Source organism: Chroicocephalus ridibundus, chromosome 6, assembly GCF_963924245.1.
Source record: "Chroicocephalus ridibundus chromosome 6, bChrRid1.1, whole genome shotgun sequence".
Classification (NCBI taxonomy): Eukaryota; Metazoa; Chordata; class Aves; order Charadriiformes; family Laridae; genus Chroicocephalus; species Chroicocephalus ridibundus.
This window is the reverse complement of record NC_086289.1, coordinates 16164596-16272363: the sequence shown is the minus strand read 5'-3', so window position 1 is coordinate 16272363 and position 107768 is coordinate 16164596. Positions and strand designations below refer to the sequence as shown.

The 107768-nt window shown below is 59.2% G+C and overlaps 14 protein-coding genes across 23 annotated transcripts; 6 read left to right on the top strand and 8 right to left on the bottom strand.

Annotated features, from left to right (window-relative positions):
* Positions 1–251: 251 nt before the first annotated feature.
* ZFYVE27 (zinc finger FYVE-type containing 27) lies at positions 252–6300 on the bottom strand. 2 transcript variants are annotated; one of them, XM_063337742.1, is made up of 12 exons: positions 5398–6300; positions 5253–5323; positions 4990–5176; positions 4713–4808; positions 4423–4535; positions 3556–3686; positions 3125–3196; positions 2940–2960; positions 2590–2734; positions 2240–2286; positions 1304–1385; positions 252–1089 (listed from the first exon to the last, which is right to left on the bottom strand). In XM_063337742.1, the coding sequence occupies exons 1-12, from the start codon at positions 5595–5597 to the stop codon at positions 1025–1027; spliced, it is 1230 nt and encodes a 409-aa protein (XP_063193812.1). In that variant the 5' UTR covers positions 5598–6300; the 3' UTR covers positions 252–1024. The 2 variants fall into 2 exon arrangements, with proteins under 2 accessions (XP_063193812.1, XP_063193813.1); XM_063337743.1 differs by lacking the exon at positions 2940–2960 and having other exon boundaries at positions 5398–5860.
* Positions 6301–6868: 568 nt separating this feature from the next.
* MARVELD1 (MARVEL domain containing 1) lies at positions 6869–9825 on the bottom strand. The gene has a single exon (XM_063337744.1). The coding sequence runs from the start codon at positions 9611–9613 to the stop codon at positions 9080–9082; it is 534 nt and encodes a 177-aa protein (XP_063193814.1). The 5' UTR covers positions 9614–9825; the 3' UTR covers positions 6869–9079.
* On the top strand, positions 9394–11121 carry AVPI1 (arginine vasopressin induced 1). Its single transcript, XM_063337745.1, has 3 exons — positions 9394–9526; positions 10458–10753; positions 10841–11121. Exons 2-3 carry the CDS (start codon positions 10470–10472, stop codon positions 10959–10961), a joined length of 405 nt encoding a protein of 134 aa, XP_063193815.1. The 5' UTR covers positions 9394–9526; positions 10458–10469; the 3' UTR covers positions 10962–11121.
* A 55-nt stretch (positions 11122–11176) lies between these two features.
* Positions 11177–18804, bottom strand: PI4K2A (phosphatidylinositol 4-kinase type 2 alpha). The gene is made up of 9 exons (XM_063337740.1): positions 18161–18804; positions 15496–15696; positions 15101–15232; positions 14863–15016; positions 14220–14281; positions 13685–13784; positions 13289–13422; positions 12940–12999; positions 11177–12803 (listed from the first exon to the last, which is right to left on the bottom strand). The coding sequence occupies exons 1-9, from the start codon at positions 18641–18643 to the stop codon at positions 12642–12644; spliced, it is 1488 nt and encodes a 495-aa protein (XP_063193810.1). The 5' UTR covers positions 18644–18804; the 3' UTR covers positions 11177–12641.
* Positions 18805–19032: 228 nt separating this feature from the next.
* MORN4 (MORN repeat containing 4) lies at positions 19033–23033 on the top strand. 2 transcript variants are annotated; one of them, XM_063338463.1, is made up of 5 exons: positions 19033–19145; positions 21101–21198; positions 21332–21446; positions 21532–21641; positions 21787–23033. In XM_063338463.1, exons 2-5 carry the CDS (start codon positions 21132–21134, stop codon positions 21933–21935), a joined length of 441 nt encoding a protein of 146 aa, XP_063194533.1. In that variant the 5' UTR covers positions 19033–19145; positions 21101–21131; the 3' UTR covers positions 21936–23033. The 2 variants fall into 2 exon arrangements, with proteins under 2 accessions (XP_063194533.1, XP_063194534.1); XM_063338464.1 differs by having other exon boundaries at positions 19061–19145; positions 21075–21198.
* An 84-nt stretch (positions 23034–23117) lies between these two features.
* HOGA1 (4-hydroxy-2-oxoglutarate aldolase 1) lies at positions 23118–26347 on the bottom strand. Its single transcript, XM_063338809.1, has 7 exons — positions 26072–26347; positions 25014–25142; positions 24810–24937; positions 24562–24696; positions 24296–24392; positions 24013–24146; positions 23118–23513 (listed from the first exon to the last, which is right to left on the bottom strand). Exons 1-7 carry the CDS (start codon positions 26301–26303, stop codon positions 23364–23366), a joined length of 1005 nt encoding a protein of 334 aa, XP_063194879.1. The 5' UTR covers positions 26304–26347; the 3' UTR covers positions 23118–23363.
* Positions 26348–27095: 748 nt separating this feature from the next.
* Positions 27096–30838, bottom strand: ANKRD2 (ankyrin repeat domain 2). Its single transcript, XM_063337548.1, has 9 exons — positions 29554–30838; positions 29052–29165; positions 28806–28967; positions 28511–28618; positions 28275–28373; positions 27947–28045; positions 27711–27809; positions 27362–27460; positions 27096–27273 (listed from the first exon to the last, which is right to left on the bottom strand). The coding sequence occupies exons 1-9, from the start codon at positions 29803–29805 to the stop codon at positions 27169–27171; spliced, it is 1137 nt and encodes a 378-aa protein (XP_063193618.1). The 5' UTR covers positions 29806–30838; the 3' UTR covers positions 27096–27168.
* Positions 30839–30979: 141 nt separating this feature from the next.
* Positions 30980–36155, bottom strand: UBTD1 (ubiquitin domain containing 1). The gene is made up of 3 exons (XM_063337549.1): positions 35888–36155; positions 32015–32242; positions 30980–31784 (listed from the first exon to the last, which is right to left on the bottom strand). Exons 1-3 carry the CDS (start codon positions 35952–35954, stop codon positions 31399–31401), a joined length of 681 nt encoding a protein of 226 aa, XP_063193619.1. The 5' UTR covers positions 35955–36155; the 3' UTR covers positions 30980–31398.
* A 111-nt stretch (positions 36156–36266) lies between these two features.
* Positions 36267–52529, top strand: MMS19 (MMS19 homolog, cytosolic iron-sulfur assembly component). Of its 2 annotated transcripts, none has more exons than XM_063337542.1 (31): positions 36267–36441; positions 40866–40914; positions 41698–41798; positions 43379–43464; positions 43887–43961; positions 44549–44618; positions 44802–44930; positions 45135–45196; positions 45488–45574; positions 45889–45963; positions 46237–46314; positions 46566–46704; positions 47105–47259; positions 47472–47550; positions 47807–47932; positions 48240–48333; positions 48693–48790; positions 49168–49308; positions 49497–49652; positions 49854–49953; positions 50121–50223; positions 50313–50387; positions 50514–50640; positions 50724–50824; positions 50905–50961; positions 51070–51256; positions 51371–51453; positions 51545–51709; positions 51787–51846; positions 51972–52072; positions 52151–52529. In XM_063337542.1, exons 1-31 carry the CDS (start codon positions 36339–36341, stop codon positions 52176–52178), a joined length of 3090 nt encoding a protein of 1029 aa, XP_063193612.1. In that variant the 5' UTR covers positions 36267–36338; the 3' UTR covers positions 52179–52529. The 2 variants fall into 2 exon arrangements, with proteins under 2 accessions (XP_063193612.1, XP_063193613.1); XM_063337543.1 differs by having other exon boundaries at positions 36269–36441; positions 48252–48333; positions 52151–52527.
* Positions 52530–52718: 189 nt separating this feature from the next.
* On the bottom strand, positions 52719–59436 carry ZDHHC16 (zinc finger DHHC-type palmitoyltransferase 16). Of its 4 annotated transcripts, none has more exons than XM_063337546.1 (11): positions 59343–59436; positions 56703–56955; positions 56282–56395; positions 55974–56062; positions 55731–55759; positions 55383–55516; positions 55107–55154; positions 54428–54513; positions 53739–53862; positions 53594–53664; positions 52719–53240 (listed from the first exon to the last, which is right to left on the bottom strand). In XM_063337546.1, exons 2-11 carry the CDS (start codon positions 56946–56948, stop codon positions 53126–53128), a joined length of 1056 nt encoding a protein of 351 aa, XP_063193616.1. In that variant the 5' UTR covers positions 56949–56955; positions 59343–59436; the 3' UTR covers positions 52719–53125. The 4 variants fall into 4 exon arrangements, with proteins under 4 accessions (XP_063193616.1, XP_063193614.1, XP_063193615.1 ...); XM_063337544.1 differs by having other exon boundaries at positions 52724–53240; positions 56282–56476; XM_063337547.1 differs by having other exon boundaries at positions 53103–53240; positions 53744–53862; positions 56282–56476.
* Positions 59437–59573: 137 nt separating this feature from the next.
* On the top strand, positions 59574–62048 carry EXOSC1 (exosome component 1). The gene is made up of 8 exons (XM_063337550.1): positions 59574–59661; positions 59931–60046; positions 60209–60283; positions 60932–61020; positions 61249–61282; positions 61412–61462; positions 61559–61643; positions 61765–62048. Exons 1-8 carry the CDS (start codon positions 59631–59633, stop codon positions 61869–61871), a joined length of 588 nt encoding a protein of 195 aa, XP_063193620.1. The 5' UTR covers positions 59574–59630; the 3' UTR covers positions 61872–62048.
* Positions 62049–62615: 567 nt separating this feature from the next.
* On the bottom strand, positions 62616–65282 carry PGAM1 (phosphoglycerate mutase 1). Its single transcript, XM_063338099.1, has 4 exons — positions 65009–65282; positions 64389–64663; positions 63687–63867; positions 62616–63588 (listed from the first exon to the last, which is right to left on the bottom strand). Exons 1-4 carry the CDS (start codon positions 65145–65147, stop codon positions 63419–63421), a joined length of 765 nt encoding a protein of 254 aa, XP_063194169.1. The 5' UTR covers positions 65148–65282; the 3' UTR covers positions 62616–63418.
* A 127-nt stretch (positions 65283–65409) lies between these two features.
* RRP12 (ribosomal RNA processing 12 homolog) lies at positions 65410–79834 on the top strand. Of its 3 annotated transcripts, XM_063338097.1 has the most exons (35): positions 65651–65835; positions 66713–66948; positions 67047–67130; positions 67394–67470; positions 67655–67760; positions 67927–68043; positions 68158–68296; positions 68639–68766; positions 69071–69169; positions 69250–69341; positions 69419–69530; positions 69693–69790; positions 69919–70033; positions 70311–70453; positions 70888–71009; positions 71165–71229; positions 71338–71500; positions 71600–71754; positions 72126–72193; positions 72370–72463; positions 72664–72822; positions 72937–73017; positions 73102–73207; positions 73351–73458; positions 73577–73734; positions 74090–74181; positions 74305–74463; positions 74647–74819; positions 74951–75067; positions 75358–75407; positions 75678–75756; positions 75986–76053; positions 76457–76539; positions 76747–76859; positions 78138–79834. In XM_063338097.1, the coding sequence occupies exons 1-34, from the start codon at positions 65697–65699 to the stop codon at positions 76847–76849; spliced, it is 3888 nt and encodes a 1295-aa protein (XP_063194167.1). In that variant the 5' UTR covers positions 65651–65696; the 3' UTR covers positions 76850–76859; positions 78138–79834. The 3 variants fall into 3 exon arrangements, with proteins under 3 accessions (XP_063194168.1, XP_063194167.1, XP_063194166.1); XM_063338098.1 differs by lacking the exons at positions 65651–65835; positions 78138–79834 and adding an exon at positions 65410–65508 and having other exon boundaries at positions 76747–77441; XM_063338096.1 differs by lacking the exon at positions 78138–79834 and having other exon boundaries at positions 76747–77441.
* An 809-nt stretch (positions 79835–80643) lies between these two features.
* ARHGAP19 (Rho GTPase activating protein 19) lies at positions 80644–107364 on the top strand. 2 transcript variants are annotated; one of them, XM_063339789.1, is made up of 12 exons: positions 80644–80707; positions 93579–93844; positions 97960–98040; positions 98386–98595; positions 99217–99443; positions 99979–100065; positions 101065–101130; positions 101864–102052; positions 102787–102885; positions 103471–103563; positions 104049–104117; positions 104633–107364. In XM_063339789.1, exons 1-12 carry the CDS (start codon positions 80649–80651, stop codon positions 104687–104689), a joined length of 1503 nt encoding a protein of 500 aa, XP_063195859.1. In that variant the 5' UTR covers positions 80644–80648; the 3' UTR covers positions 104690–107364. The 2 variants fall into 2 exon arrangements, with proteins under 2 accessions (XP_063195859.1, XP_063195858.1); XM_063339788.1 differs by having other exon boundaries at positions 103375–103563.
* Positions 107365–107768: the final 404 nt, after the last annotated feature.

Genomic DNA, 107768 nt, shown 5'->3' with positions numbered 1-107768 from the left:
CTCCCTGACTCCAGTCCAACAGGATCCAGCCCTGGCACAGGCAAGGAGGGGCAGCTGCACGCTGACCTGAGCCGGGGGCAAACAAGGCCACAGGATGACCAAAGATGGAAACCCCAGAACGCAAGTGGTAGCTGATGGCAGACTCACCCTTTCCTCCATGACCACCTGCAGGACATCAGGGACAAGGCCACAGAGGTGCAGGGGTGACCTGGGCCTGGGACAGCTTTTGCTGGTGCAAGACAAGAGCCAGCTGAGGGCAAGAGATTTATTGGTCATTCTCTATATACACTTATATATTAATCTGTATTAGAAAGCAGCAGTCACTAAGTGCACAGAGCAGCAGCAACTCGTGCCTCTTCTTACGCTGCAGCTGGAGACCTGGCCAGAGGGCCCAGTCCAAACTTACCCTCTTGCCTCCTCCGCACTACAGCCAAATACAAGGTGAGGGAGGAAAAGACTAAACCTGCAGGCAGTGAGGCCCAGGAGCACAGGAGTGACTAGCAGGGTCTCAGCTGAGCCAGGATCAAAGAGCACATCTCCTGGGAATGCAAGTAGAGCTCCAACTCGATCCCAAAAATACAGTCACCTAGCACAGTGCTGGGAAAGGTAGGGACAGAGCCCTGAGGTTGTTCTGCCCCACCCAGGAGACAGAGGTAGGACCACAAGTGGAAAGGATGGCTCCTCCACCACTGAGCCAGGCCACAGGGCCTGGGCAAGTATGCGGCAGGGCACAGTGCGTGCCAGGAAGCATCCAGCACTTGGAGCAGCTGCAGGGATGGGGGCACAGCTGTGGGCAACGTTCCACCACAGGGACCCAGCTGGTGTGGCAGATGCTGCGGTGCAAGAAGGGCTGTTCTGCCCCAGCCTGGAGCTGGCAGGAGGGGCAGGGAGCACAAGCGTCCTCTGTCAGGGTCACACCGCACTGGGAACAAGCTGCCCAGGCTCCTGGTGAGCGAGGGCAGGACACTCGCTGTCCCAGGTGTCAGGCAGTGCAGGACCCAGGAGCTGGCTGGGCCTGTCTCAGTCATTTGATGAGCACCTGGTTGCACAGAGCACACACGAACACCGTCTCCCTCTGAGCCTCCGGGGCTGGAAAGGAAAACAGGTGTCAGAGATGCTCCTCTTCCCCACCACTACAGGACAGGAGCTGCTCTGAGAGCTGCAAACCCATCACTGCTCTGATCCGAGCCAGGCAGTGCTGGGCAGGTCCTGCCAACCCTCCCCACCAGAGCTGGGGCAAATCCCTGCAGCAGACAGCGCAGGTGGGAGCAGGAGCCCTTCCCCCCTCCACGTTTGCACTCACCCGTGGCTCCCATCACAGCCTTTGGGACTTTGAAGGAGCAACACCTGGAGCAGAAGCTGTTCCCACAGTTACTGCAGCTCCGCTGTGGAGAGACAGAGGGAGGTGAGACACTACTCTGGGCACACTCCAAGCCCTCCCTGGCAAACTCCAGTGCCAGTGCATTGCCAACAGTATTCCCTGCTGAAGGGGAACGGGTGCAAGCCCTGAGCCCCCACAGCAATAGCAGATGGGTCATCTGCCAATGACACCTGGAGAAATTGTCCAGGCCCAACACTGGATCTGCGCTCAAATATACTCTAACATCACAAGCAGCCTGGGCTCAGTCCAGGAAACCACTGGGACCACAAGCTCTAGGAGGTTTAGGGACACTATATCACTTCCTATGCTGTAACTCTGGAGGGAAATAAGCTCCAGAGAGTCCCAGACATACATCAGGCTAACCTAGGAGGAAGGGGAGGGAGAAGGCCGCAAGTCTGGAGAACAGGAGGCAGCAGGAAGAGAGCAATGCGAGTCTGGAGGGGGCAAGAGAGACATCCTTCCCTGAACTGCCCAGGAGACTACGGGCCAAGCATCACATGCAGGGGCATGACAACAGGGGTGGCCTTTGCTCCCCTAGTTCCCACAAGCAGACCCATGCACTCCTGCAACTGGAAAGCTCTTGAGCCATAAGAAATGGGCTAAACCAGCACATGGAGCGGGTGCCTTGGACACCAGCACAGGTGGGTTTGGCCTGAGGCAGCTTCCAAAAGAGCAAAAGGCGTGAAGGCTCCACAGTACGAGGGATCCCTGGCACCATTAGGCATGCGACACCACCCAGCACTTAGCTGAGGTCATCTGCTGCCGGGCTGTGACTGAGGCCAGCCACTCAAGCTGCCGGAGAAAGCCAGACATGCACAACACCTCTGCCCCAGGTGCAGGCAGAAGCCGAAGACTTACCCTCTTCTTGAGCACAGAGAAGGTGGCTGCGCAGCCCGTACAGCTCCCTGGAAGAAAGAGAGCTGAGGTCAGGCAGGGCTCTGCTGCCTGGGACTGCAAGAGGCACAGGAGCACCCATGCCTGTTGCAAAGGCTCAGGTCAGAGACCACAACGCTGCACCTCTCATCCCTGCCCTTCCCAGGAAAGCTGGGAACATCCTGCCATGGAGGAGAGAGGTCATTGGAGGTGTCAGCACAGCCCTAGCAGGCACCACATCACTCTGCCCACTCCCAGTTGAATGGTCACCACTGGGAGCAGCACAGACCTGGCTCTGCTGAGCTCCCTCAAGCAGCACCCGCTCCCAGCCTTACCGAAGTTGTTGCTGGGGTAGCGCTTGCGTAGGCGCTCGGTCAGACGTGACACCTTGCTGCGGATGACCTCATTTTTGCTCATAAAACCATTGTCCGGGAGGCTGAGGTCAAAATCTGCTGAGCACTGAGAGCTCTCGTCATCCTCCTGCAGAGAACAGAGACAGCTGAGCACAGAGAGGTGACTGGGAGCACGGTCGGGGCTGCAGGGCAGCCCGCTCCGGAGATGGGCACCCAACAAGCAGGATGCGCCACCTGGCAGCATCACAAGCCACCAGCAAACCAGGCAAAAGCTGCCAGCTCCAGCTGGGAGGAGATGCCCCTCACACGCACCTTGGCATGGCAGTACTCACCATGACCAGCAGCTGATTTTCCTTCTCCCGCAGCATGGGACAGAGAGGAGAGGCAGTACAGATGAATTCAGAGGCAACCGGCCCCACACCTGCCCTCCCCAAGTGCCCAGCTTGCCCATCAAGGTCCGTACTCCTTCCCACCTCAGCTACCCCGCAGGCACAGCCCACTCCCACCAGCCTCAAACCTCGATAGCATCTTTGAACTCTTCATCAGGCTCTGCCTCCTCCGCCTCCTCCACACTGCCAGGGGTAAGGTCCTGCAAGAGATGCACAGAGCTAGTCCTGCTGTACCCCCACCTTTGTCCAAAGCGGGGCCCACACTTCTGTGGCAGGTTCTGGGACAAAGGACCAGCCCCCCCAGCAGCTCCTTGAGAAGACAACAAGTCTCAGAAGGCAGGGTGAGCCCCTGCCTCCCTAGGCTGAATCCACACGCATCACAAAAGGACTGAGCCAAGCCTGCAATGCAGCAGGACAGCCCCTCAGAAACTCAGGAGGGGCTTTCCAGCAAAGCTGGCAGCTGGAAGGAGCTTGTGGGTTGAGGGACACAGGCACAGTCAGACCAAAGGCCTGACCTTACGGCTCCCACCCCACAACTGCCAGCCCTGCCTCAACTCACCTCTGTGCTGGTGGGTGTGGGGGTCCGATCTGGGGGGGGAGCAGCTGGCAGGGGTTCGGCAGGCTCTGGAGCACTCTCGAGGGGTTTAGTGCCCACACACTGCTCGACTGACGCCTTGAGCTCCATTATCACTGGTAAGAGGGGAACACGACTGGAGCAGGGTGGCACTTCCTTTCTCCCAGACACAAAAGCTGACTGCAAGAGCCTATTTCCAGGGCTCAAGGTGGGACACTAGCACGTACAGCCTTCACCCATCAGGCACCCTGAGCCCTCGTCTGCTCCCATATCAAAGTTAGGACAGCAAGGAACCTCCCACCACCTGCCCCAGCTCAGGATAGGGAACAGCAGGGGCCTTAGTCATAGCTCAGCCACTCAGATCTCATTCAAGTCTCCTCCAGCATGTGCAACAGAACAGACTCCCTCCAGCTCTTCTCCTCCCCGCTGACAACACATTTTCAAGCCTGTGTCATACATTGCCACAGGCACCAGGAGTACTTCAAGTCCTGCAGAGCAGGGTCAGGGAGTGAGAGGGATGGTGATGCTCATGCGCAGGCTGAGTTGCCAGGTCCCAGTTTGCCACAGCACAGTGGAAAGCAGTAAACAGCACCCAGGCCAGGGGACACACCAGAAGAGCGCCTCGCCTCTCACATTTGAGCCCCCACCATCCAACCTGGGCTGCTGAATACTATCCCCAGCACGTTGTTGTCTTTGTGGGGGGGAGGAGGGAGTCAGGTCCCACAGCAGAGCCTGACACAGGACACTGGGCTCACCTAAGGGTGCAGGGAGAGGTCCAAGACAGCATCCCTGGCTTCAGAGCGCCTTCCCCCAACCCATCCCACACAGGCCGTTTCCAGGGAGGCCTCTTACCTTGGTAGAAATGGGCATTTCCCAGGAAGATGGTGCTGTTGAGGATGACCAAGACCCAGTAGAGGGGCAACAGGTAAAGGATGCAGACAGAGCCTAGCAGCGCCCCATAAAACCTGAGAAGGAACAGCAGGACACAGTGATCAAACCAGAACAACTCACACCATAAGCACAAGCCCCATTCCCTCGCCTGGTCCTCCACCTGCTCTCTCCAAGTACCAAACGCACCGCCACAGGCCAGGCCCCTCTCCCTGCTGAGCCCACCGTAGGATGCCTGACGCGGTACTACTTACTGGGAAGAGACAGTGGGGTTCTCCCAGTACAGTACACGGTACACTGCTTCGCAGCTACAGCACATCCCGCTCAGGAACCCCTCCAGCTGGATGAGGCTGCGAATGAGACCTCACAGTCATGAAAAGGCCCCACAAGCACACACCCTGGCTCCCCCCCACTCATACGCTTTACGGTAGCCAGGCTGGCACAAACCCAGGCCCTCCGCAGCCATAGAGAAGCCTTCCTGGCTGCAGAGCCCACAGGAGCCTCACAGCCACGAGGGCTCCAGAGACTCACAAGCTCTTGACCTGGGCGATGGCCTCCTGCCGCGAGAGCTGCACCTTGCGCAGGTCCTCCCTCCGGACACTGTAGTACCTTCTGCGCACCAGCTCCGTCTCCGAGGGCCGGGCCTGGCATGTCTCCTGCAGGTAGCCCAGCAGGGCCGGCACCACCACCGACAGGGCAAGCACCGAGTACCAGGCGGCTGGAAGAAGTGAGAGAGCATCAGCGCAAGGGGGCCCGGGGAGGGGACCGGCCCTGTTCCTCCCCGCAACACGCACCTTGGCCGAGGGTGAGCAAGAGGAAGTTGATGCTGATACAGACGAGGAGGGAGCACACGGGCCGCTGCCACCTGCAGAGGGGAGGGAGGATGAGGGACGTGATGCCGCAAGGACGCTCCCGGTGCCTGTCCCGCCCCGCACCTACCGGAGGAGGGAGCGGACGCCCTCGGCAGCGTCCCGCACCGGCTCCAGGTAGAGCTCCAGCCGCCGGTAGCTCCGCACCAGCTCCAGCAGGTCGAAAGCGGCGGCGGCGGCCTTGGGCGGCGACGGCTCCGGCGGGGCCTCACTGCCCCCCGCCGCCCCCTCGGGGCCGCCCGCCGCCCCGTCCCGCTCCACCGCCTGCATGCCGGGCCGGGGGAGCGGGGCCGGAACGGACCAGGCCCGCCGCCGCCGAGCTCGGCTCGATACTGCACCCTACTTCCGGGAAGCGGCCAGGTGCGCCGTGACCTCACCCGCCGCGCTGGCACCGCAGCCAATCAGAATAGCTGGGGTAGGAAGCAGAAGCAGAAGCCCCGCCCCCGAAGAGGCCTCGGCCCCGGAAGCGGCGGCGTTCCGGCCCCGCCCCGCCCCGCCCCAGCCCAGCCCGGCCCGGCGCGCACTGGCGGCGGGGCTCGGGCCCGTGGGTGCTCTCTGGGTCCTGCCACCGGCCCGGTGGGTCCGGTTTGGATACGGGGCTCGGTCCTGACCCGGGGCTGGTCGGGCTCCTGTCCCGGTCTCGATCCCGATCCCGGTCTGGGCCGGCCCAGGGCTCAGTCCCAGTCTGGGTCCAGTCCCGATCCAGGGCTGGGCACTGATCCCAGCCTGACCCCGATCCAGGGCTCAGTCCCAGTCTGGGTCTGACCCTGATCCGGGTCTAATCCTGGTCCAGGGCTCAGTCCCAGCCTGGGTCTCGGCATGGGCTGCTCCTGGCTGTACTGGGGCACTGTGGGTTTGTCCCTGTGGGCTCCATCGCTGGGGCACCTCTCCGCACCAGGGGTCCCTGCGAGGGAGCGGGAGGTTCCCCCCAGGCCCGTGAGGGCGGCTGGCAGCTCATCCGCTGCCCCTTCACGCCCCCGGACCACCACAGGCACCGCAGGCTGTCCTGCCAGATGCTTATAGCACTGCAGGGCTGCTCCCTCCCTGAGGTGCTCTGAGGATCCCGGAATGTGTCCGATGCCAAAGCCAGGGAGCGCCATCCCATAATACTCAGTGCAACCTTGTTAAACCTATTCTGGCTGTCCGGCTATGATGGCAGCGCAGGGCTCAACACCGCTGCCGACTTCCCAGCACCTCTGGCAAGCAGGGCGCTCGTCCCATGGGCAGAGGGCTGGGGGGCCCGGTGACACCCTGGCTGTGAGCAGAGCTCCAAGGCTGATCCTTGCCTGGAGAGCGTGGTCCAGAGCCAGAGGCAGCCCTGGGAGATGCCAGCTGCCCCCAGGCTGCCCCCGTCTCTCCAGGGGCCCAGCAGCACGGGCACAACTGCCCGTCAGTGCCCCGGCCCCTGGACAGAGAGCCCTTTCAGCCGGGGAGTGACGAAGCTCATAGGAATGCAGCTCCATCCTGTCCCCATCTCGTCCCTGTGGCCAAACAGCCCCCGGGGACTTGGCCTCCCTCTGCACCACGGGGCTGCAGGAAGTGCTCCCGCGGGAGCACCCGGCTGTGTCCCATCTCTGGAGGGGGCAGGAGGGCCGGGGACAGCCCCTGTCCCCAAGGGCAGGGGTTTAAGCCTCTTTACCAGGGGTGGTGGCTCAGCACCAGGGAACCTGCCCATGACCCTGGAGCACACCAGGACGTTTCGGCCACGGCCAGAAGCTCCAGGCAGGGAGGCCCCAGGGTGCAGGGTGACAGAGCCAGGTGTGACCTCAGCTCAGATCCCGTCCCCAGCAGGTCCCAGCCCGGGCACAAAGCCCCAGACACCTGGTGAGCGCCAACGTTGCTTTATTTGGAAGGTGAATCCATAGGCACCGGAGAGGGGACTTGGAGGGGGACAGAGCCGGCATGACAGGCAGGGCTGCAGGAAGCCGGGGAAAGGCACTTGTGGTGGCAGAAGCCCCGCTGCGTGTCTGGGGCCGCCTGGGCCAGGGGCTGCACCGGAGCAGGCAGGGGCAGGCAGTGTCAGGGACCAGCCCTGACACGGGGTAGGGACAGCACATCCTACCCAGGGAAGGGGTAGATGGCCCGGGGGCTAGCAGAGCCCCCGAGCACATGGAGGGATTGGCTGGGACAGCACCTCATGATGGAAGCAGTGACTCAGTGCCAACCCCAGACCCTTCTGTGCCCCAGGTGGATCACGGCTGCTGCTCTCCATCCCAAAAAAAGGCAGCAGGGAACCCCAGGTGACAGCCAGAGCCCATGGCCAGCTGCTGGGGACAGCATCCCGCTGATCCAAACCAACACAGAGACTGGGGCAGACCCTCCCTCGCACCGGGAATGATAGAGAGGACCTGCCTCCAGGCAGGGCGAGGAGGGCTTGCGGCAGGGCAGCGCCAGTGCAGTGCTCCTCCAAAAATTCCCAGTCTCTGGCTGCCCGTTACTCCAGTCGACCCTGCATGGCGTCCTCAGGGCTTGGCACCCGGCAGGCTGTGGAGGCTGATCCAGGGCCGGGCTGGCTCCACCGCTGGCATCCTCTTCTCCTGTTCCTTGGGGAACAGGCAGCGTCCCCACAATGTCTGGCCCCAGCTCCCCCAGGGCCACCATGCTGGCGGCAGCCCAGCACTGCCATGCTGCCACGCTCACCCTTCACCTCCGCCTCGCCACGGTCTCTGGGCAGCGAAGGCCCCCACGGTGGAGCTGGAAAATCCCAAGACGAGAGTTTTCCGGGTTGATAAACCAAGTGTTGCAGAGCCAGGCAGGGCTGCACGGGCCGGTCTCCAGCACTGTTGGCAAGGCCATGCCTGTCTCTGACGGAGCAGCCAGGCCCCAGGGCAGGCTCGGTGGCTCTGGGTGGCTCAGAGCCACCAACCTCGCTGCAGGGGGGCAGAGGAAGAGAACGACCCGGTGTCCGACTCCCTTCAACTCCAGGGATGCTCAGCTCCCTCACGGGGCAGTATGGCAGAGGAATTTGCCCCCAGCCCAGGATCAGGCTGTGGCCCCGCTCTCCCTTCCCCTCGCCCCGCAGCCCTGTAGACTCGGCCCCCAAGGTGATGCCAGCTCAGGCTTCGCCCAGCACCCGCTGCAGGACCAGGGTGTCTCCACACCCCCAGAGCGCAGGGCAGGGAGGGGCTGAGCCCCGCGGGGCTCCAGCAAGACGGCGGACGGCGGACGTGTTCAGGCCAGACAGGAGGAGGGGCCTGGGCTGGGGAAGCCGAGATCAGAGCCTCCATTAGGGAAACGCAGAGGCACTGCACAGCTAGGAACGGCAGGAGGGGGCTGCCAGGGGGTTGGGGAGCGGGGTTTATGCCCACCCAACCCCACCACAAACCACCACCGCCATCTCAGCTCCCCCAGGCCAGTCCTCCTCCACCCCGGGGACAGGTCAGCACCCACCTGAGCACGCAGCATCTGCAAGGCCGGGGGCAGGGGAGTTGGGCAGGGGCCCTGAGGGGCCCCCAGAAATTGGGGTCCCTCTTAGGGGGTCTCCGCTTGGGTCCTTCCACTTGCAATAGCCAACGTCTGTCCAGAGGTGGGAGAGGGGCCTGTGCAGCGGCTGGGTGTCCACACTGTCTCAGCGGGATGCAGGGAAAGCCGTGCTTGGGAAAGGCCTCTGCCTGTCCATCCATCTGCGCAGGAGTCTCCGGAGGAAGCGTGGTGCAGCCAGGAGGGGATGGGGCAGCAGGGTCACTTGGTCCCCAAGGGGGGCTGTCCTCTGTCTGCAGGCAAGGAGAAGGGGAGCCGAGCGCCGCGGGGTCTCAGATGATGTCGCGCTGGTCCCGGCAGCGGCGTGACAGGCAGTAGAGCCCAGAGAAGAGGTACAGGCAGGCGGCGATGCCCCCGCAGATGGAGGCGCTCAGGTAGGCACCGTAGAGGCAGTGCTGGCTGTAGCCCGGCAGGTTGCAATAGCTTTTCCGCCCAGCTTTGTAGCCCATGATGCCGGTGGCGGCCGCGTAGAGCCCCACGCCCAGCGCCAGGTCGTGCACCAGGTTGGTGAGGAGCCAGCGGGAGCCCAGCCAGGGCACCAGCGTCCAGCGCCCCAGCAGGCTCAGCCCGAAGAGGGCCAGGGTGAGGAGCCAGACCAGGACGGCGGCGAAGAGGGCGAAGTGGGCCGCCCCCTCGTATTTGTGAGCCGCCACCGTCACCCAGAAGGCAGCCCCCAGCGCCAGCTGCCCCAGGCGCAGCAGCCCCAGCGGGCTCCGCAGGTAAGCGCGGTGGAGGCTGAGGGAACCGCGGGCCGACGGCGGCCCCGGTGGAGGCGGCGGCGCTGCCGGGGGAACGGTGCGGGCCATGGCGGGGGGGCACTGCTTTTGCTCTCCGGCCGCGGCTCGGGCGGGACTCAGGGCCCCGGCAGCGACTTCCTCCGCCGGTCGCTGCCAAACATCTGGCGAGTAACGGTCCTCCCCGCGCGGGGCCTCTCTCTCCTCCCCGCCACGCCTCCCGACGGACACCCGCGGGCCGCCACCGCCTCCCGCCGCCGCCGCCGCGCCCCTCCCGTCCCGTCCGGGACGGGAGGGGCGCGGCGGCGGCGGCGGGAGACGGCGGCGGCTATGGGAGCGTACCGGAGGCGCGCGCCAGGGCTCCCCTCTACGTCACCCGGGATTCCCCCCTCGGTGTGACGCGCACCGGAGCTCCGCCCGCCCCCCGTCTATTGACGTCACTTGCGCCACGTGTCCTCCCCCCCCAACTCCCAGGGGCGGTGCGGCCCCGCCCCTCGGCGCCCATTGGTCCCGGCCGCGGGAGGGCGGGCGCGGATTGGCTGCGGGGAGAGGAGCGGGGCGGGTGAATGAACGGGGCGCGGGGCAGCGGCGGGACAGCCACCGCCGGGTCTCAGCGAGGGGCCGGCGGGGGGAAAGTGGGTCACGGCGGGGACCAGCGCTCCCGGGCATCGGCGGGCGAGACCGGACCTGCGTGCGCCTGCCCGGCCCGGGCCGCCTCCCGCGTTCCCGGGCGGCCCCGCCCGCGCCGTTGGCCTCCTGCCCGCCGGCCCGTCCCGCCCTCTCTCCCTACGGCCGCGGCGCGTCCTTCCCCCGCCGCCCGCCCTTCCTCACCGGGCATCCGCGCCGGATCCCGGGGAAGGCGGGACGGGCCGGCCGGCGGGAGCAGAGCCTGACTCCGTCTCTTCGGTGCCCGCAGCGGCCCGGGGCGATGGGGACGCCGGCCTCGGTGGTGAGCGACCCTCCGGGGCGGGCGGCGCCCGCAGCCCTCGCCCGCAAACGGGCCTCGGCCAACATCTTCCAGGGCGTGGAGTTGCCGGAGCTGCGGAGCCTGTTCCGGAGCGGCGGAGACGAGCGACCCGAGGAACGCGCCCGCCTCGTCTGGCGGTACGCGGGCCAGCGGCGCATGGCCCGGGCCCTGCGACGGCTCCGGCGGCGGCGGCCGGCCCAGCCTGGTGGCGGAATGGCGGCGCTGCGGCGCTTCGGCCGCCTGCGGTAGGTGCGGGCCGGGGGAACAGAGGTGACGGAGAGGGGGGGAAGCGCGGCCGGGTCACGCCGCTAACACAGGCCTCTTTCCCGCAGGATCGCGGAGAAGGAGCCGGAGGGCGGCCGCGGGGCCGAGGCACCCTCGGACTCCACGGAGCTGGGCCGTGGAGGAGCGGGGCTGCTGGACAGCAAGTGCCGGGACAGCCGGGCTCTCTGAGGACACTAATGTACTGGACTGGGTGCAATGGTTAATAAAAGGTAGACAGTGGTGGCTACGTGAGGCTCTAGCTGTGTCCTGCCCACCCCTGGCCTTCCTCCAGGGTGACAGGACCTTGGTCGAGGCTGTTGTACTGGAGTTGTTGCCCTTGTACCAGTGCAAGGGGGATGGCCCCGACCTGCTCTAGGGTGCTCGGAGACACAGAGGCAGCCGGCTGAACGGCAGCTCTGTTATTCAGACTGTTGTATGATTTAAATACATTACATACATTTCTACAGTGCATTAGAACGATACATTTTGGGTCAGTCAGAGATGCAGCTGGGCCTGGCTGGGGAGCTGGGGTCTCACTGCTGCCCACCCTGTGCTTGTACAGCCAGTGCTGAGCCCCCTCCCCACAGAGACAGGGGAGCTGCTCTCCCCTCCCAGGCTCAAGCAGCAGAGCCCCAACCCACTTTTATTTCCCCCCACCCCACCCCCCAAACATGGGCTAATGGGACAGCGAGACCCAACACCGGCTTCTCCCAGCAGCAGGAGAAGGCGCAGCTCAAGGCAAGCAGATGCAGGCAGCAGCCCCGGTACCGTTTTATACAACACAAGCTCAGCAGCTTCTGGGGAGAGAGGGGCTCACTGCCTCACCCACCCACAGCAGGCCTGTGAGATTGTCAGCACCAGAGCAGCCAGGAGCCCATGCTGGCCCTCCCCGTGCTCCCATCACACCTCCCACCCACACAGCAGAAGAGCCCCTCCGGCCCTTCCCCTGCCCTGTCAGCCCCCTGCCCCTCGAGGGGGCCATAGGCACAGACAAGGCTGGCACTATCCTGGCTGCACAGCAGCCAGGGAGCTTGCTGGGGAGCCGGGGCAAAAGCCAAGCAAGAGCAGCCATGGAGACCTGGGAGGAACGTTGGACTAGGGCAGCAGAGGGGGAGGCCACTTGCACCCGCCCTCAGCCTTCTCCAGCTGGCGGGGGGGGCTCCACTACACTACAGCTCCTCCCAGAACCACCCGCTCTTCACAAGGACAAGCCAGCACCTCTTTCCCCCTAGTGTCTAAATGCACCGCAAGCCAGCCCTGTGAGTTGTCCCTCACCTGTCCCCTCCTCGAGCCCCCAGCCAGAGAACAGCCGTTCATTGCGGTCCCCACTGCACCAGCAGGCAGCAGGAACTCCCCCTGAGGAAAGCAGCGTGCACGGGGTTGGGGCAGAGGAGGGACAGTGGAGGAATACAGCACACCCTCAGGGAAAGGGAGGGGTATAACCCACTACAGGCCTTCCTAGCCCAGCAGCCAGCATGGTGGGGAAGAAAAGGGCCAGTGGCTGGTGTAAAGGGCTGGACGGATCCTGGCCCGGGCAGCCTGCTCATCCCAGCCCCAAGCAGGGGTGCTCAGAACCGCATGCAGGCCAAGAAAAGGAGGCAGGGGCAGGGTCCCAAGCCATGCCACGGCTCCCGTGGATTCCCACACCTCCCCCTGGGCTCTGCCCCAGGCAGGGCACCGAGCTCCGACAGAGCTGGGGAGGGACCGTGCCCAACCTGCCTGGCTCCTGCAGTTCAGCTGCAGGTTCCTCCAGCCACACCTGCTCCCTCTACCCAGAAGGTTGAGTCCCTGCCACAGGAGCCAGCAGCAGCCCGGCTCCTCTCGCAGTGCTAGTCTGAGGCGGCCAAGCCCTGCCCACGGTTCCCACAGCTACCACCATGAGAAGAAAGGCTTCCGGCTCTGGAAGCTCTGCGTGTAGGACTCGCTGGAGGTGCGCTGGTGGGAACGCGCCGTTTCCACAATCACAGGTGGCATCTGAACCAGGTGCAGGGGGCTCTTCCCATCTTTTAGTGCCTGAGTCAGGTTCAAGATCTGTATGGAACAACGGAGAAATGCCTGAGCCACCCCGCCAGAGCGACAGGGAGCATCCACCCCACCACCCCTCCTGCCATACGGACAGGACGAGGCTCCTTGCCTCACCCATCTGCCTTCCCTACACACAGCTTACCTGGCCTCTCATGACAGCAATCTGCTTGTGAAACTGTCCCCTGTCAAAGCCAGGGTCTTTCTGCAAAACAGAGAGTAGAGAACATGGTAGGATCCACCCACTGCCCCACACCGTACAAGAGATGCCTATTCCCCAAGCAAGCCTCTCTCCTCCTGTCCCATGAGTTTCCTTCTTCTCCCCAACACTGAATCTTCAGCTCCTGGCAGAGGGATAACCCTGTATACCTCAGCCCAGAAACACTGTCAGGAGCTTGGTCACCTTTCTGTCCCCTGCAGCCTTGACAAGGGAGGTCCCCAACACCACTCCCGCTTTTCTTTCTCCCAAGCCATCCTCACCCACTCCCTCTCACCTTGAAGAGCTCATACAGATCTTCCTCTAGGTCTTTGACAAAGTTGGGGTCTGAGATCTTGGGAAGAATCAGGTCCTTGATCTCCTGTGAAAAGGGGATTTTGGCCTGGGGCAACCATGCCCAGTAGAACGGATCTGTGTGAGGAAGCAGGAGACATTAGAGCTGGGGAAGACAAAGGATGGTTCCACACGCCCCTGGGTGCCAGATCACCTGTGTCTAGGACGCAGGGTCCAGCACCCACTTCCTACAGCCTCTGCTGAGGCAGAGCTGCCCATGAACCCAGAAGGTCTGCAGAGGAACAGCTGTAGCCCTCTCCTCTCCAGCCCTTGAGTAGGATACCCAAGTGTGGAGTTGCATGGCTCACCAGGGTGCCCTGGCACAGCCTGAGGAACTCACATGCTCTCCAGGAGTCTGGGTGTTTCAAGGGAAAGGCCAAACCGTTGTCTATAGCAGCCAACTTGATGATGGGCTCCTTCACTACCACCCAGTCACTGTCCTGGAAGGAAGCATAGCATGTCACAAGGAGGCCCCTCCAGCAGGAACAGTCCCTCTCCCACCTTCTGCAGCCCCGCTGCCAGGATCTTTGCCCTGGCTACCACAGAGGCACAGCAGCCTCTCACCTGTAGTGTGGCCCCTTGGTGTCTGCTTCATGTGGGAGGAGGACAAAGCTTTCCTCGCCCCCAGGCCTCACCCCAAGGATGCACAGGTCCAGCAACACCAGTTTCCCCCATTAATGCCAGCTGCATCCTCAAAGTCCCACTAGTCCACAAACCAACAATGCAGACAGCAACAGAAGACCCAGGAGACAAGATCAGGCCTCCGCATGCTCAGAAAACCAAGCCAGCTGGGAAATCTCCAGCCTGCCTGGCAGGCGGGCAGCTTGCAGGAACGGAGTCCCCCATGGAGCCCCTGCCAGCGAAGAGCCGCTCACCCGCACACCCGCGCTGTCCAGGGGACAGTCATACTTGATGAGCCAGTTGTCATTGCCCCGATCTGCAGGGAGATAAAAGCAGCTGTGTCAGTGCCAGGGCCTGACTACATCACACTGGGCAGAAGATTACTCCTCCGACCCAGAAGTAAGACAGACCAGTTTTAGGCCCAAACTCTACCCCACAGCCCTCGAGCTTGCTGCAGACCTGGGAAGCTACCATCAACCCCCACGCAGCCAACCCTGGAGTGAAAGGTCAGCCTGCAAGCCCCGGAGTGCTACCCCGAACCCTCCCAGCCTGGCAGGAACTCAGAAGCCCAGCATGAGATGGGATATAGGGGCATGGTCACGTGCTGCATCTCCAGATGTCCCTGGATCCTCGCAGCTGGCAAACTTTTACCCCAGCACCATCGTGAATCCAGATTTCCCAGAACGCAGGCCAGCAACCAGAGCATGGCCATGGTGCTGGGCAGCCACAGCAGTCACACTCTACTCACAGGCAGTTGCCACCTGGCAGCAACCAAGTGGTGCTAAGAGGAGTTTTGGGTGCCGGGAAGAGATGCCAAGCCCTTGCCCCCCTCCCATTTCTCCAGCTGGCAGGACGTGAAGAAGCAGACAGCGTCCCACACCAGGCAGCCAGCCCTACCTGTGTTCCTGATGATGTAGTCCAGCACCACCAGCCGCTCAAACTGCAGCAGCAGCTGCCGGTTGGTGTTCTCCGGGAGCGGCTCAGCTTCAAACCGACGCAGCCAGTAGTCAGCATCTTTGTAGCCTTCCACAAAGAGCTGGAAGGAGCCCACCTGAGGCAAGGAGAGACTGCGTTACAGGGGGCCGTGGAGGACGGAGAAGCAGCAACAGGCAGATGCGGAGGCCGGCAGCCCTACCTTGGGTGGCAGACCAATGCGGTTGAAGCGCTGGCCGACTTTCGGCACCTTCTCCAGGGCCAGCCTTTTTCCTCGGGACTTCACCCTGTCGATGGCACTGTAGTTAAAGGTCTCACTGGCCAGATACACCACCTAGGGGGACAGGAGAGCAGACGTCAGCAGAGGTACGTACCTGGCAATTGTCACAGGACTGGCTGATAAAACTGAGACACAGCATTTCCCACAGCTCTGCCCAGCACGAGGATCCTCACGGCTTGAGCAGCAGCAGTCCTAGTTCAGAGCTCTCAACACAACATCTCGGACATCAGCAATGCCACAAGACAAGGTGCAAGCAGAGCTGTGCAGAAGCACATGAAAGCCTCCCCAGGACGAGATCCCAGCAGCTATTCCCTCACCTTCGTGCGGGGAACAATGTTGAGTTCCAGTTTCTGGTCCACTAGGCTGGCACCCGCCTCCGACAGGTAGCCCTGGTTGAGGACGAGGCAGTCTCTCCCAAAGCAGCACGGGCAGCACAACTTCTGCAGCCACTTGGTCCACTTGGGGTTCAGCTGCCCGTATGGCTCCTCGTTCTTGGGCTTGAAGACGCCAATGATTTTCTGTAAGCCGGAGAGAGGTGGGCTGACACAAGGCAGTTGGCAGAGTTGGGACACTCTCCCCACAAGCCCACATTGGGGACACTCAAGAACAGGCCCAGAACAGCCTCTCACTGGGACAATAACCAACCCCTGGGACCAGGAAGACCATGCAGGCAGGGGCTGGGAGGAACCCTTCTTCCCCAGCCAGTGTTCCATCCCACAAGAGCAGGGTGCTGCCCAAAGACATTCATACCCAAGCTCATGCACCTCAAAATGACCCTCTTTGTCCCAAAAGACACCAGTGATAATGCTGTCCCCTGGTAAACATTCTAGTCCCATCCCAGCGACCTTTGGATGGCTGGGGAGAGCTACTGGTCACTGCCACTCATTACGTCCACACAGGAGAGGGAGGAGGATAGCAATCCCTGCCCTGGTTCCAAAATCCGTTGAATGGAGCTGATCCCAAGCTGACTAGAGGAAATGGGGCCAGGACAGCGGAGCAGCTGGAGGACCCCCGAGGAGCCCATGGCTTTGTGCTGGGAGTCACAGCTAGGGATGGCAGAGGGTCTGGCTCTCTGGGTGGCTACCAGCTGGTACCAGCAGCACAACCCAACAGTGAGGACAGCAACACAGGTACCCCACTGTTGCAGAGGGCACAGAAGCCTTGCATTAGATGCTGCACTGCCACCAAGCCAGCGTTGCCAAGCCACGCAGCTGAGACAAAGGCTGGGGCAAGCAGCAAGGCCACCTACCCCCGCAGGCCAGGCATCCCTGAGGGGGCTGAGCAGCAGCTCTGGGCTGGCAGCCCCTGCTCTGGGGTGACTCAGCAGCACATGCTGGGGCACCAGCTCCAGTCTGAGTGGGTGGCACTTCCCCAAGCCTAGCTAATGCCACAATGTGGAAATCGGACATGCATCCCAGCACCTCAGTGGGAAACCCCAGTGCAATCCCAGTCTGCCAGGGGCCAGGAGCCAACCCAGGGCAGGCGGGATGGATTTGTCCATCAGGAAGAGGATAGGTTTGAGGGAACAGGAGCAGTTCAGCCATTCCCAGATAACACAGAGGAGCCACTTCTGCTGAGTGGGCAGGAAGGCAATGCCCTCATCAGCCCCACGACTGCCAACATGTCCTTGGATTTGAGCCTGCAAGAGGCTTGTCGGGAGCTCTGGCAGCATGGAGCCAATCCAGCAGAGCAAGGCCCAGCCAGGCAGGGACAGTGCAGAAGTGGAGGCCAGAGGCCTGGCAGCACAGCATCATCCCCTTCCAGACAGACTCGTGTTGGGAGCAGCACTGGCAAGGAAAACAGGTCTGCCTGGCACCAGAAGCAGGGCAGAGGGAGCCGGGTCAGTCCGGAGGCGCCGCCACCACTTGGGGTAACCGCACTGCCAGGGCAGCACATCCCGGCTGGGACAGCCCAGGCCCTGGCAGTCCAGAGGGAAGCAGACACAAGAAAGAAGTTTTTCCCCTGATGAGCTCACCTCCTGCCCACAACAACAATGCACTGTGCTCACTCCTGTGCCAGCAATGAGGAGATTTTGGTGACCCTGGGCAGCAAGCCACAGAAAGTAGACATACACTATATTTGCTGACGGCAGGGCAGGCCAAGGGAACCTGCCAGGTGACATGGCCAGGAGTACACAGACTTTGGCTCCTCGCACATATCCTCCACCAGCCCTCGCCGAGTTTGGGTCTCCTACAGCCAGGCAGCCTCTGCCCTGCCACCCCGCAAAGGCAGCTCATCCAGCCGCCCACCGCAGTGACACCACATCGCATATTGGGCAACAGGAGAGAGCACAAGAGCAGCAGAAGGAAGTGTGTATTGCCCCACAGTCGACCATCTCATCTGGGATCTCTGCCTTCCGCAACTCCCAGGAGCCATGCTCCACCTGGGGCAGGAAAAGTAGGGCACACCAGAAACCAGTGAGCCCATTCCTGCTTCACAGGACGCATCCCAGCACACACGCAGTACGGAAGTCACGGGAAGCAGCAACAGCTCAAGTAATTGCTCTGGGCGCTACAGGTCACAAGACGAGCCGCCCTGTGCTGCACACTCACCCAGTCAGTGGCATGGAGATGGCTGCCACACAGCTGACCAGATCTATAGGGGACCAGCTACATGTTGAGGAGTTTTCCTCGATTATATCAACCATACAGCCACAGAGCAGATGTTTAACTCCAGTCTCACAGGCTGAAAATCAGCTCAGCTCTCAGAGTCGCAGCCCTAGGTCTGGAGTCACCACGGTCAGGAGATGCTGATGCACAGAGACCTGGGGGAGATGATGACCCTTCCCCTCCGGGCAGCAGAGAGCCACAGAATAGGCTGAAACAGCACTTGGACACAGCTGCCCCCTGCTCTCGCTGCTGGTCCCACTGCGCCTCTCCCCCGGGGAGCCCAGGGCGGCTCCTACCAGTCCCCCAGGGTCGGTCACCCCCTAGGGCTAGCATCCCCCAGTTTCCCCGGGACGGACACGCTGGGCCGGCTCACCCCCTGCGGGTCCTTGACGAAGTAGCTGCCGCTGGAGCCCTGCGAGATGCGCTCGGGGAAGATGCCGCGCTCGCTGGCCAGCTCGGCCCGCCGCACCACCTCGGCGAACTCGGGGTCCTCGGGGAAGTCGTTACGCTCCCGCTGCGCCGCCGCCGCCGCCTGGGCCTGGGCCTGCGCCGCCGCCTGGGCCTGCGCCTGGGCCTGCGCCGCCGCCGCCGCCGGGCCCCGCGCCCCGCGCTCCAGCAGCGGCTGCCGCTCGCGGTCGCGGCCGCCGGGGGAAGCGGGAGGGGACGGTGGTGGCGGAGGGGGTGCGGCGGGCGGGAGGGTGCGCACGGCGCCGCCCGGCAGCCCGTAGTCGGGGGCCTGCGCCCGCTCCGGCGACACCAGCGGGCTCGTCTCGTCCATCGCGCCCGCCCGGCCCCGCCGCGCCGCGCCGCCCGCGCACGCCGCTTCCGCTCGCGTCACCGCGCCGCCACGCCCCATTGGCTGCTCCGCCCACGCCACGCCGCGCTCGGGCGTTGCAATGGGAACCGCGTCCGCCGGGTGAGGTGGGCCTGGAGGCCCCCCCCCCCCTCCACGCCTCGCACCGCCGGCCTGTGGGGGGCTGCGGGGTGAAATCCGCCGGCCCCACGCCCCCGCCGTGTGCCCCACACAAAGATGGCCGCTCGGGAGCGGCGGCGGGCCCCGCTGCCCTTCGCAAAGATGGCGGCAGGGCGGGGGCCCTGCCCCGCTGCCGGCACGCCCGGGGAGGAGACCGTCTTGCCCCACACAAAGATGGCGGCTGGAGAGGGCGTGTCACACAGCTGGCCAATGAGCGACCGCCTTGCTTGAGGTTGCTGTGGAGACAGCCAACGGCGGGCGGGGATGGACGCTGGTGGCGTGGCACCGCCCGGCGGGGCGGGGGACTGGCAGGGGAGGTGGCCGTGCCACCGCCCCTCGGCGGGACCCCCCTGGGGAGCGGTGCGGGCGGCCAGCGCCGAGCCAGGTGAGCGGGGGCCGCGGGTCCCGGCACCGCCCGCACCGCCCCTGGGCAGGCACCAGGCCTGCGGGCACCGCCACGGGTGCCCCGGTGAGGGGGCGTGCGTCCACCGCCCGTGGGTGCATGGACACGGCGGAGCGTGCACGCATCAGCCATGGGTGCATGGACACGGCAGGGTGTGTGTGCATCAGCCGTGGGTGCGTGGACCTGGCGGGGTGTGAATGCATCAGCCGTGGGTGCATGGACCTGGCGGGGTGTGAATGCATCAGCCGTGGGTGCATGGACATGGTGGGGCCTGCCTGGATCAGCCAGGGGTGCATGGGCACGCCAGGGTGTGCATGTATCAGCCATGGGTGCGTGGACCTGGTGGGGTTTGCATGCATCAGCTGTGGGTGCACGGACACAGCTGGGCGTGCCTGCATCAGCCATGGGTGCGTGGACACAGTGGGATGTGAGTGCATCAGCCATGGGTGCGTGGACACAGTGGGCTGTGCCAGCATCAGCCGTGGGTGCGATCACCACCTCCAGGCACACTACCCAGGCGGGGTGTGCATGTGTCCCCCGTGGGTGCGGGGCATGGGCAGGGTGTGCCTGCATTGCCCAGGGGTGCGTGGCCCTGCTAGGTCATGTACCCCTCACCCCCATGTGTGGCTCCAGCCCGTGGGTGTGTGACCCGGGCAGGTCGTGAGCTCAGAGTCGAGGTGTGGGCATCACCCCTGCTTGCTGTGGGTGTTGTGCGTGCAGGGCTCCGGTGCGTTGGGGGAATATCCAGCTGCTGGGCAGGCTGCATTGCTCACAGGGCAAATGCCGCCTGTCCCCCGGATGAAGTCACAGGTCCAGGCACAGGCCGTGCTGGTGGTGGGAGCCCTCCCCTGCAGTCCTACAGCAGCACCCTCTCCTCCTGGCACTGCCAGAGGTGTCCCCAGAGGCACTGGGCAGCCGGCAGGCTGGGGAGCTGGTGCTGAGCTCCTGGTCTCTGCTATCAGCAGAGAGCACTGTTCAGTCACTGATCAGCTTGGCTGGGGGCCATTTCTCCTCCGGACACAAAGACTTTGCAAGTTCCCTGCAGCGCTCCCAGGTGCCACATCTGCCCGGTTAGTGTGGCTCAGCACCCATCTCTCCAGGGGTGTGCAGCCCGGTGTGAGCAGGGATAACCCCTTTGGAAAAGGGGAGCCCCTTCCCATCACAGGCACCGCCTGAGCCTCCAGAGAGGCAGCGCCCAGCCTGCCTGCAGGGGCAGCTCCATACCAGTGCCTTCCCCTGGTGCTGGGGAGAGCTGTGCTCTGCAGCAGCGGCTCTGGGGGTGTGCAAGGCTCTGGGGGCTGCTTGCCGTCGGCAGGCAGGTTTGCAAACCCTCAGCAGCTGAGCAAGGCCCTAGAGCCCCAGGGTCCTCTCTCTGCTCCCCCTCTTAAGAGGAGTGGTCGCTCCATCCTTGGGGGGTGAGCTGGGTCTGCTCGTCCTCCCTGCTGCAACTCGAAACCCCCCAAGCTCTCTGCTGCCTCCCCTGAAGAGCTGGCACTGAGCACAACTCAGCAAGTGTCTCCTGTCCAAATACCTGTTTCTTCCCAGGGCTGCCTCAGCACAGCCAGGTTGGCCCCTGGCCTGAGCCTGCTGTGGTGCAGGACCCCCTTGGGTCCTGCTGGGAAGCCATGCTGGAGGCAGCCAGGTCCAGCTGGGCTCCTCTTTCTGCCGCTCGCTCACATTTCATGGGGCTGTGACCCCGTGGGCTCACGTCACCCCAAGCCCTGCAGTGGGGCAGGCAGCAACCTGAACCTGGTGGCTGGAGTTTCAGAGGCAGGGCAGGGCAGCTGGGGGTCAGCTCCTCATCAGCTGTCTGCCCCAGCAGAGCCATCCCCTAGGCAGACACGTGTCTCCCCACGAGCCGAGGGGATGCAGGGCCTCTGGGTGAGCCAGGCTCTTACACCCACCCAGCAGCCGCCCTCTGCGCCTCTCCCTGCCAGCTCTTGTCCTGCGTTGCCAGAGGCTGTCGCCATGACCCTCACCAAAGGCTCCTTCACCTACTCCAACGGGGAGGAGTACCGCGGCGAGTGGAAGGAAGGTGAGACGGGGCAGGAGGGGATGGTGCAACCTCTGCCAGGGTCTGAGCAGCTCCCATGTCCCTGCCCAGCATCACACCAGGGCAGTCCCTGTCTCCGTCCATCCAGCACTGCCCGTTTTCTGTCCTCTCTTAGGTCGCAGGCATGGCATCGGGCAGCTGACATTTGCCGACGGCACCGCTTACGTGGGACACTTCGAGAACGGTCTCTTTCACGGCTGTGGTGTGCTCACCTTCTCCGATGGCTCCAGGTGAGCTTGGCACCCCAGTGTACACCCCCCTGGGCATCCCCGCTTGCCGCAGGGAGCTGCTGCCTCAGGAGCTGCTCCCTGGCAGGTACGAGGGGGAGTTTGTGCAGGGCAAGTTCAACGGCGTCGGCGTCTTCACCCGCTGTGACAACATGACCTTTGAGGGCGAGTTCAAAGGCGGGCGCGTGTATGGTTTTGGTGAGTGCCTGGCAGAACGGTCTGGCAGCCGCAGCCCTGCGCGGTCCCAGCTCAGCATGGCCCTATCCAGCGTCTCCTGCTCCATCCCTCCAGCCCCGGTGGGTGCTGCTCCTTGTCCCACCACTCCCGACCCTTCCCTCCCCAGGTCTCCTGACCTTCCCGGACGGCTCCCACGGGGTGCCCCGCAACGAGGGCTTCTTCGAGAACAACAAACTGCTGCGGCGGGAGAAGTGCCCGGCCATCATCCAGAGGGCCCAGGGCGCCTCCAAGTCTGCCCACAACCTGATGGCGTGACGGTGCCCCGCATCCCCCTCCTGCTGCGGTGGGGACCCCCACACCAGGCACTGGCTGGCCCCGCTTCCCCGGAGCAGGGATGTGGCACTGCTGTGTGGCCCCCCTGCCCTCTGCCTGCTGGCCACCCAGCCTTGGCGGGGCCGGGGGTCCGCAGCAAGCCCCCTTGCTGAACCCCTGCCAGTGCGGGGGGATGGGGCCCCCCTCTCTCCACCTAAGTGCCCCAGGGTGGCTGTGGTGCCTTCTCTCTCTGGCTGTAGCCCTAGCACCCGCTGGAGCAGCCGGGACCCAGCCCCTCTCCCCTCTCAGGAAGGCTGCGGATCACCGGGGCTGCCAGCTGGCCGCAGGGGACAGAGTGGGGGTGTAGGGGCTGGGGCTGGCCCCGTATCCCACTGCCAGGGTGCCTTGGTCATGGGCTGTTGGCTGGACCACGCACCCACAGAGGGGCAGCTCCTGGCCCGCTTTGCTACCCTGGTCCTGAGGCAGGGTGGGCACCCCGTGGCCTGTGCCCTCAGCTCTGGGTGACCGACCATCCCCCAGCGTGCCCTGGGCAGGGTGACATGGTGCCCCCAAAGGACCCAGCTTGCTCTCAGGGCCAGTTGAGGGTCTGTATCCCCCTCATCCCTGTGCCAATTCTGCCCACCCATTGCCTTGGGGACATGTGCAGCAGCATCCCCACCAAGGGGGACAGGGGGACGCCCTGCCTGGCCCGTGTCTGCTGCACACTGCGGGTGGGCAGGAGCGATGACGAGCAAGGAGCAGGGTCAGCCAGAGCCCAGGATGAGGGGCATGAGCAGGGCTGCATGGGGTGCAGGGGGCCTGGGGAGGGCAGGCGGGGATAGGGGCATGGCGAGGCGGCAGGGGGCACACAGCTCCCAGTCTTGTCCCCCGCACGCATCCTTCATCTCCCTGCTTTGTGCTCACCCCCCGGTGCGGCCTGGCTGGCCACGGCGCGGGGGTCCCGGCAGCCCTCGCAGCCCGGTGGTGGGCTGGAGGGGCCGTGCCCTCCCTGCCGGTCTCTGCCCGCACCGGTCCTGTGCCTTGCCGTGACCCTGCCTTGTGCTGCCGCCTGCACGGGCCTCAGCTGAGTAAACCACGTTGCCAAACTCCCAGGGCCGTGTCCTTTTTGCCAGGAGCAGGGACCGGGCGAGGGGCTGCTTGCGCGGGCAGGACTGCAGACACACAGGGGATGCAGCAGGTTTATTCTCAGCTCATGGAGCAAGGATCCATTCCTTCACATCGGGGCTGGCAGGATCCCAAGGGCTGGCGGGGATGCAAGGGTGGCCAGGGCGTGCTGGGTGTCCCCCCTGCCCGCTCTGCGCAGGGCAGCCCTGTCCAGCAGGAAGGAGTGAGATGGGTGGCTTTCTCCTGGCCACATCCCAGTGTCCCCACCATGTCCCCAGCTCCCTGTGCCTTCCCAGTGCGGATGCCTCACAACCAGCCATTGGCGCTGAAGGTGCCCCTCAGCTCCTCAACCTGGGGGGGGCTCAGCGGGGCCAGGGGTGCGCGGCAGGGACCCCCGTAGTAGCCGAACCACTCCATGGCCTTCTTCAGCCCCGGGATCCCAAACCGGCGGGTGACCTGCGAGAAGGAGGGCATGGGGGGGCTTGCTGGCTCCCGTGGGACGGGGTGGCATGCTCCGTGGGCTCCTGCATTGGCCCCATGTGGGGCTGCAGGGCTGGGCAGGGTGCGGGGTGGCTGCAGACCCCCGTGAAGAGCCCACCATGGGGTGAGGGCATAGAGCATGGCCATGGGCTCTTTGTGGCAGGGATGTGCCACCCTGCAGTGCAGTGGGTGCCCTGGGGAGGAGCAGCTCTTCCCCACATCACTGCCTATAAATAGCTGGGGGTCAGGCAGGTGCTTGCTGCCAGTGGACACACTGTTCCTGGCACGGCAAAGCTGGCATTTCCCACCCCACTGCCTCCAGCCTGGCTCGGCTCGCCAGCCGGGCGCTGTGCCGTTCTGTCCCCCCTGGACCACTGCTCCACCCCCCGCAGCCCCAGGGACCTCCATCCTTTGCTGCGCCCCCCCCCAAGCTCTGCCATGGCCCAGCACCCCAACCCCTCAGCATCCCTCTCACCGCCACGTTGGGCTCGATGAGCCGGTGCTGCAGGTCACGGGCCTCCTGCCAGTGGCCCCCACGGCACAGGCGGTCCAGCTGGCACAGCGGGGCCCCCAGGACGTTGGCGAGGGCGCAGACACCCCCAGAGGCACCTGGAGACAGCGGGGCACGTTGGCAGCCAGCTCGGCACGCTGTGTCCAGCCAGCACCTCCCAGACATCACTGCCTCTCATCTGCCCCCCTGCCCGGCTGCCAGTGTCCCCCAGCGCAGCACTGGGCCACACAGGGACTGCAACACCTACCCAGGGCGTAGCTTGCCAGCAAGAAGCCGGCCGATCCCGCCAGCACCTGGAAATCCTCCTGCCGTGTCTTGTGGACCATCAGCCCCATGCGGGTGACCTGGGGAGAGAGATGCTGTGCCCCAGGGTGGGCATCACCCCGTCCCCGCCATGGGTCTCATGCGGCATCCCTGGGGCCCGGGGAAGGGCTGCAGGTGCCAGCTCCTCTGTTCCCAGCTTGGGGCCAGGTTTGGTGGCAGCCAGCCCCAGGAAAGCCTTGCCCAACTCACATCCCCACCGCTGTCCTTGATCCCAATGATGTTGGGGTGCTGAGCCAGGGTGAGGACAGCCTCCAGGGGCAGGTCCAGGCCGGTGTTGGCAGGGACACTGTAGAGCACCACAGGGATGGGGGATGCGTCGGCGACCTGTGTGACACCGGTCAGAGCTCAGCAGCTGGGGTGGGTTGGAGATGTGTGAGATGTGCTCCCCATCCCGCTGCCGCAGCCAGGGCTGCCGGTGGGCACCAGGCACGGCTCACCTGTGTGTAGTGCTGGACCAGGGCAGCGCTGGTCATGGCCCCCCGGTAGTAGCAGGGTGTCACGACCAGCGCCACGTCAGCCCCCGCCTCTGCCATGCTGACCGTCAGCTCGATGGTGGCCTGGGTGGCTGGGGAGGAGGCAGAAGCATGAGGGAAGCCCCAGGTGGGACACGTGCCCCCCATGCTGCCCGCGCAGGCACTCACATTCACAGCCCGAGCCGGCCAGCAGCAGGCGGTCCCTGGGCAGAGACCGGCGCACGCAGTTCACCACCTCCAGCCGCTCGCGGGGTGCCAGGTAGGGGTACTCCCCGTTGGAGCCCAGCACCACCATCCCTGAAACACAAGCGTGGGGTGGGCAGTGCCTGGGCACAGGAGCAGTGTGCCCATGGGGTGGCCGTCCCTGCCCTCTCTGCACCCCACTTTTGAGTGGGCACCAAGCACTCAGAGCAGGCTAATGCCCATGTCCAGTAGCCCCCTTGGGCCAGGAGGCTCCCACAGGTGCCCTGCAAATCCCTGGGCACCCTGACAAAGGGTACATGTTGGTATGTGTCCCCCAGATCGCAGCGCCCACCCTCACTGCCCTGAGCACCAGCGGTGCCATCCCAGACCCAGGCACCCTCTTGCGTGCCATGCATGCCCCCCGTGGGCTGAGCACACCGCCTGTGCACCTCCATCCCCAGAAACCGCACCCCACAGCACTGCCAGCGAGGGATTTAATGGTGCCCGCAGCCAGGCTGCGCCACCCTGTCCCTGTTTGGGACACACAGACCCCTTCCTTGGGACCCTGCCAGCGCCAGGGGCACAGATGGGCCAGCTCCAGCCCAGTGCTGCCGGGCTCTGCTGTGGCATCCAGGGCTCCAGGGTGCCAGGAGTGTTGGGTGTCCCCATCATCCTCCCTCCCTTCCTTGCCCCTGGGAACCCAGACAGGGCTCTGCAGGCTACAGTGTGCCCTCTCCTGTCCCTGTCCCTGCAGCCAGGCAAGCACACCTATGGGGCAGAGAGTATGTTCAAGCCTGTAGCTATGTGTGGAGGATATTTGCAAGGGAGTGTGCGTGCAAGCACACACTGGAGTGTGGTGGGGGTGTGCAAGGACACACGCGTGTGCCTGGGCATTTGCCCTGTGAAGAGCCCCAGGTGTGGCACCAGAGAGGCTGAGCACCCTTGGGAAGCCAGCAGGCTGCCTGCCCGCTGCCACACAGCCCCAGTGGTGGGCAGGGGTCTGGCAGGAGCCCGCATAGAGAGGGGCAGCAGGCAGCACTTACCTCGGAAGGGGATGCTGGCGTAGCGGCGCAGGTTCCCCTCCAGCTGGGCATAGTCCACCTCTTGCGTGGGTGAGAAGGGGGTGGCGAGGGGTGGGAAGATGCCCCCGAGGTTGAGCGAGTGCCCTGGTCCCGAGGGGGTGCTGAGCCCCCGGTGCTGCCGGGGGGCCGCCCGGCACAGAGCCGCCAGGGTGAGCCGGAGGGGTGAGGCGAGGAGGGTGCTGAGCACCACCATGGTGGCCGGGTGCTGCTGCCGAGGGGCTGTTAATGTTTGATGAGGCACGTGAGGGACTGCGACCCGGCTGGGCGGACGATGTGGGGGGTGGTACTGGATGAGCTTGGGGTGCTCTCTCCCCTCCAGGAACTGGCCACAGGGGCTCAGCACTCCTCTGGGTGAGCCCTGGCCGCCCCAGCTGTGCTTTCCCTTCTGCTTGCCAGCCCTGGCAGACGTCCCTCTGCCACTCACAAGGCCGGGCTGCAGGGCGAGGGAGGGACCAGGAGTCCCAGGGCTATGGGCAGGGTTCACCTGCTCTGGGTGTTGGTGTAGGGTCTCCTGTAAACGGGCGAGCGGGAGCATTTCTGAGGAGGGAGCAATGAGCGCTGCGCTCAGCAGAAGGGGCCGCCGTGTCCCCCCAGGGATGGCTCCAGCAGGAAAGGCAGGAGAACAAGCAGCCATCCAGGCCCGCAGAGTGGCTGCCCAACAGGGGTACGACTGCTGCTCTCCGGTGCAACCCCAGCCTCCAGCACAGCATGGACCTGGGCTGAGCTGCCCTAGGTGTAGTTTTCCTCCCTGAGCTTGCACAGGTGGGACTTTGAAGCACTGCGAGCAACCAGGGCACCCCTCAGTGAGGAGTCTCGCCCTTCAACCACTCGTGTCCCGGACCCATGGTGTCACTGACACTCGCATCCCTGTGCTAGGAGGCAGGGAATGTCTGTGCTGCTGGCTAACTCATCTCCCCCAGCACCATCGCAGGCTACCCAGCCCTGCAGCCCCCTGGAGCCAAACACTGCTCTTTGATAGCTTTTATTGACATGGAAAAGTCTCGGCTGGATCCCACTCCTTGGAGCCGAGTCCAGTCCCTGGTCCCCACCTGGCACCATCATGCAGGGACCTCCATCTCCCTCTGCGGCTGCTCCTTGGTCTCCAGTGCCTGGCGCGTGTCCACCTGCCACTGCTGCACCAGGTCCGTCGGGGTCTTGCCAGCCTGCAAGAGCAGGCAGAGAGGGGCTGGGACCGGGGTGGTGTGACATGATGGGGCAGCAAATGGCCCCTGTGCTGGCCCCGCCATTCACCTGGTTCTTGGCCATCATGTCGGCCCCATGCAGGATCAACATTTTGATGATCTTATAGCGGCTGAGCCGTGTGGCGTCATGCAGCGCCGTGTCGCCTTCCTGCGAGAGACACAGCCTGGCTGGGAACAGGGAACCCCTACCTGTCCCCAGCACCACTCCCCAGCTGGGAAGCCCACCTTCCCATGGGGACAAGAGGGACAGTGCCCACCCCAGCCCTGGCTGCAACTGCTGGCACCCCAGGGCAGGGACGTGACCCGCTGCGGGTGCTGGAAGCCCCCAGAGGAGTCAGCCAGGGGAGGGGCGATCGGTGTTGCCCTCCCAGTGCTGTCTGCGTGGCCGTGGCACTCACCCTGTCTGGGGAGTTGATGTCCACCCCACAGTGGATGAGGTGCTCCACGATGTCAGGGTGCCCGGTCCGGGTTGCCACATGGAGGGGGGTGCTGAGCAGCTTTGAGGGAGAGGAGATGGACACCAGAGGGAATCAGCACTCACCCCTGCTAACCCAACGCAGGGCCAGCCCTGGCTCCCCAGGGCATTCCTGTGCCCCTGGCACAGCCCTGTGTCCCTAGGCTCTGCCCTGCACACCTTGTCCTTCAGGTTGAGGTCTGCTCCACGGTCCTGCAGCAGCTTGACAGCATCCAGGTGCCCTCCCCGGCAGGCCCAGTGCACGGCGGTGCAGTCCAGCTGTGTGCACAAAGCCGCGTCACTGCAGGGGACACCCCCACCCCACGTCCATTCCCCATCCCAACTGGTGCCTGTGCCCAGTCTGAGCCGGCAAAGCCCTGCCGGCGGCCACCTCAGCAGTGGGGACAGCACTGCTTCGCTGCAGGAACCCCAACACTGCTGTTGCTCCAGCTGTGCCATGCCCAGAGGCTCGGGCTGGCATGGAGCCGGGGGCAGGATCTGGCCTCACCCGGTCCCTGAAGTCGACGGTGGCCCCACTGTCCAGCAGCTTCTGCAGGATGTCCACGTGTCCCTCCAGCGAGGAGCGGTGCAGGGCCGTGCGGTGGAACTGGGGGATGAGGCGCCTTGTTGGTGGCCGGATCCATTCCCCCTTCCCAGCCTGGCTGTATCCTGTCCCGCGAGGGCCATCCAACACCAGCGGGCAGAGGCAGGTGGGGGACAGCACGCAGCCGTGGGGGACTCTACCTCATCACATGTGTCGGGGGGGCCACCATCTGCCAGAAACTTCTCGATGATGTGCATCTTGCCCTGGACGGCGGCTCGCAGGAAAGTCTCTGGCTCCACAGGACCCTCCTGGTGGTGGGACAAGCTCAGGGCTGGGGCATCGCAGGGGTGCAGGAGAGGGGACGACACAGGGGTCCCCTGCCCTGCTTCTCCAGGGAGCTCCCCAGCTGGTAGGGTGACCCAGGGGCTGGCCCGTGGGGGCTCCAGCCTCTGTCCCAGCAGCCCCCCTCCTGCACCCCAGGACCCCCTGACATACAATCTCCAGAGGCTCAGGTGGTGCGGGGGGCTCGGGGGTGGCCGCCCGTTCCTCCCGGCGCTGCCGGCGCTGCTTGCGGAGCTCAATTAGGCGCTGGATGCTCCCCACATCAATGATCTCCCGCCGCAGGTCCACCGAGCTCTTCCGCACCCGCTCCTGGCCCTGCGGGGGACATGCAGCACTCCATTTGCCTTCTCTGTGCCCAGCCAACCCCCCCGGCCCCCCTGCACCCCGACCCCCCCTCACCTTGACAGCCTCAAGACCCCGATTCCTGGGACCACGGTGTTTCTCCTCCTCCAGCTCAGGCGTGCTCATCCGCTCCACGGCCAGCGGCTCCCGTGCGCCATCCCCTTTCAGTCGCTGCATGGGCACGGCGGGGCTGCATCATCCCAGCTGGGCACAGAGCAGCCCCACCATCTCTGTCCCCAGCCCACTGGTAGAGGTGGCTCTGGGGACAGCTCACAGCTCACTGCTGAGGTCTGCGAGATGCCCAACAGCCCTTGGGCTTGCACTTGCCCACCTGCCCTATTTGGCAAGCTGGGCACCTGCCTGCTGCTCAGCTCTGCTTCGGGCAAGAGCTCATGGGTTGGGAACCTGATGCCCCTGAGAGCCCTTGGCCACTTAGCTGCATCCCCCAGGATAGCAGGGTTGGTGCCAGCATCCTCACATCTGAGTCCCTAAGGATGGACACAGCGCCAGGGAGGTCCCCGCTGCAGCCCGGGCAGGTTGCCCTGCTCTACAGACCCACCTTCTCCTCTTCCTCCTCCTCTGCCAGCTTCTGCTCGATGAGCTCCTTGGCCCGTTGTACATCCAGCTCCATGTCTGCCCCGCGGTGCACAGCCCCGTGCAGGATGCAGCCTCTCCTCCCCACCACCACTGTCAGGGAGCACCCAGCCCTGGCTCCCGGCGCTGCCGACGGCTCCGCTGGCCGTGGGGCTTTATGCTGCCGGCCCCTCTGTCCGGCAGCCCAAGGGCACCAACAGCTGTGGCTGCTCCACATGACTGGGGCAGCTTTGCCATGAGCTCACCCTCCTGCTTTCTGGTGGCCCTGGCTCATCTCCACGGCCCTGCACCCTCTTAAAGAGACCCATGGCTCCCCCCCAGGCTTGCCCAGTACCCCTGTGTTCGGCACGGGGAGCTGGAATGCCCACAGCAGCCAGTCCAGAGAGGCCTGATGGAGTGGGGACGCAGTATGGGGTCAGCCCATGGGTCCTGTGCCATGCACCCTGGGTGGCCGGGATGCTCTCCACAGCTCCCATCACCCCATCCCCGTGCGATCAGATGCTGCAACACCCGCTAGCATCACCCGTGGCTCCCTGACACCTGGGTGGTGGGGGGGGTTGTGTTGCTGCCCACCACGAAGGGAGGCGATGGGGCCCCCCAAACCTCTCAGCCAGCGGCAGATAGCACGTGATGCCAGGAGCCGTGGCCCCTCCACGCCACTTTGGAGGATGACCTCAGGTGCGGAGCATCCCCAGCAGCCCTGCCAGGGTTCCAGTGGCTGCCTGGCCTCCCCCGCCGCACACAGGCAGCCTGCCTGGCCTCACGAGGGGCCGGAGGGCAGAGACAGCAGCTATTCCCGGCAGCAGGACATCGTTCAGCCCCCCTGGGCTTTGCTCTCCCCCTTTGTAAGATGAGGCCGGTACTTCCCTGTGCCGGGACAGTTAATGCGCTGGGCACCGGCTGCCGGCACAGGGCCTGGGGGGAGGACAGATGGTGACACGTCACTGTCACCCTCCCGGACAGTTCCCAACAAACACCCTTGGGTGCCCTGTCCCACTGGTGCCACAGCCTCCATCTGTGGAAAGGCGCTGTTTTCACCCAGACAGGCAATGGCAGCTGCAAAGGTGGTCTTGGGACCATCCCTCTACGTAGACTGTCCCGTCTGGCCCCAGGTCAGGCACAGGCTGAAACCTCCAGAGGGGAGCACTGGGAAAGGCAGGCGGTGGCCCCACGCCAGCGAGCAGGCAGGATTGCAATGGGATGACGCCAGCAGCGCTGGGGAAGGGTCCAGGCAGGGGAAAGAGCCGGGGATGGGGGGGTAGGGTCAGGGTGACACCAGACACTCCCCGGCCACCCTGTGCCCATCCTGACATGGGAGCAGATGTAGGACAGGCACAGGGACCTCCCGTGGCTGCGGGTGACAGCCCCCCCAGCCTGCCTCAGGGACAGAGGAAGGATGAAAAGGCTTTATTGATAAATACAGACTATGTACAGAGGGGAGACATCTCCACCCAGCCCAGCACCCCAGGGCCTCCTGGCCAGGGGGAGCCGGAGCCCAGCGGGTCATGGCCTCTCCCCGCAGGCACAGCCTGGCAGCGGGGCCCCAGCTGTGCCGACCCCCCCCAGGGACATTTGGTCTCAAACCTCCTGCAGCAAACACAGCGCCTGCCTGTGCCCCCAGCCGAGAAGGGCCACCGCACCAGCACAGCCTCACAAAGCCCTTTCTGCGGGGTCACCCAGGTGGGGGGCAGCCTGGGGGGGAGCAGGGGCTGCCCCTACTCTGGCAGAGCTGGGACACAGCTTGGTGCATCCCCAGAGGTGCCACTGCCCCCAGCCCCCTGCCCTCTCCCCGCAACCAGTGTGGGGGGGCTCAGTTCCTTGGTGGCAGGGGCTGGTTGACGATCACTTGCACGACAAAATCCTTCTGGATCTTGGTCTCCTGCAGCCGCGTGCGGTCAGTGAGCAGCTTGCCTGAGAAGAACCAGCGCTGCCAGGCCAGGTCGATGCCCTCCTGTGCCTGCAGCTGCTTCTTCAGCTGCCCGATGGTGTCGCCCATGCTGGCGCTGAGCCGCAGGTCCTTGCCGGTGGAGAGCCGCACCTTGAGGGCGAACTCCCGCCGGGCGTTGGGCAGGGGCTCGGCCGGCTCCGCTGCCTCCTCCTCGCTCCGCTCCAGGATCAGGTTGACGGGAGGTGCCAGGCAGTAGACGGGCAGCTGGTACCGGTTGCCCAGCTCATCGTAGCACTCCGTCAGGGACCCTGGGGATGGCAGGGTGAGATGCTGTGGGTGGGCATCCCCATGGACCGCCCAAATGGGGACAGGGACACCCGCAGGCAGTGAGGCAGTGCCTGCCTTGCCGTCCTTGGCTGGGCTGAGCTGTGTGGATGGCAGCTGGGAACCCCTCTCCCCTCCAACCTAGGGCCCCCATGTGCCCAGATATGGGGCACTCAGCACCCACCCCACCTGCACCCCCAGTGCCGTCCCTCACCGTGGGGCAGGGTGATGCTGGCTCCATCAAGGATGGCCTGGGCCAGGCTGTGGTCGTTGGCCTCCACGGCATAGGCAGCTGCCTTTAGGGCATCCCAGATCTCCTTGCGGCCCTCAAAGGCAGGCGCCGTGTCCCAAAACTCATCCCGCTTGCTGCGTAGCTGCCCGTCCGTCATGGGGTAGTCGCTCTTCCACTTGGGACGCTCCTTCTTCAGGGGCTCATTGCGGCCTGGAGAGGGGGAAGATGCTCAGCCAAGGGATGGGGCTCCCCCTTGTGCCCCAAGCCCCCCATCTCCCCATCCCCATGGGCTCCTGGGGACCCCTCGCACCATGCGCAGCAGTGTCCGAGGGACCACCCTGCCCAGCACAGGACAGTCCCCAACACAGCCGGGGGGGGACTCAGCTAAAGCTAGCCCTGCCCAAGGTCCTACTGGCCCCATAGCAGCTGCCCTCCCAAGTGGCATCCCTTGCCTCCAGGAGGGACACAGGCTCTTGCCCCCATGGTAAGGGGACCAGCCCCTGCCCCATGGGGTGGCCGCAGGGCCTCGGGGCCCTTTGAGGCAGAGCAGTATTTATAGCTTGGGGAATTAGCCAGGAAATAAGCTGGTGAGTCGGAGTGGGAAGGGGATTACAGGAGCTGAGCCACAGCCTTGGCAGGGCAGGGAGCAGGACTTCTCCATCCTCTCTGCCCACCCCAACGTGGCAGGGACCAGCTGCGGACAAGATGGCAGGCACACAGCATCCATGGCATCAGGGGGGCAGAGGGCAGCACCAGGGTGGGGGGCCGAACTGAGCAGGCTCTCCATGAAACAGCTCCCAGCTGCGTCCCCACGTCCCCCCAGCAGCCAGCACTGCCCAGAGCACAGCGGCAGGGGTCTTGGCCACACCCCACACCAGCCCCGTGTCACCCTGCCCTCCCCACACCAGGCTGCAGCCCCGTGGGAACAGCCCCATCCTGTCAGCCCCACGGCTGGGCAGGAAGCGTGGGGCAGGAAGGAGCTGTTGTCACTCCCAGCTGAGCAGGGGACAATGAGCGACAACAGCTCCTTCCTGCCACCCCTCTCCTGGGGGCAGCCGGCCGGCACCCTTCCTGCAGGGACGGGACATGGGGGATGCGGAGCCCCAGCCGGGCAGGAAGGATGCCTATGCCCGCACAGGGACCTGCCAGGCAAGGCGATGCCACACACCCCAGCCGCTGGGGACAGCCACCACCGCCAGCTACGGGCTGAGCCACGTTCCCCAGGCAGCTTTTCCTGGGCAAGTGTGTGGTGACATGAGGCACTACATAACCTTTATTTTGTACCAGCCCTGTCCCAAACCACTGGAGCCAGCACAGCACCTGCTTTCCCAGCAAGCACCCATCCCAGAGCTGGATACAACACATGGCACCCACCCCAGGGGTCCCCGTGGGGCACAAGAGCTCAGCATCAGCTGGATGCTGAGCGTCCCTGATGGGCAGCATCCTGCCCGCATCCCCGGAGGAGCGAGGGCAGCCGGTCGCGGCCAGCACTGCCGATTCAGCAGTCACGGTGCCGGGCAGGAGGGATTTGCAGCACCGCAGGACAGAGCAAGGTCGGAGGCGGCACCTGCCCCAGGAGGGCGGCAGAGCAGTGGTCACAGCCAGCCTGAAGGACACAGCTGGGACCACATCTTCACACTGCTGTGGCCACCAGGCCGGGGCATGCATCCTAGCAGTCGAGACAGTCATACACGGCGGGACTGCCAGCTTCGCTGGCGGCAAAGGGAAGAGGCCGACCCAGGGGAGGCAGCAGGATCAGAGCCGCAGGGCTCGGCCGCAGCAGGGAGCGGGGACAGGCTGCGGCTGCCCGTGCAGGCAGGCGTGCCCAGCAGCCTTGCCCAGGTAGGCAGGAACTTAAGCCTCGTCTATTTATTGCTGCCGCCCAGCCAGGCCCTGCAGCCTCTAATCACCTCCTGCCGCTCTCTATTCCTGGCCCCTTGTGCAACTCTCCACAGCAGCATCACCGGACAGGTCCGGCCACTCACTGCACCCAGACTCGAGCCAACAGGATCTGCTGGCAGCCTGCCTGCCTCCTGCCCTGTGCCTGCAGCACCCTGCCTGCGGCTCAGACCCCCCTCCGCGGTGCCCCAGAGCGGGGACCCCCAGGCAGGAGGCTGTGCCCCAGGGGATATTCTGCCCCGGCCAGAGCCTCGGGCAGCCCCAGCCGGCAGGTCCTGGAGGTCAGCTTGGACCCAGAGGAGATGCCAGCCAGATGGCACATGGCACTGCTTCCAGTGGTGCCAGCTGGTCCCCTCCTGGCCCAGGCAGGGCTGGGATGCTGCGTGCCACCAGCATCCCCTGCTCCTCCTGCTGCTGCAGGTTGGCCACCCCAGGGAAAATGCTGCAGGGAGCCCTGGCAGGACCCCTCTGGAGCAAGCCCCAGCCAGGGCAGGAGGGCTCCTTGGCAGGGCCCTGCAGCAGCCGAGGTGAGCAGTCAGAGCACCCTCCCCACCGACGGCAGGTCCTCGCGTGCTGGGACCTGCCGGCCCGGGGCTGTGTCCCCGCGCTGCGAGCGAGGGCAGCTGCAGCCTTGCTTCATCCTCCACCACCGGCCGAGCAGCTCCCGTGGGCTGGTGGCACCACACAAGCGAGGACAGGAGCCAGTCTGAGCACCCCGGCACTGGGGACAGCATTGCTCCCCCAGGAAGGGATATGCTGCAAGAAAGCTGCAGCTGCTGCAGACACAGGGGCACCAAGAAGGGACCATGGCCCATCCCAGGAGAGCCCGGCAGGGAGCGAGTAGCAGCAATGGAGACGCAGGCTCTGTGGACAGCTGTTGCCTGGCACAGGAGAGGAGCACACGGATCCAGATCTTGGGATCTGACCCCCGCAGCCACAGCAGCCCTGAGGTACAAAGCAACGGCTGGAGACCCCAGGATGTGGTGGCATCTGCACCCCTGGGTGCCAAACCATGCTGGGACAGGGGACTGGGGGGCTGCCGGCTCCACGGGGGGGGCCATCACCCCAATCTGAGCCAGCAGCCATGGCACCCCACACATATTGCCAGAGCAGTGGGCACCATCTCACGGGAAAATCTTCCTCCCTCCCTCCCGCATGTCAGCTGCGGGCGAGGGCCGGGGCGCCCCGTTCCCGGGCACATGCTTCCTGCTCCTCCTCTCCTGCCGCCTACCACCGTTTTGCCATAAACACGGTAATTACCGGCTGCGATTGCACCGGCCGGGGAGGCGGGCAAGAGGAAGGCAGGCGTGATTCACCCCGCCGGCCCACGTCCCCTCCGCCGGCAGGTAGCCGTGCCCATCCCCGTGGCCTCCGGGACCCTCCGGGGCAGCATCCCGGGGAGGCGCTTCACGGCACCCGGATATTCGGCTCCAGGTAACCCCGGGGAGCAGCGGGGCTGCTCCAGCCGCCCCCTCCAGACCGGTGTAGTCCCTCCTGCCCGGTCCCCGGCACCTCTCGAAGCCCCAGGGAAGCGGGGCCGGGGTTGTGCCCGTCGGCAGCGCCCCGGTGTACGGGGCAGGCAGGGGGACACCAAGCACAAACCGGGGCCACCCCCCACCCTGCAGCCCCCCCCATCCCCGGGAGAAGCCGGGGACCGGCGGGACCGGGCAGGACGCTCCGTGCCCCCCGGCCCTGACCCTGCAAACCCCCCGGGGCGCCGCGGTGCCTGCCCGCTGCCGGACCGAAACCCCCGGTGCCCGGGGAACCCCACGGGCACAGAACGGCTACCGGGGGTGTGTACGGGACAGACCCCACCCCCGCGCCCACGGAGAGTGCCCCTCCGGTGCCCACGTTTGCCCCCCGTCCGCCATCCCCATGGGGGCACGGAACTTCCCCCCTGCCCCGGTGCCAGCGATCCCGGGGGCGCCCAGGCAGGACGGCCCCGGCCCCGCTCACCTGCTCGTTTGCGGGTGTTCCCGGCGGCGGGCCGTTCCCGGCGCTGCCGCCCCACGCAGCCGCCCATGGCGGGGCTTAACGGCAGCGACGGCGCTCGGCATGGGGCCGGGCCGGCTCCGCGCTGCGCCCGACCGCGGGGGCCCGGCGCCGTGCAGCCGCCCCGCCCGGCACTGAGCGCCGGGGCCGCCCCGCCGCCGGGAGACACCCCGCGTCGCCACAGACCCCGCCCCCCCAGGTGCGCATGTGACCGCCCGTACCGGCACCGCCACCGGCGGCGCCGCCCACGTGCCTGCGCGCCCGCCTGCCCCGCCGTTTTTGTCCCCTCCGCCCCGCCGTACCGCGCCGGCCACGCCCCCTGGCGGCCCCCTCACACACGCAGAGAGACTGGTGGCCGCCCGGCGCATGCGCACGGCGGGAGGGCCGGCGGCCGCAGCCCTGGGCGCGGGGTGTCATGGCGGCGGCCGGGGCCGGGGCGGGAGTTGCGGCGCTGGCCGCCTCCGTCCAAGATTTCGTGGCCGGGCAGCAGGACGGGCGCGCCGCGGAGGTGGCGGCAGGTAGCGGGCGGGCGCGGCTGCGGGGCGGGGCGGGGCGGAGACGGGCGTAGGCGGGCGTAGGCACGGCGGCGGGGACGGGCCTGGGGCTGGCGTGGGCACGGCTCGGGGTGGCGGGGCGGGCCGTAGGGGTGTGGGGTGGGCCTTGGGAGTGAGCGTGGGGCTGTGGGGCAGGCTGTGGGTATGGGAGGGTGGCTGCGGGGTTTGTGGTGCAGGCTGTAGGGATGTGGGGCAGGCTGTAAGGATGTGGGGCAGGCTGTAGGGCAGGCTGTGGGGATGTGGGGCAGGCTGTGGATGTGGGAGGGTGGCTGCGGGGTTTGTGGGGCAGGCTACGGGGATGTGGGGTTGGCTGTAAGGATGTGGGGCAGGCTGTAGGGCAGGATGTGGGGCAGGCTGTAGGGCTGGCTGTGAGGATGTGAGACAGGCTGTGGGGATATGGGGCAGGTTGTACGGCAGGTTGTAGGGATGCGGGGTTGGCTGTAGGGATGCCGGTCTGACTGTGGGGCTGGCCACAGGCCTGACTGTGGAGTAGGGTATGGCAGGGTGTGGGGGCATGGGATAGAGCGTGGCCACGGGTTGTGGGGCTGGGGCATGAGGCTGTGATGCGGAACATGGCTGTGGGGCAGGGCATGGGGGAATGGGTAGGCCTTGCTGCTCTGAACTGGGCATCGAAAGGGGGGATGAGGACGTGGTACCCCACATATGTGGGGGGCTCTAGGGGCAAGTCAGAAGTGGCTATGGGCAGATGCAGGGCTGTTGGGAGCTGGGGTGAAGGCAGAGTTGTGGAGCCTGTGGGGTGGGTCAGGGTTTTAGACGACTGGTCTAGAGCATAGAGTGGGATGAAGGTGTTGGACCTACAGGGGCTGTCCTGGAACTGGGAATGGGGCTTTGGGGTGGGGGATATGGCATAGGATGTGTGAGCCGATGGGAGCACGAGGCTGCAGGCCCTGGCACTGGAGGTTTGGGGTGTAGTGGGAGCTGCTGTGGGTGGTACTGGGTATGGCCGTGACTGGGTGGCAGAGAAGGCACCAGTGGGAAGGGAGCCCTGGCCTTGCTGAGATGTGGGAGATGAGTGATGCGCTGGCTTCGCTGTCCCCTGCTTCTGGGGCCCGGGCTCTGACTGCCCTCACTGTGGTTTCTCCTCCTTTCCTGGCAGGGCTTGAGGCATTTGGTTTCCTTGGGTAATTTGTCTTCCTGCTTGGAGCAGCTGTTTGGTGACTTTGTTACATCAGGGAATTTGCAGCTTCAGGAATGTGACTTTCTAAGGATAAGGCAGCATGTTTGTATTTCTAGGCAGTGGCTTCAGCGCATTTTGGAAAGGAGTTGAGAGGGCAGAGAAGGACTGTGTAGGTTATGTTAGACAGAGGGGTAGCTTGTAGACCTTGCCCAAGCCTGATAGATTGTGAACTGATCCATGGTGTCTTGGTGATGAGATGAGCTGGCAAAATGGGAAGGTAACTCGGTGGTCCGTGTAACACAGAACGAAGAAAATGCCAAGGAAATTTGGCAGAATTCGCTAAACTGTGTGACATTCAAGATGTTGCAAAAGAGTTGCGTAACGCCTCCGACATTTGGGATAGACGGGGGGAAGGATAACCTTACAACTGCTGTTGTCATTTATGGTCATGTTACAGAAGTGCCCAGAGAAAGCTTTGTCTCTTTGAAGACATACAAAGAGAAGAGCAGGCCCCCCCCCGCCAGCTCTCGTCAGCCGTATGGCACTGGTGACAAACCTACCTTGACAAGTGAGGGAGCCAGCAAGTGTCCTTTGGCCCCTCTGACCTCGTATAGAATCACCCATCAGAAAGTATTAAATTGCATCACGTATCCTTGAGCGAAAGGGGAGGTTTTTTTCTAACCTTGTGGCTGTTGTGCAATTGTTGGAAGAAACGCACCAAGCTTCTCCCCTGTGTTGCTGAGTACTAAATTGAGTGTAACTTGGCAAGTGGAGGACAGGCCTCGGTGCTGTTGCAGCAGCTCAGGCTGCACGGGTCAGTGGGTGGCAGAAGAAGGCTGAACTCGTTTTTATTAAAAGATGAGGAGGGAAGGATATTGCTGTTACAGAAATCCATCACACACTCCCTGTGAATGCTGTGCTCATGTTTTGAGGGTGTGGGGGAGACAACGATGGAAAACCTGCAGAAGTGATTAATGTCTAGGACACTGTGTGAAAGGGAGACAGACACGTCAGGAAAGGGAGCAGATTGAGTCCAGCTAATAATGCAGCAAAAGGTAAATAGCTTGCTTCTGTTTAGCCGCTGTGACTACAGGAGCACCAAAGTAGGAAGGCAGCCCCTCCTGGTAAAGGGAGCGCTGGGATTCAAGGTGCGTAATTAACCTTGGGGATGTGCTGCTGCCAGATGTGGAGGCAGAAGTTTCATGGGCTCACCACTGCGCCTGCCGTGCTGATGAGGCAGGTCCAATTATAGCTGTGTTTGTGCTTAAGCCGTGGCCTGTGCCGCTCTGCCTGCGAGCAGGAGGCAGCACTCGCAGGTCCTGCTGTCGGGGCTGGCGTGGTGATTCCACACGAGACGAAGCTGGTCGCACCGCTGGGTTCCCACGAACAGAGCGAGTTCTCTCGCTGTAGCGGGGTGAGGGGGCTGCTAACCATGGGGAGCCATCAATAGCCGATTGTGGTTTCATCAGTACAGCTCAGCTCCTTCCTGTTGTTTAGGAAACCGGCAGCTTTGTGTAGATGCTGCTTTCAGTCTCTGAAAACGCAGAGAGGCAGAGTGCTTGGCTGCAGAGACAGCGTTTGTGTCAGACCTTCTCCACGGTGGTTCAGAGGCACGAGGGGTTTTCATGAGCTCGCAGAGTGGGATGTTGGGATGCTGGGTGGGAAGGGGCCATATGAGCTCTCCCAGCAGCCCACTCTGCTCTGTGCCGGTGCACAGCACCCGCTTGCTGTTGCACTGTTGTTCAGCAATAAATTTTGACGGCACCTTTTGGCTCAGGTGTACTCCCTGTTCCCGCAAGACACCCCCTGTTCAGTCTGTGCCTGTCGACTCCGCAACCTGCTGGGCTCCTCTTCTTCCTCCCAGCTCCCCTTATCTGTTCTGTCCCTCAGGCTTCCTCTCCCTGCTGTGCCTGGTGGGATTGGAAGCTCTATCTCTGGAGCCAGGCCTGCCTGCTGTCAGAAAACACTGTTATCCCTTCTCCCATCCCCAGAGACCCTTCTCTGATAAACAGATAATGACTTTATACTGGAAATAACTGCTTAGGAAGAGCCAGTAAATGCTTACAACAGGAGGAGACACTAGCTGAGACGAGGCCTGGGAAAGCCCCAGATGAAACCTTTAGGCTTCTGAGGGGGTGCCTACCTTGTCACATGTAGGCAAGACTTCAGCAGGGCAGAGGGATGAAGAGGGCCTTCTGGAGCGCCCAGAAGTGTTCCTGGGCAAAGACAGTAAGTCTCAGTGACTGGAAGATGCTCTTTTTTTTTTCTTTTTTTTTTTTTTTTTTTTGTGGAGGAAAGCTGTTTTGTCCAGGTAGAGAGTGAGGGGTGCTGCTTGTTTCCCAGCAATGTCCGTTGCCACCTGAGCAACAGGTTAGAGGGCTGAAGGTAAGGCAGTCCCTTGCCCGCCACCCCATGCCTGACCACAGGGCACGCACAGAGCTTTCCTACTGGGAAGGCGTTACGTTGGTGGTGGGTGGTGGGAGTGGAGAACCTGCCCTTCTGCCAAGGCTTTCGTAGGATGCAGCAGGTCCTTACCAAAGCCTCCTGAGGAGTGACTCTTCCCCAAGTTGAGTTGCAAGAATATTGAGGCAGGAGGTGAGTGAGGCAACCTGGCAGGGTGTCTGAGTCAGAGCTGGAAATAGACTCCAGGAGTCCCAACGCTTCGTCTTCCTCTGACCACAAAGCCGCCTTTCTCCCTGCCCTCCATCTTGGAGGGAGTTTGTGCAGTTCTTGCTCAGCATAGTGTGGAGGTGGTGGAGCCAAGGTGGGAAACTGGGTGATCACTGGTGTCCGTGCTGTTTGCTCAGCCTGTTCTCCCTCAGGAAGCACCTGGGGAGCTGCCCTCTGTCTCCTCCTGGCTTGCTCACTTTAGAGAAGTGTTTTTTGGTGTCTCAGTGAAGTGGAGCACTGCAAGGCTGCTTCTCTCTGCAGCCACGTGTTTGTCACGGGTGCAGCCAGGCTGCGGGTAGAGGGTAGAGGCAAAGTGCAGTCAAATTCACCCCTTGCTGCCTGCTCTCAGCTCTGACCCAGTCAAGGCAGCTCTTAGTCCCAGACGTGTTCACAGGCAGAACTGGAGGCAGTTCCACCAACTAAGTGCACATGGCTCTTTGGTGCTTAGCGAGGTGCCAGCACCCAGACAGCCTTTCCCACTTGTGGTGCCAGAACCCTTGCCGGCATCCATCTCCAGCGCCGTGCCTGACCGACGGTCTGGGAGTCTCTTTGGTTCACTCTCTTTACCTCCTTTCTCCAGGGGTGAAAGATGGAAGCTGGACTGTGCTGCAGCTTGTGGAAGCCCTGGGGTAAGAAAAGCCTTATACATATTATACATCGCATAAGGGCCTTACAGGGGAGATTCCCCCAAGGAGGGACAGTGAGAAGGAGAAGTGTGCTTCCAGGACGAGCTAGCTTCAGCACTGGTAGCTGCACCACAGCACACAGGCCTGCAAGGATGTTGTCCACTCACAGAACGTGGCCTGAGTGGTGCTTTACCCTCCCAGGACTTGGAAGCTGTTTGGGACAAAGAGTAGGGACTGAGCAGCTCCTGTTGCTCACCAAGGACCAAGGAAGGGTTTTGTGGGAGGCAGTGACCCACAGGGCACTTCTCAATTGGGACAGTCCCCATCAGAAGCTGCCTGAGCACACAGCTGCACATCACCATGTTACGAGTTGGCTGGCACTCAGCCTTTGCCTCTGTCTCCGAGCTGTCATGGCCTGGGACTCAGGGAGGTTCATTTCACCCAAGCTGGCGGCTGGGTTTGCCTCATTGTAAGAGGCTTTGCCCTTTTTTGGCCCTTGTGATCTTGGGAGCCTGAGTTTCAGGTGCAGAGCATGGTACAAGAGCAATTTCTCTGGTCCAACTTGAGAACTTGATTTATTGCAGCTCTGGGGCTGGGTGCATGCGTGCAGCACAGTCAGTGGAAGAGGAGCCTGCTCCCACCCTGCCAGCAAGTCAGGCAGGACTGGGCCACCGCCCCCTTGCCCAGAGACTGGCACCTCTTTGTTTTTATAATGTGTCTGCTCAGGATGTGCTTCCTGCTTGGGTGTCCCTGCTCACAACAGGCCTTTCTCCTCACTTGGGTTAGGTCTTGCCTGGAGAACACAGATCCTCGGACGCGAGGGCGAGGCATCCAGTTGCTGTCACAAGTCCTGCTCCAGTGTTATTCCCAGCTCCAGGAGAAGGAAGGTAAGGGCTGCTCTGGGCCCTTGAGTGGCTGCCAGCAAAGCCTGTGCCGCTTGAGTGTCTGTCCTGCAGTTGGCAAAGGGATTGATTTAGCACCATAACAACTTTGTACATGTCTCTCGAGTCAAAGTCCAACGAGAGCACGGGGGCTCACACTGCAGCCTTTTTGCCAACCTCACTACACAATTTGGGTCACTCCCTGAACACACCAAAGCCCTGTGTGGCAGCTGGTGCCCCCAGCAGTGTGTGGGTGTTGCACACCCAGGTGTGCTTACTGCCACATGGGACACCTTGGGGACACATCTGCATGTCAAAATCCTTGGGTGGTGATTCAATGCAGGAAAACTGTCATTCACAAAGCAAGTCACGCCGCAGCCCTGTCACCTGCCCAGGTTAACTCTGGGGGAACCCTGGGGCCTGCGGAGGAGGGGAGGGAAGGACCAGGGTGGGGAGAGGAAGATGCTGCGTTCATGGAGGGAAGGAGAAGGTTTGGCTGTATTAAATGTCCCATAGCAACTGGCTGGCAGTGAGGGAAGCCAATAAATGCTGCCAAACTTCGACTTGGACTAGGGGCTTTGCTGATGGGTAGCTGAACCTGTGCCAGCAGGCTAGCAAGGCAGAGGGGCCCAGCTAGTAAGTGAGATGGAGGAAAGGAAGGATGGAAGTAAAAGGTGCTTAGTGGTTGGCGTTTGGCTCTCTGCAAGTCTCAGACTGGTGCCCGGCAGGGCTGAGAGCAGCTGTGCAGAGAGAATACACACAGACTAGCTACTGGTGTAGCTGGAGTCAGGTGTGATGACTATGATGGGGACTGGGGTGCTCTGGAGGGGCAGCCAGAGGTGGGGAGGTTCAGTGGGGATGTCTGGCAGAGTCAGGGCAGCTGAGCGAGCTGGGTTAGAGCCAAATCACCAGGAGCTCTGGAGTGGGGTGGGCAGAGCCAGCTCCCTGGCAGGGCTCGGGTGGCTGCTGTGACACCCCCAGCTGGCCCCATCTCCCTTCGTGTCCCTTCTCACGCAGTTCATTTCTCAAGCGCTGCGTCAGGCTGCCTCCTGGGGGGGTGAGTTTCTGCAGCAGCTGTGGGCACAGGATGCTGGTAGCCGGCTCTTCCAGTCTGCTTCCTGCTGCCACTCCCCAGGGCCGGGGTGTGCAGGCGCCCGTGGCCGTGACTCAGGGGCCAGGAACGTGTTGTGGAGCCAAGTGCGGGGAAGCTGGAGCTCCTGCTCTAGCTCTGCGCCCCACCCCATGATATCCTCCAGCCTCTGCTGAGCAGGCGTCTGCCGCTTCACTGCTGATGTCTGCACCCACGTGTCTGGACGTGCCAGGGCAAATGCCTCTGGAGTAGCTCCAGTACCTCTGCAGCAGCCAGAGGTGGGTGCTGCCCCGCTGCGGTCAGGCGTGGGTTGCTCACGAGGGGAGGGCAAGGGCATTGGAGGCAGGTGGGTGCATCCAACACTGGCAGTTCGTCCCATTCACCAGCGCAAGATGTGCTCGCTCTTCATCCGGCAGCTGCTTTCAGCAGAGCTGGGGCCAGCGCCCCGCAGTTAGGTTTCCTGGGACTAACACACGTTGGTGTCTGTTTCTCACAGTGCTGCATCTGGTCCTGTTCTATGAGAGCCGGCTGCAAGATCATCACCTTGTGATCCCCTCGGTGCTCCAGGGACTCCGAGCGCTGGTGAGCTCATGCCCTGCAGCCTGCAGTGCTGGGATGCGCTCCAGATCGGTGCTGGGGAGGTGCAGCACCTGGGTACAGGTTGGAGCAGCACATCGAGCAGGGCCTGGCTGAGCTGTCAGTTCCTGCCCAGCGGCATTGCCCTGTCTCCTCCGTGCTCCTGCTGTGCCCCTTGCAGAGGGGCAGGGGAGAGGAGACTGCCTTGATTTCCTGCCTGTACTGGTACTGGGGCAAGGATTCCCTGGCCACCCTGGGGAGCAGCACAGATGATAAGCATCTTGTCCTGTCCTGTCCTTTTTGTGGAGTTGGTGAGCTCTCCCTGTTGTAGGAGAGATCCTGTAGGTGGCTGCTGTAAAGGGGCAGGAGCTCTGTTATATGGCTGCCATTGTGGTTTTCTATTCTTGCCTTTCTTTTCCTGTCCGCAGAGCATGTGTGAGGTGTTGGCCCCAGGGCTAGCGGTGTCTGTGCTCAAAGCCATCTTCCAGGAGGTACACGTGCAGGTGAGCAATGTGATTTCACATCCTCCTCTCCTTGCTCCCAGCCCCCTGGGTGTCTGGGGATGGCCTGCTTGCTCTGGGGACTGAGCACATTCAGTAGCAGTGCGGTGTAGTGCATCCTTCAGCAGCAGTGTGGTGCCTCTGCAGAGCTTAGAGACTGCATGCCTCACTGCAGAGCGAGAGGCGCACAGCAGCTGAGGACCCTATTTGGCCCTTGACCTCTCTTCTCTCAGCCCTGGGGGAATTATTTCCTTTGCTCTATTCTCCAGGCTGTGTTTAAGTGCCGCCAGCCTCCAGATTCTCCTCCAATTTAAGATTGTTTATGCTGGCAGGGCCTTGGGCAGCATGTATGGCCCTGGTGTGACTGTGATGGTGCATTCATGCAGTGATGGACACGGTTGTGTTCAGGTGCTGTTGTATAGGCATGTGCATGCTTTGCATGTGATAAATGGCATCTGCATGCCAGGAAGCAGCCGCTCAGCTGCTGAGGGTCCTGACCTCTTCTCAGGGGCATGTGCTGCCCTTGGGTGGTGAATAGCAATGCTGCCATGTACAGAGGCTTGTTCTGATTGCTCTGCTCCTCCTTCCAGTCCCTGCTGCAGCTAGACCGCCACACAGTCTACAGCATCATCACCAACTTCATGGGCACCAGGGAGGAAGGTGAGGAGGCAGATGCCAGAACCACTCTGGGGTTGTCCAGGCTGGGAAAATGGCTTGCTTTTGCCCTCTCTGAGGGCTCTGTGGTTCCGCATGGGGAGAGCTGGAAGGGCTGCGGGGCTGGGAAAGGTGGGCTTATTTCATGCCATGTTGGTGAGGTCTGATGTTTTGCTTCTTATTTTGCAGAGCTGAAGGGCCTGGGTGCCGACTTCACCTTCGGCTTCATCCAGGTGATGGACGGGGAGAAGGATCCCCGCAATCTGCTGGTGGCTTTCCAGATCGTGCGTGATCTCATTGCCAAGAACTACGCCCTGGGTGAGCCTGTGCTTGCTGTGCAGAGCTGATGGGAGACATGTTGCTTTTCTTTGAGCTGTTGGAGAGATGACTCTTGGGTCTGACCAGGGCTGGGGTCGTCCCTGACATGCTTTAGCAGAGCCAGCCTGTCATGGGTGCTAGGCATAGCTGCCGTGCCTCTTTTGCCCAGCATCTCTGCTCACTCCCTCTCTCCTCTCCCTGCAGGTCCTTTTGTGGAGGAGCTGTTTGAAGTTACATCCTGCTACTTCCCCATTGATTTTACTCCAGTGAGTGAGTCTGCCCTGTGCCACAGCCTATTCCTTCGGGTGTTTTCTCAGGGAGTTTTCTCAGTGGTTTTGTCCCCTCCAGGGAAAGGGAGGAGAGGGTGGGCAAGAGACTTGGCTGGGCAGTGTTGAGCTACAAGCTCTGATACCCAGGCTGAAAGGCCAGTGCCAAGCTGGCTGCAGTGACTGGCATTGCTGATGCCTTGCTGGAGATGAGGCGATGCAGCCTCAGCTGATGGCTGGGTTGGGATGTTTCCTGACCAGTGGGTGACCTGTTCTCTGCTTCCTTTCCAGCCCCCCAATGACCCTCATGGCATCCAGAGAGAAGACCTGATCCTGAGCCTACGGGCCGTGCTGGCTTCCACACCCCAATTTGCTGAGGTAGGAAGCTCCTAGGGGGTTCTGGAGCACCCCATTGTTCTCTGAGCCCAGACTGCATTTCGTAGTGCTGTAGCTCCTGCTGTGGCTCTGTGGGAAAGGAAAAACTGGGACCAGGAGCCTGCACTAGGGTAGCCTTGTTTCCTGCTGGGGCTGGGCATGGGGAGGGTGCTGATGCTGACACCCTGGGAAGGGGCTGCCTGTTGCAAGTATCTCTCCATCTCTGCTCTCCTGGCAGAGGCTGAGCTTGCAGCCCTGCAGGGCCATGGACAAGGTAGTGCGAAGGGTGGGCTGAGTGTGAGTGCCTCTCTCTGCAGTTCCTGCTCCCTTTGCTCATTGAGAAGATGGACTCAGACCTGCAAAGTGCCAAGCTTGACTCCCTGCAGACTCTGGTAAGGAGGGATCCCCCACTCCCTTCAGCCCACAGCTGGCCTGTGGTAGCAGCAGCCACCTCTGAGCCCTTCTCCCTGCTAGCCAGAGACTCTCCCTTGCAGAGCGAAAATTTCCAGGGTGCTAGTTTGGCCTGCATCCCGCTTTTCTGTTTTTCTCTCCCTTGAGTGGTTTGTGCAGTTCAGCATGAGCCTGTCAGGGTGGGCAGTGTCCCTGCTCAGTGTCCTCATGCTACTGGCTTCTCTCTGATGCTGTCTCCTGTCTCCCTCTTGCAGACTGCCTGCTGTGCCATCTACGGGCAGAAGGAGCTGCAGGAATTCCTCCCCAGCCTCTGGTCATCCCTGCGCAGGGAGGTGAGTACTGCAGGGCCCCAAAAAAATGCTGCACCACAGTTGGGCTCCTGCTGAGCAGGAGTTCACAGCCAGACCAGGCGGGTCCCATGTCTCCCAGCAGGCCCCACGTGGGGCTTGGATGTGCCACACTGCATGTTCAAAACACGTGGGCAGTGAGGCAGGAGCCCGAGCCTTTCATCCCGCGTTGGGAGCATGAAGCCTGTGGTTGGGGTCAGCACGGAGCTTAGCTCATCCTACGGCCTCTCCTGCAGGTGTTCCAGACAGCAAGTGAGAAGGTTGAGGCGGAGTGTCTGGCCGCACTGCATGCCCTCTCTGCCTGCCTCTCCCGCTCCGTACTCAGCTCTGACACTGAGGATCTGCTGGATTCCTTCCTCAGCAGCATCCTGCAAGGTAGCTAGCAGGGAGACCTATCCTGCTCCGAGGAGCCAGGCCTGCAAGCATCCTCCTAGCTATAGATCCATCCTCCTGTTCTCTTTGAAGCCTCTTTCTTTTTCTAGCCCTCACAGTCACTGTTGGCTTCTCCAAGGTAATTGGCTGCAGGAAGGGAGGAGAAGGGGGGCATAGTAGGAAATGCCTCTTGGATTAAGTTGCTTCCCCCTCTGCTGGGATTGGGGCATCCAGGGGCTGTGCTGTGCTGTGCACTTGGAGCTGGGGGAAGCAGCTCTGTTGGGGAGGTTGCTGCAGCTCAGAGCTGCACCCTGGCAGCGCGTCCCAGCCCAGATATCAGCTGCGCCCCTGCACGTGAGGCAGAGGAGCTCTACTGCTGCAGCTGATGCCCAGCCTATCTCAGATTGCAGGCACCATCTGTGCGAGCCTGACATGAAGCTGGTGTGGCCAAGTGCCAAACTCCTGCAGGCAGCAGCGGGTGCCTCCCTCCGTGCCTACCACCGCGTCACCCACAGCGTCCTGCCCCTGCTGCTGGAGCAGTACACCAAGCACCCACAGGTGAGGGACACTCCAGGCTCTGCAGTCACAGACAGCAGGGCTAAGTGCACCCGCTGGCTCTGCAGGGCTTGGTGGGAGCAGGTTGTCAAAGTGGGTGTCCTTCCCCAAAGTGGGGACCCCGTGGACACCCTCTGGCCTCGTGGTACTGGGCTGAGGTGTAGCTGTGTCCCAGCAGTGACGGTGATCTGTGTTATGCCTTTGTGTCCCTGCAGAGCAGTCAGAGGAGGACAATCTTGGAAATGCTGCTGGGCTTCCTGGAGTTGCAGCAGAAGTGGGGACACGTGGAAGAAGGTGAGGATGGCTGGTCCCTCTGGAGGCACCCATGTCCCAGGGGGCTGCTGGCTCTGACTTTGCCTTCCTGTATGCTGACAGAGAAGGAAAGCTCACTGACCTGGGCGGTCGTATTGCAACCCCTTGCCGTGTCCCAGGGACCCTGCGTGGTTGGGTGTCAACTAGCAGGGCCCCAGCAAGGGTTTGTCAGGTGCCATGGTGGTGGCTGTGCAGTGACAGATAGATGCAGGCAGTGACTCCATGCCTCTCCCTCCAGATGAGAGCACTCTGCTGTCGCTCCGAGCCCCGGTTTGCTCTGTGGTGTTCTCAGCACTGACGGATCCCAGTGTGCAGCTGCAGCTGGTGGGGATCAGGGCACTGACTGTCCTGGGCTCCCTGCAAGGTTGGTACCTTGTTTCCCTTGGGGAGGCAGAGGGAGGTGTCACCCTGTTCTGGGAGACATGGTGCCACGTGGCTGCTGGGACATCCTTGCTTGCTGCCTGTAGCTGCCCAGGAGCAGTGGCAGCATTTTCTACCCAGGCCATGAGCTCCAGGGACACTTGTTCTCTCTCTTGCCTGTTTGTGCTGGGCACCTTGTATCCCTGGCCTTTGGCATGCTGCTGCATTGCTGCTAGCCTGGATGAGAGGGAATGATGCTGGCCGGAACACCAGCATCTTTGCCTTTGGCCGAGGGCAGGATTCCTCTACAGCTCTTGTTCCAGGCTTCCTGTCTCCCTCTGACCTGGAGCTGGTTGTGGATCACCTCGTACGTCTCACTCTGCATGAGGAGGATTCCCAGAGCAGGTGAGGGGCAGGATGGCACCACTGCAGTCACCCACGCTCTGGGGAGAGGAACAAAGCTTGGCTTTGCTGCAGAGAGGGGCTGTAGTCTGGGGGAAGGCACAGGAACTGTCTGAACTAAAAGACCACATGGGTGTAAGAGCAAAGGGATAAACCAGGTGATTTATGGGCTGGAAATTAGAAAGTCTGAGCCTGTCAAAGAAGGGGGTTTGGCTCTGTCTGCCAGTAGGGTGAAAAAGGCAGATTGCTGAGAAATGGGGTTCTGGAGGCACCTTCTGGCCCAAATCTGCGCAGGTGGTGTAGAAGCAGCCCCGGGTTTGCAGTGCTTACGTCACCCCTCCCATTCTCTTCCCCCCTGGCAGCGAAGCAGCAATGGAGGCAGCTGGATCTCTGGCCCCCACCTACCCAGAGGTTTTCTCTGGACGCATGGTACCCAGGCTTGAAGAGGAGCTGCAGGCAGGTAGGGCTGGCAGCCTGGGGAAGGGAGTGATGCCTGGTTTTGGGGTGAAGCCTGTCCCATCCCTGTTCAGCTCCTACCAGGCAGTGGGGCTGTGCCATGCAGCATGGGTCGGTGGCTCTCCTTGGGGGATTCCCAGTGCAGGCACTTTGGTGCTGGCACAGGGAAGGCCGTGCCTGGTGCTGGCTGGTGTCTGTGCAGCCAGGGTCAGCCTCGTGGGGAGCCGCTGCCCAGCCACAGAGTGCTGTGGGCCTGGCATGGCCCACTTCTCCTGTGCTGCCTCACCCCAGCCACCCTGGCAGAGTCTGGGCCCTGGGTGTCCTTGGGCAAGGGGGCCTGGGGTCACCCCAGCGCCCCTCTGAGGTGTGTTTCCTCTTCAGAGCGGGAGGAGGAGAGCTTCCGGGACCACTGCTCCCTGCGGCAGCGCTGCCTGCAGGCCCTGGCAGCCGTGTCCACGCACACCAGCATCGTGAGGGAGACGGTCCCTGTCCTGCTGCAGCATCTGCGGAAGGTGCAGAAAGGTAATGCATCCCACAGCAGGCAGCTCCAGGAGAGAGCAGGGATGGAAGTGGTGCGAGGAGCGCAGGGCTGGGCTGTGAATCCCACCGCTGTTGGGGAGTAGGGAGGGCTGCATTGCTCCGGGATCCTGGCGCCGATCAGTGGGGTGGGTGCTGCAGCTGTTTGATGTGACGGTGACTGTGCCCTGCAGGGAGCGAGGCTGGGAGCGCCCAGGACCTGGTCTCCGTGTGCCAGAGCTTGCACCGGGTGGCTTTGCAGTGCCAGCAGGACGCGGAGGGCTGCTGGTACTACCACCAGACGGTGGTGCCCTGCCTGCTGGCCATGGCCGTGCAGGCTGCCATGCAAGGTAGGTGCGGGGTTGAGCGGCAGCGTGGAGCGCAGGCAGGCTCCCGCGGCTCCCTGACCCGCAGCCAGCGCTGCTGCCGCCCCCCTCCGTCAGCCGCGGGCACTGCGGGCCCTGCTGCCCCCTGCCGCTGTGGGTCAGGGGGCTGTGCCTGCCCTCCTCCCTGTGGGCTCCAGCGTGTCCCTTTCTTCCAACTGCCTGCAGAGAGCACCCAACCGCTGCTGGGCAAGGCACTGCTGGAGGAGGAGGTGCTGGCTGCCATGATCCCAGTCATCAGCGCTGCCACCACTCATCTGAGCCCTGAGTGAGTGATGCTGGGGCGGGACGCCGAGCACTGCATTGTGGGGAGGGGGCAGGCCGTGTCCCCCCGCTGCTCTCTGTACAGGGAGGCCCTGCGCCTCCTGGGAGGTATTCAGGAGCTCTCTGGTGACCCTCCCAGAGCAGCACATTGCAATGTCTCCTTTTTCCTAGGCTGGCTGCCCAGAGCGTGTCTCATGTAGTGCCCCTCTTCCTGGATGGAGAGGTCTCCTTCCTGCCCCAGAACAGTTTTCCCTGCTCCTTCCAGCCCTTTGAGGTGTGTTGGGTGCTTTGGGCTGGGGGACAGGGAATGAGGGTGTCAGCACAAGGACTGTGATGACATGGGCGCTTGTTCTTTCCCTACAGGATGGGGAGTGCTTGGAGGCACAGAGACGCCTGGTTGCCCTCCTCATGGCCTTCGTCTGCTCCTTGCCCCGCAATGTAAGTTGGTGGGGAGCAGGGACCCCTAAGTGAGCGTCCTCCTGCCTGGGTCCACAGCAAACTCCACGGGCTGACGAAGGGAGCAGCCACAGTCTCAGGCTGTAACAAGCTCCATGTCTCTTCCAGGTGGCAATTCCTCAGCAGGAACGGCTGCTCCGGGAGCTGCTGGCCTTGAGCTGCTCCTGCAACTGCCCCTTCACGGCCACCACAGCTGCCAAGTGCTTTGCAGGGCTGGTCAACAAACACCCAGCAGGTAAGGGGGCTGGGCAGGACACCGTGGGTCCCTGCCCACTGCTGGCAGGGGAATGGCTCAGCCCGTCCGTTCTGTGTCCCCAGGGCAGCAGCTGGATGAGATCCTGCAGCTTGCAGTGAACAGGATGGAGCCCGGCCTTACAGAGGGACCCCGCAGAACGCAGGCGCTCACCCTGCTGCTCTGGGTAAGGCCCACCCCGGGTGTGGGATGGGGGCAGTGCTGGGGGGGCGCTGACCTGGCACTGACTCTGCTCTACCTGCACAGGTGACCAAAGCCCTGGTGCTGCGCTACCACCCCCTGAGCTCCCACCTGACGGACAAGGTAGGTGGCAGTGGGGCTGGGTGACGTCTGAGGAGCTGCCCGACCCCCACAGCCAGCTGGGAACCCCCAGCAGCAGGGGACCCTGTCTCAGGGCTCTCTTCCTCGCAGCTGCTGGGTCTGCTGAGCGACGCAGAGCTGGGCCCTGCCGCGGCCGACGGCTTCTCCCTGCTCATGGCTGAGTCCCCAGACGTGCTGCACAAGGGCTGCCACGCTGACGTGCGCATCATGTTCCGCCAGCGCTTCTTCACCGACAACGTCCCCAAGCTGGTGCAGGGCTTCCACGGGGCTGGCCCCGGTGAGCGGCCACCCCCAGCCTGGCCTCACCACCCCGTGAGCCCCTTACCCAGGGGACCTGAACTGGCGTCTCCTCCTTCCCCTAGCTGCTTGTAACTATCTCTGCTCTCCACAGACGTGAAGGCCAATTACCTGAAGGGCCTGTCCCATGTGCTCAACCACCTCCCCAAGCCCGTGCTGGTGACGGAGCTGCCCACGGTGAGAGCCAGCCTTGGCAGGGGAGGATTGTGGCAGCACAGAGTGCGGGGCTGGGAGTTACTCATGTCTCCTGTGTTCTTCCCACCCACAGCTGCTTTCCCTTCTGCTTGAGGCCTTGTCCTGCTCGGACCGCGTGGTGCAGCTCTCCACACTGAGCTGTCTCCAGCCGCTGCTGCTCGAAGCTCCCCAGATCATGAGCCTGCACGTCGACACACTGGTCACCAAGTTCCTCAGCCTCACCTCCAGCCCCACCATGGTACGTGCACCCCCTCTTTCCCCCGACACGCCCCTCTCCTCTGCCCCTTCCCCTGCCCTCACCCCTGTCTGTTCCAGGCTGTCCGCATCGCTGCCCTGCGCTGTGCCCACGCACTTACCAGCCTGCCTACAACAGTGGTAAGTGCTCCTGCAGTGGCCTGCTGCCTTGCTCCTGCATGTAGAGGGGCAAGGAGGGTCCCAAACCTCCTCCTGGGGGCAGCCAGCACCCAGCTCTCTCACTAAGAGCCCTTTCTGTCCTACAGCTGCTCCCGTACAAGGCTCGAGTTATCCGGGCGCTGGCCAAGCCTTTGGATGATAAGAAGCGGCTGGTGCGGAAGGAGGCGGTGGCAGCACGGGGGGAATGGTGAGTGTGCGTGGCTGGAGCTGCTGGAGCGCTGGTGTGTTGGGGACGTGGTTGATGGCACCATCTCTGTCCCCACAGGTTCCTGCTGGGGAGCCCGGGCAGGTGAGCGCCCTGCGTCCCCTCCCTGTGCTGACCGACAATCTGACCGGGCCCCTGCCAAGCCATCCAACTGATGCCACGGACCCTCGGAGCCCAGTACTGCCCCAAGTGCCAGGGCTGGAGCGTGGGGGCCGGCAAACAGCACCCCTCACTGCGGCACCTTCCCAGCACACCCGCCCCCTTCCCGGCACCCACCGGAGGGAAGGAGCTGTGCCGCTTGCGGCTTTCCCAGCCTCTGCTGCAGCCAGGGACAGTGATGGACAGACTTGCCATGTGTGGGTGGAGAGGGCAGGCCTGTGCACACACATACAGTGTGTGGCAACCCACGTGCCAGAGGAATAAATATATCTGGTTTTGGTAATGTGGGGGGGTCTCTGTGCAGCTCAGGCTGGCATCCCAGTGCGCTTGCCAATGTTGAGTAGCTAAAGGTGCTGCTGGTTACGGGCCCTTACTCCTCCTGCCACATTCAAGAATCACAGGGGTCCCTCTTGTGGCCAGAAATCTGTGCCTCCCACCAGGGAAAAGAGACACACTCCCTTAAAAAAAGAAATATTTATTGGATGGTCTTAAAAAGGCTCCCTAGGGAGTGCCTAGGGGCAGGGGTGCCATCCTCTGTGCCCAGCCCTGCCGGAGAGCCAGCCAGGCTGCATGCTGGGCTGTACCTGTGCTCGTGAGGGCAACACCTGCAGCTCGAGCAGGGAGCAGCAGCTCTGCCGCCTTTCCCGCGGGACTGCCTGCAGCCCCCAAGGAGCCAAAGCAGGCGTCCGGGCACTGACACTATCCAAACAGCTTCCTGTGGCTCTGGCTCCAGTCAGCGATGCGTGCCAGCACCCGCCTTCTGCCAGGCACTTGGGCCAACGTGAGCTGTGGTGGCGGAGCAGGTCCCCTGTGCCCTCCCCTGTCTGTGGGGAGGGACCTCTGCAGCACCCGGGCTTCAGATGGCCAGGAGCGGCTTCAGATGGCCAGGAGCGGCGCACGCTGTTTGGTCACGCAGGGAGGCAGGTCCCAGCTCAGGCCCGTCCCGTGGGGCAGGTGAGGAGAGGGCAGCAGGACACGGGTCAGCCAGTGCCTGTGGGGAGAGGAATGAGGCCACAGCAAAAAGCTGAAGTCTCGGCGCTTCTCAGCTCTGCAGAGCCAAGCCAGGGCTATGAGCCCATGTCCCTCAGCTGCCACGATGGCCCAGCTCTTCAGCTGGGACTATCTTGGCAAAGAGGTACTGGGTAGGTCAGAGCTTGCCACAGGGCAGGGCTGAGGAGCCACAAGGCAGCTGATGCCCAGGTTCTCTGTGCCTTGCAGAGCACAGAGCAGCACGCAGCGTGGGATGCCCACTGTCTTCCTCTGCCCCAGTTGCTCAAGGGGAGCACCAGTGTCCCAGCACCCCTGCTACCACCTTCCTGGGCAGGGGCTGCCCCAGGGCTTTACCTTGGCACATCCACGCCCAGGAACACCTTCCAGTTATCCCAGCCACCGTAACTGTAGGGGTTCCTGAAGACCTGCAGGCCAGAGAGATGCACATCACGTCTGGCTCTGCCCTGGGCAGCTCCCCCGCTCTGTGGGCTATGCTCACCTTGCCTTTCTTCTGCAGTCTCTGCCTCTCCTTCTTGTTGATGTGCCGCTCGATGCTGGTTTCCCCGCGGGTGATGAGGGCAGCGTGCCACAGCGTGAGGGCGCCCAGGGCCAATGCAACCGAGCTGGGGACAGAAGGGACAGTGGGTTGCACGCAGGCCTTCCTTCCCTAGTACCACAACTGCCAGGCGCTGAGGCCGCCTCTCTGGACCTGGAGTGGGACTTTCTACAAGGGCACATAGCAGTAGGATGAGGGGCAATGGTTTCAAACTGGAAGAGGGTAGATCTAGACTAGATATTAGGAAGAAATTTTTGACTCTGAGGGTAGTGAGGCACTGGAACAGGTTGCCCAGGGAAGTTGTCAATGCCCCATCCCTGGAGGTGTTCAAGACCAGGCTGGATGGGGCTTTGAGCAGCCTGGTCTAGTGGGAGGTGTCCCTGCCCACGGCAGGGGGCTTGAAACTAGATGATCTTTAAGGTCCCTTCCAACTCTAACCATTCTATGACCCACAACTGCGTAGGTGGGTCAGCTCATCTAATCCCCTGTGACAGAGAGCCGAAGTCCCTCCTCAGGGGCCGAAGAGCTGGCAGGGCAGGGACACCTGTGCTAAAGCAAGCTAGCCTAGCCCTGGGGAGGTAGAGACTGAGCTTCCCCCAGCACCCTTGCTCCCAGCCCCTGGGCCCCCTTACCTGCACAGGACCCAGAGGTAGACCACGCTCTTGTGGAAAGCTCGCTGGTGGAAGGAGAAGGTGGGCGGCGGGGTCTGGTAGTACGTCTGAAAAAGGACCAGAGAGGGAGGCAGAATTACTGAAGCTGCTTTATAGCTTAGAGTCAGACAGGGGGACTGCTGCACCCTTCACTGATGCAGAGCTCGGACAGCTAGAAAGGACCGTGCCTAGAACCAACACAACAGCCAGGGTGATGGGGAGGCAGCCTGAGACAGCCACGAGACAGACAGACACCTGAGAGCGGGCACACGGGTGAGAAGCAGTGGGCTGGAGGTAAAGGGGCAGGGAGCAGCCGTGAGACTGGTCAGGACACCACACCGCAGCTGATGCTCATGGTGAGATGTGTACGCACTGCTGCAGCTTCCCCAGGAGAGCAGGGCCTGAGCAGCACGTGCCAAGCAGCTGCCACCAGCCAAAGCCTCTGGAAGCTGGGTGCGCAGGGAAGCAGACCCCAAGCTGTTGGAGGCAGTGCCCATAGCAGAGCTGCCCGGCCAGCCCCAGCTCTCTGACACGAGATGAACACGGGGGCTGGTTCTGGCTGTAGGGTGCTCCTTGAGAGCCAGGCCCCAAGCAGGACCCAGCCTGCAGGGCAGCTCTGCTCCACACTGCTTGGAGCAGCTGGCGGGCAGCGATGTCCCACCTGGTTGGCAGCCACCTCCAGTCTCTCCTTCTCAAGCAGTTTCATTCTCTAGGGGGATGGAAAACAGGGCACCAGTTACATGTCTCAGAGGAGGGGGCCCTTCCCCCTCCCCCCCCTGCAGGACCAGGGCAGCTGGGGGCCTCGCAGGAGGAGGGAGAGGGGAAGCGAAGTCACTACAAGGCCAGTGCTGGCCCAGCCTTCTTCTGCAAGCTCAGCCTGGGGAGCCCAGGCAACCTCAGTGCACGGCACGGCGAGAGCTGGAGCCTGCCTGCTCACCTCGATGGCTGCGTAGGCGTCCCGGAACATCTCCCAGCCGCTGATGCTACAGTAGATGCAGCCCATGGTCATGAACAGGCAGAAGGAGAAGAAGTAGCGATGGTTGTAGTGTCCCACACAGTTGTTTAGCCAGGCTGCCTCTGGAGTTAAAGGTACGTAACCATGACAGACCACGGGTCCAAACCCACCCCAGGGACCAGGGCAGTCTTCTGGGCCTGGCCCCCAGCAACCCCTCCCTGTGCCGGCTGAGCCGGGAGAGCAGTAGGGAGGGCAGGGTGAGAAGAGGGAAGCAGAGCCAGCTCTACCCCCCTGAGGACAGTGCCACGGGTTAGTACTGCAGAAGGATACGGCAGTGGTGGTCCATCTTCAGCACACACCTGGGAGGGAGGAGAGCATTGCCAATGTCAGTGCAAGCACCGTGTTTGGGAGGGGGCAGGCAGCGCCCCCAGCCCTGCGGGCTGTGTGAGAGATGAGGCAAGAAGCCGGCAGAGCAGAGGGGAAGGGACCCTGGTCTCGCAGCATGGCAGGGGGCAAGGAGAGGAGTGCCGGAGGGTGCCCCCAGTGCAGTGGGGCAGAGGGAGGGAGCCCTACCTGTTACAGATGCTGCAGTGGTGGGTGCGAGCTGGCTTGGGGGCAATACATTTCCTGCAGATGGAGACGCCGGTGAGATCGTCCTTGGCCTGCACACAGGTCAGAAGAGATTGGTGCACCCAAGCCCTGCAGCCGTCCCCTGCTCCCCACAGTCCTCACCTCCCCTGTGACCCCCCACCTCCCCTCCTTGCACTGCCCAGCCTAGCTGCCCTGATCTGGAGGAGGCATCCTGCAATGATGCCACCAGGCTGATTCAGCTGTCCCCACTGCCCAGCTGGGAGAGGCTGCACTGCCGGTCGGTGCCTCACCTGCGGTGGGTGCCCGGGTGAGGTGGTGATGGCCATGTAGTAGTGGAAGACAATCATGATGAGGTTCCAGTGTCCGTAGGCGAGGTGCCAGCAGATCCAGGCGGGTGTGTAGGTCTGCAGGATGAGGGGCAGCAGGCAGATGTACACAATGGCCACAATGGAGCTCGTCAGCCCAATCACCAGTGCCACAAACACCTACAGGAAAGGGGCCTGGGTCACCAGAGCAGGCAGCACCTGCCCCTCGCTGCCTGGGCAGAGGTACAGGCAGGATAAAGCCACAGGAAAACAAGCTGAACCACAGGCTGAGGTCCCCACTCCCTTCCTGCCTAGAGCACAGGCGGCCCTGAGACTCAGTTGTCCCGGCAGCACACTCACCCCAGCCCCCAGAGCCAGGTGTCCCCTGCCCAGTGAGGGTACTCACCACACCGAACCACCGGGTGACGTGGTCCACCAGCCAGTAGATGGGTTCAAAGAGGGAGTCAAGCACCACGTCGCCGTTGGTGAAGGAGTTGTAGAGCAACGAGCGGAGGCAGAGGTGCCCGTACTGCCACAGCTGCTCCGCCTGCCGCACCAGCTTAAACCGCCGCCGCCGGCCCAGCCGCAGGCACTTGAGGAGCAGGCGCATCACCGCTGCAAACATCCGCTGCCGGCTCCTCATCCCTGCCATGCCACGCCTAGGGAGAAGAGGGGCTCAGTGTGGGCTGGCTGTCCCTCAGGAAGGGTCTCCCCTCCAAGATGTGCTGATACCAGTTGTGCAGCTCCCTGCACCAACTCTGCCAGATGCCTGCCTGCACAGCAGGGCTGGGACCTCTCCTTCGCCCTCCACAAGGATGCAGAGCAAGGGGAGCTGAGCCCAGACTCCTGGAGGCCATGTGGCCACTGTCGCTGGGACAGCTCTGCATGGAGCAGGGGGCACAGGCCCCTTGGCGTCTGGGCTCAGGTGCTCTCTGGTCCCATCTCGTCTTTCCCGGCAGGGAGGGGGCCGGGGGAGCGACACGGAGAGTCTGACTCAGAGGAAACCAGAGAAGACATAAGCATCCTGGATGCTGGGCCAGTTCCAGGCATGATCCCAGACACAGACCTTCCCAACAGGTACAGGGGAACCCACAGAAGATGCATGTGGAGGAGCCGGGCCAGGATTACCCCTCCTCCCCTAGTCCCTTCTCCTCACTCCCAAAAACTGGGGCCTGGATACTTCCCCTCACCTCAACCTCTGGACCAACCTGCAGAGGCCACCCTGCACCTTTCCCAACCTTACAGCCCCACTCTCAAAGTCCCAACACTTCCTCCTTCCCTTCGCCTGGATTCACCTCAGACAATTCCACACACCAGCAAAGGAGCAGCCCGGGGCAGCCCCAGGCTCCCCTGCCTGCTGAGTGCCTCATCCCACCCAAGAGCTGCACTGGGAGTGAGGAGGAACCCGAGCCGGCCCAGCAGCTGGGAAAATGATCTGCAGGGCTGGGGCCCCCAGGCCTCCGTGCAGGCAGTGCCCATCAATATTAAGAAGCGAGGCTGCCCCGGGGTCCTGCCAAGGCACGTTCTGAGCTGGGGCCAAGCGCTCGCCTCGGCACGGTGCCAGGCAGCGGTGCCACACCACAGAGTCCCTCCAGTGGGGACCGGCTCCCTGTGCTGCTGTACCCACTGCACAGCCCTCAGGCAGCAGCAGGGAGGCTAAAGGCAGGAGCTGCAGCATCTGGATGGGCTGGCCAAAGAGCCAGGGGTTCCCCTCTGCCCTGCCAGACGAGCGTGGGGCTGATCTGAAGGCTGGGAGCAGCTGGACACAAGGAGACCAGACGCACCAGTCCACCCGTCACAGGCATGGCTCCTGCCCAGGTGTCCTGTACCTTGGCAAGGGGAAGGTGGGATACGCAAACCCCAGTGCCACCCCCTTCCCCACATTTCCCCTTCGCTCTGCCAAGGGTTTTCCTCTGAAACACATCAGGTACGAAGCAGAATAACAACTTCCTGCTGTGCAGCCTTTGGGTGGCACCCGTCCCCATGCTGTCAGTGTGGTCAGAGACAAAATGCTGCAGCCAGCAGCAAGTCTTGGGGTCATCTCCAAACACAGAGCACCTCCCCACCCAGCTGGCTCTCCCCTCCCTGAGGCTGCCAGCTCTGATCAAAGAGGCTTCCTCGCCTATGACAGCTGGCGGCTGCTGAGCCAGGAGCCAACAGGGCAGGCAGCGAGCCTGTCCATGCTGCCGGGAACAGGGCAGGACCCACTCTGCCCCCAGGCACCTGCCTGCAGGCAGCAGCACAGCCACAGGGATGAGGCTCCAGCAGAGCCATGCACCCTCCCTGGCCCAGTCAGGCACTGGGGCTCCAGCCCTCACGCAGCCCACAGCCCTCCCACAGCCCAGCGGGGCACTGAGCCCATGGGGATGGGATGGGACAGCAACCGCCAGCACAGCCAAGACCACAGGCAACATCATGGCAGGGGGGAACCTTAGATTTGGCCCTGCCACAGCCAGAGCCCTGCTCCTGCCAGGCCCCAGTCACCCAGATTCAGCCCTGTGACACCCTCCAGTGACGCCCGGCTCGACAATGCCCAGCTCACCAGTTCAGTAGTACCCAGTTCCACAGCACCAAGACACCCTCTGCCACCCAGCCCCATCAAACAAAGGCTGCCCATACCAACAGCAAAAAGCCCTCAGCCCCCACTGCACCCAGACCCGTAACACCCGGGATCCCCAGCCTCACAGCACCCCCAGCCCCTCCAAGCCCACAGCATCCCCCCCAGTCATTGCCACCCCGCCCCATAGCACCCCCAGGACCACAGCACCCCCAGCCTCTCCAGCCCCACAGAATCCCCCCATCGCCTCCCAGCCTCTCCAGCCCCACAGCAGCCCTCCAGTCTCTCCAGCCCCACAGCATCCCCCCATCGCCTCCCAGCCCCTCCAGCCCCACACTATGCCCCCATCACCCCCCAGCCCCTCGAGGCCCACAGCATCCCCCCCATCGCCTCCCAGCCCCACAGCACCCCCAACCCCATGGCGGTCCACGGTCCATCCCAAGCCCACGACACCCCGCAGCAACAGCCCCGTCCGCCCGCGCCGCCGACCTGCCGCCCGCACCCCGCCGCCCGCCGCCTCCATGCCCGGCGTCCCGCCGCCCTCACGGCCCCCACGGGCAGCGCCCGCCGCCCCGCGCACTGCGCCTGCGCGCCGCCCGCGCAGAGTATGCCGGGAAGCGCCCCCCTCTGGCGCTGGACTACAACTCCCAGCAGGCAGCGCGCCCACACTCCGCCCCGGTTAGGGAAGAACCAATTGTCGCGCTGCTTACAGCGCGGCCTGGCTGCCGGGGACCAATAGGATGAGGGCTTTCTGCGAGCGCACTCCTAGCAGCGAAGATGGCGCCTCCCGCTCGGTACTGCGTCCCCGGTGAGTGAGGGGAGGAGGTGGCGGCGGGGTGGCCGGGGAGAAGCGGGGGTTTCCCGGGGTAGGGGAAAGAGTGGCCCGGGCGCGGAGTATGGGAGGGGCTGGCCCGGAGCCGAGGGAGGGGGGGTTGCCCCGGGGGGTGCGGGAAAGGGCCGACCCGGGGCCGTGGGGCGCTGCCCCGCCGCGTTGGGCCGGCCGGGAGCGGAGCCCGGGAGCCCTGAAGCGGGATGGGGACGTCGGGCGCCCTGGCAGCGTCAGCCCCCGTGTTTTAGGCGAGCGGCTGTGCAGCGCGGAGGAGGCCACGGCTGGCAGCGGGACGTACACCCGGCACGGCTTCATCTTCTCCTCGCTGGCCGGCTGCCTGGAGAAGAGGAGCGAGGACAGCGGGGTGAGGACGGACGTGGCGCGCACTGCCCTTCCCCGGGGCCGGCTGCCGGGCGCTGGGGCTGTGCAGCCCCTTCCCGGTGGGGGAACTGGGCTCCGATGGTGCCCGCTGTGATCCTGCAGCAGGCCGTGCCCCGAGCTGACCCTCCCCTCTGCTGCCCCGCAGCTGCCCGTCGTGTCGGTGGTGAGAGATGCCGAGTCCCAGCTCCTGCCCGACGTGGGGGCTGTGGTGACATGCAAGGTAAGGCACGCGGGTGCACCAGGATCTATGGCAGACTTCTCAGCCTTTGTGTTCTCTGCCCCCGCTGACCTTTCTCCCCGTGCGTGTGTGGGGTGTGACGAGCTGATGAGGAGGCCGTTGATACTCTCCGCACGACTCCCAGCAGGGCAGAGCAGCCCCGTGGTCCTTTGGGTCCCTCGCTCACAAAGCCGCCAAATATCAGCATGGCGGACACCTGCTCTCGACATTGCCTGCCCTTGCTGCCTTCCCCAGGCTGGGGTGGGCCGAGGGGGAGGTTTTCCTTTGCTCTCCCTTCCAGAACTCTTTTTGAGGCAGGGTGTGGGAAGGGCAGTGCCTGGGGCAGCTCAGAGGAAGGGTGGCACGGAGCGGGGATTAGTTTTCTGATGGTGGGAGAGGGACTGGGGTCACAGCAGGTCTCGGCCTTTTTTGTGGGTCTTGAGTTGCACAAGTGTCATTTTCATCGCCTGGCTCACTGCCAGGTGTCCCACCTCTGCTGCCCCTTCTTTGGTGACAAGGAGGAGGCTGAGAGAGACATGAGCTCCCCGCATACAGCCCTGCCTGCACCTTGCCCTTTCCCTGCCCGGAGCGGGAAGCGCTGGAGTGTGAGCCGGGCTGTATTGGCACCGATTCCCCTTTTCCCCCGCGCAGGTTTGCAGCATTAATTCCCGCTTTGCCAAAGTGCACATCCTGTACGTCGGCTCCACGCCACTGAAGTCCACCTTCCGAGGGACCATACGGTAGGGAGAGGGCTGGATTGCCTGCAGGATGGGGTACCCAAGTGCCCCATCCTCAAGGGGGGGAGGAAGGCTTTTCTGGGTGGCACAGCCGGCTGCTCCGACAGGAGCTCTGCCCCAAGCACCGGGCAGGTGTCCAGCATGTCCTGGCGGGCACCAGGGAGGCCGGGGCACCTCCTGCTGTGGGCTGGAGAGTTGCCTTCACTCAGATCCCTCCGTCTCCTTTTTCAGGAGAGAAGATATTCGAGCCACAGAGAAAGATAAGGTCAGTGAGGCGCTGCCAGTGACTCTGCTACCGCAGCCACCCCCGCTTTCTGCTGGTGGGGGACACTTGTCCCTCCTCTGACGAGCACCCCGACACACTGTGCGGTTTTGCTTCCTCTCTCCTGTGCAGGTAGAAGTGTACAAGAGTTTCCGCCCCGGTGACATAGTCCTGGCCAAAGTCGTATCCTTTCCCCTCGCACTGGGAGGACCCATGGGGGACAGCGGTTTTGCTTGAGTCCCCTCAGGGAGACCTTTCCCTTAACTCCAGTCCAACCAGATCTCGCTGGGGGATGCACAGTCCAACTACCTGCTGAGCACGGCGGAGAACGAGCTGGGGGTGGTGGTGGCACGCAGCGAGGCAGGTAGGGCTTGGAGCGGTCTGCCTCATCCCTGCCGGAGGGGCAGCTGATGTGGCCTCCTCCCTTTCCACATGGAGGAGTGCGATTTTGGGAAGGGGGCTCCCCTGATGGGTGGTGTCTCCAGGAGTGCAGATGGTGCCCATCAGCTGGTGTGAGATGCAGTGCCCGCGGACGCACACCAAGGACTTCCGAAAGGTGGCCCGCGTGCAGCCCCAGTTCCTGCAGACCTAGCAGGGACCCTGCGGGGTGAGGGACTGGGGGCTGCGGGGCCAGAGCCAGCCGCTGGGCTCCAGCCACCTCCACACATGCAAGAGGCCAGAGCAGCTGGACAGACCTTCGTTGGCAGGATGGATTTTTCTATTTGTGGATAATAAATATTTTTTGAGAGCTCTGCGCTCTGCTGTTACAGCCCAGAGGGGAGGCTGGGGCTGCCCACAGCCTGCTGGTCCGGTTCCTGTAGCGGGGCTGTGGAGGGGGTTCTTTCCCCAGCGCTGCAGCTGGGAGGAAGCACGTGTTCCCAGCCCGCTGCTGGGGAAGGGGAACAGCCCTGGGGCTTGGCTACAGCGAGGCCAACGGCACAGAGCTCTGGTTTGCAGTTGGGTGGTGCTGGCTCCAGCCTCACCAGGCTCATTTCCCCACATCCATATCAAGCACAGTTTGGCTCCCTGCACTGATAACGGGTGCAGGCTCTGGCTGTGCTCAGCCTCAGGGTGCCGCATCTCCTCTGGCCACATGTGCCCTGCCTCCCTCTGGGGACAGGGGTGTGCCACACCCAGAGCCTTTAAAATCACGAATGGCAGGGCATCACCCTGCTGGCAGGGAGTGGGGAGCTGTGCTTTGCTTCCCCCGGAATGCCTTCTGCACCCCCATGACTGTGCCCAGCAGCCACTGCTGCCTCACACGCGTGTGACAGGAGCCCAGATGAGGTGCTGGGTGAGGCAGCGCAGGAGCACGTGAAAGAGAAAAGCACCAGTATCTCGTTACTGCGCATGACTTTATTGAACCGGAACAAGACAGCTGCTATGGTCGGACAGTTACACTGACCCCGTGCAAGCCCAGGCTCACAGTGCCGGCAGAGGGGAGGCCACAGCGACAGAGGCAGGTGGGATGGGGCACAACAGCACCTGCTTGACCAGCAGGACCAGGATGGGCTTTTTGGGGGAAGTATGTGGCAGACACAGACCTCCAGACAACAGGCTCCCTCCCTCGCCCTTGTCCAAAGGCAATAAATTAAAGCAGGAGCTGGCAGAGCTAGGTCCAGAGTTGCAGGTACCACCCTTGGGTGCTGTACTGCATGCACCAAAATACAACCCTTTCAGCGTCTACGCATCCCAATCCTTGTGCTGTGCACCCACGAGGGGATAGGGTATCCATCTTGGTCGCTGCCCGCACCCCGAGATGACTAGATCAAGCAACAAAACTACAGTAACCAGGTGACGAGAGCTGCCGGGGAAGCAAAGCAAAGGAGGAGCCGGGCACAAGGAGGGATCGCTCAGTGCGTCCCCCTGCAGACGGGGCCCAAGGGCTGGGATCTTGGCGCAGAGAGGTGTGTGGTTGCTGCCTGGCAGAGCCGGGGCTCCCCTTAACACCAGATTTCCGCACACAGCCCCTTGCCCCCAAGGCTGTCTGCAGAGGGGAGCCTGGTCCCGAGGGAACGGGCCTAATCCTGGGAAGCTGCTCCAGCTCTGCAGCTCCAAGTTCCTACGGCTGTGGGGGATGTGCACAGAGGGGTGGGGGATGGCGGGGGGCTCTACTACGTGCTAGCCTGCTGCCCGCCCTCACTTCTTGACCTTGCCCTGAGCAGCGACAGCCTCCATGGCCTTGCGCACCGTCTCCTCATCCCCCAGGAACTGCATGGGCTTGACAGGTTTCAGGTTCTTGTCCAGCTCGTAGACGATAGGGATCCCAGTGGGCAGGTTCAACTCCATGATGGCCTCTTCTGACATACCTACAAACACAGAGGTGATGTCACTCATGGCCCTACTCACACAGTGCCAGCCAGGGGAGCAGAGAGAGTCCCATGATACCCCCACAGGGCTGACGTACCTTCCAGGTGCTTGACGATCCCACGCAGGCTATTGCCATGTGCAGCAATAAGGACTCGCTTTCCCTCTTTGATCTGAGGAACAATTTCCTCATTCCAGAAAGGTAGAGCCCGGGCGATGGTGTCCTTCAGGCTCTCGCATGTCGGCAGCTGGTCCTCCGTTAGGTCAGCATAGCGACGGTCCTGGAGGAACAGCCACGCTCACGCAGCAGCCCAACGCAGCATGGGAAGGCAGCAGCATGGCCCCCCACCCCAAATTCTCTGCCTGGGGACATACTACGTGTAGGCAAAGCTGGGCTTGGAAGCAAGGAAGCACCTTTAAGGTTTGAGGCTGCAATCAGCCCAAGTCAAGGCTGTGAGACCTTCCTGGGGAAAACTGCACATTGCTTGCTCTGGGTGAAGAGACCAGAGCAAATATCCATGCATAGGTCATGGGACTAATGATTAACAGAGATGTCCCATCGTCCCACCCCACCCCTGGCTTTGAATCTGTCCATGCAGTGCCCAGAGGTCCAGGAGTTCAACTCCCCAGGGAGGGAGCAGAACAAACTCAGCCCAATGCCAGCCAGCACCATGCACAACAGTACTGTCTGCTGCAACAGAGGCACAGGAGACCTTGCAGAGAAAGCCAGGTCACGCTGTAGGGACTTAACATGACTTTTAGGAGCCTCCCAGCAAGGTGGATGAAGAACAATGGGTCTTACCTTGCTGATGGTGCTGTAGAAGGGGTGATCAGACTGCATGGGTGGCGGAGGGATGTCATATGAGCGCCTCCAGATCTTCACCTGCGCCTCGCCATGCTTTGCCGCCGTCTCAGCCTTATTCAAACCGGTGAGGGCCCCATAGTGCCTCTCATTCAGGCGCCAGGTTCGGATAACGGGTAACCACATCTGATCGATGGCATCCAGGACAGTCCAAAGGGTACGGATGGCTCGTTTCTGTACCGAGGTGAAGCAAATGTCGAACTCGTACCCGGCATCTGAAAAAAAAAACGGGGAAAAGGGGGTGGGGGGGGCACCGGGGAGGTGAATGCTGGGCCTTACGCAACCGGTGAGAGGCCAAGGGCAGCGGCCTCACCGCGCCGGTACCGGTCGGGTCCCCGCCGCCGCCGGCCCGCCCTTAGGGCGAGACGGCGGGGACCCGACCGGTACCGGAGAACCCGCCCCCCCCCAGGTACCAGAGGCTCTCCCCTCGGTACTGGAGACCACCAGCCGGCACCGGAGTGCCCCAAAGCCCCCACACCACCCCCATCAGGCCCGAGGCGGCCGCACCCCCCTTCACGGCCAACCCCACCCCCCCGCTCCTTTTCACTGGTGACCGGTACCTCGTAGGGCCTCGCCGCCGCGCCGCGCCTCTTGCTGACCGGCGGGGCTGAGATCAGCATCGTACCACCCGCTGAAGCGGTTCTCCAGGTTCCAGGCGCTCTCGCCGTGGCGGACGAGGACAAGGCGGTAGGCGGCCATGGCGGAGGAGCGGAGCTGAGGGAGAGGCCGGGGCGCGCGTGCTCTACGCTCTCTCTCTCTCTCTCCTCACGCTGCTGCCGCGCGCGACTGACGCTACCGGCGCCGCCCCGCCCTTCGCCGCGCGGCACGGAAATGGCGCGCATGCGCAAAGCGGCCGGCGGGCGGAGGCGCACGTAGCGCATGGCGCGGCCGCGAAGGGCGGCGCGACCTTCAGGGCCGTGGCGTCACTGTGACATCATGCATACGCATTATACGTACTCACACCCGTTCCATGCGGGTGCGGCATCGGCAGTGCTTTCTCCCCCATGCAGCGAAATGTCAGACAGCCTCTCTTGCTGACAGCTGCCCCTAGGCCAACCAGGTCTCCCATCCAAACCCCAACCGCGCGCGACCCCGCTTAGCTTCCCCGACACCGCTCCCCACCCGCCCCGCTGTGGGGCGGCTAGTCCTGTGAGGGCAGCGGTGCCCTCACTCAAGATGGCGGCGGGCGCCGGAAGCGGAAAGGGAAAGGGGAGGCGTGGGGCGGTGGCACGTGGAGCCGGTTGCAGCATGGCGCGGAGCGGGCGGCTCCGCTCGGGCGCCGCCGCCAAACTGAAGCGGTGGCGGAAGGGACACAGCAGCGACTGCAACCCCGAGACCCGCCAGCACCGTCTGGCCGCCCGTAGCCGCTTCTACAGCCGGCCGGCGGGTGAGGGCAGGGAGGCCCCCGCGGCGGGCAGAGGCCTCCGGTGCGGGTAGGGGCCCCCGGGCCGGGCAGCTCTCTGACTGTGCGCGGTCGTGCCTGGCGGGGGCCGCAGGGAGAGCCCTTGGTTGCCCGGCTCCTGGGAAATGGGGAGGGGGCGGCCCCGAGCTGCAGCCCCGGGAGGCGGAGGCAGCAAACCGGGGAGGAGAACAGAGCCCGCGGCCTAACGAGTGTGTCCTCGGCTCCCAAAGGGCCGTGGCCCCGCCTGTCAGTGCTGCTGCGGTGTCTGGCACGGAGGGGAACGCGGCAGACCCCTCCTCAGAAGGCCGCATGATGATGGGGAGGACAAACCTCGGGGCGTCGGTGTCTGCGAGGGGCTGGAGCCCCACGACCCTGGCTGCTGTGGTCAGGGAGACACTTCTCCTGCAGACAGAGACGGGTCTTGCAGCACCCATGTTCCTCTTGCAGCTGGTTGCAAGCTGTTGTCTGGGACTCAGAGGGACATGCTTCATGTCCCTCAGCTGTCTGGTTGCCAGGGCACCAGGTAGAAGATAAGTGGGGCAGAGTACACAGAGCACCTTAGCGTTAAAGCCCTGGTACAACTGAGGTGTGTTTGTGGCGGTGTGATGCTCTCCTCCGTCAGAGGAGATGGCTGGACTGTGCCCTGGTTTGTTTTCACAGGACGTAAGAGCTCTTTCCAATTATCGCTGTACCTTCTGCCGTCAGGGGGAAGCAGCATCCATGTCCCACATGCTGGAGATGATCTCCAGCCAAGCTGGTCTGGCTGGGAGGGGAAGGAAGGAGCCAGGGCGTAGGGAGTTTTGGGGTGAATGGCGGAGCAATGCAACTTAGAGGTCCTAAGCCTATCTCTTCACTCCATCAGAGAAAAGCAACTTGACAGTGGATGCGGTGAAGCTGCACAATGAGCTGCAGTCAGGGTCCCCACGTTTGGAGCGGCCAAGTGACAGCGCTCAGCTCCATATGGAGGAGGACGATACTGGGGAGGCCGCCACGGAGAAGTCCTCCGGCACCTTCCTGAGCGGGCTGAGTGACTGCACCAATGTCACCTTCAGTAAGGTGCAGCGCTTCTGGGAGTCCAACTCTGCCGCTCACAAAGAGGTACGGGCAGGAGCAGGGCTGGGGGGAGGGTGTCCAGCAGGGATGGCCCCCCAGATGTCAGATTGAGGGTGCTGACCTGCTCCGCTTGCTGTTTGTAGATCTGTGCTGTGCTGGCAGCCGTGACGGAGGTGATCCGCTCGCGGGGCGGCAAGGAGAGTGAGACAGAGTACTTTGCCACGCTGGTGAGTGACAGTCATGGGGAGGAGGCGTGAGGGGAGCTGCTGTTGGCAGCATGGGTGGGTTCTCCGGATGATTGGTGGTGGAAGGTGCTGTGCTCATATCAGAGGCACCGGGTGTCCTTCTTCAGTAGAGATGCTGTTGGTTTCTCCTGGTTTCTCTCCTGTTGTTGCTTCTCGTTTCTCTGCCCTCCTCCGTAAGGGCTGGGGATGGGGAAGGGTTGGTGTGAACCCGCACTCCCCCTTGCTTACCGCTCCTCTGTTCCCAGATGACTACGCTGGAAGCGGTGGAGTCCCCCGAGTCACTGGCTGCTGTTGCCTACCTGCTCAACCTCGTCCTAAAGCGGTGAGTGGCTGGTAGAGGAGCAGGGAGAACTGCCCAGGCCCATCTTGGAAGAGGGGCTGGCACTGTCCCCCTCACCAGCCTGGGGAAACGACCCAGCCAGAGCGGGCTCGGGATGCAGTTCCCTGCGAGACTGCCACTGTCCGCCTGCTGCTCACACCGCTGACACACCTCCTTTTACTGGCAGGGTCCCAAGCCCTGTGCTCATAAAAAAGTTCTCAGATGCCTCGAAAGCCTTCATGAGTATCATCTCCTCGCAGGCCTGCAACAGTTCCACCTCTGCCCTGCGATGGGTGAGTAGCTGAGAGGCCAGCTGGCAGTGCCAGCTCTCGGTGGGGGTCTGCTGAGAGCTGGGATCGAGTTGCTGCTCTAGGGTGGTGCTGGGTGCTCGGCCTGAGGCTGTTGCAACGCGGGGGTGTCTCTGTGGGGTGATGCTAACACCCCTGCTGCTCATTGTAGGTCCTCTCTTGCCTGGCCACGCTGCTGCGGAAGCAGGACTTGGCAGCCTGGAGCTACCCTGTCACCCTCCAAGTCTATCACGGCTTGCTGAGCTTCTGCGTTCATACCAAGCCCAAGGTGAGCTCCCAGTTCCCCTGGTGAGGGATGACACTGCTTTTGGGGCTCGACTCTGGGGTTGGGTGTGTGCCCAGGGTCTTCAGCTCCTACCCAGCCAGGCTCTCCATCCCCCAGGTGCGGAAAGCAGCACAGTACGGCGTGTGCTCTGTCCTGAGGGGCAGTGAGTTCATGTTTGGAGATGCGGCCCCTGAGCATCACCCCGCGGCACCTTCCACCGCCAAGTTCTGCGTGCAGGAGATCGAAAAATCTGGAGGTGGGGAGCACTGGAGCAAGGGGTCTGCAGCTGAGTGCAAGGGGGGGCTGTGGCCTGGGTCCCATTCTCCCTCTCTTCATGGGAGAATAGGGACTTGAAGGAAAATGGGGAGGGTGCAGCACCCTGGATTGCTGGGGAGGGTATGAGATGCCTCTGGGGCAAAACACCTAAGGTGTTTTGGGGGTCCTTCAGCCATCTTTCTGTTGCTCTGCACTTCCCAGAAGTCGGGGGGTGTTTACCCCAGCTCCGTGGGTCAGCCCCAGTGCTGTCATGGGGGGCTTTGCCTCTGTCAGGGCTTTGCCATGGGGTGCTGCAGGCTCAGGCGCTGCTCTGCTCCTGCAGGCACCAAGGAGGCCACCACCACCCTGCACATCCTCACCCTGCTGCGGGACCTGCTGCCCTGCTTCCCCGCAGCCGTGGTGAAAACCTGCTGCGAGACCTTGCTCCGAGTCATGACCCTCAGCCACGTGGTGAGTGTCCCTGTGCCGGGGATAGCGAGGGCAGCCCCTTTCCCCCTCGGCTGCACCCTGGAAGGGCTCGAACCCCCTCGGCTGCTGGCTGGGAGCCTGGAAATGCAGGATACAAATGCGGAGGAGCACGGGGCAGCTGGTGTTGCTGGCCTGCCTGCTGTGGAAGAGGGAGGTTGAAGATGGGGTACAGCTGCAGCAGTGCTGGGCTTCCCTGGGCAGACCCTGCTTTGTGGTAGGGGGGCAGAGGGTGTGAAGGGGTGCTGCCTGCCATGGATATCCCATCCTGATGCCGTGTCCTTCACAGCTGGTGACAGCATGCGCAATGCAAGCCTTCCATAGCCTTTTCAGTGCCCAGGCCAGCGTGGCCTGCCTGCCAGCCGAGCTGAATGCCCAGATCATCACCGTGAGTGTGGGGTGCCGGCGTGGGGAGGGATGGGGCTGGCAGTGCTGCAGTGCTCACTCACTTACCCTCTGCATCTCCAGGCCCTCTACGACTACGTGCCCAGCACGAGTGACCTGCAGCCGCTGCTGACCTGGCTGTCCACCATGGAGCGGGCGCACATCAACCTGGGCAGGTGCGGGCAGGGGCCACAGCTGGGCAGGGGGAGAAGCGACCACTCGTTCTCTCACTCACCCGTTCTCTCTTCTCCAGGCTGCAGAAGGACCTGTGCTGGGCTCACCTGCCCCGCCTCTTCTCGGCTGCCATGAACTGCTTCCTCTCTCCACACTCCCAGGTGGTGTCGGCAGCAGCGCAGACCCTGGAGGTATTGTGCCCGGGGCCCTCTCCTTGCTTGGCTGCCCTGGTCCTCGCCGGGGACTCTGCCCAAGGGTTTGGGGCTTGCCACTGGTAGTGTGCTACTCTGTGCCCCCCAGACTGGGGGGTCTGTGGTCCACTGCTGCCCTATTTTCCCTGTTTGTCCTTGCAGACACTCCTGAGCGAGTGCGTTGCTCCCCACATGGACGACCTGGGCACCGTCTCTGCATCTGCCCCAGCCCCTGCCACCTACCTGTGCAAGATGTTCAGGTGAGAAGCGCTGGTGTGGGAGAGTCTGTCCGCATGGATCTGGCTGAGCTCTGAGCAGCCTCTGCCTAGTCCCTGATCGGTGCTGGGTCGGTCCCCGCCAGCATGACCATCTCCTCTTTCCTCCTCAGATCAGTGGAGGAAGGCCTGACATATCGTTTCCATGCAGCGTGGGACGAGGTGCTGCGAGTGCTGGAGGTCTTCTTTGAGACATGTGGGAAGCAGTGCCACCCCATCATGAGGAAGGTGAGCCAGTCCAGGAGGGTGCAGAGGTGTCAGGCTCATCCACAGAGGCAGGTGGAGTGGCAGTGCTGCTGCCTGGGCTGTGTTGCCCTCTCTGGCTGCGGAGCGGGGCCGTCCCAGGGCCCACTGTCCTGCCTGTGCCAGGGCGGGGTGAGCGCAGCTCTGGCACTTAGCAAGGGAACACGCAGGGCAGCTGGCATCCATGGGCAGGAATAGCAAGTGACACATGCTGGACCTGCCTCCGTGGTTTCTCTGTGACCGTCCTACCCTGTCCCCACAGTGTCTGCGGTCTCTGTGTGACCTACGTCTCTCCCCACACTTCCCCTACACCGCTGAAGTTGACCAGGCGGTGGGGGCTGCTGTGAGTGCCATGGGCCCCGAGGTGCTGCTGGAAGCCGTGCCCCTGGAGATCGACGGCAAGGAGTGAGTACAGCTGTGGGGTAGCGAGTCCTGCACCTACTCGCAGCAGCAAAGGACACTGGTCTCTAGCTGAGAGACCGTTTTCCTCTTGTACCTTTCTCAACTGCATCTTCTCTGACCTCTCCATGAGCCAGTGCAAATGACCAGTACCCCCAGCACGCTTAGTGGAGTGCTATCCCTTTGCCTTCTTTTGCTCCTATTTTTTCCATTTCCCCCAGTTCTTATACTGGGAGATGACCAGCTGCCAATCTGTCGGTGACGGTGGCAATTTTACAGCTGTTTGTTACATTCCTGTTCAGTCACCACGTGGTGCTGGAGGTGTTTCGTTCTACCAAGCCTCCCTGTGCCCAGCTTTGGGGCTGGGCAGAGGCGCCCCGTGCCCAGGGGCTGACACCGGCAGTGCCCACGCTCCCCTGACCCGTGCCTTCCCTCCTCAGGGAGACACTGGATTTCCCCCGCAGCTGGCTCCTGCCTGTGCTGCGGGACTATGTGCAGGGTGCGCGGCTCGGCTTCTTCACCAGCTACTTCTTGCCCTTGGCGGCCACCCTGAAAAGCAGAGGTGAGGAGGATGGCACAGTGGGGGGGCCAGCAGGTGTGGTTCTGGGCTTCTGGGAGCCCCGGGGGGGCTGCATTGGTCCTCCCTTCCCTTCCCTGGGACGGAGCAGGGCTTTGCTACCTCTGCTGCTCTGCTCATCTTCCCCTTCTCTTCTGCAGCCGTGGAGTTTACCCAGGCTGGGAAGAGCATGGAGGCCAAGATCTATGACACGCTGCAGTGGCAGGTAACAAGGAGTGCCCGGGAGCTCTGTCATGGCATACCCGTGGTTCCAGGCTGGAGAGGTGACTTGGGCGAAGGGTGATAGCCTCCCACCTCTTCCTTTGCCTTTCAGGTCTGGACCCTGCTGCCCGGCTTCTGCACCCACCCCACGGATGTGCTGGGGTCCTTCAAGGGGCTGGCCCGCACCCTGGGCATGGCCATCAGCGAGCGCCCGGACCTGCGCCCCACCGTGTGCCAGGCCTTGCGCACCCTCATCAACAAAGGATGCGAGACAGGTTGAAGGGGGGACAGATCCTTGCTGTGGGTCCTTGCGCCCTGCGGTGACCTGGAGAGGGGAGATGCTGATCCGCACCCCTTTGTCATCCTCTCCCTAGATGCAGAGAAGGCAGAAGTGGGTCGCTTTGCCAAAAATTTCTTGCCTATCCTGTTCAATGTGTACAGCCAGTCCGAGGAGGACGGGGGCAGCAGTGCTCAGCGCCGCTCCGTGCTGGACACTGTCCGAGCTTACTTGACCATCACCGATCCCCAGGTGAGTGGGCAGTGGGGCAGGTTGTGCTGGCTTAGGCCAGCATCTCCCCATTGGACCCAGTTTGATGGGGCTGTGGTGGGTGCCTGACTGGAAAGGACGAAAAGAAAGAAGCTGGGCAGAGAACAGCCCTTCCCTGCCCTCATGAGGAGGGAGCTCTTCCCAGCCAGCCATCTGGGATTTCCCAGTCTTGCAGCTGCATCTGGCACATTGTGCACGAGCCCTTTGGGAATTTGTCCAGCTCTTTTTGGACCCGTGGTGCTTCTGCTCTCCGCTAAGTCCTGTGGCAAGGCATTTGCCAGGAGGATTGCAAACTCTTGTAAAAGCACTACATTCAGTCGGTTCTGATCCTGCTCTGTGTGCTTGCCCTGCAGATGGTGTGTGGGTTCCTGCAGAAAGCGAGCGAGAAGCTGACCAGTCCTGAGAGCTCCGAGTTTGCCAGGTAACACCCTAATGGGTAAAGCTGCTGGCTTCCTCCTGGTGAGCAGCGCTAGGGCACTCTTGCTGTCGATGTGCCACTCTCGTGCATCCGATGAGAGTTACAGTTGGAGTCTCAGCTTGGTCGGGCAGTGTTAGTGATGCTGCAGTTACCCACCTGTGTGTCATTCTCTGCTGCAGACACTCCATCCTGGACCTGGTGGTGGCAATGGCACCCTACGCTGATGAACAGGCCCTGGGCTCCCTGTACCGCACCATCCAGCCTTCCCTCCAGGTGAGTCGGCCCCCAGCCCCAACAGGCACAGGGGGTGCAGTGAGGCACCATCTGCTTGCTGCCAGCTTGGACCCATGCGCTGGAGGGCTGAGCAGCTGCTATAGCTCCCTGCTGCGTCGTGTGGGGTGCTGCAGGGGTCCCTTTAGACACCGTGGGGAGGGCCTGCCCTGACAATGGGCACGTGTTGGCTGTCCCTGCAGAGCAAGGAGCGCAGCATGCAGAAGAAGGCGTACCGTGTGCTGGAGGAGGTGTGTGCCGCTCCCCATGCCCCCTGCCAGGCCTTCGTCCGCTCCCACCTGCAGGATCTGCAGACAACGCTCCTGGAATCGCTCAAAAGCGCAGCTTCCCCAGCCAAGAGGGTGAGAGCAAGGGCTGCAGTGGCCAAGCTTGGTCCCTGACAGGAGGGGACAGGGTCAGGGCAGCCAGGTGTGTGTCCCCAGGTGTACCAGCGCTGGGCTGTTTTCTTTCCGCAGCCCCGGCTGAAGTGCCTGTTCCATATCGTGAAGCAGCTTTCTGCAGAGCATGAGCCCTTCGTCACTGCCCTGGTCCCAGAGGTGAGAGTGGTCCCTGGGGGGATCCAGCTGATTCTGGCCATGGAGGGGGGCCAGCAGGGTTGTGATGTGCTCCTGTGCTTCCAGGTCATCCTCTGCACCAAGGAAGTGTCAGTGGGGGCCCGCAAGAACGCCTTTGTGCTGCTTGTGGAAATGGGGCATGCCTTCATCCGCTTCGGGCCCACACCCCAAGGTGAGCTCCGGCTCCACATACTCAGCCCCACGGCCGCTTGGGCCCCAGGGGAATTGGAGCCATGCCTGCCACCCCACTGAAATGGGCCAGGGATGCTGTTGGGTGAGGGGTGAGCAGGATCCTGAGTCATTCTCCTCCTGCAGAGGGCATGCAGCGGTTCCTGTTCCTGATCTATGCGGGGCTCACGGGCTCGGTCACCATGATCAGCTGCACAGTGCTGGCACTGACCCGTCTGTTCTTTGAGTTCAAAGGTGAGTTAGAGCAGAAGCAGTGAGGGCATGGGGACAGCACGGGGATAAGGCAGCACTCTCCAGCAAAGGCGGGTGCTGGGAGGAGGTCGGCTGTGGCTGAGCCCTGCCACGGTTGCAGATCACCTGGAGCTGAGTGTGGTGGAGCAGCTCCTGCAGAACATCTGCCTGCTGCTGGCCTCCCGCACACGAGACGTGGTGAAGGCAGCCCTGGGCTTCCTCAAGGTCACACTGCTGCTGGTGGACACCAAGCTGCTGGCCAAGCACGTCCAGGCGATGGTGAGATCCTGCATGGGGTGCTCCGAGGAGGGTGACAGGGCAGAGCTGGGGCTGCCTTGAGCAGCCAGGGGCATCTCCAGCTGCACCCTGCTTCTGCCTGGGAGACAAGGTCACAACCTTGATCTCGGTGGCTGGGTAGGCAGTGGGGGGGGTCCCTCTCCTGAATGCTGGCATGGACCTGCCAGAGAACCCCCATGAATTGGCCCTGCTAACGGGGAGACTTCCCCACGGCCCTGCCTGGAGTGGACTTGAGGAGCTGGCACCAGGGTGAGCAAGGTGGCTGTGCAGGGGAGGGGTGGAAGGCTGAGTGCCCAGGGCAGAGGTGCTTTGGTCTCAAGAGTCTCTCTTCTGGCAGCTGGAGGCTGTGGGGAACCTTTCAGATGACATGAGACGCCACTTCCGTATGAAGCTGCGAAACCTCTTCACCAAGTTCATCCGCAAGTTCGGGTGAGCTGGGGGCTGCTAGGTCATGCTGGAGCCATGCTGGAGCCATGCTGGGGCAGTGAGGGAGCAACCTAGGAAGCGGTGCAGGAGGAGATGGGCACTGACCACCCTCTGTATACTCCTCAGCTTTGAGCTGGTGAAGGGGCTGCTGCCGGCCGAGTACCACAAGGTGCTGGCGAACGTCCGCAAGGCAGAAGCCCGGAGCCGCAAGCAGCGTGCCCTAAGGCGGGCAGCTGCGGATACAGATGAAGAGGAGGCACCACCTGCACAGCCCAGAGGAGACAGGTAAAGATCAGCTGGGGGTGAAGAAGAAGCAGCCCCCACAGAGGGCTTGGTGCTGAATCTGTTCAGATGGTGTCTCTAAAGTTGCTGGGGACATCTCTGGGGCTGCTGGGCACTGTGGGGTAGGCTGGGATCTGCACCCCTGGGCTTGTTCCGTTTCCGTCATTGTTTCTGTATCTTGACCAGCTTTGAGGAAATCCTGGCTGACTCAGAGGATGAGGAGGAGGAAGAGGAAGAACGGCAGCGGAGCAAGGAGTGGAGGAAGCAAGCACGGCAGAAGGGCCAGGCCTGGCTGAAGGAAGGGGAAGAGGATGAGCCCCTCAACTTCCTGGACCCCAACGTGTCCCAGCGGGTGCTGGGTGAGGAGCAGAGCTTCAGATGTGGCTGGGATGGGGTGGACAGGGCGGGAGCTCGTGCGATGCACAGGGGCTCTGGGGGTATGACTGCCCCCAGAGTGGGTCCTTCCCCTGACCTGCCTCTCTGTGAGCAGCCACCAAGCCAGGCCCAAAGCGGTCCAGAGGAGTGAGCCATGACTTCCAGGTGTCTGAGGATGGGCGCCTGATCATCCATGAAGAGGAGGATGAGGTGGACGATGATGAAGCCAAAGGTACTGCCTGGGCTTGCGGGGGCCCATGCTAGACTTGCTCTGGTACTCCGAATGGTTTTGTTCCTGCCACTCATACATGGGAGCCTGGGGAGGAATGTGGGTGGAAGCGGCAGGCATTGGTGTGGCCTTGTGTCACACCCAGTGGCTCTCTTCTGGGCCACTGCCACCCAAGGGAGGCAGCCCCCTCCATCACCAGGAGGAGGCTGGAAGGGGACATGGCCTCCAGTGCCAGTTCGGCAGGGGCACCCTGCTCCCGCATCCTGCACTGACCGTCTTGTCCTGTACTGTAGGAGCGGATGAGGAGATGGCGGATGTGCTGCAAGATGTGGGTCTCCGCAGTGTGAGTATGGGGCGCATGGTCCTGAGGAGATGCTGGGGGAACTCGGCTGTGCCAAACCCCTGCCTGTGCCGCAGCAGCTGCAGCTCTGCCCAAGGGGCCAGTGGGAACACCAGGCAAGCGCCAGCTGCTTGGAGGGGTGCAGGAGGCTGGCTGGGGACATAGTATGTGCCCCTGGGCCCCCATGGGAGGAAGCAGGAGGTCAGAGGTCTGTGGGAGGGCAGAACTGTAAGGACAAGCCAGCTGCAGGGTCCCCACTGCCTTCTTCTGCAGAAGAAAAGCCAGAAGCGTCGGTTCAGAGAGGAGCAAGGCCATGAGGAAGCCGAGGCTGGGACCTACCCTCAGTACAGGCGTAAGTCCTTCACCTGTGCCCAGTCTGGGGCTCCCCAGGGTGCCAGAACCGCGTGCCCATCTTACTGGGTTGCTGCAGGGCAGCTGAAGCAGAGATCTCTGCTCTCCTCACACCCAAGGGCTGGATGCAAAAACAGGAACAGCTTCCCCAGCCCTTGTGCATCCTAGCACAGGAAATTGGAAGGGGGAGCCCGAGGACCCCTTTTCAACACACATTCCTTGTTTTCCAGCTGGAGGCTCTGGGATCCACCGGCAGCTGAGCAAGGAGCCGGCCTTCGGTGCAGAGTACAGATCCAAGGTGAGGGACCTGGAAGGTCGCAGGGTTTTGCCGGGGAGATGCCGGGGGCTTTGCTGGGGCAGGATGGCTGCTGGGCTGGGGGGCAGAAAGCACTGGGTGTTTGCTGAGGGTCTGGTCCATCAGTGCTGAGGCTGGGAGAGTAAATCTCTGCTCCAAGAGAAGTTGTCAAACATTCAGTACCTGTGACCATTTCCAGCCCACCTTGGAGTGCTGGTCCTGCTCTTGCTGTGGCCAGTGTGTAGCATCATCTGGCTGGGAAATAAGCTCCAAGGGCCACATGCTGAGCTGGCACCCCACTACAGCATAGCCGTTGGGGTGGATGGGTGCCAGGGTTGCACCAGAACAGGACACATGCATCTCCCCTGGTGCTGCATATCTTCTCCCATGTCACTATCTCCCACAGAAAGGCAAAGGTGACGTGAAGAAGAAGGGCCAGCTCGACCCCTATGCCTACATCCCCCTGAACAGAGCTAAACTCAACAGAAGGTGAGACTAACTGGGAGTGGCACAGGGTGGGGAACGGGGCCAAAACACGGGTTCGATCCTGCTTTTTGTTGTTACCTTTTTTTTTGGTGGGTCTGGGAACTCCCTGCCAGCCTCTGCACCGCTCTTTGCGGAGCTTGGAGCATCGCTGTGGATTGGCTGTGCCCAGTGCCCGCCCTAACCCAGCCTCCTGCTCCTTCCTCCCTCCAGAAAGCGGGCGAAAATGCAGGGCCAGTTCAAGGGCCTGATGAAGGGAGCCCAGCGTGGGGCCAAGGCCGGCCGCAGGAACCGTCTGAAGGCCCAGCGCCCCTGAGGAGCTTCAGGTCAGACAACACCCTGTGGCCTCTGGGCACCGGGGAATGGGGGCTTCATGAGTGGACTCCTCTGCAGAAGGTGACCTGTGTCGGTTTGAGACTCGCTTGGAAGCCACCCTGTTGTATTATGGACTCTTGGCCCAAGCCCTGCCCTCCTGTGCCTGGAGGAAGGTGCTGGGTTGTCTGGTGCAGGGGTATGTGTGTGTGTGTGTGTGTGCGTGTGTGTGAGAGCAAATAACATGTAATGAATTCTCTATATTGATAAATACACACTGTTCCAACCCACCCCAGATTCCTCCTCTCCTTCCCTTAAGAGCTGTGCACGCCATGTCCCCCGTGCTCTACAGCGGGTTCCTTCTGCCCCTGCAGCACTGTGCCCCACAGGGCTCACACCTGCACCAGCCTGGGACCTGGGGTTGGAGCCCTCTCTCTGGCGTGGGGCTTTCTTAGGGGCTGCCAGGAGCCACGCTGTGGCACAGAGCAGCGAGGCACTGCCCGTGTCCCGTGCCCTCCTGGCAGACAGGGCTGAGTCGTGGGGTTGGCCAAAGGGAGAAGCCACAGATGGTGAAAAGTTCTTTGCTACAACCAGCTTCCTTAAACAAACTCCCTCTTGGCAGCATCTTCTGCTGGATGAACAGGGTCTCAGCCTGGGGATCTATGCTGGGTGGAGGAGCGTCTGCCATTTGGCTGCCACTGTTTTCGGCCCTTCCTCTTGCTTTTCTCGTATCAGCCATGCTTGGTTGCAGGGCAGAAGAGTTTCTGCAAAATTCTTCAAATTGGCTGGAAAACTGCTACTGCAAATCTCTGTGCCTTGCCCTTTTCCTTATCTATGAGATCTGAGAAAAGCCCTTTCCTCTGCTCGGACCACCTGCTGCCGGCTAGGCCTGAGCAGTGCAAATAATCCTTGACATTTTTAGCTGCCCATCCATCTCAGGTCAGCCTGAGCATCTGTTTTTGCCCAGTTAACTTCTGCATTGAGCTCAAAAGATGGTGTTTGGCCAAGTCATGCTGAAGAGAATGGAGCTGAGGGTATGGATACAGGTCCTGTTGCTCACTCTGCAAAAAAACACGTATTTGTGAATGTAGCTGGCTTTCCCTTCCTCTTCTATATTAAAAAGTGTTTAGCCCTTTGTCATTTCAGCACGGTAGCTTACGTGCAATGCTTCTCAGTCTCCTAATAAGCTAAAGGGATTGTGCTTGTTCAGCCTCTTACTGCAGGCTTCTTTCTGGAGGCTGCAAATCCAGTTTTGTGGCTCTCTTATGTGCTTTTTCATTTTTTTTTCCAAGATCTGTTTAAAAGCCTGCGGGTGGAAGAGGAGCTCTTGTACTGGTACTGGTCCTGCCGTGTCAGGAGCACTGTCCCCATCCTCCTTCCCCACCCAGGACTCTGACTTGGACCCTTCAGCCCAGGGCTGTGTTGAGGTGGTGCTGCTCTAATCCTGCCAGAAGGGAGCTCGCAGCCTGGTTTATGGGACAGGCATCTCCAGCAGCACCTCCTGACTGCTTTCAGTCAGCAAGAGCTACGTCCATCTTCCTTTGCTGCCTGCAGCCCTGGCCTGATGCCCTGAGGGCAGGACAGGGGGAGACAGGCAGCAGTCACCTTCCAAGCCCCCCCCAGCACCTGTAATATGCAGCTCTAGGCCCACCAGAGCTATCTGTCTTTCTGCTTTCTCCTTGGAGACGGGGCCTGGAGAAGGCTGTAGCTAATTCATTTAAAAGCTTCAGATTACTCACTGTATTGTTCTTCATTTGCATGTTGTTGCTTAAATTAGTGCATGCCTGCTTGGAACAGAAGAGTTTCATTAGCACAGAGGATGGTGTTCGCCTTAGCTGGTGTCCAGAGAACAGATTCTTCTGCAACAACATCTTGTTAATCAGCTAATTAATCATGTAATGCAATAGAAACCCTTGGAGAGGAGACGTCATCCTGCCCAGGGAGGCTGGCTGCGAGTCAAGCCTGCTCCCCACCAGCAGCTGTCCCTGGCAGGGAGTAGAGCTGCGTCTTGGGGGTCCGCAGGAGGCTGAGCCCATCCCTCTGCTGTGGGGCAGGGTGAGGGGGATGCGGGGTTCTGCCCCACGCAGATGCCAGACACAAATATTTTGCAGTTACCTGCAGAGAAGCGAAAGACAGGGACATGGAGGGATGCCTGGCTTTTGTTGCTCAAGCTGGGAGGTGGCAGGAGGCTATTTCTTCACCCAGCATGCCACCAAACCATGCAACTCCTTTCCGCAGGCTACAGCGGGCACCAACAGTGCACCCGTGTTCGGCTATGCTTGTGCAGGAAATTGACACCAAAGGCTCTTAACCTTGCAGATACCAGCTGCAAAGCGTGAGATCTCGTCCTAGGCACGCTTGAGGAGAGGCTGTCAAGAGGAGAGCACTGGCTGGGTGGGCCCTGGACTGGTTGGGACAGTTGCAAGTGCCCACATCATTGAGTTTTTAGGCTTAAAATCAGGAGGAGAAGGGGAACACCATAATTTCCTAACCCTAGAAGATACCTGCCTGGGTTGTGTGTGCTGTGGCATGCTGCCGAGAGGGACAGACCTGCCTTGTGGGGCTGTGCCCACGCAGCATCCAGCTGGACCACCACCTCCTCCGAGGATGCTGCAGCGCCTTTGGGGGTCCCCACAGGGAGACGTGAGTCTCCCCTGTTCAAAGTCAGGATTTGGCAGGCCCCAAGGCTCAGGGATGGGAAACCCTCCTGGGGGAAGCAGTATAAGAGGAACTTTGGTGTTTATGCTAGAATGATTGGCAGTAAGATAATTAAGTGTTGAGGTTTAAAATGCCAAGGGACCATTCCAGCTGAAATCTAGTCAATTAAAGAAATGTCAGATTAATTCCTAGTCTCCTCAGCACTCTGCTCTACAGTTCCACTTATTGTTTCTGAAAAGTTTGTCTTTCTTCTCTTGCTTGGTACCTGAAAGCTCTGTGCAAACGCAGGTGCAGCAAGTGTGAGGGCACACAGGGACAGCTTCCACGCACAAAGGAAAAAAACAAAGAGGAAAGAAATAAAACTACTTTTCCAGTGTCTCCGTTCCTCTAATGTCTCCTTGATGGTGAGCAAAGATAAAAAATATTCGGGCTGAGATGTGGGTTTATGGTGTAACTCGTGCCTCTTGGAGCAGTTCTAGCGGTGTCTGCAGCCTCAGGCAGACCCTAATGCGCTGGTTACGCACAAGCCACAAAGTTTTCTTGAAATAAAATGGTTGCAACTTGTATTTTTTCTACTGAATGTTAAGGCTTGGGGTGTCAGGTGTGCGCAAGAGACTAAGAGCACCACAAGAACTTCCACGGCTCCACGCTGCGGCTGTCCAGGGGCCCAGGGCCCACCCGAGCTGCTCCTGCCGGCGTTACCCTTTCTTCTCTGCCCTGCCAGGAGCTGCGGCAGCTCCCACCACCTGAGGGATGCTCAAGCGTGGCCAAAATGGCCCCTGCACCTTCTTGCCCCTGTGGCCACCCACAGCACTGGGAACCGGGCAGCCAGGCGCCACATGCTGCTAGCTCCCGGGCCGCTGCCGCAGCTCAGGGCTGGGGACGGCTGGCCGGCGGCCGTGTGGCCTCGGGCCGACTCTGCCGCCCTGAAGGTGCCTCCGGCCCGACAACAGGCCCCGCCGAGCCCCCCCCACTGGACTACAACTCCCGGCGTGCCTCGCGCGGCAGGGGCCGCCGTTTCCCCCCGCCGCGATCGGCTGTTGCCCGTTCGAACTGACCAATGGCGGCGGGGGGGGTGCTGGCTGTAGCCAATGGCGATGCGTGTCGCGAGCGGGGCGGGGCCAGGGGCGGGGTGCGGCGGGCCAATGGGGAGGCGGAGCGGCAGGTATGAGATGGCGGCGGGAGCATCGGCGCCCGGCGGCAGGTAGGAAGGGGGCTCCCCGGGGACCGGCGCCCCCTCACCTTCTCCCCGGGGCGGCGGGACGACCTCGGTCGCTGCCCGGTCCGGTCTTGCCCTCTGCGAGCACCCCGCACCCCTCCGCAGCGCTGGCCGGCGCGCCTGGGCCTCATCCCGCCCATTGCGGCGCTTCCCCTGACGAGCCGGGCTGTCGCCGTCCCCGCTCCGGCGGCGGGGCAGCCGCTCGCCCCGGCTGGCCTTCTCCCTGGCCGAGGCGTCGCTGCCCCCCGGTGCCGCCCGGTGAGTGGGCTACCGGGGCCGTGTCCGTGCTGGCCCGCTGCCCCTCGGCGCCGCGGTCCCCTCGGCACCGCGCGTCTGTCGGTCGGGGAGGGCTCCCTGCGGCCTGTCGGTGCTGCATTGCGGGGGAGACACCGCCCGCTCCCCCCCCCGCCCCCTCCTCCTCCTCCTGCCAGGGCAGCGATCCCGCTCCCCGCGAGCAGGGGGGCTGTGCCATGGGCAAGCGTTGCCCTTAAGCTCCCGTTCGCCCAGGTAAGCGGCCGCCCGGCGGCTCTGCCCGCAGGAATGGCAGCCGTGCCGTGCCGGGGCCGGGCTGTGCTCGGTTCTCCTGCAGCCGCAGAGAGACCCGGTACCGAGCACTTGGCAGTTGCAGGGTTTGGTAGGGTGATGGCACTATATAGACTCGCTTCACATCCAGACCTTTCTCCCTTGCTTTGTCCACTCTAGGCGCGTTATTCTTGCTTTCTAGACGCTGTAGCCTTCACATAATTAATCTTTTGCACATACTTTCATATGCATAACCGTTCTGTGACTGCTGCCAATAAAACAGCGGAGACTATATGAGCATCTCGCTGGAACACTGTTTTTCAATTAGTGCTAAAGAGCTGTAATGTCTCTTCCTCTTTTTCCCTCTTTTTTTTTTTTTTTTTTTTTTTTCCTGCATGTGGAGCTGCAAACTGAGTGTCCTTTGAGTGGTAATCCTTGTGGACTTACAAAATAAATACAGTTGAGGGCTGATGCCTGATATCTAGCCTGATTCGCAGTGGTCCCGTTCTCTGCTGAGTGGGACCCATCCTGATGGCGCTTGCTGTGCTTTTCTGGGAGAACCGCCGTGGTGCCGGGGTTAGGGCAGAGCATTGCTCCAGGAGGCAGATGAAGAGACGGTGCTCAATGTGGCACATTTGAGCAGGGAGCATCTAAAATGCTGGACCAGATAAAGGGATGAGTATGCTCTGTGCAGCTGGTACTTAAAATGCTCTTTTGGATAAAACATTTTAAACGTGGCCTAGATCAGTCTAAATGACTGAATTTATTTGTTAGAGGCTCACAGTTGGCCTTAGGACGTAATCCCCCAGCTCTTTACCCACATACCCCCAGCTGCAAGTGATTGTGTTAAAGCAAAGCCTGAAGTGTAAGTTTTAGCCCAATACTTTCTTGTCACCCACAGGTAATGCTAGCAAATTGATCTCTTGCTTTGCAGGTCTATCACCACAAAGACCATGGAGCTTGCTATTTTAATTTCTTTTCTTTTTTTTTTTTTCTTAAAGTATGCTCCATACTTTTTTTTTTTTTTTTAGAGTATGCTTTTGCCCCTATTTCCTTACATCTGTAGAGAAGCACAAGTTAGCTAGTAAAGCTTGCATGCTGTGCGTGTGGTCTTATAGCACGCTGACTTAAAGATTGGAAATGAAAGCTGGTTGTCTTAACCTCCTTACCAAATGTTACTGAACATGACAAAAGATGATTTGTGTGGGTCTCTCTTTTGTTTGTGGTCTCTCTAACCTCTGCCTGGCTTTTCATAACTGAGAATGATGATTGCAGTGTGCCCAAGTGCTCGATTTCAAAAGAGAAACATCTGTCTGTTTAATGAATGTATTTAATGTTCAATTCAAGCAGCGCCTAAATGCTTTGCCAGGCCCTCAGTGTTCACGATGTATTTGATGTGGCAGGGGTGGGATGAGTGGAAGGGAAAAAGCCATGGGCCCGGAAGGCGGGATGCGCTGGAAAAAGGCGTGAAGCATCTTGTTAAAATGGCTTGATAGAGTGTCACTGCACAACTGGACATCAAAAGCTCACGTTGTAAACAGGCAATGAAAGGAGACACAATTGCCATCTATGTTTTACTGCAAATAGGAAAATGTTCACTGTAAACATGACTTAATGGCAAAAAGTCAAAGTGACTTGCTGAGGGTCACGCAGAAAAAATGATTGGTTCCAGGGTTAAAGCCAAATCTGAACACATGGCCACTTTTCTCTGAAGATAGCCTGGAGCAGGGGACAATCTTATTCAAACATTCCCATCTCCACAGCTCTCACTAAAATCTTTGAGACCTAGACTTGCATTTAACCCCCTGCTCAGTCCAAGCCCTGTCAGGCGCGCATCCAGACCCGAACGCGAGGCTGTGTTGCGTTTGCAGTATTTTTATACGTTTGCACGTAACACCCTGTCCTGTTCTCATCCAGGGCCTGGGATGGGCTTGGACAACAGGATCCTTGTTCTGCTACGCTTCAGTTTATTGTCTGTTTGCGTGAAGGGGGAGCATTGCTTGCCCACATAGCCCAAAGCAGCGTCTGGGTCTCCTTGCCAGCCTAGTCATTGCCTTGTTGCTGTGCACACATTTACATGCGTATGAAAATGTCACTGGGCTCCGTTAATGCTCCTTTAAAGGTGCCTGGGCACTCGGCTCAGCCTGAAACTGAAGGACCGAGTGCTAGATACTGTGCTGGGAAATCAAATGCCTTGTCCTAAAGGTCAACGGTCTTCAGCGTGTGTTGGTTTAGTAAGTGGCATGAACAGATGGGAAGGAGACAGGGCAGCATGGAAATGTTGGCTAATATCTAATGGTCGCACTGAAGTCAGGTTCCTCTTGGAAACACCGTCCCTCTGTAGGCTGGATTAGGCTCCTGGTCACAGCTGAGGCCCCGTATTTTCCTCTTGTTTCGGAGTTGGCTCTTTCTGTAGGATGTCCTTCTCACTCATTCTTTAGCTGGAGGCAAGAACAGGGAGCCGAAGCCCTTTCCAAGGTCTGTGCTCTGCTGGATTCAGGCACGGACCTGCTGTGCTGCTTCTCCACAGGCTCTCCCCAAACCCACGCTGTGATGCTGGGGACTGATGCTGTGGGTTCCCCTGATCCCAAGTCACAGGGGTCTTGGAGCCAGACTGGGGAGAGAAATGGGAGGAACTGTGGCCACAGGGTGTGATAAATTTGGCCAGACCTTTGTTTCAGAGCTTCACGGGTCTGCTTTGTTCCTGGCCTCTCATTGCGGTAATGCATTATTACACTTACTGTTGTCTCTGACATTGGGCCCTTTTCTCTCCGAGGTGCGACTGCCTCCCTCCCTGGCTCTTGGCCTTTCTCACCTCTACACTAGGTAATTCCAATTAAGCTATCTAGAGTTTCCTCATAATATTTTTTTTTTCAGAAACTGTAGATAGTGGGGAATGTGATAAGCCGCTTAAATAATTGCCTGCCAGCTGGCTTACAAGAACTTTTAATATGTTTGCTTTTGGCCTATAAAGCTCTAATAATTTGGAGTCCGGCCAAAACATCCTTTCTTCTCGAGTGGTAACGTGTCAGCTCTGATTTTTCAGAAGCAGGAAGCTCTCGGGGGAGCCGGCATTAGTTTCCCTTTTTGTTTTGCTGGAGTTCGGACTCGAGGTTGAAACATGGCTTTATGGTTTGGGAGTTCCATAGGGGTATTCCTACAGCCCCACTCGCGAGCTGTCATGTCGTAGGAGACAAGCATGCTACGGCTGGCCGTGCCTTGGGGAGTGACAAGACTTTTAGGGGACATCCTTCACCAGCTCTCAGGGGAGCCTGGAGCTCTGCTCTCACGCACGTGCCACTCCGCATCCTCCAGAGCAGCCCATAAGTATATCCCTGCTCCCTGGGCTCCGCAGATAAATCGGTGAATCCAGACAGAGAATACCTCTCAGGCGGGATGGGAAGAGAAGGAGTTTCTGATCGGTATGGGAGCGTCGTGTAAAGTGACGGTGTAGGTTATTGTCATATGAATTATGGTATCTGTCTACAGTATTCCAGGTTTTGACATTCTAGCCTGCCCAAATCCCCTTCAAAAGCACTGGGCCCCCATTCTGTTCAATTTGGTGAGTTAATTGGGCTGCTTTGTGCATCTCCGTGTCTCTGGCGCTGCATGCTGTGCTGCTCTGCGGCTGGCCCAGCCTGTTTATCCGTGTGCCTCGGCAGCCCTGACCAGATGTCACCAGCTTATTGAAATGCTGGCCTGTGTCCAGGTGTGCCTCATTGCAATTCCAGCTTGTGAGAGTTTGCACATCTGGAACATGGGATGTGGCCTCTGACATACTCAGTGGTGTCTACAGAGGATTGCTGATGGAAAGGGATTTGATGTGCTCTCATCCTTTGCTGACGCCACCATGATACAAAATACAGATGCAAGCATGCAGCTTGTCCATTGTGCCTCCGGAGCTAAGGAGCGTTGTGGAGTTACAAAAGTGTAACGAACAAAAATAAGAGCTGTGACTTCCTGAGTACCTTTTTTTCTCTGTATTTGCCAGGCTGTGACCATAAAATCTCACTCAACAGTACTGTTGGGAACTGGCTGTGGGTCCTGACACAGGAATTGGTATCCCCTTGGTCCAGAAAAAACAGCAGCAGTCAAGCGAACCTGTGAATGCTACAGCACACTGTACTCAAATTGCTGATGTTGATGGTGGGATGGGGTTCCCGGATGTGTTCTGGGCGCCAGTTGGTGCTACCAGTTTTGAGTGATTATCATCCTGTGGGAGGGCTGGAGGAAAACATCCTTCCTTCCTTGCTGGGTTACTCTGCGTTCCCAGACAAGCTGCTACAATAGCTTGTTAATTTTGCTGGCTGTTTTTGTGTGATTGCTCTATTTTTCATGTCAGAAGTTAACCTCATTGTTGGGGGGCTCCTCTTTATAGATGGTAATTCTGTTCTTGCCTGGACACTGGCTTGGAGCTACTGGACTGAGAAGCATTCACATGGTGTATCTTTGCTAGTCTCTGGACTGCATTTTCCCCCGCTATTGAAGGATGCCTTAGGGCTCTTATTTTCAAATGTAAGGGTGACAATCAGAGGTGCATGCAGCAATTTCTGAGTGCTAGAGGCCAAGGAGGTAAAGGTAGGACTGGGCCATGTCTCTTATTGATTTCCAGTATACTCAAAATGGGGAAGAAAAGAAGTTAAAGACATTTTAAAATGAGGAGAGTAAGGGAATGCTATCATTATGGGCAATTGGAAAGTACCCATGCATGCTTTGAGGATACAGCAGACGTGTGGACCTTGCGGTCCACCAGGCTAAGGACCAAACAGACAAAAGTGTGAAGAAAATTCCTACCTGGGATACAAATGAAGCTGAAGAGCAGTCAGTTGGTGAGAATCCATAGACAGATGTTCAGTAAAGAATTTTAGATTACACAAGAAAGGTGTTAGGGTACATGAAAAGAGGAGGTGCCCTTGCAGTTTGTTAGTTTGACTTGTAGTCAAAGGCTGTGGTGGGCAATTCTGCAGTGAGTGGGGAAAAACCAGAATTCCTGTCCTAGACATTGGACACATCATTGTTTTGACATGATTATAACTGTATGACTGGGGAAGGGAAAATACATCAGTATATTTTCTATACAGACTAGCCCCCAGGCCCTGGCAACCTTCTCCCGAAGGAGGCAGCATTCCTGCCCGGCATGTTCTGGGTGGTGGGAAGTGGCTGCAGGGCTTGCGGAGGCTGTGACCCTCCCACTCTGCTGTGGGGGTCCGAATGCGGCCACTCAGTGCCCCACGGTGCTGCCAGGCTCCTCCGCCTCCCGGGCACCGATGGGCTGTTGTCCCTGCCTCGCCAGCGGCTCCTGGCCAGCGCCTGGAGCTCAGCTCCTGCCTCCTCAGCCCCGCGTCCCAGCCGTCCCTGCCTGATAGCTTTCAAACCAGCTCCTTTGTGCTCAGTCCCATGTCGCCCCTCGCGCAGAAGCTGGATTTCTTCTAAATATCTGCAGTGTGACCTGATTATTTTTCCTGTCCTTCCTTGCCCTCCTTTTTAATACTGTCTACAGAAAAGCTGGCGGAGTTCAGTTATATCAGTCATGCTGACTGATAGTGCTGCCTCTTCTCTTGGGATTCCTCCTCTTTTCTGTCCCTCCAGCATTCATTTCAGATTTAGCTATCAGCCCTCCAAAGACAGGGTATTGCCTTTGTTCTGTGTTTGTACAGCATGGAGCACAGTGGAGTCCCCAGCTGTGACCGAGGTTCCCAGTGCCACAGTGATAAAAGTGAATAGATCAGTAATGAGAAGAAGCAGCTGCTGCCATCTAAAAAGATTCCGTTTTGGTGCTGGTTTCAGTGAAATCAGGATTGGATCTAAGGCTCCTCTTCTATTGCTGCTCCCAGTAGGGGTTTATATTAAAATAAAGACACAAACTTTAGACTGCATTGAAAGTCATGAAAATCGGAGCGGCATTGCTATTTAATGCTGTTAGACTGTGTTATTCTGATGTTAAGGCAGACATGTGAGCTCACAGATCTTTAATGTGAAATTACTGGCTTTCCGGCAGTAGCTGTGTTTCTGTATTTTTCACAGAGCCTTGGGTAGGAGGCCGAGCCATCGCACGCTGTGGGATCATCCAGAGCGGTGGTGGTGGTGCTGCTGGGAGGGAGACTTGGTGAGGAGCACTGCAGTGACTATGCGGTTCCTCTCTAAGGCGCCTCTTAGTTCTCCTCCTCCTAGCACTGGAAGGCATCTGGATATGCTGATGTTGTGGTGATGGCTGATTGAAGCGCTGCTTTGTTGACTTTAAAATATTCCAGTGGCTATTATTAAAGATATCACAAAAGAATTCACTGAGGTCAAACTTGAGAAATGCATGCTGAAATGCAAATTTTTTGATGTTTCACGTATATCAAGCTGTCTTGCTACTGCGGTTTTCTTTGACGCTGGTAATATGTTTGCATTTTGTGTTTCTTCCAAAGCACGCTTCCCTGACTTCCAACCCTTTTATCTTCCCAAACAGGTCTGTCTCCAGGTTCACATCACAGATGTGTAGCTGATGCTGCTGAGGTCTGCTTTGAGTCTTTTACTGAGAGAGAGTTTGATTTCCTGTGATATAGCAGTGACATGGATATCCAATTTACCTGATGTCCAAAAGATGGTCAGATGTTACGTTAGTTCCAGTTTGTCCAGCACAGGCTGCCATCACATAATAGCAGCTTTCTTTCCCGGCTCCTTGCTGTTTAAATTGTTTATTATTACCTGGTTCCCACAGCCAAAAGGCTGAATCACTCTGTGTTAGCTGTTTAAATGTGAAGAAAGCAAAGCAAAAATTAAAAAGTCAGCGTTAGCTAGTATGGCTTACTTGTCTTAAGTCTAGAGACACTGGTCCAGGATCAGCACCCGCTGTGCCATGCACTGTGTACTCATCACAAAAGGACCCTCTCTGCCCCTAAAGACCTTATGAGTATAACCCTAGGCAAAAATTGCTGTGTGTTTTTCCTGACATTTTTCAGAGGCAAATCAGTCATCCTGTGAAGAGTCACTGTGCTAAATCTGAGGCCTGAATGTGGTCTTTGTTACGCTGTCTTACAAGAATGTCAGTCTGAAGTACAGTCCTCAAAGCAACCTTAACTGTGAAGTCACTTCTAATGTCTCTACAGTCCACTCCCATTATATTGCTGTTAAATCTTTTTTTTTTTTTTTAAATCTAGGAAATAATTTGTTTTCTAGTCCTCTTTTACTTAAAATGATTCCACATAATTCCACTACGGTCCTTTCATCTCTTTGCAAAATCTGGGATGGCTCCTATCTGGCTCTGGAAATACTGTCTTCAGACATCCTCGTTAATTGATTCCTTACTCTGGCACAACATAGGAAAGGATGCTACTTCTCTCTCCCTGGGGAAATACGAGCCTGCGTGCATCTGTCCCGTCTCCCTTTGTGCTTAGCCGGGCAAAGAATCCCTCACGTTTTGTGTTCTTTAGCACTGCCTGCTTATCGTCCTGCTCTCGGTATTTGGTAGTCGCCTGGCTGTTTCTCACAGTCTAAAGATTTTGTTGTTATAGAAGGAGATTTTCTTCCATTATCTCCCTTACTTTCAAAAAGCTCTGTAATCCTTTTACTCCTCTATGATAAAACTCATCTACTATGGTGTGTCTGAAGTGTTAGCTCTTTAGTGACGACATATGAAGTGCGCAAAATGGCACCAGAGGTGGATTTTGCCCGCTGAATTTGGTACATCAGGCTCCCCTGAAATCTGCAGCTTCCAGCTTTTCCACTCTCCCAGCTAGAAATCCACAGCTAATGCCTTGCCCCAAAGGTACCTCTTCCTCCTCTTTCTTGGCTTACTTGTGTTCTCCTTATGCTCTATTTCATGTTGATTGAACCTGTTTCTGCCTTCACATGGATGGAGCTAGAACAATATAAAATCTGTAAAAGCCACTAAAAACAGTTAGGTCTCACCTATCCGAACGCAAGCGTGCTGCCACAGGAGCTAATCTGCCTGCTTGCGCAGCTCTTGCACCACAGGTTCAATCACCAGGTTTTACCAGTTAAAGTCTCATTTTTTGCTCTACTTTACAAGGCATTTCCCTGGCCTGGATCTAGTTACCTTAGGGATTAATTGATCCATCATGATTTTGACCTCCTGCACCATCCACTCCCCATGAAATGATGGGGCTGTCATGCCTGAAGCAAGAACGTTGTGTGTGACAGACAGCTTTCTTTGTGGCTTGGCGGGGATCACAGGCTTCGCTCCTAAAAGATACTAGAATGGCAAGAATCTCAGCACAATATAGGACCCATTTTTTTGAATCTGCTGTCTTAATCACAACCCTATTAGTACAAGGTTTTATTATTCATTGGGATTTGATTTTATTCATGGGATTGGAGAGGAAGCTATTTATTCCTTTATTTTATTGTCTTTTGATGTGTCGTAAGGCAATCTGAGATCACAGCATATAGAAAATATAACTCTGTAATTGCAAGCAAAGTAAAAAAAAAAAAAAGGGAATAAGCTCCCCAAATACATGTTCATCTCCCTTTTGCTGCTGTTCTATAAACCGTGAGTGTAGGTAGAGTACATCCATCTTCCTTTTTTAACATGAAAACAGCAGATGGGGCGCATGGCTTTTTCTGAAGGTTATAGCGTGTGCAGCAGCGAGGATTGGCAGGGTTATTGTGTGTAAAGCCAGTGGGGGCTTTATCTTTGCTCAGAAATAGGGGTTTGCTTCACATTTCCATTTTGATTAGCAATAATGATACAAAGGCAAATTTTCTGTGCGAGGAGGAGCTGCTAATAAAGTGACCTTTCAAAATTAAGTAGCTCATTGAAGTGCCGTACCACAATAAGAGTATACAAGGCTGGTCCCAGCTGCGGCAGGCAAGGAAACTGGATGGGAATCCAGAGAAACATGGAATGGGAAAACCTGAAGTGGATGAACGGTATATGGTGGTACAGTAATGGTAGCAAAGAACAATGCCCAGGTGCTGTTGCCAACTCTGTAGAGGCCGATCTACGTGCTTTGTCTTTGAAAGAATATAAAAGTATAAAAGGCAAGGGCAGAGAGTGTTTCTAGCAAGGTTTCTGGGCACAGGGTTGTGCAGTTAAGGGACTCTGTTATTGTCCCGCCAGTGCCGTAACATCGGTTGTGCTTGGATGCTGTTGGGAATGTGTTTGCATGGCTTTACTCATGGCAAACACAGGGTAGATTTGGGGCTATTTTGTGGATTCCTCTTGGATACAGGTGGAGAACACTTAATACCATGCTGGTCCTAATTCAAAACCCCGGTTTCTATGTAGGAATTATTTGCCGTTAAACTCCAGCTACGCAGCCTTTGGCAAGAGACATGAATCAATTTGTCCAGCTTTTCTTTTCTGTTTTGTCTCTGTGTGAAGGCTGATGCCCAGTGTGTGCCAAGGGGGCCTTTCAGACCCAATAATGCGCCCTTGTGTCTCGTAGCATGCGTGGAATTTGCATAGGCTGTGCTGGGACAGGCAGGTTTCTTTTGTTGCTGGAAACAAGGAGCAAGTTCTTTTCCCTGTCTCTGCTTCCTAATGCCTCTCCAAAAGCTCTCAGCACTCATGTAAGAAATTTACCTTTTTTCTATTTATTTTTGCATTAAATGTTGTTAAACTTTGTGCAACTTGTAACTGCTGGCTGTGCAGAGAAGCCATGTCAGTCAGTTCTAGTCGACGAAATTGTTTAATTTTCTTTCTCTGAATCTAGATATCTAATTGTCAGAGGGAGCAGATAATCTGTGATGCTTGATGTAACTGCTGCAAAGTATTTGCATATCTTTCTCTGTGGGGAAACAAAACTGCTAGTGAGTGAATAACAGTGCACGGATCATTGCAGGCAGGGTCACTGGGCCTATACACTTGCTATTAACCCTTCTCAGGATCTGTATTGCCACAGAATGAGTTGTCATGGGTTTCAAGCAAAGGGCTTGCTCCACATTATGGGCAGAGCTGGCACTTGCTTGTGCGCTGTAGCCCCGTGCAATGAAAGGCGAATATGATCAGATCGATTGGCAGTTGCTTTTTGGCAGCCGATACTGAGCTGTTGCGTTTCGCTCTTGATTTATTGTGGATAACAAACTGCTGAAAAACAGGCTGGGAGGTACTCGGAAAAATATGGCCCCCATTTGGAGTCGGCAGCATGTTCGCGAGGCCACTCTGAGAGATGCGGCTGGGAGCCTTTAAGAGCTTTCTAAAATTTTAGATGACCTGGCAGATTGCCTTGCAGTCTGCCTTGCAGACCTTCCTCCTCCCCATGCTTTTGAAGGAGTCTCTGACATCCGCGGAGAGCAGTGGCAAGGGGAGAGGGTTTTGTACGGATTCTCATGATGCAAGTGTTGCTGAGAGCCCGGTTTCCTCTGATTTCAGCAAGTATCTTTCTCCTTGTGTAGTCTGAGTCCCAGCTTTCATTCCCTTATTCCAATCACGCACCCTGGAAATCACACCAAGATGGTCTTTCAGGTCAAAGATGTACAGCAGTATCTCAGATAACTGTTGGGTTCACAGAGACTGTGTGGAGGCGGGCTGGAGTTAGGTGACTTGCCAGTGTGTGCTTTGATGTCCCCTTCGTTAGCTGCTGTCGATTTACATCAGATCTCTGAACTAGTAAGTGAAGCGCTCTGCTGCTTGAACCGATGGGTGTAAGGTCCAGCGGGTTGCAAACCCTCCCTTTCGGTGGCAGGCGTGCTGAGAACTGAGCAGAGATGCCCAGCATGGTCCGAACACGGTGACGTGTACTCCACTCCTCAGCAGAGAGGACAACAGGATGGGCAGGGTGCTCTGATCTTCTGTGGGAGAGCCTGCTTTGGAGGGAAAGCCTTTGGTGGCCTCGGGGATGATTGGTGTGCTTCCTCCCGGGTGCCACCACACACCTAAGGGACTGACACGATCCCTGGTGCACAAACACAGCATTTCTGTTACCGGTGCGCTTGGCAGCTGCTGTTGGAAAATGGTGTTCAGTGGGAGCTCACACTGAGGTAGGATGTTGAAATAGTGGAAAGGAAAGTATTATCTACGAGCTCAAGAATGATTAAAGGATTGGGGAATGTCACGCGGTGAAAGCACGCAGTGTGTGCAAGCTGGGTGGGTAGGCAGCCTCCACCCAGAGCCCTGGAAGAACTGGCACACCAACTCGCAGGGCCAGCACTTCGTAGCAGAGTATGACATAGGGCAGTAGCTTGTGGCTGGAGAATAATGACACTAATCCTCACATTTAAATAAAAGAGGGGCAGGAGAAGCAAGCTAGGCAACTCTAGCCTGTGGGCTTGACTTCAGAAGTGTGTTTGAAACAGTGGTGGGAAGATGGTAACGAAAGACCTAGAGGTAAATGGAAATTGGGATAAGCTTTAAGTGTGAGAATTAAGAGTACTGATTAACCTGAGTTCTCTCTTTGATAACTCTTTATTTTTTATTTTAGACATGGTAAATGTAGCTTATCTAACCTTTGGTAGGGCTAAGTACTTGTTACAGATAACCCTTAGCAAAGCAGTGTCTCAGGTGCATCCCTTTTCCCATGCCACATGAGAAGCTATGAAATGGAGAAAGTAGGTGTCAGTAGAGAATAGGGAGATCAGATAAAGGGCCAGCCTGAAGAAGAGACAAAAACTGGGTGAGCCAAAAAGAGATGTACTAGGAGGAAGGTTACTAAGGGTTCCTCAAGGACTGATGTTGCATGGCTTGTGCTAATACTGATGAGTTCCCACTCGCTGCAGACTCAGAGTGCGTAGCTGGGCAGTTATCGTAGCTGGTGGTAAGCAGTGACCAAGAGCTGGTGACTTGTCACCTGGGATCATTGGACCGCATCCCTAGCAGAACTGCGGATTGGTGTTGTTACACTCTTATGATCATAAAAACAAAGTCCCAGGACATGGGAGCTCTCTATTTGTTGATAGGAAGGTAGTGGTGATGGAACAACAATGGGAATTGATGAGTATAAGCTGGCTGTGAAAAAAAGATTGGGATTTAGACTTTCAGGCCATGGGGAGTGAATTTCTGCGGGGGGGGGAAGGAGACAGAACCAAACTTATTTAAGACTGATAGTGGTAAGTTAATGTAAAATATTGGATGTCATAACTGCCTGAGCTACTAGGTTGTAGATACAGTGAAGATTTTAGTTGGGTGTTGTCATGTGTTGCATATGTTACCGTCACGTTATGGAGTGCTAGTCTGGGGCTGTGTTGTACAAACAGGCCAGCAATGTTTTTTCTCCAAAGGGAAATGTAACTGCGCTGTGCTGAACACCCACTGAAGGCAGACAGTGCTGATGGTGTAGACGGGTAGCTCCTGTGTCAGCAGATGTCTCCTTCAGGGCAGACCAGCTGGCTGTAAAAAACAAAGCAATGAGGAGTTACTGTATTTTTTTTCTCCTTCCCTTTTTTCCAGAGATGCCATCTGCAATTTTGTCATTTGCAATGACTCCTCCCTCCGCAGCCAGCCGATCATCTTCAATCCTGACTTCTTTGTGGAAAAGCTGCGCCATGAAAAACCAGAGGTGTTCACAGAGCTGGTAGTCAGCAACATTACCAGGCTCATTGACTTGCCTGGGGCAGAGCTGGCCCAGCTAATGGGAGAGGAGGACCCAAAGCTGCCTGGGGCAAACAGCTCAGCCTCTGGATTTTTTCGTTCTCTGATGTCTCTGAAGCGCAAGGGTGAGTATAGCATGAGGTCTGGTGTCTACCTTTATGGTGGTGCTGACTGTCATAATCTGTTACACGCAGTTTACAAAACTTTCAGTGTAGACCTGTTGTTTTGAGCTTGTGCTGAATACTTTAATACTGTAGGTTTGTAATCTCTGGGGACGCTGGCTCTAGAAAGGAGCAAAACAGAGGCCAGGAGGTTCCTCCAGGAAACGCCCTGCCACTTCTAAAGTACCCATCTTCTGGGGGTTATTGTTGTGGTTTGTGTCAGGTTGGCCTCGGTGGGTCTGCTGCTCGCTGCGCTCAGTGCAGCACAAACCACAGAGATACAGCTTTGGTCTCTGAATGTTTCTGGTCTGGCTCTGTGGATAGTGCTGAGGTGCCTGAACAAGCCGCAGGTTCTTCCAATACACACCAAGGTGTCCTTGTCTCTCTGCTTCTTTGTGTCCATGCTAGTCCCTGCTCCGTTTTCCTTAGCTCATTAGCTTTCCTCATTGGTGATGGAATATTAGTAAAGGCTGAGAGCATCAAGTTCCATGAAGAACAATAATGCCCAGGTTTTCCAGGCCACTGACTTCAGTCAGCGTCCACCGTGTCCTTCAGCTGTTCTCCCAGCTCTCTGGAAGGTCTCGTCAGTGCAGCTCAGAAATCTGTAAGCATCTCCCATCCAAATGCCAGTGCCGCTCTGATCCACATCCCAATCCAGTGAGTCAGTGACAAAGCTCTGCAGACTGACTCTGCTCAAGCCCAGATTCAACCCTAGGAGATGACATATTTCTCTTTCTCTCTGAGACAAACATTCAGATGGAGTTTTTTTTCTGGTAAACTGACAATTCTTATCTTCTCTTTCAAATTCAGCTGTCTTGGTTATGAAACATTAGCCCCAGGCCCCTTCTCAGAAGTCTGAGATTTGCTTTTGAGAACAGCTGTGTTCAGATCCCCTCCTCTTCACTGGCTGTCATTTACCACTCTGTTTCGTTGTAACTAAAAGGGTATTCTAGGTGTATGTGTGTCTTCTCCCACCTCTGCTCACATTCAAGGGGAGCCTGGTTCTCCTGGTAAGTTCAGTTAAACCTTCTCACTCATCTAGGCAGAAACTTCTTCCATCTGGACACCTCTCACATCCCTCATCAGCTCTGCTTTCCTAGCTAGACTGGCTGTCTGCTGGCAGAGAAGCTGTGGGTAGCTGCCTTCAGATGCTGGCAAGCCTGAGGTTGAATACAGCTAATTAGTCTTCCCCTTCCTTTGAGGATTCCCACTATTGTGAGTACCTCTGAGAAGGGAGGTATCACTATGTCCGAGTGCACCTTTTTTTTTTTTTTTTGGTCTTCAACCTTTATACAGTTTCTCTAAGTGTTTTTGATTCTACCAAACCTATTCCTCCATTGAGTTTCATAAGGACAAGCTCTGCATCCCACATTGCTCAGGCTGAATTGTCTGGTGCTGGCTTCCGCCCTCCGCTCCTGGCTCATCCAGTGGAAACCCTGGTAGATACGCTCACCCTGGGCTGGACAGCACTGCAGGGGAAAATCAAGTTCTGCGAGTCAAGTCCTTTAGCTTCCTTAGGTGAGAATTATTCAATATTGCCATGACTGACTTACCTTGCTGCACCATAATAACAGGTCCTCACACTGCCCCCAGACTGCAGTTGGGCTGTCCTTGTACCTGTTATTGCTCCTGCTTCTGTTCCAGGAGAGCAGCAGGACACCTTAAATTCAGACACTTGACAAACAGAAGTGAGTGAGTATCCAAGTTGAAAGTGTTTTCTTAGCATGTTTGGAAACTTCCCTGTTCTTGTCAAAACCTTCTAGTAGGGACTTGTGAGCCTTCTCTAACTTCTTTTTTAAATTATCTGTACTCTGTTGGAGCGCTGCTCTTATCAGACCTGACGTCTCCCACTAGCTCTCTTCCCCAGGAGCTCCGCCTTCCCCCATTCAGATGTCTCCATGGCCGTGTGTCTCACTACAGCTACAGTTAGCAGATGTTTCCAAGTCTGCTGGCTGCACTCCCAGGCTGCAATGGCAGCGTCTCCCTGCATTGACAGGCACTGTCTGTGAACTCCTTGGCCAAACTCTGAGAAAAAGTAGTTTGTGCCTACAGAGAAAATCAGTTTCATGTACTGTGTGTTTCATCTTGGAGCCATCATTTGTTTTTCTTCATGTTATAGACCAGCTAGAACAAACAGGTTTTATTTCTTCAAAGCCAGAGGCCAAGGACCATAGAGCTGAGAGCTGATCAAACTGCAAATACTTACAACTCCTTTGAGCATCAGGAAACTCAATCTCATGCTGCTGCTTAGTTTCAGAAGCAATCGTACAATAACATCTAAGCCTTCGTAACTCAGCATCCATTCTCCAGACATTTCTTTCAAGTTTCTTTGAGAATCAAATTCTCATTCAGATATCAACTTCTGACTTCAAAAGTAAATCAAATTTGTCAGGCCCTGCATGTCTCAAGATGTATTTTCCTCTTCCTTTCCTGGCCACTATTGATTCTATCTTTTGAATGTCTAATGAGTTTAGTTTTCTTCAAGGACAAGAATCTTTTGCCAACCCTTCTCTCCCTTTGCACTCAAGCCTTTCAGATCTTACATGTGGATCAAGAGGTCACGTTGCCCTCCTTTCTCCAGCAAGACTGAAGCACACGCTTTATCAGACAGAGGTCAGAAAGTTCTCGATTTAACGGGAGGCTGGAGTTCCTGGTGGTTTACCATATATTTCAGAAGTCCTGGAAGAAAGTGGAACATTCTTCAGGCGGAATAAATTTAGTTGCACAGGAAGGCTGCTAGAGAAGTGCATGGGGTTAACCAGGTCTTTCCCACACACTGTGAGCCTCAGCACCACAGAACAGTAAGATGTGTGGTACAACAGACAAATGCTAGTAAAATCAAAATGTGCTATGAGGGGCAAAAAAAAAAAAAAGCAGGAGAAAGCTTGTGGGGGATATAACTTTTATCAGACCAGCCAATGCACTGCTTGGACTGCTGGGCTATCAGCTGTAACAATGGGGAGGGAAATCTTCAGCCACAGACAGCTGGGGTGCAAATGCCCAGCTTGCCCTCAGAATTGGCCCATGCTCCTGGCAGTCTGGTCATGGATAAGGGAGGGAATATTCTTTTCTTAAATCTGTTGGCTCTTTGAAGCCTAAGTGCAAGAGCAGGACAAACCAGCTCTGTTCCTGGTTCTGCATTGGTTCAACAAGTGCCTTTCAGTTAAATGGGCTTCTCATCTAATGTTTCCTTCCATTCAAGTATCTCCTTCCCTCAGCTCAGGTGCTTCTGTCTTCTTTCGGGGCTGTAGGCTGTGTTGAATGGAGTTCTGGAGCTGGCAGCTCATGCCTGATCTGTAACAGCCCCATGAGATGAAAGCAAACTCCAGGAGTGAGAGGAGCTGTCAGTGCTCCATATGGAGAAGGGCCCAGCTCATTGCTTCACTACTCTCCTTTTTTTCTATCTCTTCCTTGTTCAGCTTTCTGATACTTCATACTTTACTGTACTCAGGCCAAGGCAGCTGGCATAGAAGAGAGATTCACTGAAATTAGGGAATTCCAGGGATTACCCATCCCTGAAAAGGAGACCAGCGTGAGCCAGTTGGATCATGTCTGCTCTCCCCTCTAGTGCTTGTTTCCCTCTCCTGTAGTCTCATAGCTGCACCTCTTCCTTCTGCTCCACTCCATGCCAAGCCACAGTGAGGATTAATCTGGACGCTCCTTCCCAGATGTGGAGTGTGCAAACGTGTCAGGCACTTGGGCAGTCCAGGCTGTTACATCTGCCCTTCCCACTTTGCTGTTTCCATAAGGTCCAGGCTTGCCTTTAAAACTGAAGCATCTGTTCTGGTGTTGTTTTCTTTTCAGGAGCTAGAGAATGTTTGCTTTAGCTGATAAAAACTGTAATTAAGCTGAGGTAAGAAGCAGGATGATGAAGCCCTTGTAAGTACAGCATGGTGAGATGAAGTGCCTTATTTGGGAATGCTTGTGATATCTCACATCTGTGGAGGTCCTCGTGACCTTCATCCTTAGCGTTTTGGGGCACTGGTCTTTGCATGCTGAGATCCTGTTCTTTGGGGACCACTTGTCTCTGTGGCTGTTGGGGTCTGAGCTCCCTGAACACGTTATCTTCTGTTCTGCAGAGAAAGGGGTGGTGTTTGGCTCACCGCTGACAGAAGAAGGCATTGCACAGGTCTCCCAGCTAATCGAGTATCTGCACAAAAGTAAGTGACATTTTAGTGCTGTCTTCTTATCCCAAGGGGTATCTGTCTGGCCCACCTCAGGTCTCTGGTGCAGAGAGAGTGAAAAGCTCTGAGTTCTCCAGCAGCAGGAGTTTGGGGCTGGACTAGGCGACTGTGCCCCAGAATTGCCTAGCAGATATGGTAATCTCTTTCCCTCTGTGCATGAACTTTTTCTACTGATGGGGAGCCACCTTGAAGTCATGTCTCTGAATGCAGCTCACTGAGGTTTGCTGTCAAGCTCTGGAAAGGGGAGGGAACTGCTTTAGTAAGAAGAGGGAATCAGCCTCTGATTAATCAGTGACCTTTTTTCTTCCCTCTGACGAGCAGATCTAAGAGCAGAAGGCTTGTTTCGGGTGCCAGGCAACAGCATCAGGCAACAGATCCTAAAGGATGCTCTAAACAGTGGTACAGATATTGACCTGGACTCTGGGGAATTTCATTCCAATGATGTGGCCACCCTGCTTAAGATGTTCCTGGGTGAATTACCAGAGCCCCTGCTGACACACAAGCACTTCCATGCCCACCTCAAAATTGCAGGTGAGTGAGCAACAAGGCACATGTTGATGATGCAGAGGGATGAGCAGAGGAAAAGGAGCTAGTCTTCTAGAAACCTGGTAATGCTACAGAGCTGCACACTGGGCTGAGGAACTGTAATCCTTAAAGGCAGGGTAAGAAGGAATCTTCCTGCCATCTCAGCCTAATGGTGGAAAGACTGGAACTGAAAATCCTAAGGAATCAGACCAAGTCTGTCTGGCCCAGTCTTCTCTCTCCAGCAATAAACAGATACCTACAGGAGTAGAGCCCACATTGGTAACCTGGGTGTCCATCTGTTTTAAGTCTGGGGGGCTCTCCTGAGCTGAGGTGTGGATTCTAAGTACTAAATAACTGTTATTGGACTACCTTATGTGAACTTCCTCCATCTTGCCTTCAACCCATGACAACTATTAGCAACTGTGTTGTCCTCTGGGAGGAGTACCACAGATTAACACATCAGGTGGGGAGCCTGGAAGCTGGAGGGAGAGAGACGGAGGGCCAAGAACTGTGTGTAGGAGTTTGGAGGAGATCTCCCTATGAAGAGGGAAGGGTAACTGGTTGCTGTAGGCCTGCCGTTAGGGAAGGTAGTATATGTCCTTCATGTTCTGCCTTGTGATTTGGCAGACTTGATGCTGTTTGATGAGAAGGGGAATAAGACCAGCACTCCAGACAAAGAGCGCCAAATTGAAGCCCTCCAGCTGCTGTTTTTGATCCTTCCTGCGCCCAACCGCAGTCTGCTCAAACTGCTGCTGGACTTGCTCTACCAGACCGCCAAGAAGCAGGACAAGAACAAGATGTCTGCCCACAATCTTGCCCTCATGTTTGCACCCCACATCCTATGGCCCAGAAATGTGAGTAATACCTCAGTATCTGCAGGTGGGATATTGCAAGGTAGAAAGCAGAGGCTTGGCAGGCCTATGGGGGAAGAACCAAGATGGGAAGATTAAGCATTGATACTGTGATGTGAGGGTTGGAGGCTGGGATGGTGAGATAGAGCTTCCTGGCAGGAGTCAGTCCTAGTGTTCAGTCCAGACCTGCCGTAGGTCTCACTTGCAATGATGCTTCGTCTTTTTCAGTAAAATTGAAAGCACAGCACTGTCCTGCTGCTTTGCTTCCAGACAAACCTTGTAGGTCTCTCTGCAAGGTTTCTTGTGCTGCTGGTGAACTGTTTAGACCCAGAGCTGTCTAGTTCTCTTCCTCTCAGAGCAGCTTTGGCTCTGTGAGCCCTGCTTTTTGGTGTGCTGTGAGCCCTGCCTGACTGTCTCCTCAGAGCAGGTCTCCTGCTGAGGCACTGTGTGTGTCTGTGTCCCAGAGAAAGCAAGGGCAGCAGAGACCCTTCCTCCTCTCCTTCTAACCACTGTGCCTTTGGCTGTGTCCCCTTGCCAGGTGACAGCAAATGACCTTCAGGAGAATATCACAAAGCTAAACAATGGAGTGACCTTCATGATCAAACACTCTCAGAAACTCTTCAAGGTAAGTGTGCTTTGTGGTCTTGCTCTCCCCGCCCCTTCTGCAGGAGACTGAATGCCCCTTCTCCAGACAGATCCCAGGTGTCAAGTGTATATTCTGGGTACTCTCTTCTGCGGTAGGAGGAGGACGGTTTCTACAAGAAACTGTTCCTTTAGTGACTAGGGAGGAGGTCTTTGCTGGGCAGGCAGCCCAGCAGAAGGAAGACAGCCCAGAGGTGGCTTTGCCTGGGCAGGTCAGAAGCAGCACGGTGCAGTGTAACACCACCCTCTGCTGGGCACCCAGCACCCACTGCCCGGCCAGGAAACCTGGCTCCTGGGGCCAGGTAGCGACCGGGCTCCCCTCGAGTTCTAGCAGGGTGGGGAAACCGAAGGACAACGTGGATGAGCACTGCCGAGTGCTGAACACCTAATACAGCGTGTCATTTTGTTGTCAGCTTCTCTGCAAGTGGTAGTCAATGCATGGCTGTTACAAGCACAGCCTGCAGTCTTGGCCTCTGTCTAGCTCAGAGCAGGGTGCTGTCAGGAGTGTGGGGCTGTTGGCAGTTTTCTCCGAGGAAGTGTTTCTGCAACAGGCAGTTTCTTGACTTCCCAGGGCTTTCGTGGTTACTGTAGGCATCTGCTCCCTACAAGGAGTCCTCCCACAGACAAGTTCCCTCCCTGCCCTCTTTGTCAGGCCCGTGTTTGGAAAGCTTAGAGATGGAGGAATTGCTTGGAAAAAGTTCCTGTGGAACCCTGCTCTTACTCTGTGTTCCACTTGTGCTGGTTGCTTGCATCAAAGAAAGCCTGTGAACAGGGACCGCACTGGCAACATGAAATCCCATTGTCTGCCCTAAATGGCTGAGTCTTGATGGGAATGGCTTGTGTGGTATCATTGAAGAGGCTGAGTCTTGATGGAAATGGCTTGTGCGGTATGGTTGAAGAGCGGCTCTTGCTGGGGCCATTCTTGCCCCAGGGCAAAACGCTCTAAACGTATGTACGGCCTTTTCTCTGCTCACCCTTACAGGCTCCAGCATACATACGGGAATGTGCCAGGCTGCACTATCTGGGATCCAGAGCACATACATCAAAGGTAAGGCCAGCAAGTGCAGCGCCTGCCCTCTGTGAAAGGGCAGAGGGTATGTTACTATGAAGGGATCCTTGTGAGTGAAAGAAGCTGAAAACAAACCAAGTCATGAAAGAGGATCTGTCAGAGAGCAGGAGTGAGGGAACCATATGGTGTGGTGGTGCAGGCAGCTGCATTAGGGAAATTGGGCAGAGTTGAAGCATCTGTTAATCAAAAGCACAGGGAAAGCTACCAGTCCCTGTTTAGCAGCAAACCTGCTCCCTGTGCCCAGTACATGCAGCACCTGCTCCTTCATGGGGCTGTGCCTTCCAAACAGACGCACGCGCCTGCTGCTGTGGCTGGGCTGCTTGGAAAAGGGGCTGGGATAAAGGCTACTTGCTGCCATTGGGACAAGATTTCTCTGTGTCTTGCCAGCAAATGCTTCCCTGCAGAAGGGAAGATGCAGAAGAGGGAAGATGTATTGCAAGGTGCTGCACTGACCCTTCTCAAGCCTGGAAGGGCTTCTGCAGCTGGCATCCGGGAGGGGAGGGAAGAAGCAGTGGGGTCACCTTTGTGTTGCTGTCACCTCTTCCTGGCACAGGGCCTGCTGGTGCAGTGCTGCTGCAGAGGGGTAGGGAAAGCACAGCCCTGTGCGTTCACTGGGGTTGAGGCAGCTCACGAGACTCTTCCCAGCCTGGCTCAGATGGGTGGCTCGTTTGGATTAAAGCATGGCAAGCGACTGCTGTCTCCGCTTTCCCAGGACGACCTGGATTTGCTGACGTCTCCTAGCTCCAAGGAGCTGCAGCCCCTCAAGTCTCAGAAGCGAAGCCGGCTGGACACTTGCCATCAGGAGGAGACCCAGCAGCGCACGGAGGAGGCACTGAAGGAGCTCTTCCGCCATGTCCACAATATGCCTGACTCTGCAAAGAAGAAGAAGCTTATCCGGCAGGTAGCGTGGGGAGGAAAGATATCTTTGGGGTGTGCTTGTCAGCACAATCCTGGGCACAGGGATAAAGGCAGGGCCTGCTTGAGAGCTGCTCCTAGTTCTGGGCAGGCTGGGGAGAGTGGGCTTTGGGCTGCGTAAGGGACAGAGCTGTAAGAAGGCAGGGGAGGAGGAGGCCTATCCTGGATGTGGCTGATGGTGGAGCTTGCTGCACCAAGCTGTGCTTCGAGCTCTTTGTTTTCCAAGCCAGGGACTTGCCAGCCACCAGTTCCCCAGTGCTGATCATGGCCTTGTTGAGCTTTCTCCCTCAGAAAGGGAAAAGTCTTGTCCCCTCTTGCCTGCGGGGAGTGGACAAACTGGTCTCCTCTTGGTCCGATGAGCATTCCCAGCCAACTTGCTGCTCCGGAGAGACTGGGTGGCATGGTCAGCACCTGTCCTGGCTGCCAGCCTCCAGCTCCTGTCCAAACCCCTTTCTGCTCCAACAGCTACTCCTTTTGGCTAACCTGTTAGCCAGCACAAAGCAGCCTCACATCCAAGCTCCCTGTAATCCTGGGTGGGAGATGTGGCCTTCCTCTGCTTTCTTATCCCTGCAGCTCTGAGCTGCTTCTCCATTTTGGGGTGTGAAGGAGCCAAACTGAGGTTTATGCAGATGACAAACAGTAGAGCAGCACACAGCAGCAAGGGACGGGTGCAACTGTACAGTAACCGGTCTAACATACTGCACTCATGTTTCCTCCTAGTTTAATAAGCATCCTACAGCTCTCACTCCTGGCTCTGATGTACCTACATCCCCAGCACCGCGACGCACTCGCTCACGCTCTTTCAGCGGCCTCATTAAGGTAAAAGCAGTCTCTGACCCATGCTCTCTGCTGTGACTTTCTGATGTTGCTCTCTGCTTCTGCCTTGCCCTGGCTTCAATGACGCCCTCAAAGCTAGGGACTGTTCAAAGTATTGGCTGCCAAAGGACACAGATCCACTGGGGACAGAAAAAGCAACACAGTGAGAATAAGCCTTGTTATTATAAAGTGTAATTATGTATGAAACGCGTGTCTGTAGGATGTTTCTGAAGGATTGGCTGCTTCTCAAGATGAGATGAGGACTGACAGGGAGCTGGTCATGTAGCTGAGCCTGCTAGCACAGGTGTTAGCACACTGTAGGCTGCCTTACAGCAGCATGTACCTGCTTCTGACAGGCTGGGCTCCTGGCCAGGCCTCAGGTCAGCTCCCAAACCCTGTACCAGCAGGCAGGCTCAGCCTAGTGGCGTGGTATTTCAGGTAGTTCTGCTTTGCAGTCTTCGTCCCGGCTTAGCTTCCTTTTTTCTTTCCCAGCATTCAACTGCTTACCAGCAATGCATCCTGCTCCTTCCCTTTCTTTTCCTCTTTGCGCTCTACGCACTAGCCAACAGCCCTCTCTTCTTACGGCAGCGGAAGGTCTTGGGAACCCCAGTTATCCTGGAGAGGAAGAGCAGGGATGCCACACCGGAGCCTGAGCGAGTCAGCAAAGAGAATGTCCACCTGGTAAGGGCTGCTCCCAGCACCGCTGAAGCTGCTGGTGGGGGAGCATGTGAGGGGAGTTTGAGTGCGACTTGGGCACTCATTTCAGTGATCCTTGGGGGGCTGCTTGCTGTTCTCTTCCCAAGAGAAGGTTTCCAAGTTTCTTCTGTATGATCAAATAAGGTCTTAGGAAGCTGCTGTGAAGAAAGCAGAGAAGATGGCAAGGGCAGCATCCAGACAGGGGTGGCAGCACTGGGCCTGCACTCCAGTCTTGTCCCTCTGGCTGTGTTTCTGCCCTGGGGTATTGGCTTGTTCCCCCCTCCCTCTCTCCCGTCCTCCTCCACAAGTTTTCTGGAGCCTGTTGCCTGTAGGGCTGTCCCATGCCCCAAACAAACCAAGAGTGGATTTGGGTGGTAGCTGCTCTCTGGTGGTACAGGCTGCTCCCAGGGAAGACTGTAGATGCCACTTCATCCTCCAACTCTCTATTCCTGTTCCCGTCTCTTGTCCAGTTACAGAAATGTGGATCTCCAGCTCACATGTCCCAGGCGAAGCTGAAATCTTTGGAGGGCCGTAAAGAGGTGAGACAAACACATACCTATTCTTCCTGTGGGGAACCTGGCCTGCTGGGCTCTGAGACCTGCAGAGGTGATGGCATGCACACAAGGCTCTGTCTTGGGCTCTGTGACAGCTGTGGTCCCCTGGCTTGTAGCAGCCTGCTCCATGCCAAGCTGCAGGCAGTTGGCACGCTGGAAGCCTGGGCTCGAAGGGTTTCACCCGAGCAGGTGTTTGTGGCTGTTGTACCTGTGTGCGGGCAGGCTGGCTGTCACGGGAAGCAGAGGGAAGCTGGCATCATGGGGGCTGTGCTAACAGCCTGTCAGGGTGGCAGAGGGACAAGAGGTTGGTCCAGCCCAAGACCAACTGCCATGTTTGTCCCTGCTCGCTCACTGCCTCTTGTCTAGCGCCCTGCTTTGGTAAAAGTTGTGGGAGGCAGACTCCAGTGGGGGGTCCTTGTAGGGGGAGGACAGCACATCAACCTTTTCTTGCATGGCATTCTGTGTCTCAAGCATTCGGTTGCTCTAATTCTCTGCTCCAGGAATCCTGTAGACGCATGCGAGCCCACCTGCTTTCCAAGGATTCGTCATCCCTCTGAATCGCCTCGCGACAACGCATGGGTGGGGAATGCCCAGCCTCGCAAGCTGTGAATAATGTGCTGCACTGAGAGGGGAGTGCTGGGGGCTCATGGCAACCCTCACCAACATGGCAGCGCTTTTGAAACTGGACCTTTGCAAAGACTGCAGGGACTTGTTTCTTTCTGTATATAAATTAAGTTTCATTCTACTATGGGGCAAACCACTATCTAACCAAAATGTGTGCAGCATGTCTGACCTGCTGGCTCTGGGAAGAGCTGGAGTGCTTGCTTACAAGGAGAGCCCTTTGCATTACAGTGCCATTTGCACTCCCAGCTTTCTCTGCAAGGTTGCTAGGTTGTATTTTTTGGCTTTTCTGCTCTGAGTTTTTAACACATTGGCTTGTTTTTGCTCCCTCCCCTCTGTTAGCGGTGAGAACGACGGACTCCAACCTTCACCCACATCCTGACAGCTAACCTCACCTCCAGGCCCCCTCTAGAGCCATGCCCTCCTCTGCTTCCTCTGGGCTCCATTTTGCCCTGCTGTCCCCAAAGGGCTGGAGTGCACAAACGGTACAGAGCACGGGAGGAGCCTGGGAGAAGAGGAGAGGGTTTGGGTGCCATCATTTTTGGGTGCCATCATGTCAAGTTGGGCCCGAGGAAAACAACTTCCCCAGTAAACTCATGGCTTTGTTTCAACTAGAGCTGGAGGCAGTCCTTGCTCGCTGCCTTCGTGTTTCCATGGCACAGCTCTGCCTGGTGAGCAAAGAGTGTCTCTGGTTTGTGTTCACCCAGGGATGCTAAGCTGAGCGGGGCAGGAGGCTGGCAAAGGCTGTCTGGGGCAGGACAGCTCAGCCTTTGGAAGCTGGAGCGCCTGGAGCAGACAGGCTCGTGGCTGTGTGTGCCGCATAGGAACAGCGTGAGCAGCATGAGAGGCGAGAGACAGCTCTGGCCATTTGTGATCTGCTGCAAATGGTGCCAAAGGCTGTGGCTTAAGATATCTGTATGGCTGGTCAGGCAACTGCCTGATTAATCATTAAAATGGGGGAAAGGGCTGGAGCTGGGTTCAGCTCTTTGGCCTGAGCTGCAGAAATGAGATGAAACCATCTAGATACGGGATAAACCTTCATCACAGCTGGCCAGTGTCAGCTGTCTTGTTAAGCTAAAGTGCTGCAATAAGCCAATCTTGCCAAGTACCTGTCTGCAAGCACTCCAGGGTGGGAAACACACAGGGTCACTACTGTGAAATAAAGATTTAATCAGCTGGGGAGCCATCTAAACACTTCTCAGCCCTTCTCAGCGAAGCAAATAATCTCTGGAATCCAATTATAATTGTCTTCTAATCTTTAAGAACCAGCAGCTGGCAGGAGTTAGAGCTCTGTCCTTGACAGCTTTTTGAGACAACTGGTGGCAGGAGGTGTGAATATTGGGTTGTGAGCAGGGAGTTCAGTCCGACTGGCTAGAGCTGTCAAAGCAGGGCATCGGAGCCCTGTGCAGCTTAACTGGGATTTGACACTTTTTTTGCTGTGATTTTTTTTTTTTTTTAGATACAAAGCTATGTGCCTCATGCTGCTCTGTCTAAAGGGATGTTCCTGGTACTTTATCGTGGGTGCCTGTCCCCAGTCTGACCCCAAATTGAAGGAGCTGCCTTGAAAATGTAGGGGGTAGTGGGACTGTAGATGTGTGAGTTGGGAGTTGCTGGTGTTAGGAGCCTCTGTCGCAGCAAAGAGCGAGCTCTGGCTCTTCAGGGACCGGGCAGGCGAGGATGCTGTGAGGAAGGGCAGAGGTTGTTTGCTGTGGTAGTAGTATGTGCTTTTTGGATGTGTCTGTAATCGTTCCCTCCGGAGGCTGAAGCTAAGTGCTCTTCTCCGAAGGGCACAGCGTGTTTTGCTGACTGCACTTCTACCCTGCCCCTGCAGTCCACTGTCAGCGGAGACCTGGGGATCTCGGCTTTGCCTCTGCAGAGAGATGAGGCAGAGCCGAAGGTCGAGCGGCAGCACACGGGGAGCTGGGGCTGGTCCTGCTGCCTCTGCTCTTACTTGCATTGCGGCGGTTGTTGGGTGAAGCACTTGTTCATCCCATCCCTCCTCTCCCCGTTGCCCCATGCTTACTTGCGTATGTGTGTCTGTATTGGTGTCTGCTTGGCAAGGCAATCTTGTTCCTAAGCCTAAATACACTGCTCCCCTATAGATGAGAGGAAAGTAACTCTTCTTCCCGCTGTGCCCCCTTACTGATGGCTCTAGCTCAGGGACTGTCTGGTTTCTGGCACAGCCGAGATTTGCTTAGCTCTAAGAAAAAATATCTATGGGGCATCAGCCCAGCGTTCTGCATTCAGATGCCTTCCCTGCCAAAGGGTACAGTCTCCAGATGGGGTAGTCCCAGGAGGGGTTCAGTGCCCTGGGCTGTCCTCCCTATGCTGAGGATGGTGGTGGCTAGCAGATTTGGCTTCTAGGACCCTTGGCTTTTGCAGTCCCAACATGTTCACACTATCTCACAGGAGAGGGGGAGTTTTAGTCATGCTTGGATGTGTCTCATTTGTCTGCCCTGTGCAATGACTCACAAGGATGCTTCCTCCCAGAGCAGCCACTAACTGTTCCCAGAGTCTGTCATTTCCAAAGTATTTTTAATCTTTGTCCTTATTTATATATGCTATGTATGTACTGTTTCAGACTGTTGCCTTTCTGTGTGTTCATGTGAAAACTCCGTATTAAATGCTTTTATTTTTAGTGGTTTTGCTCAATGGCTTAAGCAGTTTCATTGGGACAGCGAGGACTTGGTGGTGCATCCACCTTTAAAAGGAAGGCAACATCTGCTCAGAACCCCAGAGCTCCTACCCTTAAGCGCTGGGATGTTTGGTGAGGCTCTGCCCACCTACAGGGGTGGCACTGGCCTCCCATGGCACTAGGGCTCGTTCCCTCTCTGGGATCCCGGTGTGATGCAGGGTCCCCAGGCAGGCTCATCTTTCCCTTGGAGGTATGAAGTTGGACCTCTTCTTTTCCTGTCTTCCCCCTGCTGTCATCCAGGGTGATGGGAAATCAGGTTTACAAAGAGCACTTTATATAAATAATGGATCAAATGAATACATTTTTCTCTGTAGAACCAT

Excerpts from the sequence above, each read along its gene's own strand:
- AVPI1 (XM_063337745.1), top strand. The coding sequence starts at position 10,470 with ATGGGGACGCCGGCCTCGGTGGTGAGCGACCCTCCGGGGCGGGCGGCG. Across the intron at positions 10,754-10,840 it reads CGGCGCTTCGGCCGCCTGCG|GATCGCGGAGAAGGAGCCGG; the intron begins GTAGGTGCGGGC and ends TCTTTCCCGCAG.
- ANKRD2 (XM_063337548.1), bottom strand. The coding sequence starts at position 29,805 with ATGTGGAGCAGCCACAGCTGTTGGTGCCCTTGGGCTGCCGGACAGAGG. Across the intron at positions 28,374-28,510 it reads CCCCCGACACATGTGATGAG|TTCCACCGCACGGCCCTGCA; the intron begins GTAGAGTCCCCC and ends CTCATCCCCCAG. Across the intron at positions 27,461-27,710 it reads ACATCAACTCCCCAGACAGG|GAAGGCGACACGGCGCTGCA; the intron begins GTGAGTGCCACG and ends TGTCTCTCGCAG.
- MARVELD1 (XM_063337744.1), bottom strand. The coding sequence starts at position 9,613 with ATGGCCCGCACCGTTCCCCCGGCAGCGCCGCCGCCTCCACCGGGGCCG.
- EXOSC1 (XM_063337550.1), top strand. The coding sequence starts at position 59,631 with ATGGCGCCTCCCGCTCGGTACTGCGTCCCCG. Across the intron at positions 61,463-61,558 it reads ACATAGTCCTGGCCAAAGTC|ATCTCGCTGGGGGATGCACA; the intron begins GTATCCTTTCCC and ends CAGTCCAACCAG. Across the intron at positions 61,644-61,764 it reads GGTGGCACGCAGCGAGGCAG|GAGTGCAGATGGTGCCCATC; the intron begins GTAGGGCTTGGA and ends TGGTGTCTCCAG.
- ARHGAP19 (XM_063339788.1), top strand. The coding sequence starts at position 80,649 with ATGGGGAGGCGGAGCGGCAGGTATGAGATGGCGGCGGGAGCATCGGCG. Across the intron at positions 102,053-102,786 it reads AGAAGAAGCTTATCCGGCAG|TTTAATAAGCATCCTACAGC; the intron begins GTAGCGTGGGGA and ends GTTTCCTCCTAG. Across the intron at positions 104,118-104,632 it reads CTTTGGAGGGCCGTAAAGAG|GAATCCTGTAGACGCATGCG; the intron begins GTGAGACAAACA and ends TCTCTGCTCCAG.
- HOGA1 (XM_063338809.1), bottom strand. The coding sequence starts at position 26,303 with ATGGTGGTGCTCAGCACCCTCCTCGCCTCACCCCTCCGGCTCACCCTG. Across the intron at positions 24,938-25,013 it reads GGCCGGCTCGGGCTGTGAAT|CCACCCAGGCCACCATCGAG; the intron begins GTGAGTGCCTGC and ends CCTCCTCCCCAG. Across the intron at positions 24,147-24,295 it reads GCTGGCAAGCTACGCCCTGG|GTGCCTCTGGGGGTGTCTGC; the intron begins GTAGGTGTTGCA and ends CGCTGTCTCCAG.
- PI4K2A (XM_063337740.1), bottom strand. The coding sequence starts at position 18,643 with ATGGGGCGTGGCGGCGCGGTGACGCGAGCGGAAGCGGCGTGCGCGGGC. Across the intron at positions 15,697-18,160 it reads TCGTCAAGGACCCGCAGGGG|AAAATCATTGGCGTCTTCAA; the intron begins GTGAGCCGGCCC and ends TCCGGCTTACAG. Across the intron at positions 13,423-13,684 it reads CCCAGACTCCTGGAGAGCAT|ATCCGTTCTACTGGGCATGG; the intron begins GTGAGTTCCTCA and ends TTCCTCACACAG.
- ZDHHC16 (XM_063337544.1), bottom strand. The coding sequence starts at position 56,948 with ATGGCAGGGATGAGGAGCCGGCAGCGGATGTTTGCAGCGGTGATGCGC. Across the intron at positions 56,477-56,702 it reads TCACCCGGTGGTTCGGTGTG|GTGTTTGTGGCACTGGTGAT; the intron begins GTGAGTACCCTC and ends CCTTTCCTGTAG. Across the intron at positions 55,517-55,730 it reads GAAGATGGACCACCACTGCC|CCTGGCTAAACAACTGTGTG; the intron begins GTATCCTTCTGC and ends CTCCAGAGGCAG.
- PGAM1 (XM_063338099.1), bottom strand. The coding sequence starts at position 65,147 with ATGGCCGCCTACCGCCTTGTCCTCGTCCGCCACGGCGAGAGCGCCTGG. Across the intron at positions 63,868-64,388 it reads TCTACAGCACCATCAGCAAG|GACCGTCGCTATGCTGACCT; the intron begins GTAAGACCCATT and ends CTGTTCCTCCAG. Across the intron at positions 63,589-63,686 it reads GATCGTCAAGCACCTGGAAG|GTATGTCAGAAGAGGCCATC; the intron begins GTACGTCAGCCC and ends CTGTGTTTGTAG.
- UBTD1 (XM_063337549.1), bottom strand. The coding sequence starts at position 35,954 with ATGGGCGGCTGCGTGGGGCGGCAGCGCCGGGAACGGCCCGCCGCCGGG. Across the intron at positions 32,243-35,887 it reads GAACACCCGCAAACGAGCAG|GCCGCAATGAGCCCCTGAAG; the intron begins GTGAGCGGGGCC and ends CCCCCTCTCCAG. Across the intron at positions 31,785-32,014 it reads CAGCATCACCCTGCCCCACG|GGTCCCTGACGGAGTGCTAC; the intron begins GTGAGGGACGGC and ends TGCCATCCCCAG.
- RRP12 (XM_063338097.1), top strand. The coding sequence starts at position 65,697 with ATGGCGCGGAGCGGGCGGCTCCGCTCGGGCGCCGCCGCCAAACTGAAG. Across the intron at positions 71,010-71,164 it reads GGCCACCCTGAAAAGCAGAG|CCGTGGAGTTTACCCAGGCT; the intron begins GTGAGGAGGATG and ends TCTCTTCTGCAG. Across the intron at positions 76,054-76,456 it reads GTGCAGAGTACAGATCCAAG|AAAGGCAAAGGTGACGTGAA; the intron begins GTGAGGGACCTG and ends TATCTCCCACAG.
- MMS19 (XM_063337542.1), top strand. The coding sequence starts at position 36,339 with ATGGCGGCGGCCGGGGCCGGGGCGGGAGTTGCGGCGCTGGCCGCCTCC. Across the intron at positions 43,465-43,886 it reads TCCAGGGACTCCGAGCGCTG|AGCATGTGTGAGGTGTTGGC; the intron begins GTGAGCTCATGC and ends TCCTGTCCGCAG. Across the intron at positions 51,257-51,370 it reads CTTCCACGGGGCTGGCCCCG|ACGTGAAGGCCAATTACCTG; the intron begins GTGAGCGGCCAC and ends TGCTCTCCACAG.
- ZFYVE27 (XM_063337742.1), bottom strand. The coding sequence starts at position 5,597 with ATGCAGGCGGTGGAGCGGGACGGGGCGGCGGGCGGCCCCGAGGGGGCG. Across the intron at positions 2,735-2,939 it reads AAAATCAGCTGCTGGTCATG|GAGGATGACGAGAGCTCTCA; the intron begins GTGAGTACTGCC and ends TGTTCTCTGCAG. Across the intron at positions 1,090-1,303 it reads GGCTGTGATGGGAGCCACGG|CCCCGGAGGCTCAGAGGGAG; the intron begins GTGAGTGCAAAC and ends TTTCCTTTCCAG.
- MORN4 (XM_063338463.1), top strand. The coding sequence starts at position 21,132 with ATGACCCTCACCAAAGGCTCCTTCACCTACTCCAACGGGGAGGAGTAC. Across the intron at positions 21,199-21,331 it reads CCGCGGCGAGTGGAAGGAAG|GTCGCAGGCATGGCATCGGG; the intron begins GTGAGACGGGGC and ends GTCCTCTCTTAG. Across the intron at positions 21,447-21,531 it reads ACCTTCTCCGATGGCTCCAG|GTACGAGGGGGAGTTTGTGC; the intron begins GTGAGCTTGGCA and ends GCTCCCTGGCAG.